Here is a 144,179-nt window from a genome sequence, read left to right on the forward strand (position 1 = left end):
GTGGGCGGAGGGAGGAGTGGGTGGGACNATAATTTGCAATGTAAAGTATAAGTAATTTAATATGATTCAGAAAGCGCTTTGGAATCAAGCTGTGCTTCAGGGTCATCATGGAGATGAGTAAAAATTTTGGTTGCTTTTATTTTATTATTTACTTCTTTGTTTGTTTATTGTCAAGTTGGTTTCCATATAACACCCAGTTCTCATCCCCACAAGATTTTGGTTGCTTTTAAAGGGATGCTGAATGACAAGCTTTATCAGAGTTTAAACTCAGGTTCATCGTTTCCTAATTCGGTTATGACCCCTCATAGTTTTCATTTACATATAATCAAATGCAGGATTGAAAAGGACCACAAGGTGTTCTGGTCTTCTGATCTGATCCTTGAATTACTTTTTTTTTAAATAAAATTTTTTTACTGCTTATTTATTTTTGAGAGACAGAGAGAGAGACAGCATGCGAGCAGGGGAGGAGCAGAGAAAGAGGGAGACACAGAAACAGAAGCAGGCTTCAGACTCCGAGCTGTCAGCACAGAGCCCGACGCGGGGCTCGAACCCACGAACCCCGAGATCATGACCTGAACTGAAGTCAGATGCTTAACTGACTGAGCCACCCAGGAGCCCCGTGAATTACTTCTGACTTAGTCAACAAATAGATATTGCGCATGACCATGTAGCAGTACTTGGCAACCATGTGCCAAAGACTTTTCCATATACTGGATCATACTAGCGAAAACATTTTCTTCCCATGAGGAGTTCACATTCTTGTAGCCTGTGTGTTTAAATGTTTCTCTTAAAAGGGAACACGTTCTGGGAGACAGCCTGGTGCATCTTTAGACACTGCAGTTTTTCTTGCCAATTTCACTTGCTTCTCTCATTTAGAATGAATGCAAAACCAATCCTCTTCGATGGTCCTTCAAAGATTTGAAGACAGTCTTCCATCCAACCTCATATCCTCTTGTATCTACACCCAGTCTCCAACCCTGAAACCTCCTCTACACATTCTCTTCCTCTGTGCTCCCCCCATACTTGGTGGTGTATTTTTTTTTTCATTGCAGGTCACTCTATTGCAATAAACTTTGTTCATCACTTGACAGTAATTTCAAAGGATTACTCATAGATCATTACCACTGGAGACAACGCCTGGCATGCATTTAGTTAACAAGTGCTTACTGGTGAACTTCAAGGACTCATTGCTTTAAGGATAAACCAAACTATATGTTATCATTAAGAATTCACCCACCTGTGGTGCCCGGGTGGCTCAGTTGATTTAAGTGTCCGACTTCCACTCAGGTCATGATCTCATGGGTTGTGGGTTCAAGCCCTGTGTCGATCTCTGTGCTGACAGCTCAGAGCCTGGAGCCTGCTTGAGATTCTGTGTGTTCTTCTCTCCCTCTCTCTCTGCCCCTCCCCCACTTCTGCTCTTCTGTCTCAAAAATAAACATAAAAAAAAAAAAGAATTCCCCCACCAGATAGATCTTACTAAAAAAATAAAAGAACTGAACTATTGTTACATGCAACAGTTTGGATGAAATCTCCAGGGAATTAGGCTAAATGGGGGGAAAAGTCATATACTGTATGATTCCATTAATATAAAATGAAATGACAAAATTATAGAAGTGGAGATAGAATGGAGGCAGGAGGGAAGTAGGTGTAGCTATAAAGGGCAGCTTGGGAGATCCTTGTATGGCCTTTGGGTGAGAAAACTCTCCAGCATCTGGACTCTGTCAGTGTCAACAACCTGCTTGTGATATTGTACCCGAGGTGTGCCGGATGTTATCACAGGGAGGAAATGGGTGAAAGGTACACATGATCTCCCTCTGTATCGTTTTGTACAACTGTATGTGAATCTACAATGATCTCCAAATAAAAAGTTTAATTAAAAAAATAAGATTCCCCCCCAGAAAGAAAGTAGGCTTCACACATTCTTCAAATGCATTCTTTTTATTTTGAGAAGGACGATCTCAAGGCAGTGCCCTTTGGGAAAGGCATCTCTCATCATCATATACATCGAGATCAACCATTACTCTCAGCAAAGTACAAAAATACACACATCAGTGACTTCCGTACAATAAATACATAATCATGCATCCCACAATAAAAGGCACGGAAAACTGGTCACTTAGTAGTCATAAAAATTACTAGCTACATTAACAAAGCCACCCAAATTATCTGTATAAGTAACTGTAACAATATATTCCAAAGGTGAAAACACATAAAACATCTTTAAAATAGTATGCAATAAATATCTCAATTGTATATATTTAAAAAATTATGCCATTGTAAACAGCATGTAAACAAACAAAACACATTTTCTTACCATTATTAAAAGTAATTAGAGCCAAAGTTACAACCTCTGCTCTGTCAGGTATACTTCACTGGCAAGTGTGCTAAGCAGTTAAAGTTTCACTCTTTTCTGCAGCAAACAGAGCCCATTGTGTAATAAATAGACATGATCTGCATCTTTCAGATACAAGTAAAAGTTTCAAAACAGACTACCAAAATGTAGTAAATTCTTAAAACTATAAATAATATGGCAAAGGCTAGATTGAAACTATCTTTTGCAGCGTAAGGGACAGAAGGAGCTACACTGTTAGGTTTTCAACATGATGATAAACAGGAGGCAAAAGATTATGATTACCTTTATTGGAAGGTAAAATAAGTGTCCAGCTGAGCCTTGGCCTTTTGTGGACCTTTTACGATATCGAACAAAGAGGGAAGTTGTATCAAACTAAGAAGTTTCTTTTGCTAGAGAACAAAGAAATGGTTGATACTTTATACTGATGGGAAAGAATGACTTCAAACTATGCCTATCAAAATGTAAATATACATACAATTAAGGTTTTTTCCATACTTACTGACAATAAAGGTTTTTTTTTTCCTTCTCATAAAGGAAACTCTTGCTTGACCATCAATAAATATTCAGAGAAGTTAATTTTTTACAACTCAACTATTTCTGCTTTTTTCATCAATGTCAGTGCATTGTGGCATACAAATACTTGTAGTATATTTCCTATATGCTCAGATAAGTATGCAACCTGTTAAATATTATTACTTCCTACTCCCTATTAAAAATAACTGAGGTGGAAATATCAATCCATTAATTTCAAATGGAATCTTTGAAGTATACCAGAAAGCATTACTTTATAATTTTTCCTTCTGTTGTGGGTTTATAGCCATATATTTTGGCGTACGGCATTAATAAGGATATATGCCTTCCTAAAATGGACTCAAAATTGAATTCATGTTCTACAAATCTATTAGCCACGTGGACTACACCTAGCGCCTATGGTTGTGGAAATGGGGTTTCTCAGGATTGAGGAAAGATATACTTGACGGGTGATGGTGAAAAATTATTTGTGGCTGACCTGAAATTACAAAAACTGGACATAAAAATGGTATTAATTCTTTACAACACAGAGTTTTTTTTTGTTGTTTGTTTTGGTTTTTTTTTGGTGGAATGAGATTATTATAAAATAACCTCGGAAACATTTGGTTTAAAAATTGTCCCCCCAAACTGTAGAAAATAATTCTGAAGACAGCCTATTTCACTGTATTACCAGCATCGAATCAAGTGCCCCGAACAGAGCAGGTAGAAAAATGTCCCTCACGTGAGCAAAGGAAGAGGGCATTTAATTACATGCATTTTTGATTACTATTTAATGTTAGAAATTATTAACGATAAAGAACTTTTTGTGTCGATCTTTATCATGATTTGGGGACGTGGTTGAAGGGTTTTATGGAATCAGAAAAGAACAAAACAAACCCTTAGGTAATAGATTTTAGTCTTTATGTTCTAAAGGGGTGAGGGGCGACAGGCAAACAAGCCATCCTACATTTGCATCATGAAAAGTGAAATAATCCTTAGCTACAAGTGACCTGACATCACACCAATTCAGTCTGGATCTCTGGCTGGCTATTACTTTTGAGAAAATTTCACCTTCATTATTGGTTTTCATTCATTCTTTCTCAAATCTCATTATTTTGTCTAGGTGATCAACGCATGTGTTTATATAGATTGTATATATACAATCTGAATGTGTCCACAAAAGTGCAAGGTGGTCTTTGGGGCATATTCATGAACTACAAACAAGAATTTGACAGCGATTTGAAAATTTTGTAAGCCTCGTTTTTAGAAACAAGAATTCAGATTTGGTAAATATTTCTGAGGAAAAACTAACAAATGATTATCCTTTTCAAAACAATCTCTCTTCCTTGAGGTTTATCTCCTGTTGGCACTCATGCCCAGTGCATACATGCTCACCTGCTCGTGAACACCCCGCCCCCCCCATGTGGCTCAGGGAACTCTAAGCTCATATTTGTGAAAGGATAAAATTAAAGAGAAGTCTGGGTTCCATAGGACCTTCATTCTTTCAAAAACATTTATTGAAGTCTTATTATATGGTAGCTCCACATTGAGACTACAAAGATAGAGAAATTTGGTAGGGTGGGGAAGACAAGCACACACACACGCACACACGCACGCACACACGTGTAAAATTATTGAAATGTGATGTTATTTTTACAGAGAAGGTTTCAAGATGCTACGGAACATGAATGAAATACTTAACCTTGGCTGGGGAAGTTGCGTAGAGCTTCACGGAAAGTTAAATCTGAACTGAGTTTTGAATGAGTTGATCTATGGCCAAGTGATTATGCTAAGACAATGAATTACAAAAAAGGAATCGGTGGCTGAGGATGCTAAAACAGGTGGGAAGAGGCAAAGCCATAGAGACCCTTATCTATCACAACCTAATGTTGCTAAGCTCTAAAAAATGGAGAACCTATGTAAGAAATTTACCAAAGGAATGACAGAGCAAATGTGTATTTCAGAAAGACCACTCCATCAACCATGTGGAAGACGAACTAGAGGTAAGAAAGAAGGTATGTAGGAAAATCGGTTGCTCAAAACCTATGGCAAAGCACAGGAGAGAAAAATCCTGAAGGTCTGTATTGGTAGAGGGCTGAACCACGGCGATGGAATTATGGCTTTACCGCATGTAATTAGAAATAGAACAGAAAATACCAATTCAACTTTTAGATGGACAAAAAGTGAAATACGCAACTGCATAAATACTGAGAAAACTTTGATATATGTAACGCTTTTGCTCACACATTCCAAAACCGGGATTGGGGTTAAGCACTTATTTTGTTCCATGTTTCAGTTCAGGGGTTTCTTGGCAGAAGCAGGCAGTCATATCATGTTGCTGTGAAAACTATGTCATCTCTCAAAAGCTTTTTGAAAGCTTTTCAAGTAAAAAAAAAAAAAAGGAGAGGAAACAAAAGAACTGTCCAAGTTTGCAATTCATTTATCATTATGTATATTAAAAAAATTGCTGCACAACAGACTTGTAAACAGGGTAGGTTCTAACGAAATTTTATAATTAATGTTAATTATACTAGGGTCATCTGTATATCAGTCATTGTGAGATGCAAATACCCAGAACAATACTTTCTTCCTGTCCCTCTACCAAATCATTATGAAATCCTTGTTCAGAGACACGTCGTCATGAAAACTAGGCTGTGTCATTAAGACCGATCAAAATCCTCTGCAAACGAGTTCTGCTTTGGTCTTTTCTCTGTATCGTGCAGCTCACAACCTCTTATAATTTCAACATCTTTAGGGGAAGGGGATGCCAGGAGTTCCAAGTTATCCCATTATGCTGTAATAAATATCAGATTTGAGGACAAGATTTTTAAGTTATCAGTTAGTGGCTGGGTTCAAATGTTAGGTAAAATAGAAGTCAATATTCATTAACCCTCATCTGTATTTAAGGATTTTAATGAGGTTATTCTAATTCTTTCCCCTTAATTGTACTCAGATTTCCAGTATGGTAATAATTAAAGCATTCTCTAGCTTAGTTTCTTTACAGGAAGTTTTGCAGGTATTTTCATGAGGGGTTATCATTCCGCAGCCAGGAAATGTAGCTAATGCTTCAGATCAAACAGCAAGGAAACCAATCAGAATTCAGTTAATACAGAGAGTAAGTGCTGTCACAGTTCATTTTTGTAACCACCGATTTAAAGTGACATTTTCCTCTTTGGGGTGTTAATCTAAGAAATGACATGAAAGTCTTAATTTAAAAAAATCTATCAAACTGGGGCGAGTGTAGAAATAACAAAATTAATCTGAATTTCTGAACATCTTGGAAAAGAGAGTTTAGCCTGCCTTAAAGTGAATACTATGAATCTGTAGTAAACAGATGAAAATACCCATCCTCTACTCTGCTATAGAGAGTATTAATGTAATTTCACTCTCATTTCAAACTCAACATCAAGGATACTAATTTGGATCTTTAATCTTCATGCTATAGTTTTAGAAGTCTTTCTTTGTATATAAAATGACAGGGGGAAAGAATTGGTAAATTTAAGGGGCGAGGGGTTCAGTCAGTTGACATGTCTGACTTCAGCTCAGGACATGATCTTGTTTGCAGCTTGAGAGTTTGAGCCCTGCATGGGGCTCTCTGCTGTCAGAGTGGAGCCTGTTTCGGATCTCTGCCCCTCCCCTACCCACTCTTTCTGTCCTCTCAAAATAAATAGACTTAAAAAAAAAGGGTTGGTAAATTTAAGTATGATTCACACTTACATAACTTCTTCTGTAAGAGAAGAATTGCCAAGTATTTAGAACATAATTTTGAGTGCCATTTCTAATTGGGAAAACTGAAACACTAAAACATACATAGGTTGTAGAAAAGACACAGCCAGTGCCAGTATCAGTTACAGAACCAAATAAATCTAAGCCACATATCCAACTCCAGAATCATATAATTCAGCTGTCTATACTATTGTAAGTTTTAACAATCTTTTGTTGTTTCAAATAAAAGGAAAATCTATCACTGCTAACAAATCTCAAGGCTTAGCAAGTTCATGAAAATCTCCTCACCCTGTGTGGTACGGTCTGATCCACATTTACAAATATTCTATAGGAACTAGCTAAGTCCTTCTGATTCATTCTCCCTCGATCAATCACAAAGTTGACAAAGTACAGACATTTGCTTTGTAATAAACAAATGAGGAGGTTATCCAAACTACCTGCTTAGGTGACTTCTAAATTGCAACAGTAGAATGAGCTCCCTGAATTCATTGGCTACTTTGGTGACACACAGACACTGTCTCAGACATCATCAGTGTAACTTCTTTGTTTTTTGTAGTACTGTTCCTACTAGACATGAAACACGTGTTCTGTGCTTCTACCATGTAAGGTGAAAGATATCTACGTTCAAACTATTCATTTCCAAATCTTTGCCAAATTACCAGCTCAAGCTCCATTTTCTTTATAATGTTTCCATATTTCCATATAATGTTTCTCATATATTTTTCCTGCCTTTAATTATTGCTTATACAACAGTAAAATTAATATGAAATTATGTATCTTTACAATTATAATAACTTCATAATCTCCTACTATCGTTCTTAAATAGTTCATAATTCACCTATTGCTCACACTGTAAAACAAAAAAATGGTTGAACTTAGCGCTTGTTAAATTGGTTTCTTTGGTATACAACATTGCCTCACCTTAAGTCAGAACATGTGATTTTATTCTGGTTGGTAGGCTATGCCCTTATGTTTTAAGTTTTTAGTTTTTTAAAGGGTTGAACAAAGAATACTTTTTTTAAACAAAAATAACTCAAAACTCAATTCAAGCCCCACTGGATTAATTGACAGAAACAAAGCATTAACCATCACGGTTACTATGTGTACAGTAGACAAGAGTCAAATGCAAACATGCATTTAAAAATATTCACCCTGGAGGGGCGCCTGGGTGGCTTAGTCGGTTAGGCGTCCGACTTTCGCTTAGGTCATGATCTCGCGGTTCGTCGGTTCGAGCCCCGCATCAGGCTCTGTGCTGACTGCCAGCTCAGAGCCTGGAGCCTGCTTCAGATTCTGTATCCCCCTCTCTCTCTGACCCTCCCCTGCTCACGCTGTCTCTCTCTCTCTCTCCTAGAAATAAATAAAAAAATATTAAAAAAAAAAATTCACCCTGGAATGTGAAGCTGGCCCCTTGAAGTATGTGATACTTTTGGGGTTCAAGAAGCTCAGTGTTCAGTCGAGTGTTATAGTGGCATACAATCATGGAGATCTCTTTTAAAAGAAAAATGGAAAGTTTATCACAGGAAAGAAGTTCTCACTTGAAGATAAAATACATATTGGCAAAATATAGCACAGTGAATCCCTTGGTTACATTAAATTCTTAATATTGGTGATTTTATTTTGGCTTTATGCCTTTTTCCATATTTATTTTAAATATGCAAATTAGTTTTTTAACAAAGTCCCTGTTACTATTCAGTTACCTATGACGGTAAAAAAAAATCATTTTTTTAAGAAGAAAAAAAATTGGGCATCTGTTTGACAGAAATGAGTACTTCAAGTACGTAAGTATCATTAACAGAGCTACTATACCCTAAGCAACAGCAGTAACAAAGAAAAGAGCTAGAGTATGCATTTTGTATAAAGATTAAATTTCACAACATAATAAATAAATGCACTGATTTATACAACTTGAGAAAACCTTCTACTGATGATCACAAGTAATACTGTCTTATTACTGTCTTTGTTGATAGGAGCACTGCCTCACACAGAGATTCAAAGGTAAAATTCTCACCTCCAAAGCCACAAAATATACAAAGCTGGTTTGTTATTAAATATTTTGTCTGCCAAAACTCCTGCAAACTAAAATACATCTTGGCAGTTTGAATAACCAGCATGATAATTATTTTGGTATCAAAAGATAAGAAAAATTTTAATATGAAAATTAACAAAACCAGTAAAAGGAGAAACCTGTTGTATAAATAGACATTTTAACATAAAAGTGAGACTTTTATCTCACTTAAGAGGAAGAAACAAATTCAATACAACTTACGTAAAGATCTGAAATTAATTATCATATCTTCCCAGCTCTAGATAAATATATTACTCCAATTTATTAATCATCTTCAATATACAATATATAACTCACAAAACTGGGAATGTTACAATACCAAAACCTTTCACAGCACTAATTACCAGTTACCAGAACTGTAAGAAATCTTTAGCTACATATCAGCTTAATACTTAGAATATACAACTAGATATGGTTAACCTGTGGTAAACAATAGTGCAAACAGTAAGGACCACAAAATATATTTTTTTCTTTTTAGCTTGTTTATCTAACTGCATTATCCTACTTCAACAGCATCATCAATGGAATATGAAACTTATCTTAATGCATTTTAAAAGTATCCCTATATTCTTTTAGGTACGGTTAATTTACTCTTGAAATGCAGTTCCTATGAAATACCCAGGCTATTTATAAATTCGCATACAATGAATAACTTGTAGCTAAAATGAAATATTTTAGGTGGAGTTTTTAATAGCTTTTAAGTAGTGGCTTGCTTTCTATTTTTCCAACTTAAACTTGGATGTGCATAAAAAAATTGAGAGAAGATATAAATATATGTAAATAGAATATCTTAGTTACATAAGGTGAATCAATCTGTCCATCTACAGTAGTAATATGGGTTTTTATCTTAAACATTGTCACTGGGTTTAATGAAGTCTCAGTTACTGTTAAACTTATTTTACTGAAAGTAACAGAAAGTATACAAATAGGTACAGTCCAGCTGTCTTTTATCTCTCTGTTCTTTGTAATGATAAACATTTATAGTTTTTTTTCTTCTAACAGAAATGTCTCTAAACAAAATTTGGAGACAATAATAAAGAGGAACAATGATAAAGGTAAAGCACGCTTTGGGTAATATAAAAACCAATAATCTCTGCCATTTTAAAGTTTTGGGTGTTTCTTAAGGAAGGCATCCTATTGCAAAGGCATCATGTTACCCATTTGACACAGAGATTGCTATACAAAGGTCACCTGGGAGATGCCATAGCAGGAGACAAGTCCCAGGCCCCATGGCCCTCAGGGAGGGGAAGCCAGAGGGGGGAGGTGTGGCTACCTAGTGCCACGGGAACTGCCCAAGGAGGTGATTCCACTGACCAATAGTTAGTATTCGAGGAATCTTCACTCTTCATTTTTCACTCTTTTCAACTGATTTTTAAAAACGTGGCTGTTTTAAAACTGCCACTTGTATTCTTATCAAACTCTGAACCCACGGATTTACCCAGCTTGCATCTGAAAAACGCAGGCTGAGTGGGGAAAGGGCAGGAGAGATCCTAAATGTCAAGGTTGAGAGACATAACATTTATGGGCCCTTAGTGAAAAACCATATCCTTGCAGGATTCGCATCTGTAGAAAATGAGAGTCCGTTGTGTTGGCAGCCCAGTCAGAGGTAATAGATAATGTGCTTTAGAAATGATGCATCTAGAAGTTTGCACTGTAATTTTCTAAGTCATAGCTTTGCATGAATATTTTCTTTCTTGATTCCTGTTAAAAATAACTTCTATCAAGACTCAAGTGGTGCCCTCGTTATTCATTAAAAGTAGCTAAAGAATCTATAGCCAGTAATGTTTTGGTAAATGATATCGATATGTACCAATTATTAAGTGAAGCATTATTGATAATAAATCATTGGGAAAGATCTTATTACAGAATTAATTAGTTTGTATTTTGAAGATCAAAAGTATGAAATACCTCAGGTACTATTTTAAGGAATTATTAACTATCTGAAAATCAAGATAAATTAGCATTAATAAAAAAAATAGTCCAACAAAATGCGCCTTCTCTGAGGGTTTTAATGCCACATTCAGTTTACTTGGAATCATTTTGGTTCTTTTCTTTTTTCCCTCCACGCCTAGTGGTTCATTTAATGTGCCTGTGCTGTTTGTATCCTCAAGCATGAAGTATGTCAACAGGATAATCTGCTGATAAGAGAAAGTGAAATGTACAAGCTGTAGGAGACTGACCCGGTCTTTACTTATCTCAGTGCATATTCTTCTGAAATGTTCCCTGTGACTTAAATTGTGAACAAATGAGAATGCGATATTAGCAAGAAACTGAGCAAATGCAGACTGTTGGTGACGTTAGCGTGAGGTGGGGAGCTGGAGAGAGGCCAGCTGCATGGGTCCGCCCATCCCCTGTTCTACCTTAGCTACCAAAATATAACCCTTAGGGAGGCAGGGTTTACCTAGAACCAGAATTAGGAATAAGCATTGAGAAGCAAACTTAGTGAAGGTGATGAATGAGTTAAAGCTCATTTCTGAGATTTCTAGAAAGTATCGGGTTGGGAAGTGAGCTATTTGAGGGCTTTTTGAAGAATTCAGATCTGTAACACCTGGGAGGGATAAAAGGTGGCTAGGCCAGTGCTAACCACCACCAAATCTTGTTTACAAGGAAGACTGGAATTTAGTAGGCCTGGAGTGGACCTCAAATTCTGCATTTCTATAAGCTCCTAGGTGGTATGGATGCTGCTGGCCCAAGGACCACATTTAAGTAGCAATGATCTAGACCAGTGCTGCCCAGTAGAATTTTTGCAATGATGGAAACGTTCAACACCTGTACTGTCTATTACAGTTACTGTGCACTTGAAATGTGGCTGGTGCAAGGGTGAAATTAACTTTCTCATTAAATTAACATAAATTTAAATAGCCACATGTGGCTAGTGCCTACAGTAGTGGACAGCAAGGGCCTCGACATTCACAGGTCATCTCTTCTCAGCCAGAGCAATCTATATCACGGTCCCCAAATTATCTAACCCATCAATTCATTTAGATTAGCAAGTTTGCTTTTATAAAATGTAAACTATAAAATTAGTTTTCTTCCTAGCACTTTGTTCAGAGGATCCACAACAGTCACTCAAGTGGGGAGCGGTAAAAGCAGTCATTCTGTAGTGGGAGAGTTGATGAAGAAAGGGTAAACACACAGCTTGTGTGAACTTGAGCAGCTGTCACTGCCTGAGGCATGTGGGGAATGGGAGGCCAGGAGCTGGGAAGAAAACTCAGAAAGGGAGATGGAATAACACTGAGTGGAAGAACTGAGTCCTTTGAGATTTTACTTAGGCCTGACCCTGTCCCTTTCCTCCTTGAAAAGCAAGTTTTGGAACGCCTGGCTGGCTCAGTCACTACAGCATGTGACTCTTGGTCTCGGGGTTGTGAGTCAAGCCCCACGTTGCGTAGAGAGATTACTTAAAAATAAAATCTTAAAAAAAAAAAGCAATTTCTTCCTCAGGGAAATAAGACTGGAAGGAAATGGATGTTGGCTGTGATTCCCCTTCACCTCTCCCAAATTACCCAGGTGTGGGAGAGCGTAGCCGGGAGGAACAGTGCAGTCACAGCTGGCATTCAAGGGCGGGCTTAAGCTTCTCACCTCTGCTTCTGAATGGATCAGGGTACAGAGGCCACACCTGCCCTCCCCTGAACTGTGATCGCCTCCCAGAGAGAAGCTCTTTCTACTTTCTACTTGCAGCTCCATCTACTATAAGAAGCTGGCTCCTCTTTGACGCTGACAGGGGCCTACGAAGGCTCTGAGGACACCTTCTTGGCAAACAGGTGTGGGTAAAGTCATATGGCTCCTACACCGCCATGCAGGTGTAGGACAAAACATACAGGAAAGTCTGCTCTTATTTAATGACAAAAAAAAAAAGACACAGAAATAATCATTTTAAAGGGTTTCCCTCATCCAAAAGCCATCTGCAGGACAACTCTAGTTAAGAGTCTATTAACTGAGATTTTACAGCATAGATAAAGAGTTATATTACCTAAGAGTAAAAAGAGCAGCATCAGCCAAAACAATGTAACCATTTACATCTTACTGAACATGTAATAGCTTAAATCTTTTCTATCAGCAAAAGGGTATTTTGGGTGAGTGGAAATCAATAAAGATTTTTATATTAATTCATTCTTAAGTTCCATGCTTCCTTGCGCCTACATTTCCTTTTTTGGTAGAGCTGGGCAGGCATCTGTGACCTTGGCAGAGTTCTGAGACTCTGGCATCTCTATTTTAATTTCACAGGGAAATGCCTGGAAGGGCAGGACAACTTGCAGGGGAGGGGGATGGGGGTTATAAAGGGACTGGAAAAGAAGCCCTTTGATTTCACAGGTGAGGGAAATATTACACTTACTAAGTGAGTGGCTTTTTACTCTTTCATGCTATCTGATATAACTTCCTTTGAAAATTTTCTACCTATTCACAACTTAGACAGGTAAAATATATAGCCACATGTATTTGGACAGGAACCCATCAGGCTCATTTATTTTTAAGATGTCTTAATTTTGTGATTTTAGCAGTAGTTAAATATGCAATTTATAAATAAGAATAAAGAGTCAAATATTTAAACTTCTTTGTTATAATTAAATTATGTCTGACAATAGTTCATTTTAAACACTTTCCTGCTAACATTTCTTGTTAAGTATTTGGCAAATAATTATCTAGAAAATATCAATGAGAGTATATTTCAAGGTTATGTGTAAGTATGAATATACATATAAATGTATATATGTGTATAGACACATATACGTGTATATGTATATGTGTGTGTTTGTATCCGCTGAGGGCCTGCTTAGAAGGCTACTTCATGAAAATTGTCATCACTGGGTCAATATCCTATTTACTTCTCTTATACAGGAGATTTTTAAATATTACAATTAATTTTTGGTACATAATGTCTAAAGAAAGATGGTTTGAGGATATTTTTGTGGCTTTTAACACATATGCCTTTGGCTTTCAAACATTTGATAATTGTATGTTGACTCCGAATGAGCTACACTGAAGTATAGTGGTTGAGAAAAAGGAAAATAATATCTACCTCATATAAGAATTAAGTGAGATAACAGTAATAATGGTATAAGAATGAAGTGAGATAAAAGCCCTTAAGAAGAAATGTAAATCTCTTGTTGGGAAGTTGTGTTGGTAGTCACTCTAGCTAGTGGGTGAGTCTGGGTGACCAATCAGTATACAAATCCCAGCTGGGACCTTTGGAAAACTCCTGGATGTCCACAGCCCACTATAGTATAAATGCAAACAGAGTATTAAGTAAATACTAAATTAAAACCAAAAATAAGAACAAAATGTGGGGATTTTGGTTTGGGAAGCTATAAGAAGTTTTGTTCGGCAACAGAACATGTACTTTTATGAAAATTTCCAGAAAATGTTCCTAATGTGCATACCTAGTGTTGATAGTAGAGTGACATAAAACTGGCTTGCATAAAATGTGTATCATTTGTCGATTACGGCACAGACACATGTTCACAAAGTCTCAGATACAGAATATTTATCCAAAGTCCCACATCAAAGAAAAGTGCCATTAACCAACAAAAAGGTACTTAGATAGTAATAAATTAAATTACATTCAAACTGACACTGAAGCCAAGTTTTACGATATTACATGTGACATGCAAGAAAAAGAAAGACGATTCAGGCAGAAATGTCGTGCATTAAGGTTTGCATTCATTCATAGTATTTGAGGGGTTTTAACCACATTCTATGGCCACCGAATGCTAGGAATCTGAGGTGACACCCATCTAACATTCAAAACACAGCTTAATTTGTATCTTCATCTCCTAACCAACGATTTTAAGGAAGAAGCTGATGCTTCTAATAGTGAAACCCAAGAAGTTTTAGCCACATATTGTTATGCAGTCACATAGTAAGAACATTCTACCCGACCAGGTTTAAGGAAAGTAAACATTTCTACCTTTTAGACAATGCAATTGTCTCAGATTCCTCCCACCTTCTTACTTATATGAGCATATGTGAACATGTCAAGTTTGCACAATAAGAAAATGGCTTTGTGGAATGTATTTTTTGGCACAAAAATATTTTCTAAAACCTCAAACCAAAATTTTCACCCACAGCAAAATATGAAGCCATAGAGGTGCCCCGTGGTGCTTACTTTTCTAGGCAGAAAACTACAGAAACAGACAATTGCTTCCAAGAGTTTTGTATTAAGTAGCAGTTACTTCCCTTCCAAGGAATAGCACCAATGTGATTACACCTCAGACTGAGGAGTGCTCCTTCCAAGCTCTTTAATTCCCTGGAGAATTCGCTTCATATGACCCACTTTCGTTATCCCCAGGTCCTAAAAAAAAAGAAAGAAAAAGAAAAAAGGGAGAAAGAGAAAAAGAAAAAAGACAGAGGAGGAAAAGAGAGAAGTTTATTGACCACAGAAGACAGAGGTTTAAATACTGCATCAGCAAATAGTAGAATTAGCATCCAGTTCATTTATTTTAGTTTATATTCAATGGTTTAGGAAGCAAAAACTCTAAAAATCAATTAATAAAGCAAAAATTGCCAACCAGTAAAAGAAAAAAAATCACATCCTACACAAACTCTTAAATACAACACTATCATAAATTATATTCAATACGGTTCTTCAAGAGTTAACATTAGTTTCCCCTTCTCCTTTTCTTTTTAAAACACAGGTCCTTTGGGGAACTCAGAGAAAAGTGGCGTGTGACATCAGGGCACCCACAATCAGTCTTACGGAAACCATACATGTCCTTCCTAAAGTAGTAGGCTTAAACGTAAAGCCTTAATCCTAAAGAAAGATATCAGTGGCCACCACCTAAATTTGGAATTTAAGTGCATTTATAATTACACTTAGAGTCTTTGATTTGAGTGGACAATTTAAATATTCTTTCTACTTTGTAATGCAGACGTATAAAAAATTACATCAACGTAGCTATCTGTGGGTTGATGCTTTTCCTCAAAACACTTGTGGGTTCTTTTCCTCAGAACTCTCCTTGTTTCTTACAGAACTGTCTTCCTATAAAGAGTCAAGAATTCAATATTTAGCTTTCAGAAGTGGAGGATGGTTCCAGGGTGTGCAGCACACAGCAGGCACCTGGCAAAGAAATACTTGTTGCGAGAATGAAGGAGGTGTACACAGACAGCCATGATGTTCACTGCCTGAAAAACTAAAAGAAAGGGTGAAAGCCTCCAAACCCTGTACTTTCTTTTTTGCTTAATCAGCTTTTATTTTTTTTTTTTATTAAAAAATGTTTATTTATTTTGAGATAGAGAGAGAGAGAGCAGGGGAGGGGCAGAGAGAGAGAGGGAGAGAGAAAGAATCTCAAGCAGGTTCCACACGGTCAGCATAGAGCCTGGTGTGGGGCTCGAACTCATGAAACTTGAGATCATGACCTGAGCCGAAATCAAGAGTCGGAGGCTTAACCGACTGAGCCACCCAGCACCCACCCCTGTAATTAATTTAAATGTAATGGACATGATCAATTTGCTAATGGGTGAAGTCAAACAAATTCTGTATAAAACAGAGGGTCTGGTATATTCGAAAATTAGCAAAAAGATGGCTTCCAAAGTAGTCTAGAAAACAGGATTATAATGTACCACAAAATCATGTGTCTGAGAAGATAAAGATTCCAAATACCCTTTCTATTTTATAGGCTAAGAGCATTATTTATTTTTAAGCTTTAATTGAAATACATCAGAGCATTTTAAGTGTGTGCACACATGTGCTCTCTCTTCCAGATACTTTATGGGCTCTTTGAGTTTTATAGCAGCAATGCTATTGACACTTTGTTTTTAACTGACAATTTTGAATCTTTCTAGAAAATATTTTTTCTACAGTGAGCATTCTTTTCAAGCTTGAGATAATTTCTGGGTCATACTTCTACTATATGTTACTGAACCTGAAAAATATTTTCTCATGACACCAGGTCATTCATTTTTTTTTTAATGTTTATTTTTGAGAGACAGAGAAAGACAGAGTACGAGCAGGGGAAGGGAGGGGCGGAGACAGAGACACAGAATCTGAAGCAGGCTCCAGGCTCTGCACTGTTAGCACAGAGCCTGATGTGGGGCTTGAACTCACAAACTGTGAGATCATGACCTGAGCTGAATTCTGATCAGCTAACCGACCGAGCCACCCAGGTGCCCCAACACCAGGTCATTCATAACCAATCTTAAGGCAACTACATGTTTCCTTTTCTTTCTTTGGATGAATAGGCCTGATTTGGCAAAAACATACTTTGTAGATATTCAGTTACCTTCGTAGCCACACATATACATCTTTCCAAATTGAAAAAAAAAAAAATTAGAAACCAACCACACAAACAAAACCACTGCATCTTTACCATTTTCTTTGGTGTCTCTCACTTTTGCCTACTGTCTTCCTGGAGGGAAAATAATGCAATCAGTTTGTCTGCTGAAGCACCTTAGAAATATTCTTCCTTTCTCATCTTTACTAGGTCACAATGCTATCTCTAGTTGTCTTGCTAATAAGAAGGTAACTCTTGAGCCAAGATCTGAGCAGGAGTTAGGCAGGGTAGGGGTAGTGGGAGAAGCAGGTGTTTGGGAGTAGCAGGTATACCCCTAAAGGTGTGGAAGAGTTTAGTATTTTTAAGCAAATGGAATATGGCCAGGGAGGATGGAGTATAGTCCAGCAAGGGACCAGTGATTCCACAGCAGGTTAAATAAATAGGCAGAATCTTGCAGGTCTCACAATGATATGAATGTTTATTCTAATAGAAATGGGAAGCCCCCGGGCGCCTGGGTGGCTTAGTCGGTTAAGCGTCCGACTTTTGCCCAGGTCATGATCTCGCGGTTCGTGGGTTCGAGCCCTGCGTCAGGCTCTGTGCTGACTGCCAGCTCAGAGCCTGGAGCCTGTTTCGGAGTCTGTGATTCCCTCTCTCTCTGACCCTCCCCTGCTCACGCTGTCTCTCTCTCTCTCTCTCTCCTAGAAATAAATAAAACATTAAAAAAAATTAAAAAAAAAAAAAAAGAAATGGGAAGTCCCTGAAAGGTGATACATCTGATGTTAAGATATCACTCTGGTTGCAGTGTGGATAACGGACCAGCGAGAGCAAGGGTAGCAGCGGAAAGGCCAGTTAGAAACTACGGACCTTACACAGGTGAGCACGGCGGTACCATGAAGCGAGACTGAGGAAAGCAGAAAGAGAAATGGATAGAGACTGGAAACTTGACTTGGTGACGGCCTTAATGAGTTAGGGGAAAAGGAGAATGAGGAGGAAGGTGTTGAGTAGGACTGTGGGTTTCTCTGGCTTAAACACCTGGAGAGAGAGAGGGATGGTTAACTAAGCTGTAGAACATTGGAGAAGGGGCAGGGATGGGGCGGGACAGAGGAACCAGGTTTGGTTTTTGTCCTGTGAAGACTGACATCCCTGTGTGATAGGCAAGTTTCAAGTAGAGTGGGTGATATAATCCTAGAGGTCTCAAATGAGGTCAGGGCTGTAAATCCAAACCTGTGAGCCACTACCATATTCATGAACCGTATCTGAAGCAAGGGGAATGGTTAAGATTACCCAGGGAGTGGGTGATCCTTTACTAACATCTGTAGACTTTATTCTAAGGAGTCTGCTCCCTCTTATAGCTACACCCAGAGAGCAAAGGGACCTCATTTTCTACCTTCACGGCTTTGTCCTACAGCGGGCTCTTTCTGTAACATTATTCTCCTTTCCTTATTCCCTCATACCCTGTTTTAGAACCAAAAGATTTAAAAAGGACTGTGTCAATACAGATTTCCAAAAGACAAGTTTTAAGGGAAAGAATATAGTTTGTATTAAAAATAAAAACAAAGTAGGGCCTCCTGGGTGGCCTAGTTGGTTAAGCGTCTGACTTCAGCTCAGGTCATGATCTCATGGTTTGTGAGTTCAAGCCCTGCAACAGGTTCTGTGCTGACAGCTCAGAGCCTGGAGCCTGCTTCAGATTCTGTGTCTCTCTCTCTCTCCCTGCCCATGCCCCACTCATGCTCTGTCTCTGTCTCTCAAAAATGAATAAACATTTAAAAAAATACAATTAAGACATAAATAATAAAAACAAAGTAGAACAAAAAGTCCCCTGAAAAGCTAAAGAGAAAGTTTACTAAAAGGATTCTTAACCATTTGCTTTTTACTCATACTCTTTTTTCCGTCCAAGGCCTATCACTCTAACTTTGACTTTGCAGGTCTATGAGTTTGTTTTTTCATTTTGCAAATATTTGCTTTACTCATTGTGTATGTGTGTGTCTATTTGTATGTTTATAGGTGCATATACATACATATAACATATACAGATATATTTATATATACATACACATACACTCTTTTCCTTGAATATATGCTTATTCATTGCAAATGAAATGCAAAGAGAGACTAGCATAATATATCAATCAGTAGCTAGTCAACAAATATTGCTGCCTGCCAAGGATATAAGAAACTATCCTTGGATACAATGATGCCTTAAACTTAATTTTGTGTGCGCTCATTCCAAATTTTGAAGCCAACCTTTACTCTATGAACTTTAGCAGCATTTGCTATTTTCCAGATTTGGGACTCTCAACTGCAGTAATTAATTAATCTATTTCTTTACTATTATTCTGGTTAAAAACATTTACATATAAATGGTGTCTGCTTTTAATGTGCTGAAACTGTATGACTCTGTTTTATAAAATCCTATAGATTACCCATACATTGTTCAAAGATCTCTGCTAACATATTTATAAAGGTACAATAGTTTACAGATTTGTTAGAAATTTACTGTACCATAATTCCATGTGAATCAGAACCTGGCCTACAAGAAAAGGATCACTCCATAATATATCAAAGGCTCTGTCACTTTCTTATTACTCAATCTTGGAATTTTAAAATGGCAGCATTTGGTAAGAAAATAGAACGTGACAAAATTCTACTCGTAACCTTGAGAGAGAATACTCTGCTTTGGCCATTGGCAGTCTCCACCCCCAAAATACAGGAAAATTGCTGCATACCACTAATTAATGATTTTCCTTCTCTGTCATAAATAGCAAAGAGGCTCTAAGCTGCATTCCACCAAGAGCGAAGCACAGTTTTTACTTGATTTACTAAAGAAAATAATATATTTATTTTTGAGAATAATACAATTTTAACAGTGAGTCATGGAAAGGGTATTTGAATTTATTGGTCTAGTTGTTCACTAACTTCTGAAAGGGCAGTCAGAAACACAACGAAATCACAGGACTCTAGGTCGCCACTGCTGTTAAGGCTCTTATTTAGCTGCAAATATTAGGAAGACTTTGTTACTGGTACTTTGAATTAAGTGGTAGTTGTTAATCTTTGATTAGATTTTAAGTGGTCTTCAGCAACAATTACCACCTTTCACGCTAACGCAATAAAATGAGCCGATGGAAACATGAACCGTTTGGAAATATTAGCACAGGAACAGCCATATGGATGGATGCAGAGAAAAATTACTAGCTTCATGCTAAGCTTTAGCTACAATAATCAGGGAATGATTCTTGATAGGAACATATTGCTGACATTCTTGATTAAAAAGCATACAAGGAACTCCAACCACAGGACAATGCATATTAGATTACTGCACGTTTGCATAACAGAAGCCAAGCTGGAAGCACATAACAAAAGAGATGCAGGATAAAGGGTTCTGTTTTGCCAGGAAATTTTCAAAAGCAGAAGAGAAGCACAAAGGAAATACCTTAAGATCTCGCCTTTCCAGATGCAAAAGTTCAGCCCCTCTGATGTCATGACGGATGAAGATTTCTTTGTACTCTCCCAAACTGAGCAGATCCAGCCAAGCAGCAACTTCCTCTGTGCCCCATTTTTGAACTACCAAAGTTAAGAGCAAAACCCCCTTAATTTCTACATGCTCAATGCAGTACAAAGCAAAGGTTGGCCAAAGAAGATGCAAAACAGAAGACAGCGGGCAGTGCTAGCAAAGGGAAAGGTTAAAGGTGTTGTTTCAACAAAACTCCAATTTTGTTTTTCCCCATGCAGGTTACAGACCATCAATCAACACAAAGGTCTGACTAGGCAAAGACATCACTGCTGGGCACCCAAACTACACAATAGGAATAAAAAATGTATTTCTCATGATTAGGTTCAACAGTACAAGATCAAAATAAGCTCTGATGATGTCCTAAAGACGATAGATGATATTAGTTATCATTTAATGAGCTACAAATGCTAATTAAAATATAAAATCTGACACGGTGTACTGAGTTTTACACAGACATCTGTTTTGGGTCTTGCTGTCTTCAAGTATCGTCTTTATTGATTCTATTACTATTTGGAATTGTAATTATTGATAATTATAGCACCAAATGCGTTAGATCATTTTAATGTCCTCTAAAAGCTGTCAATACTGCTAAGATCAGTCGGATTGTTATTTTTCAATATAGATAATTGTGGTTTTATATTTCTTATTCAACATTGCTTAGCTGAATTAAAATTTATTTATTTGCCCGATGTGGTTTTAAAATGCCCTTCAATAGCTGCTCTACGGCTGTCAAAAGTAAGGTCATGTGTCACTTCTTAAAAGGTGTTAGCTAAACTCAAAAGGATTGTAAAATGACTTGATTATGAAAGGCACCTACTGTCACATATGCAGAATGTGAAAGGGTTTTAGCACTAGCACAGCATTAACAGTAATTTCTAGGGGAAGGTGTAAAGGGAACAAGACAAACATCAAAGACAGAGTTTAATCTTGAGAATGCAAGTGTCACGGTAGATTGTCTTTACTGAGGGGATGAAGTGGTGGAGTAAGTCTTTGAAACAGGAGAAAGAGAACACATAACTTTGGGTGGAAGATATATTTAGCAAGTTAAAGGAGTAAATGAAGGTTTCTGTATTTCATTTATCAAAATCTCGTTTTGAACTTTGAAGAAGAAAAACAAGCTATCCACTGATGCCTTGAACTGTTAAGCAGGACAAAGGACCATCTAAACAGATGCACTGATGTCCGCTGAACAGAGCGACCACCCCGTTTTCTTGTGTGCATCATAACTACAGCCTCTTACTGGTTTTTGGACTTCTCGTGGGTATGATATGACTTACTTTATTATGGTAAAATGAGCATAAAATAAAACTCTCCATTTTAGCCAGTTTATGGTATACAGTTCAGTGGCATTTAGCACATTTGTAATGTGCAATGGTCACCACTGATAGTTCTAGAACATTTTCTTTTTTTTTAAATTTATTTTTAATGTTTATTTTATTTTTGAGAGAGAGAGAGACAGCGTGTGAGCAGGGGAGGGCAGAGGGAGAGGGAAACACAGAATCTGAAGCAGCTCCAGGCTCTGAGCTGTCAGTACAGAGCCCAACATGGGGCTTAAGCTCACAAACTGTGAGATCATGACCTGATCCGAAGTTGGATGCTTAACCGACTGAGCCACCCAGGCGCCCCAGTAGCTCCAGAACATTTTCCTCACCTTGGTGACACTGCTTTAATAAGTTATTTTTTTCCATAATGTTATACTTTCCCTTCGAGTGCAGATCACCTACCAGGCTGTGGACTTGTCTTCTGTTTCTGAACCTTTTCCTTTTTAAATTTCGGAACTATACGAAATACTGTGCTTCTGCTGTTTCTCTTGGTGCAATCCATGGGGGGCTCCTGTCCGGGTCGAGCAAGAAGAGAATGTTCTCAGGACACGAAATGAAGAAAAACTCATTCTGATATTGCAGACAATGCAGGAATAAATGCAAAACACTGCTGAACTGATGACTTCTTAAAATAAAAGTGCACGATGTTACGTGTACTGAAGATGTACTGATTCCCAGAAGATAAAAGCCTTTTTCTCGCTTGCTCAGGAGCAGCACATTGAAAGTAGCATTCAAAATTCATTTTCCCTGGAATATCTCTTTTTCAAAAGATGGTTTCAAATTCTATTGTCAGAAAGCTTACACTTATAAACAAACCAAATTTTACATACCTCATCTTCGTTTGGGTGTAAGATATAATAAAGCCAAGGAATCTCTGTTAATTTCTGCAACTCCACCTCCACAGAATGTAAGGCATTAGATACTCGCTCTTCATGTGGGGATTCTAAGTGCTATTTACCAGCAGGTTAAAAAAACAAAAAAATTGATCAGTGATCAATCTCAAATGGAATAAACTCATTTTATTTTTACAGCAAACATCCTCAACACTTACTAGGCTAGGCTGGGTTATTGTTGTTGGTAATATAAAGGGAGTATAGGAAAAAAGAACACATTATTTTATATTGAGCTCATTTAAAAAAATCTGAATTGATTCATCCGTACTTCCCAAAGATAACATAAGTAGTTAGTGTGACTTTAATAATGTCACAGAAAAAAAAGTATCGCTTTTGGTGGGGGTTTTTTTTCTATGTAAATTCCTACCTCTCCCTCCCTTCCAAACCATGCATCCATCCACCCACTCTGCCTGCTTGCTGGTAAGTAATCACACTACTCTACTTATTTGTGGCAGAAATCCTTCAAATTTCCATAGGTCACTACATAACCAAATAACGCTATTTTAAAATTTGGTCAAAAACATGTCACATCATAAGAACAGGCTGGTACAGAAATCTCCTGGAGAAATAGAAGAATAAGTTTAAGGGGGGAAAACATGAATCTCAGAAAGATTTCTGGCAAAAAGCTGTTGTAAAATTAAGGGCAAAAGTTAAATGGTTTGAAATTTGGAAGGGGTTTAGGAAACTTTATAGAGAATTTAACTGGTCACCTATTATCCATTTATTTGAAGCAATTATTAAAAAGCATGTAGAAATTCAACAGTAAAGGTGAAATAAACACTGGTATGTGTGGATCAGGAAGGGAGGTGACTATGTTCTAGTCCTGGTCTTGTTACTACTATGCAACCACAGGAAGGTTGACTGATTTTAAGAGTCTTAGTTTCTTCCTTAACAAATAGTATAAAGAGTATTTCTAAAGTCCATTCCAGCTAATCAATACTTCTGTAAATTACTTCAGAATTGTAGAGTACCTACATATAGCCTTGCAGAATCTTACATAAAAGTTCAGAGAAAATGTTACTGTTATTTATTGTGGTCATTCTTTTATCCCCCCCTGTTATTCAACCTACCTACCATTTCTAGTAGTTAATAAACATTTGGAGATTCTCCAGCTTGTCATGTAAAATTTACCACTTTCCTCTGAGTCTAAGAATATATACCTTACAAAATTGATAAAGTGGTATTGCACATTTATTCTAGAGGCAAAATAAAGTGTAAACCTTAGTTGATCTTGAATATGAATGACTGTATTTTCACATCAGTATTCTCAAAGGTTATGGAAAAACTCACTGGGACACACTTTAACCCAAAGACCCACATTTGACAATGACAGAAGCAGACTGAAAGGATTTAAAAGTCTGTGTGGGTGGTCTTTCTATATTAACATCATATAATGGATAAATATTAATCAACTAACACTCACTGGGTCCTTTCAGACTAGAGAGCTAAAATACAGAATAAGTTATACTTCTAGTTCTTGTCAATCATAAGTTATCTTAAATATATTTCAAGTATGGCAAAAAATATATGTCCTTTACCTAAAAATTGGGACCAAAGTCACAGTTCATTGGATATCACTGGACAAATTTTTAAAAAGCAGTAAGATGACTCTGGTTAACAACAGAAGTGTTAAGAATTGGCAAAATGTTCCATTGATTTTAACATAAAAGAACCAATGTTTCTTCCTAAAAGTTTTTCTTCATGGCCAAAGAATGGGCAGCTACCTCTGACCCAAGGAACTTGCATTTCAGCTTCCTCTGGAGGGGAGTAAGAGCAATGGACGCCATTCAACCTTGACATTTCTCGGAGTAAAAGGTGGTCCAAGGAGGGTACTCTTCTAGACCCCAATCAAGCAGAAATTCCAACCATGGTCACTTAGCTAGCTAGCCTGTGATACACCTTCCATTTTCCCACTAGGCCAGACACTATGACTTTTGCTACCACTTTTATTTAGGTGTATATTTTCCAAAGAAGAGATAAAATTACAGTCAAGAGAAATGTTTTAAGACCATCACTGATCAGTTAATCAGAATTGTTACAAGGAAGTTAAAAATAGCTAACGCATTTAGGCTTTCTACATAGTTGGGACAGCACGTGTCAATAACCCACAAGTGAACACTAGGTGGCGAGAAGACCCAATATTCTAGAACATTTGAAAATGGTGAGAGAAGAAAGGCTGACAAGCCAGACTCTGGCAAACCAAACAGGACATCTGTGGAGCTGTAGCCCTTATGCTTGAGGTCCGTGGACTGTGGTTAGATTCAGACCTGCCCTAAACTTGATTTCCAGGACCACTCTAGGAGTAGGGAGAGTGCTTGAATTTAGTTCTTGGAGCATCCAGTCTAGAAAGTGTTGCCCTTTAAGCAAATCTAAAATCCATACCAATCATATTTCAAATGTTAATTCTGGGAACAAAACCTACCATTTCCTTACTTTTCTGCAAGAATGAGTTAATGAGTACCTGAGGCAGGCCTGCTATACTTCCTGAGGCTCAGATCTATCAAAGCTGACTGGGGAAGGTAGAACTGCATAAAAACATGATGGCATGTGTGAGGGGAAGAAACTTCTTCTGTTAGCCTGAATCTCAACTGCCCAGTTTAGCCATGTCCTTTCCTGAAGGCAAAAGCCAGGTAAAGAGAAAGCTGTAAGGATGAAGGCCAGAAGGCTGCTTCTGCCTTGGAATCTGATGAATGTGTGCTCATCACTGAAAGGGAGGCCCATACACTGATCATCATTCCTGTGCTATCAGTCGTTTCCTCCTTACCAAAGGAACCCTGCCGACTAGTAAAGATTCTGTCTCATTATACAGTGCCTTCACATTGACGGCGATTTCAGTGGCAGTGTCCCTCGTAAGACTCTAGAAAAAAACACAACACATCAAAGACAAGTAGTTCTGTATTAAATTGGGATTCAGTCATCAACAAATACTTCCAATTTTATTCTTCCAATAAATTCACATCACAGGTATTTTTAAAACCCTACCGAATTCAAATGTATTATCATTGAATAACTTCACACTCATGTTTGTTCAGATGATTACTTCTTCTGATCTTTCTAGCACTGAACCAGGCAAATGCTCTGACTGTACTGATACACTCAGGACCACATCCCCTACATACAAACATGTGCCTGCTCACAACCACATATACATACTCCCACAAAAAAGTTAAGTCAAAGAAGGCAATGACTTAAAGGGGTATTATCAGATCATAATCAGTTCAATCCACTGACTTTCACTCTCAGAAGTTCCAACCAGATTGTTTTTTAGACTTTCACCTTGAGGACTAGCACTTATCTGTGTATTGGTTTAGGTGACTTCCATCAAATAATTTAAAAGAATAAAATGATGCTATCAGTTTTCTCTACACTACAGTCTTGTACTGTGTATCACATTTCAATAGGGTTATATTCTATCCCTTCTATTATTAACGTCTAGATTAAAAAGTTAACAGAAGTTACAAAATTGTAGTCTCTACACTAAAAGATTTACCAACGTACCGGTTTAGTAGAACAAAATGAAGTGAGACTAGCTTCTGTACACGATTTCAACAATGAGTGAACATCTCTAATAAAAAGCACAGTATCTAGGTATGCCCTACATCGAGGTGTAGGGGAGAAGGTGAAAGAGAGGATAAGGAGGAATGGTAGTAGCTTGAAGGAGAATTAAGTGGAAGGAAGATGGAAAGGTAACAAATGATTGAAAATGAAATGGGGGTTAAAATAGAAGAGAATTTAAGAGTAAGAATGGAAAAATGGTAGGAAAAGAAAAATCAGGGAAAATGTGACCACAAATTTACCACAAGCTTCTGGCAGACACTCCTACAGACTGTAGAATGCTTTTCATAGGGCGTGGCACATCTTATAGCATTGAAATATATAAGTAGTACCAAACAATCTGTAGCATGAGATTTACCATTAGCTCCTCACCTCTGGGAACCGTGGGTTGGCTTTATTCAGTGCGTGGGAGCATGCGTTCACAGCGTGAGCCAGTTCTTGCTCCAAAAGACAATGGATCGTGGCTGCATCACAGATCCTGAAAGCAAAAATAAAGCAGATGAACAAAAAAAAAGCCCTTGAGCATTGCTGATTGTTCTGAAGTATAGGAGTGGTAGTCTAAGACAAGTAAAAAAAAAAAACAAAAGAAAAACAAAAACAACAAACCAAGGTCATTATGGGAATTTTTTTTAATGAGTGCTCAATTATGAATAACAAAGGATAGATTTAAAAAATCCAAACCCCATTGCAACGAAGAATACTAAACTGAAAATCTTTTTTTTTTTTTTAATATTTTTTAATTTATTTCTAGGAGAGAGAGAGACAGCGTGAGCAGGGGAGGGTCAGAGAGAGAGGGAGATACAGACTCTGAAACAGGCTCCAGGCTCTGAGCTGGCAGTTAGCACAGAGCCCGACGCGGGGCTCGAACCCATGAACCGCGAGATCATGACCTAAGCGAAAGTCGGACGCTTAACCGAGATCGTGACCTAAGCGAAAGTCGGACGCTTAACCGACTAAGCCACCGAGGCGCCCCTAAACTGAAAATCTTAATGGGAAAAGTTAGGCTTAGAATCACAGATAAGCCTGTAGAGGTGCTTTTTGGAAGAACAAAATATAGGAACACTTCATTTTGAAGTATCATTGTAAAGTGAGACAGGTCCCAATTACAGGGAGCAGAAACTCAAGTTTTAAATCACTGAAGCTTCAACCAGAAACAAATATAACAGATTAAGGGAGGAAGGTTACCATATTTATCATCTATTTCTTAAGTTCTTTACATACATTATCTAATTTAACATTCGTAATTTAAAAGGTAGCTGTGATGAATTTCCTCTACTTTATAGATGAAGAACTTGAGGCTTGGAGATTCAGAACGCATACAAAGCTAATTAAGTAACAGAGCCAGGATCTGAATCTATGTTCATTAGCTCCAAAGCCTGTTGTGCCACAGTCCTCGAGAATCTAAACCTTCAAGATTGTCCTAAACAGACAGGATCCTGGAGGGCAGTACCGCCGAAGAAGAGAAAGGAAGAAAAGTTCCACCAATTGCTAAAAAATGACATAAAGTTTGCAGATAAGCAAGAAAGCAAAACTATTCAAATCCTTTCTGTTTCTGACATCTTCAAGGAGAAGATGATCTTCCCACAAGAAAAGAGACTAGTCCTGGATAGCTGAATCAGAAGTAAAGGTAAAGATCATATAACTGATCTCCAAGCCACAAAAGAATTTGCGAATGTCATCTCAGTATTGCTACCAATAATCTTGAGAAATCGTGAAGAAGGGGTTATTCATCAGAAGAATAGAGGTGGGTAAAAATTATTCTAATTTTCAAAACAAGGAAAAGAGACAAATCAATTTCAGATGAATACTTCGACTACTAAATCTCCTCCTAGACATTTCTAATGTAGTTTAAAGTCTGTTAAGTGGAACATGGACCCTGTCATTCTCCCTCTCAAATCTACGTTTCCTCCTGAATCCTACAGTTCCTTGAAAGGCTCCGTAATCCATCCAGCCATTCAGTAGAAACCTTAGGGTTGCTGTGTCTCATAATTCAGGCCATTTGGCAATTTTAGATCTTAATCTACCTGCAGTTTGTCTTCAGTCCATCTTTATTACCTTAATCCACTGTTTCCTATCGGGACCATCTCAAGACTATTGTCCCTGCCCCTGCTTTGCTGTCTTGCAGACAATATTTCACATTGCTTCCAGAAACATTCTGATAAACACTTGGCTCCTCTTCACCCTTCCATCTCACATTTTCCACTCTCTCTGCCACCCCAGTTCCCTGAGATTGCCTAAAGACACTATGCACTTACACCCCTCTGGGCCTCTGCCCAGACCTGTTCCCATGTTTAGAATGCTCCTTCTCTTACTCTCCCCCAAGACTTCACTGAGAGATCTCTTCTTCCAGGCAGCCCTCCCTTACTTTGTGGCCTCCTCTGTTTATCCACAGCATTCCCCTCTGAGTCTTGTGAGTCCTTTGGCTGCACTTTTCCCTACTACCCTGCCAGCAAATTAAGAAGAGGGACCACCACACAGCCATTTTGTCATCCCCAGGGCTTAATATAGAGGTTTGCATGCAGCAGAGACTCAACATTATTTGCTGAATATTAAACGAGTAAGTTTTGAAAATAGATGCGTGAGCCTGATTTTCATCTTTTGCAAAATTAAACAAAAAGGCAAATAAATATATGGGGAACCAAACTAGGTTGGCCAAAAGCAAGTCTGGCCAACCTTCACTTCCCTTTTTTTGATAAGGTTATTTGGTTAGTTGACAGGAAGTTAATACAGGAAGTATATTTGGTTTCAAGGGAAATAGTATAGGAAGTATATTTTGGTTTCAAGAAAATGCTGTAGTTCTATTTTTAATTTTTTAAAAAACCACCATATTGTTTTCCATCATTTGTTAATTAGCTTGATTATGGTTAATTATTTGACAATGTATACACATATCAAATTATCACATGTATACCTTGTGTATATCAGTGATTTGTTACTTATCCCTCACCAGGCCTGGAAAAGAAGGAAAAACAACCCAACGGTAAAGTGGGGTCCATGTAAGTTGTCTGTAGCACCCTGAAACTAATCTCTGTGGGTAAGAAGCTGGGAGGTACAATAACGCAGTTCTGTACATACATCTGACTATTCATTTTCTTTTACCTTGCTTCTAAGCAACTTAGTGTCTTGCACTTGTACTTTATTCTGTTTCTGAATGTTGGTCTCCAGCTGTAGGGAGGAGACCCTTTTCTCTTACATCTCCAACCTCTAGTACATTCTAGGTTTCTAACAAATATTTAAATATTTGTTCTCCTTCTTTTCGTTTTCAACATTTTTATCAGTGACCAGATGAAGTGTGGGAAGAATAGACTAGCTAAACTACCAGAACACTAACTAGGCCAGACATGATGTGCTAAGATATGGTAGGTCTCACTGAACCTTCACAATGACCTGCAAAGTTAGCTCTCATTAGCCCCATTTGGTAGAGAAGATTTAGGTGAAGAGGTGATAAGTAACTTGTCCATGGATGCCTACCCCGCTTCTCCCACTGAAGTTTACTCCTGCTTATAGGGATTTAGATCTGTTTCTCTGTTTTACATTCATGGAACTTGTGTGGGTTGTTTTGTTTTCATTTCTTCCCTTTCTGTCTACTAAAAGTAGCTTCTGTGTTGTCTCCCAATCTCTGGGTATGTCTTTTGGAAACTGATTCTCTTACTCTTCCCACCCACACATCCCCAGATGTCCTTGCAAGCAGGGTGCATGTTTATATTTCCGTCTACATTCCATAACCATTTTAATTAATAATTATAAGATAACATATCAGTAAGTAGTACAGTGTAAAGACTGTGTAAAACTGGGGAAATAAACAATAACAGAAAGCGCACTGTGTGGTAGGGTACATTAGGCAAGCTCCCCACTGGGGTTCAGCAAGTCCAAGGTCTGTTCGACAGAGAACACAGGTGTGCACCTGTATGTGCAGGGAGAAGGTCCAATGAAGGAGGGCAGTCCTTGCTGAGGCATGAATGAGGCAGCAAATGAGGAAGGAGAGTAAATGCATCTCTTTGGGATACCCCTGAACGACTGAAATTATGTATCTAAACTAGAAAACAACACTTGCCAAGGCTAGAGTTCTCCCCACCCACAGCCGGCAGGCCCGCCATACCTGGTGATGAGCTCCTCCGCCGCCTGGGAGCACAGCTGCATCTGGGACACCTCCTCCGTGGCCAAGTCAACGGCATGCTGGATGTACAAATGGGTTCGGAGAACTGGTTTACCGGAATCGCCCTTCTGTTTATCTTCCCAAGATTTTAGAGTGCTTTCAAAAGCCTATTTAAAAATCAGTATTGCAAGGAACCGTCAGTTTGAAGCTCTGAGACCAAATAAGTGTATATTGAGATGTTACACAAATGACTTTAAAACCGTTGCCTTTTCCTAATCTAAAGCCTCGTTAAAGAAATCATAAGATACAAAAAAGATTGCCTAACGCTTTCCAGTGTTATCATACAAAGTAAGTAATGTGATCAATGACAGTGAATGCATCACTGAAAAGTTTTAAAAAGACGGCTTCAGTGTCTGCCTCAATCTTTATATGCACAACGGACAAGATGGGTTTTGGCAGTCTCCTCCGTTATGGGTATGGCCTTAATTGAAACATGTATTCTGGAAAAGGCAAAACTGGAGAAAGTAAAGCGGTAGATGGTTGCCAAGGGTTGAGGTAAGGGAGGGAGTGACGGATGATAGGTGGAGCACGGGGAATTTTGAGGATAGTGAAACTATCCTGTATGCTACTATAACAGTGGATACAAGTAATTACAGATTCATCAAAAACTATAAAACGTACATGAAGAGTAAACTATGAATTTTAATTAATAATTATCAATATTGGCTCATCAGCTGTAATAAATGTACCACACTAATACACAAGATGTCAATGATAAGGGACTATATGTCAGTGAGGTAAGGAGGTAGATGGGAATAGAATTAGAATTCTTGGTATTTTCTGATCAATTTCTCTGTAAAACTAAAAGAAACAATAAAAATATAGTCTATTAACTTTTAAAAAAAAAAACCCCTAAATGTTCACATTTAAAATTACAATGACCTGTCAGATTTAAGAGACCATTTAAATATTTTTCCATGGTTTCTATTTTTCGTAACAATTGAATATTTTTTAAAAGTCTCGATAAAAACCTAGAGGAATGTTTTTTTTTACATACCCTGTCCCTTGTTAGCATCTGAGCTCTGTTTTTGTGCACAATTTTGATGATCCCTGGCGGCTGCACCCAAGCTTCGCCATCTACCTGCACGGGGACTCCCTCATCACCAAATATAGTGATCTTTACTGTGCGGCACTGAAATAAAACAAGTTGTTTTAGAGAACAAATCATCCCGAGAAACTGACAATCTGCATCCAAGCTTGACTTTGAGTCCATTCCGTGGGACGGAATGTCTATTTTTCCACTTACCACGGCACAGTAACGACCAACATGACAAAAAGTTCGTATTTTATAGATGGACAGGCAGCATAGGGGTTATTCAGAATAGCTTCCCATGGCCCAAGGAGGGAGGTCAGGTTAGAACAGAGAAAACAAACCTGGGCTATTCGGTGATGCTGCAGTTTAATGACCCTTGAAACTGCCATTTGCATGCTATCAAATATTGCAACGACTTCCAGGATCTTGTCATCAAATGATGGTGCAGCAAATATCTGAAAGGAAAAACTGTATTACATTTCCTCGGATGAGGTTAATGTTTCGATGAAGGGGCACATCAGCAGTGTAAATTCTGCAACATATACAGTAAAAAAAAAAAACCCTATGAAAATAGGAAGCAGAAGTAAATTTTATTAGGAAATGATAGGCCAAGGAACATCACCACCCAAAAAAACCCCACTGAAGATGATTTAATGTAAGAAAACTTAATAAAAAAGATTTAAAACACACATGGATAAAATGTTCATGCCCTTCATAAAGCACTCTTTGAACCAGTGAACTATTCTATTCTAAATAATCCATCTTGGGGATGCCTGGGTGGCTTAGTCAGTTGAGCGTCTGCTTTTGGCTCAGGTCATGATCTCTCAGTTGGTGGGTTCAAGCCCCGCGTTCGGGCTCTGTGCTGACAGCTCTGAGACTGGAGACTGCTTCAGATTCTGTGTCTCCCTCTTGCTCAGCCCCTACCCTGCTCTGTTTCTCTTCTCTCAAAAATAAAATAAACATTAAAAAACATTTAAATAATCCATCTGGGCATAAAATGCATCAAATATCTGTTCACATGTAACTCAGATGTCCTGATAAAATGATGCATGTAATTTCAGGAAACCTAAAATACCCAGTTCACTTGGTATGTTCTTTTTTTTTTTTTTTAACTTTTAAAGGTTTTTATTTATTTCTGAGAGAGAGAGAGTAAGACAGAGTGGGCAGGGGAGGGTCAGAGAGGGAGACACAGAATCCAAAACAGGCTCCAGGCTCTGAGCTGGCAGTCAGCACAGAGCCCAATGTGGGGCTCGAACCCACGAACCATGAGATCATGACCTGAGCTGAAGTCAGAGGCCTAACTGACTGAACCACCCAGGCACCCCAATTTCTTATTTTTGTGAGCACACTGTGTGGTTTTAAATCCTGTCTCTGCTACTTCCTGTGTGAACTTTGTGTCAGTTTCTTCATTGGTAAAATTTANACCCCAATTTCTTATTTTTGTGAGCACACCGTGTGGTTTTAAATCCTGTCTCTGCTACTTCCTGTGTGAACTTTGTGTCAGTTTCTTCATTGGTAAAATTTAGATAAAAATTGTGTTTGTCTGAAATGAATGTGGAGCTCTCAGAACACTTATTACCTAGGAGGTGTCATTAGCTTTATTTATCTTTATCTTGTTGATTTCTTCCCATCAAGATATTGAAGAATGGAAGAGTAGTTACAGGCTGACAAAAAATTCACAGCTAATGTAAATTTTATAGTTGTCACAGTGTTTTCATTATTATATGTTACATTGTTAAGCTGCATTTTTTTCTTTTTTGACCGAAAGTCTAAAAACAGGACAAACATAGACCTAAATGTTAATGGACAAATGAGCTCTCTTAGCATTTCTAAAAATAAAGTAATGGACACATAAATGTTGAAAGTTAAAAAGACAGAAAGGTATTTTGGTAGGCAGAATAACATCTCCCTTTCTACCCTAAAAATGTCCACGTTCTAATCTGCGGAAGTAGTGAATGTTACTTTATGTGGTCAAACAGGCTTTGCAGGTGTGATTACCAGGGGGGACGTTGAGAAGGAGAGATCACTCTGGATGATGTAGTGGGCTTGGTGTAATCCCAAAAGTCATTAAAAGGGGAAGACAAGGGCAGTACAGGAGATCAGAATGATGCAATGTGAGACTCAACGTGCCTTTGTTGGCTTTGGAGATGCACGAATGGGCCATGACCCACGGAATGTGGGCAGCCTCTAGAATTTAGAAGGTGCAAGGAGATACTTACATCATCTTCTTTAGTTCCACCCCAAAAGTTAGTGCCTCCGGCATAGCTGGGAATGTTCAATACTGCTATTCCTTGCAGACTGGGGAGAGGAATATACTGCCCATCACACTGTAAGGTAAAAAGCTTACAAGTTAGATAAAAAGAGCAAAATCACTAGTTGGGAAGCCACTAGAAGGCCAAAGGCAAAGGATGATGGAGGGAAGGGTGTTGGTAATGTTTGCTCTCCTGTAAATATATTCCTACGCATTACCTTTATCTTATTTTTTTTTTAACTAAAAAAAAATTTAAGGTGTAAATTACCTTTCTATAAGGTTACAGAAAAACAAACTTAAAAATGTAAACCTCTTTCTGCCCAAATCAGGCAGTACTTTTCTTGAGTTTTCTTTTTTAAGTCACTTGTATTTTTCCTCGTATTATGGTCATCTTTGTGCTTATTATAAGCATCCTTTTGGAAGCAAGTTGAGTGAGGGCTTCTGGGTCCTAGCCACCTCATCTCGCCCGTCTCGGAACTCCTCATACTGGGCTGGTCCTCTGTCACTAACTGGTGGCTGGCCAAAACTCAAGCTGATTTCTCAAGTAGTCAGAACCAAAACCAAGGAGAGAAAAACCATGCATGTCAGGAAGTATCCCATACTCACTCTGTCTTCTAATTAATCACAAAAATGAAAACTAAATTACTACTTAAATAGGGAACAAGTATCATATGGCTGGTGAATTATTATACATGACATGTAAGTAAATTCTCAATCTTTCATCTTAAAAGAGAAGAGCTTGCAGATGTCATACTTAAAATAGGTGCTATATTTTCATTAAATAATTCTTTCAATAAAAAATAATTAAAATAACTTTATAAAACTTGCATTCTAATACCAAATCAAAATCGTCCCCAGTCCTTAGAACAAATGAAAATCCAATTCCAATCCATTTTCAACCATTTTAAATAACTGAGAATATTTTGATTATACTCCTATACATATTTTTTACACTTTCTTTTCTTTTTTTATAAAAACAAATTCAAAGTTCTATACTCTATCCCAGTACCTAGGGCCAATCATGTACACAGCTATTGCCCAACTGTGTATTTCTTAAAATGAACAGACATTAAGTATTTAGTAGAATAATGAACTTTTTCTGAATCCAACAAATTGAACAGGTATCTCTGTGTGCTTTAGAAGAAGCCGTTTAAATCATATCACCAGCCTAAAGGAGATGGAAAAAATGTCAGTGATATCCATCTTAATTTCACAAGTGGTGATAAATCAAACGAGCTGATCATGTGATTGTGTTCTAGAGTGGAAGGTATAACAGATTTATCTTTATGAAAGCATTTAGTTGATAATGAATGAGCCAGTGCTCATTCCAGTATTAAGATAACACCTAAAATAAAAAATGTGCTCTTTAATCCAATAAGCTGTAGACTTAAGATCTGCAGACTTTTTTGTATGTAGGCTATAACTTAATTTAAAATATCTGCTTATAAAAAGACACAAGATAGGAAAGACATGCATACCGGTATAAACTATGAGCCCTGGATCAAGGGTGAAAGAAAAAAATTTCACAGAAGTTAGTAGGCTTTTCAGAGCCATGTCTCCAACCTTCTTTTTCCTCTTCTTGGAGAAGACTAAATAACTTTTGCTGTCCTTAATTTCCTATTTAAATCAAAAACTACTGAAAAATTTAAATGCTCAAAATCTCTTTTTAGTTTACTATTGTTAGAAATAATTGGAACAAATATACATTTGAATTAAAAGAGTCTATTTACTATAAATGTTTTTTCCAGGGATTTGTTACACTTCAGGCCATTATAGAATTGGGTCAACATTTGTAAACTTAAATGAGAAAATCTGTGAGAATCTGTTACAAATGCTCTCCTATAAATGCACTCTCATAGCTGCACCTTCTCACAGGCTAACGTGACTCCACATAGCATCTAAATTTCAGGAGTGAATGAGAATGATAATTAAGTGTGTCGTTCATATCCAGTGTCTATTCCTCCCTTAGTATAAAGTTGGTAATCACTTCCATTGAGTGTTTAAACACTCGAAGAGGAATTGAGGCCAAATGAGCTCCCCAAATGAAATTATTTTTCTAAGTAAAATAACCTGAAATATCTTTACTTCAAGATGAACTTACCTCAAGTTGAACCCTCTGTTCTAAATTCTTGTACGACCTCTGTAATAACTCCCGGGTTCCAAGGACTCCATACCACATCAAATTTTTAGTTCGGCTCCTGAAAATAAACATTGGTAGACAATTCAATAGCTATTATTTGTTCGCTCTTTAAAGGCAGAGCGAGCAAAAGTGGTAATAAATGAAATTAAAGTGAAATTGCCTTCCTGTAATAACATTATTACTATTACCCAAAATTACCTGCATTTTTCAGGGTGCTCCTCTCTCTTATTATTAAATTCTAATGAAATTTTTGCATCTAATCCAATCCCAAAGTAATTGTTCATGACACATTTTTCTGAATATCCATCTCTGTGATAATATGGAAAAGTACATAAAAGTCAATTTCAGATTCATCACAATTACAATTGGCACACAAAACAGCGCGTAACACCATTTAAGCTTCCATTCCTTACAGAAGAGAGTAAATTAGCAGGAATTATTTCCTGTTTATATGCCATGTGTACAACCCCAGTACATATGTGTAATTTTTGGTACATGTGATAAAAGGGATAGTGGGCAAAGCACTATCTATTATTTGTAATAAAACCTTGGTTCTTTTACTTCCCACTTGAACCCTTCACTACATATACAAGTGGGAGGGGCTGGCAGTCAGGTGCCAATGTTCCTTTCTTGATCATTATTAAGTCTTCTCCACTGTACTCTTATTGATGGACAAACTACATGTCAAATAACATGACTTTAAATTAAAACAATATGGTGAAGTCTTTGAGAGATGTCATTAGAGAAATGAGATATAAGTACAAAATTAAATATGGAAGTAAAAGTTCATACTGAACTGCCAAAAACAAAAACAAAAACAAAAGAACCCTGTACTTTTAAGAAGGGAAGAGATCAGTGTGGGCCAGATGCTTCCTGAAATAAATAATACAATATTGCAGGGAAAAGTGACTACAGGTGTGCCTCATTTTGCCATAGGGAAATGGGCTGGACAGAATCTACCTCCAGAACAAATCCTGAAAACCACTGTGTTTCAAATGCATCAATGTACTCATCATTATCATCTCTTGAAACTTTCTCATGACCCTTTTTGTGTGGCGAACAATGTTTCTTGTAATGCATTGACAGTGTTACCATTTGTATAAAGTAAAAACAAGAAAAGCCAAAATGAGATATTTACAAAAGTATTTTTCTTACACGGAATCTGGATCTGGGTCAATAAAAGGCGTTGCACCAAAAGGATCAATATTTGCTAGTAACATTTTGTTGATAATAGAACTCCCAGCAATTGAGGCAGCTAATCCTGCTCTTAAACCTGGCCAGAAAAATAAATACACACAGGATCGCGTTAAGAAAAAAGACAGAGAAAGAGCCAGTGCATTGTTTTCAGGCTTAATCTCAGATATCTTGCTCCCAAACGTGATTTTAAATGTCTGCTCTTCTCATTATTCAAAACTAACAACATTGATAATTACACTTAGAATAAAAAATGTCATAAAAATGCAGCTGATGAAGACTCAAATAATTGAGTCTCTCTGTGACAGTTTCTCATTTACCATTCTAGTGATTCTATAACACCAACAAGTAAATATTACCTCCTATGTTAAGCAAATAAGGTGGTAAGTCTGTAACAAATTTGCAATTAAGGCTAAATTACCAAGAATGTCAAGGTATTACCATTTCCATGCTTTGAAAGCATAGATAATAATATTCACTTAAAAATATTAACAGATAGGGGCGCCTGGGTGGCTCAGTCAGTTAAGCGCCCGACTTTGGCTCAGGTCATGATCTTGTGGTTCATGAGTTCCAGCCCCATGCTGGGCTCTGTGCTGACAGCTCAAGAGCCTGGAGCCTGCTCTAGATTCTGTGTCTCCCTCTCTCTCTGCTTGTTCCCTGCTTGCACTCTGTTTCTCTCTCTCTCTCTCTCTCAAAAATAAACATTAAAAAAATTTTTTTTTAATATTAACATCTACTAGTTGAAAACTCAGTGTTGGTAACAACAGTTAAGTATAAAAATATGGAACACAGGTATTTATGAACTTCAGAAGAATACAGTATTCAGTGTAAAAAAAAGCAGCATTTATCTTAACTTCTAAATATGTAAAACTTCAAATTTATTTCAACAAGTAGTTAGCATTCTACTAAGTAGTTATGATATTCAAAGCTAATCAATTTTATGATCTACCCAACCCAATATTGAGGCTAGAAGCATTAAACTCTGCAAAGAAGACAAAATAATAAGGGCCTACGGGAACAAACAAACAAAAAGGAAAGAATAGTGAAGAAAAATATGTCAGGGAAATGAGAAACACCAGGAAATTAGTCCTTTCTTTAGTAAACATTTCTTTCCCTAGCAGTATGTTCTTCTCAGAAGATAAGAATTCATTATTTCAGTTACAAAGTGTAGCTGGTTATCAAATAATCAAGATGAATTTTATTCGGTCATTTAATTTCATAGTTTTTAATATGCTATGACATAGTTATTATCGTTTCTTTTATATGTAAATAAGTAAATAAAATGAACAAAGTCACCATTCTGGTGAGGAATAAAACTCATTTTGAGAGGCGAAGAATCAGACTCCAGCTGCCCCACAGAAAAGGATGATATTTTATAAAATGTTTTAAGGTCAGCCATGTTTGTAGCTTCAGCCAGAAACGTCATCTCATGATTTCAGGTTTGAACAGAGATATAACCTCCAGACATGAAGGTCTTTCCAGAATCAAACATGGCTTCTGGATTTATCTACTTTAATATTTCACTGAGATATAATTCACGTACCATAAAATTCACCTTTTAAGTAAGTGCATAATTACACAAAGTTGAGCAATGATCAATACCATCTAATTTAGAACACTTTTTATTACTCTACAAAAACACCCCATGCCTGTTAGTAGTCATTTTCCTTGCTCTCCATTCCTCACATCCTCAGACTCTGGAAATCACTAACCTCCGTTCTCTCTAGACTTGACTACTCTGGACATTTTATATAAATGTAATTGTATAATATGTGGCTTTTTGTGTCAAGCTTCTTTCACTGGGCATAACGTTTTCAGAGGTATTCATATTGCACCATGTATCAGGGCTTTGTTCTTTATTTTTCAAGAATTTTATTTTTAAGTAATCTCTACACCCGGTGTGGGGCTCAAGCTCACAACCCTGAGATGAAGAGTCGCACGCTCCACTGACTGAGCCAGCCAAGCACTCCAGTGTTTTTTCTTTTTAATGGCTGGATAATAGTCCGCTGCATTTTAGTCCAACCTGTTTTTCAAAATGGTTGCACCATTTCCTATGCTCACCAGCAAAGTATAAAAGTTCCAACTTTTCCATGTCCTTGCCAGTTATCTGTCTTCTTGGATCACAGCCATCCAAGTGAAGTGAAGTGGTGTCTCGTAGTGGTTTGGGTTTGCATTACCCGGATGATTAATGATGATGAGCATCTTTTCATGTGCTTATTGGCCACTTGTAGATCTTTTTGCAAAAGTGTCAACTCAGATCCTTTGCCCATTTTTAAACTGAAGTACTTGTCTTTTTATTGTTGAATTTTAAGAGCTCTTTCTAAATTTTGCATACTAGTCCCTTACCACATACACTGTTTACAAATATTTTCTTTTATTCTATGGATTGTCTTTTCTTTTTTCCTTTTCATTCATCCTTTTTGATTTAGGAGAGGAGAAAGTTTCATGGAATGCCACAACAACCCAGAATTTGCAAAAACTAAAAATCAATGTACCATTTTGATGATGGCAGATTATTAGTTCATCAGACCAATTACCCCTCCTCACTTTGAGGGCAAGTTGAAAAGCTGAGCAAAATGTAAAATTAATTTATTTGAAGATCATTAAAGACCAAAGATGAGGCCTTACCAGTGAACCATCAGAAAAGGAGAATGTCTCAGTCAGGTGAGCCCAGGACTTAGGAACAGTTTTTTTTGTTTTGTTTAACTTTTTTTCTAATTTTTTTTGTTTTTGAGAGAGAGCGAGAGAGCGAGCGCACATGTGTAAATGGGGGAGGGGCAGAGGGAAAGTGAATCGCAAACTCAGCATGGAGCCCGATGCAGGGCTTGATTCTACAGCTGTGAGATCATGACCTGAGTTGAAATCAATAGTTGGACGCTTAACAGACTGAGCCACCCAGGTGTTCTTAACTTTTTACTTTATATTATTGTGGTAAGAATACTTACTACGAGACCTACCCTCTTAACAAAGTTTTAAGTGTATGAGGCAGTATTGTTAACTCCAGGTACAATGTTGGAAGCAGATTTCTAGAATTTACCTTGCTTAACTGAAACTTTATGCATGTTGACTGGCAGCTCCCCATTCCTCCTACGTCTAGCTTTTGGCAACCACCGTTCCACTCTTGGATTTTATGATTTTGACTATTTTAGATACTTCATAGACGTGAAATCAGGTAGTACTTGTTATATTGTGACCGATTTATTTCACTTAGCATAATTTCTTCCAGGTTCATTCACATTATGACAGATTGCGCATTTTTTTTTTTTAAAGCTGAACAATACTCCATTGTATGTATATACCATGTTTTCTTTATCCATTCATCACTCAATGGACATTTAGGTTGCTTTCATGTCTTGTGAATAGCGCTGCAATAAACATGGGAGTGCTAATATCTCTTTAAAATTCAGATTTCAATTCTTTTGATAAATTCCAAGAGTGGGATTGCTGGATCGTATGGTAGTCTTATTTTAGTTTTTTTGAGTAACCTCCATACTATTTGCCACAGCAGACAGACCATTTTGCATTCTGACCAGAAGTAGACTAGGGTTCCAATTTCTGAACATTTAAAAAAAAATTTTTTTTAAATTTATTTTGAGAGAGAGAGGGGCAGGCAGAGAGAGCAAGGGAAAGAATCCCAGGCACCCTCCACGCTATCACTGCAGAGCCCAATACAGGGCTCGATCCCACAAACTGTGAGATCATGACCTGAGCTGAGATCAAGAGCTGGACATTTAACCTAATGAGCCACCAGGCACCCCACATCCTCCCCAACACTTGTCTTTTAATTATTTTTTTTAACAATAGCCATCCTGAGTGGTGTGAGATGACAGCTCATTATGGTTTTTAATTTGCATTTCCCTGATGATCAGTGACTTGAACATCTTTGGTTTGGTACCAGTGTAACACTGGCCTCAAAGAATGAGGTGGAAAGTGTTCCTTCCTCTTTTAGTTTTTGGAAGAGTTTGTGAACTGTTGATATTAATTCTTTAAATGCTTGGCAGAATTCCAAATTGAAGTAATTTGGACCTGGCCTTTTCTTTGTAGGAAGTTTTGTTATAGGTATAGTTGGATTTTCTATTCTTGAATCAGTTTTAGTAGCTTGCATGTTTCTAGGAGTTTGTCCGTTTCATTGAAGTTATCTAATTTGTTGGCATGTAATATTGATAGCTTCCCCTTATAACCCAATCAATTTTGTAAGCTTGTTAGTGATGTGTTTCCTCTTTTATTCCTGATTTCAGTAATTCAAATCTTATTTCCTTGGTCACTCTAGCTAAAGATCTGTCAATTTTGTTAAACTGTTCACAGAACCAACTTTTGGTATCATTAATTTTCTGTATTGTTTTCTATTCTCTTTGTCATTTATTTCCATTCCAATATTTATTATTTCCTTCCTACTGATGGCTTTTGGTATGTCTGCTCTTCTTCAGTTTATTAAGGTGAAGAGTTATGTTTACCTCTTTAGTAGAGGCAGTTATAGCTATAAATTTCCCTCTAAACACTTCTTTAGCTGCATCAAGTAAGTTTTGGTATGGCATATTTTTGTTTTCATTCATATCAAAGGATTTTAAAATTTCTCTTATGATTTTTTTTCTTTAACCCACATATTTCTACATATTTGTACCTTCCCAAAATTTCCTTCTGTTATGGATGTCTAATTTCATTCCATCGTGGTCAAAGATCATCCTTTGTATAACATTTCAATCTCTCTAAATTTATTGAAAATTGTTTTAGGGCCTAATATATGGGTCTATTCTGGAGAATGTTCCATATGCACTAGACAAGGATGTGTATTCTGTGGCTGTTATGTGGAGTGTACTGAAGACATCTGTTAGGTCTATTTGTTTGTTTTTCAATTCTTCTATTTCCTTGTTGACCTCTGTCTACTTGTTCTATCCACTACTGAGAGTGGGATAATAAAGTCTTCAACTATTATTATTTTTGAATTGCAATTTACCTTTTAAACGAGCATGTAGGAGACACTGATTTTAAGGGTGTAACTGGGGATCCAACCTACTCTGGAATTAATCTTGAGAGTTCTCACTAAGTCACACAACTGGAATGGGAGGAAACACCTGAGACATCTATATTTTCCTCTTTCCCTGCTGTACAAGTTCTTCGGTTTTCACCAGCACTAACTGAATTCCGAGGTAAATTCACCTCATCAGAGCTGGTATAGACGCCTCAGATGTTCCAAAGTGAAGCAATATTACTAGTCTAAAAATGACTACAGAGACATCTGTGGCTTATAACTAAGAGGAAAACTGTGGAGATACTTAAGAGGTAGTAGAATATAGATCCGATTTATGCAAGTTGCTTAATAAATGCAGATTCCTGGGCTCTATTCTAGAAGTACTCAATTAAAATTTCTCAGGGCAGGGCCTTAAAACATGTATTTTAATACTTCCAAGGCAATTCTTACACACACACACACGTCTAAGGATCCGGAGTCTGGTTGATAACAGTGTTAAGAACATTCTCTCAAAGGGGTATTTATCTTTAAGAACACATTTCTACAGTTCATGGAAATGAATACTTAATACATTTTCACAGAAATACTTAAAAATACGTCGTGTTTTGGAATCTATACTACCTGGGCAGATTATTCTGGTGTTGAGCACAGGGAGGTTTTCTTTGCTGGTTGCCACAGCTGGACCAGGGCCAGAGTCAGTTTGGGAACGACTTGCCCGGCCATCTGGAGACCGAGGTGCAGGTGCGGTTTTAACTGTTGGCAAAAAGTCCCAATTGTAAAAAAGATAACGGTAAAGTGATAAAGGTAAGCAAGTCCTGATAAATTCAGGACATAAAATAGTTTAATGCATGTTTAAATCAATGAGCAGAGCTGAAAATATTACACTGTGTTTACCTATTCTTTTCCCATTGTTTTCACTTTCTTGAGATTTACTGAATGGAGGGATTCTGCCACAAGTCTTGATGTCTCATTTCAAACAGATGGAGATCAGTAGAAAATAGATGCCTACCATAATTAAAGCTCAGTAATACTCATAATTTGAATGTGACCAATGCATAGTGTTTTATGTAAATAATGAATCATGGGAATCTACCCCCAAAACCAAGAGCACACTGTGTATACACTGTATGTTAGCTAACTTGACAATAAATTATATATATATATAAAAATTTTTTATATATATATAAAAAGCAATTTTGAAGCCTGATGATTTTTGAAAATGGAACATATGTGTTATAATGTATACTACCAATGCAATGTTTTTGTCATAAATGTTGAGCAAATGATCAAAATTAATGAATGTAGTTACTAGAGCCAATATACGAAACATGAGTTAACATTGTCTTCTATACATGAAAGGAAAATGATATGTTTTTTCAAATGAAACCAACTTATGTTTCCTGCACTTCTCAATTAGTTATATATTCACAACAATGATTTGCCCAGAACAGTTCTATCATATTCTTGTAAATGCTCAATACATTTAAAAAGTTATAACCACAATTATTCTCACAGTAAGCAACAAAAAAAGAGATTTAATTCTGTGTAAACTGGGGCAATTTTTAATGGAGAGTAAATAGTATCTAACTCAATTAGGAGCTATTGGCAGGTGTTTAAAAAAAAAAACCCAGCAATCCTCAAATTCAATTTAAAAATACTTGAAAATTTAATTATCTTTACTCTCCCTAAGACTAATTACAAAATAAACATATCAATCTTACACTCTCTTCTGTCTCTTCAAAAACAGTCCAGCTGTACTACAGAAAAGTAGCAAAACAGCTCACTTTTTTTTGTACAGATGTGAGACCTGGGGCTAATCTTTTGATATCCATCTCTGATAAAAAGCAGACAGCATCCTAGTAACTGAGATTGATGTCACATTGCAGATAACTAAATTACTGTTTCATGTTTTTTCTTAAACATAACATCTCATTGATCATATTAACATATCATACTGTACACATCAGGCATATGAATTCTTGCATAATTTAATAATATAATGAATGCTTTTCAAAAAATAATGATTATTTAATACAGAAATATTTCTATTGCTACTGACTCCCACTTAATTGGATTACTAGCTAGAAAATAAAATCAAATATTGCAACATTAAAGACTTGTATAAACGGATGTCTATTTCAATATCAATCTCTAGAGCTGCATACCCGTATGTTTCAGTTTTCTTCTTTGCAGGCTACAGAGGAAGTGTTCAGTCCATGAGAATATAGTAAGGTGGGATGGTAGCTGGTTGGAAAATCAGTTACCATTTTAAAACCAGCTACCATTTTAACAGTGAGTGCTGAAAAATCAATCATCCAAAGAAAGCCATACCTTATCTTAGGGAAAATTATCAAGCAACATACTGTAAGGATGCCATTTTCAGACCTGCTTAAATCAACTTTGTTAAAGGATGAAAACATACAAGTCAGCTCATTAAATTCTAGATGAAGTAAATCTGAGATGATACAATCAAGCTTCCAAAGATTTTGACAGGATCCAAATTGAAAAGATAAAAAGTTCATAGGGATGAGCATAAACTATTATAATTAGTTTTAAAAAATCACTTGCACAAAATAGGAGGAGAACAGGTTTATATAGCATTGCTATATAATACTTCATGCCAAGAAGAACTCTTGGGTAATCCTTATCAAATTAAAATTGTACAGAATTGTAGTATAAGGCAATCAGTGTGCTATTATCTGGAGGATTGTGTTCAAAACGAGGCATCATACTGACCAATTGAGTGCAACCAGAAAAACAAAAACATTTGAATCAAGTTAAAAATTGGTAAAAGAATTAGGAGATAATATAGAAAAGAAGGTATAAGGTGTGGGAAGAGGATATGATGCCATGAAAGCTGTTTTCAAGGTCTGCCACGTGGCAGAGTTATCTTCAATACTGTGAGCTAATACATATGAAATTGCATTTAAACTATCCATAAAGCACCACAAAAAACCAGCAGTTGTTACTATTAACATTATCACACATAAAACTTCATTAATTAGTGTGATCATGGGTAGAAATTTAAGAAGAAAATCTAAAGCTGAATATAGAGAAAAACTTTCTCACAACTGAGAGCTGATGTTAAGAATGGGATGTATTGAAAACGAGTGGTGGGGCGTCTGGCTGGCTCAGTTGGTAGAGCTTGGGACTCTTGATCTTGAGGTCAAGCCCCATGTTGGGTGTGGAGATTACTTAAAAAAAATACAATATTAAAAAAAAAAAAGAAAGTGAGTGGCCATCTGTCAAGAGGGTTATAAAGTATGCCTGTATTGGATTATATGCTGCGACAGGGACCTTTAAGGTCCGTATAGTCTAGTTACAGAGTTGGTTGTACACTGGAATAGGTACATACAAAGCCTAAAAGGGCTAAGGTTGTAGAATATGTATGCATTGGTTGTATGCCATACATGTGAGGTCTGATTTCAAAGTTTCTAAGAGTTTTACATATAATTAAGGAGAATTTTTTGGAAGTTAATGTAATTAGTAGCAGCAGCAGTGGTGGGAATAGCACTAATAATAGTGATAATGACCGCAAATGCTCCTTCACAGCACTATGTACCAGACGCTATTCTGGGCACTCCACATATATTAACTTCTTTAACTTTCACCACAGGTAGACATGTCATTATCTGCACTTGACAAATGAGGAAACCATGGAGAAATGAAGCAACCTGCCCAAGTGTGTATGTAATGAAAGTAAAGCAAAAGCTTAATGATCGCAAACAGCTCCGATTTAATAATGTTGACTTTTCATTAGTGTTATGCAATTACATTCATATTATCGTCTCAGCTTCATTAGTACTTTAATTTCTGCTTTGTTTTATTCTAGGAAATTAATAGTTATTGCTTTATACAGTCTGAAATATTAAAAATATAAATTCATCTTTGAACTGAAAAAGGCAACTACCTATCAATTTCCTGGAAAAAATAATTTTAGATGTCCAGTGCTTTTAAAGATCAATTTAGCAACAGGAATTAGCAAACCATTCAAGCTGATCAGTGGAGTTCAACAGGAATCAGCAAACCATCCAAGCTGATCAGTGGAGTTCAAGGGACTGCTAAACTACTGAAACGCCAAATTCCGTGCCTCTGGGACGTATAGGTTTCACATGATTTTCAAATGCATCTGTGGGCTAAAAACAGCTTAAAATCTGTTGATTTAGGTGTTTCTTCCCTTTTTCTTCAAGCCAATGAAGATTTTTAGCTATGGTTGGTCCAATAATCCTTAGTTTATTATGATGATCTCCAGATTATATGATTAAAAAAGGGATGTGAGAGTACTTGACAAGGGTCCAAATGTTACCTTTATTATTTTACTATTCACAAATATCTAAGCTTTAACTTTTGAAAAGCCTTGTTAAAATTACAATACAAAGTTTATTACAAACTGATAAGCCTTTTGAAAAGTAAAAGCAGAATTATATTTTATTTAATTCCAAAATAATTATAATTTTCTTACCACTTGATGGGTCTTTTGCACTGTCATCTTTAGATTCTTCTTTAGATTCATCTGTTTCTGTACTATCATTATCAAATGATTGGTTAACTGGTTCACAAGGGTGAACACTCTGGTCATCCAGAACTTTAAGAAGTAAGGAGAGAAATATGTTTGGACGAGTAAAAACAAAATCCATAAATATTAATATAAGCTCAAAAAGGAAAAGGAAACAAACCAAAAGAAGTTCCATATCCACAAATTAACACTACTTGATAATAAGTTTGGGGGTGATGTGTCTAAGTATTAGAGATTATACAGCTAAATATTTAAAATTATAAAAATTATATTTTATCAGAAGAAAAAATTTAAAAAATTGAGAATAAAATATAAGTCCAACTACAAGTTATAACCTATAAAAGGGTTTTTGAATATTCATTTTTATATTACAGTTAACTTTAGTCAACTACTAAAATTCTAAGAGAAGTACATACCTTATATTAAAACAAAAATTTAGTTACAGCTGGGACTTTTACAAAGTCTTTAAAAAACAAAATAAATGTTCAGGAAATAAACTTAAGAAAGTATTTTCAAAGTAGCTTACAGGTTTGATTTTCTTTAAGAACTCAACAGATTCTAATGAAGTAAAAGATACTTAAAATTTTAGAATTATTACTTAATTTTCAATATTTCCAGCATACTTTATCTCTGAAATGTTACTTTATGTAACATGAATATGTGGATCCTTACTACTAAAACCATACAGGGGATAAATTTCATTCTAATGGCCCTATGTTCCGTCTTGCCTGAAAATTCTGTGTGTGTGTATAGTCTGACCGGTGTGAAAATTTCACTGTGCTTGCAATATAAGAATGTTGCTAACTTCTTCAAAAGCTACTTTTGTTCATGTGTACCTTTGCCGGCTTCTTCAATGACTTGCCTCACTGCTTTCTTTAAACTGTTTGCCCGCAACATTATTTCATTTGGTTTGACAGCTCTCTGGGAGGAAGGTTTCACAGGGTCATCGGTGAGTTGTTCTTTGTTTTCACACAAAGATTCTTCGCTGGAAGATTCCACAGTATCTTCTTCTACAATGAGAGAGCTGATGCCGGGGAGAACAGGGGCAGCCTGGGAATCTGTGTGCAAAGCTTGAAGCAGTTGTTCGAGCTTTTCATTTAGGACTGAACACTAAGAAAACAAAAATACCGTAATGAATCTCCACTTGGTGGGAATGGAAAATGATAATTTAAGTGAATGGCTTCTGATTTTAGAGGAAAGATGCCTATATTAATATTTACCATTAACTGGCCATCTGTTATAAATTATATTTTAGAGTTTATGGACTAAGCAATTTATCATTTTAAAAAAGAGCACAATTATGTACATTTTTACATATACTTCCAGAATATTCCAACTCTACCATCTTTATGTAACTATTTTCCCTTAAAAGAAAATCTCTATCATCTTTATATAGTTGTTTTTCCTTAAAAGAAAAGAACAAACACTTTAAAGCGACACATTACACAGAAAATTTACACATTACACAGAACATTTATGCATTATACAAAATACTGTGTAAACTTTTTACGGTAATCAATGTATGGTACCATTTTTGAGCATCATAAACTACAGGTCTGGCTGAGCCTTGGTAAGCTCTCCTTCAAAGCTTTGGCTTTAAAAGGGGTGAAGGGTGCCTAAGGAATTAATGGCTCAAAAAAAAAAAGAGCAAACAAGGAAAATGCACAATGATAAAGAAGTAAAAGAAGATAGAGAAAGAAAACCTAGTTCTCAGTCCTTATTTCTGTCTGCTTCTCTTGAATGTCTATGGGTAAAGAAATATTTAAAACTGAAGCTGTTGATGTGACAGCCTAATTTACCTTTTATTGCCATACCAATTCCAGTTCCTTCCGCCTCCTTTTACTGGTCTTAGATGTCCTGCTAACACAAGGCTAAGGGGGAAATAGTTAAGAGAAAAAAGTGTGGCTACAGAGACCTTTCTGAAGCTCTCCACGGAGTAGAAAAATGAGAAGAAGCTGAAAATGTCTAATGTATGTTTATTTCTATTTTCTTTTCCTTTCACTCAATTAAACCACCATCTACAGCATGAATAAGGAGGAGACCATTCCTTTTCAAGCCCAAGAACCTTTTGTAAGAATGCCCTGTCATGTACATATGAGAGCAAAGAGAGTAGCTTTTAAGTTTCTTATTTTAGCCTCAGATCTGCTTATAAAGGGTTGAAAAATCTATTAAGAAAAAGGTAAAGCAAGAAACAGAACCCTGAAAGGGGCCAAGGGCCATACTGTCTGGAGAACCCAAGGAACGGCGCTAGGATGGATGGAGCCTGATGACCAGTTTGCCTGGAAACGGAAAGCCATTCCTCTCTGCACTGGAATCCCAGCGGAACCCCCATCTGTCCCCATGTGACCCGACTACTGTGCATTTCTCCCTCGAGATGTCAATCAGTGGGAAAAGGGAGTTGAGTTATAAAATTTGTGTTGTTGGATGGTCTTCAGTAATGCAGCTTTCCTACTGGATAACCATAAAATAGAAAATGTTTTAATCCCTCACATCTGATTCAAAAGGAATTTTTCTCTTGATTTCAGATGTTTTGGTAAGAAAGCCACTTTATCCGTCTAGCTGTAAAACACCGTTCAATGCCAGCATTGTCAGTCAAAACTTTCATGCTCTGAAGGTGACCTGCTTACTTTATTGGCCACAGCATCGGCTGCAACAGCATTTTCCAACGTTTTTTCATATGCCTTCTCCACTTTGGCAACAAAGTCCTTTACAGTTTCACATAGTATCCTTCGAGGAAAAGAAATGGCGAGATTCAGTAAACCCAGTAGGCTGATTTGGTCTGATTTACAAACATATTTTAAAAACGAGCACGATTAGGTAAACTGTCAAAATATAAGGACCATCTGTATAAAGAAAACCCATACTTCTATCTGAAGTGTAACACGTACTAGATTAAGTTCAAGAAATTCTAAGTGATAAATGAGAATGTACACGAATACACTTTGCTCTACATAACTTAACAAACAGTCCTTTTAGGGTTATAAGTCTTTCTCAAGTATTTACATTAAAATCTTGAGAAGAACATTTGTAGATCCCATTAAAACATTTAAAGCATTATCTCTGGCACCTTCTATATTTTCATAACAGAACTTGCAGTGTTTAAAAAAACAAAGATAAATTTGTCACTTAAATTTGTCACCGTCACTCTAATATTCATTACCTGGGTATCTTGAAAGTATATTGTTCCTAAAGGGGAAAGGGATTGTGTAACCAACCTGCCACTTGAATTGAATTCTATTCTCTGTAAATCTGTTTTTTCCTTAAGGTGACCAGTAGTGTCATATGCAAGACTAATTTAATTGAGATTTTGTTAGTGTCAACAATATATGCTTTACTTGTTTCTTTTGAATAAATTTGGTTTCTTTGCAATAAAAATAGATTAAAAGAAAAAATAATCCAAAACCCCAACACTAACTAAAATCTATCTTTCAAAAGTCTTTGGGACTGGTTTTGGAAAAATCCAACAGAATGGTATGTGATTAGCTTTTTGTATCCCGGTCTTATAGTGATTCTGAAAACAAAATCAGAACTATTTAAAACAATAACAGTTCTCTTTATCATGGATATAGTTTAGGAATTTGAAGGAAAAGACAAGCAGATTCCACCAATTATTCTTTTGATTATACTCACAATTTTCTCTGGTGAGTGATATAACAATTAAGTTTCTGGATATTTAAGTATTATGAAATCAAGCCATTTTCAATAGATAGAGTGTCTACACACACACACGCACACACTCCAAACCTTCACATTTATTATCTAAGAAATAAATGAATTATTCCTAACATTTTAACAATTTTTGTTTTCTTTGTGTTTTTTGGCAACCATTCTTACATTTCACTTGGACAAAGGGTTGTATTTCCTAACCTTCAAGCCTTTCTGTTGGCTTTTTAAATTCACAATCCATCAGGGACTCTAGCTAACTATTTAGTAGAGATGCATTCATATGCTCCACCTCCAGTTTTGTCCTCTTTGTTCATGCACAGTACTTTTACTGAACTTGTTGAAATATTAAAGTGAGGCTGTCGTGAAATTTCTTCAGTGAAGTTTACCGGAAGTTTCTCTACGATGTTCCACCTCTAAGAGGAGACACTGATCCTTTCTCTTCCTCACGTTTTCCAAAACAGAACTTTCCTTTGCTATTATTACAACACTGTCCTGAGAGCATTTTCTCTTGTAGAATCTGTGAAATTGCACATGCCATAACATTACCGTAGCTACTTTTGTTGGCATTTTACTAATTCTTAGGGACAGAGCCTGTTGGCCCATCAGCCTAGGAATGCAAGGGGCAACAGAGGCGCCATGTGGCTGGGACAGATGGAGGCTGAAGGGGGAGAGTACGATTCTATGTTAGAGAATACTTGCCACGGAAGTTGTGGGGAAAATTAGAAGAAATGGTCTATCTTAAGATCCAGTAAGTTTCATATTCCAGAAGATACAAACTATGTACGTTCTGGAGAAATGAACTAATTTTTTGTTATACCTGAATACTGAATGTAGAATTCTTAAAATTGAAACAAAATGTACACTACTATGATTTCAAAGCCAGACTACCTGGGAACTTGCAAATTGGAGGAAAAACAACTTAACAATGTATTTTCTATAGGGGCATCTGGGTGGCTCAGTCGGTTAAGTAACCAACTCTTGATTTTGGCTCAGGTCATGATCTCACTGTTCATGTGTCCAAGCTCTGCATTGGGCTCCATACTGATGGTACACAGCCTGCTTGGGATCCTCTCTTTCTCTCTCTCCTTCTCTCAATGCCCCTCCTCCACTTCCTCATGCACACTCTCTCTCTCAAAATGAATAAAAAAATAAATGTATTTATGTAATAACATAAAAGACATTCTCCAACTGATACAGTTTTCTACTTTAATGCATAGACTTCCATAAAACAGTTTCAAAAATCAAATAAATGAAAGTGGAACATGCATTTTCCCATAGAATTATAGTATTTTTAATCCCTAATTACATCTTAAATTAATGTTAGTCATAACTTTGATAAGCTATTTCCAAGCATTTTATTTCTTTAGTTTTATTCTCTTCCTTCCAAGTTGAACACAAATAATGTAGTTGCTATTGCACCAAATACTCAGTTGGTGCTCACAACAGTCCACATTTAGCACGCTTGATGATTTCCACTATGATCACAATCAGATTGTATTCATGGCATCTATACTTTTTATCAAGTAGTATCTTCATTTATCAGTTTTTCATTTATTTTTTTAATAGGGGTGAATGACAATAAAACATGCAAACACTACACAAAGAAAAATATGACAATGGTGCCCAAACAGCTGTGCATATTTGGCAGGAAGGGATCATCTGAAAAATTCACTTTCCATCTGATATAAAAAAGTTCCAATCAAGAATTAAAGATGATTTTCAAATATCAAAGCAAAATATATAAAAAACCATTACCTACTCTGTGCTCTGAGGAAAGATTCTAACAACTACATATCTTATCTCATCTATTCAGTGGGTGGGGATCAAAAATTTTATGGTTCTGTGGCAATAGTTCCAATCTTGCTATTTTTTTTCTGGCCAATGACCCCATATTCTAAGAAGTTTTGTTCTCAGAACAACTATATTTACTTAATAACTTTGCTTTGTATGTTTATTAATAAATGACATCTATAGTTGCTAGCTAATGCTTCCGATTCTCAGAAGGTAACTCATGTTGCCATACCAAGTGACATTTCAAAATCAAAGAAATGTTGACATGTTGGTTAACTCCTAGTAACTACATTAGTTAACCTACATATTGGCTATGCTAATGGAATATAGCTTTTCCATCAGTATTTTTAGCATGTAAAAAGTAGTCAAAACAGCTTAGGCTACTGAGATTTACTATTTTATAAAACAAGTATAAAAATGCCCAAGAAGGTTAAAACATTTTGCTTTAATATTATATCATGTAACAAGTAACTAGCATTATCAAAGGAAGGGAATTATTTCTGTTATCTAGGTAGTGGTTATAAGAATGTGTATGTGAATGTGTGTGTGTGTATTCTTTTCTCTCATCTCTAAGTTATACCATTATGATTTGGGCACTTTACCATGTATATGCCATGCCTCGATAACAATTTATTTTACATTGATTTAATTTAACTTTAATTTGACTTTATTTTAGAGAGAGAAAGTGAGAGTCAGTGGACATGACTGGGGGAGAGGGCCAGAGAAAGAGAGAATCTTACATAGGCTCCTTGCTCAGCATGGAGGCTGACACGGGGCTCAGTTCCATGACCATGAGATCGTGATCTAAGCCAAAATCAAGAGCTGGAAGCTTAACTGACTGAGCCACCCAAGTGCCCCGTAAAATTTTTTTGTTTAAGCAGGGAGAACTATTTTAGACTTTACAAATCTTAAAGGTACGCATAGCCCAAATGCAATACTTGAACCTTGTTTGGATTTTGATTTGAATGAATCAACTGTTTAAAAAAAAAAAAACGTTGAGATAATTTGGGCAAATGGAATATGGATTGCGATGGTCTTAGAGAATCCCTTAGAGGGACTCTGTGTTTCCCTCTCTCTGCCCCTTCCCGGCTTATGCTCTGTCTCTCTTTCTCTCTCTCTCAAAACTAATAAACATTAAGAAGAAAATGCCTGACTAAGCAGCAGCAGCAAAAACCCAGCAGCACACTATGCCTCAGAGAGCCTGCTGCCCACCTCTCTGGGCAACCCATCTGCTCCCCTGCTTTAAGCTGTTCAACTCCCTTCCCATTGCTCAGCCCTATTTCCTATTCCTGAGGGTTATGGCATTGAAAGCAGTCGTTACCACATTTGTACTCTGTCATAAGCAAATTCGTTTGTAATGATTTATCTTGTCTTCCCTTGATTTTTTTGCAAATTAAATTCATAATATGCTAAAGTTTGTGTATTTTTCCCCCACCACTTCCCCAGTCCCTCACTCCCTTTCTTTACTTCTTCTTTGTCTCCTCTTTCTGTACAATAGTAATGTTTCCTTGCTAAGACAGAATCCTAAAGCATGCTTTTACCTTTGCTTATCAGTTGAAAATTTCAGTGTGTTTCACCCCTTAGTCTAGCTGACTTTCCAGCTCTCAGGACATCAGTATAGGATATTTCAAAACTAAATGCTAAATTCCAGGCAGGCAACATTTAAGATAATAAAATCAAGTAGCTTTGGCTCCATGTACAGAATCAACTTAACTAAAATCTGATAACTTTGAATTGAAATATAATTATGGAATTTTAACATGCTGATAAATGTCATTTTGAAAAATCTCTTCAGTATTTTCCCTTTCCTTATGTAAACAGTTCCTAAAGAGTAGTGTTTATGGAAATAATAAATTATGGTGAAATGTGTTTTCCATATTATAATCATAAATGCTTCTTTAAATAGGAACTTAGATTAATTAAACTCGACACACGTATCACACCATTCTGATAAAAATATTTCTAATTAAGCATAAAAAAAGCCTCTAAATATAAACTTCACTGCAAATAAGACGCTAAAGTGATTCTTAGGAAACCAATGCAAGTTTAGCATATCTAACTCTATAAGCTACTTCACCAATATTTTGGGAGGAAAGTCACAAAAAAAGTGACATAAATGGTAGGAACAAGCTGTCCTTTCATCTTCACCATATAACTGTTTTACGACTTCAACTCCATCACTCACTTCGCAGACGATATGACCACGGCATGTTCATCAGAATTGAGGATTTTTGTAAGATGAGCTGCAACTGAGTCCTCATAAATTGTCATCTGAAAAAGTAAAAAAACCTACCCTGTATTATTGTTGCTGGCATTTATACAACTCAGTTATTACCTCTTCCAAAATGGGATAATTTAAGGCACGTGACACAGGGCAGTGACTATAATGAGATATATAAAGTCATCATACAAAATAGGTGAATACTTCCCTTCTGTAAAAGGCTTTTAATTTCTGAAATTCCTAAATCTATAGTCTTAGAAAAATCCCTAAAATCCATTAAAATAGAAATAAAATGTCGAATGGCTGAACACATAAAGAACAGTGCAAAAAAGCCAGACAACCCAATGAAAAATGGGCAAAAGACTAGAAATTTAAAGAGGAAGATTTAAAAAAAAAAAAAAGGGGGGGTCCACAAACAGATCGGTCTCATCAGCCATCAGGCAAACACAAACTCAAACCACAATGAGGTTCCACTATATCTGCAAGAAGAGCTAAAATGAAACAATGGCAGCAACAATGCCTGGAAAATGCCAAATATTGGCAAGGTTGTGGAGCCACAGAAGTCTCATTCGCTGCTGGTGGGGGAGCAGGAGTTGATACGAACACTCTAGAAAACTGCTGGGTGCTATCAAAGCCGAACATATGCATATACCATAGGATCCAGCAATTCAATTTCTACATACATATATGCCCCCAAAGATATGTGGCGTACTATCACCAAAAGACATGTGACAGAAAACATTCATAGCAGCATCCACTCAAGGGTAGAATGGATAACATACAGTAGTATATTTGTGCAGTGGAATATTGTGGGGCAACAAGAGTGCGGGATTTACACCTGTGCTCTAACACAGATGAATCTCTCAGACACAATGCTGAATAAAAGGATTCAGAAAAGGACTGCTTACAAAATGATTCATTTTATAAAGTGTAGAATGGACAAAAATAACCTTTGCTGTTAGAAGCCACGAGAGTGGTGCCTGGGGTGGGAGGGGAGGGTGGTGAATGGAAAAGGGCTCCTGGCAGGGCCCACCGGGTGCTGGTAATGCTGCCTTGTGATCCGCATGCTGATTACATGGATCTCTTTAGCTTGTGGAAACTTACCAACTCGTACATTTATGATCAGTGCACTTTTCTGTATGCACAAGTCACTAAAAAGTTTTTTAGAATGCTGAGTGCTCTGTCTACAACCATGTAAATAAATCTATCTCTCAAATAAGAAGTAATCAAAATGCTCAGGGAGTCCTATAATCCTTTCCCGTTTGACTCAAAATGTAACGTTCTATTGAAAGAACACATCTTCCTCATAGGCAAACATGTGCACAATATTTAAACAGCCTCTATTCAAAGCCTTCCATTAAATGTTTGCCTCAAATACGTGCAACATCCTACAGCTCAAAAATTTCCGGTGAAAACCACCTGCTCTGCTCCAGCTGGCCTCCTGTGCTCTTCTGTCCTACTCAGATATCCTTTTATTACTTCCTACCCATTGGCACCAGTTCATTCAGACTTCAAAGCAGATTCAGTTACCAACCCCCCTCCTTAAAGCCTTCTTGACTAGCGTCTTTCCAAAGAGATCTCATTCCCGATTTCCGTCCAGTTCCACGAGTGGCTAATCAGTGTGTCACTCTTTTCAGTTTCTGTCTTCAGAGGCAGACCACGTATAGAAAAGAATCCTTACATTAAAGAAAGGATGGGAGGGGAGGAATCTCAAAGCCTCACACAATGTTGTGTTTACTTGCAAATCCACTTTATTCATCTTCTAGTCTAAACACTAGAAGTTGCATCTTTAGAGTCAAGATCAGAAAAATGAAAACACATCTTTTAAAAAAGCAAAGAAAGGAAATACTTTTCAAAATGATTGGTTTTATTTCTTTTCCTTGCAGGATAGGTTGTCATACAGCCTAAGAAAGTAGGAGAAAATCTTTTAAATTCTCATTAGTTCCATTTGAATTTACATGTACAAATCCAAGTTTTTGTCTGTTAAAAATAAGCAAAGGCAAAGAATACAACCTCTTCCAGAGGAAAATGAAATAACTTCTCTGTCCAGAGATAAAATTATTGATGCCACTTATTAAGCTATTATGTAGCCAGTTAGAGTCAGGAAGGTAAGGTAAGAATAATAGTTAACATTTTTATTGTGCATCAGGCACTGTCATTAAGTATTCTATATGTATTTATCCCGTGAACTGCTTGTTTTACAGGCTCAGTGAAGTTGTGTGATTTGCCCAAGATCCTAGGCTAATGAAGAAAACACAAACTAGGGAGCCAAGTCTTCAGCTTATCTCACTATTATTGTGCCCTCCCCCCCCACTCCAAGCAACTGGTTAACTGTATTTGTCAAATATAAATTTTGTCAATTCTCAAGTGCATCATTATAACTGCCTTGTAGCTGGGATCCCTATATCTCTCTAACCCCTTTCAAATCATTCTCCACTTCATGATGCAATGATATTTTTCTAAAACACAAATCTGATTATGACACATCTCTGCTTGACATGTTTGAGGGGATCTTCCTACTTTCCAGATAGAGTCAAAATTCTTCAGCTAACATGCAAGACCTTCTCCATAATTCCCAGGATTCTCCATGATCTGAACCCTCATTCTCTCCACTGCCACGTCTTTTGATGCTCTTCCCTTGTGCCATGAGCTCGAACTCAACAGAATTACTTATAGTGTCCCAAAGGTACCAAAGTCCTTACTATCAAGTTCTACATGATGCTCTTTTTCAACTGGCTAATTCCTACTTCTCTTTGTGCTGAAAACCCAGTTTAGGTACAATCTCGCCTGTAAAGACTTCACTGAACTTGCCAGACTTAAGAGCCCTCTCTTCTGTGAAAATAACCTAAACATAGCTGATCATTTATTGTCTGTCCCTCCAAAGATATTCTCCCACTTTCTGGCCTGGTAGCATCCTTAATGTCTGAATGATTTTGTCACAGTACCCCTAGGCCTGAAGGAATAGCTAACAGTAGTTAAGTGCAAACAAATTAGTATTTATGCCCTAACAATTTAATAGCCACTTGAAAAATAATACACACAAATTAAAAGAAAAAAATAGTATCTTATTTAACTCTCAAATGACTAGCTGTGAGCCAGCAGGCACTGTGTACCTCAACTGTCCTGTACTCAAGCTAGTAGTCTACGTGCTGTCCAATAGATGTTGAGTATTACAATTAAATTCTCTTTGAAATTTGAACAGATCTCATGGTAGCCCTCTGAACTCACTGTGGTACCCAGAGGCCCCCTGCACACAGCTTGGGCACCATTACTCTAAGTGGACTGGATCTGGAGGGCACACCTTTTATGTCCACTCCCAGGTGTCAACAGACATTTAGTATTGTTAAGTCAATGAAAAAATAAAGTTATAACAGCTTAGCATGCTGTTACCAAGCATCTAGGACACAAAGAATTGAGGGGAGAGGAGCTTTCTATGAGTAAATTTAAAAAATAAACTAATAGGCAGAATTTCATTATTGGAGATTTGAGGCCATTTTTTCCTGTTGTCAAGATGGAGGTACAGCAGCTCACATCCTCTTTTTGATGACCTTAGCATTAATAAATGAGCATCTATGGACTCACTAGATTGGTGTGATTGGGGTATGATACAAAAGAGACTAAAAAATGACTGTTACATCAAAAAGCTTTGAATCCAATTGGAAAGCAATAGGAATCTGGCTTCTGAGAAATAGACGTCAGAGGGCTTCGATGCCAAGATGCCCCTAGTTCCAAAAGTGTGTGGTATTTAGACAAAAAATTAAAAATAAGAATTTTTTATTAACTGTCTGCTTTGTGTCAGTCATGACACCAGATGACAATATAATGGTGAATGAATAACACACTGCCTCACCGTGACAGTATAATAGTACCAAGATAATGGCAGGTGATAACGAAGGGGTCTATGGAACTCCCAAGGAGGAGACAGTACTGGAACTTGGGGGATAAGGGGTGCCTGCTTGGAGCAAGTGATAACCCGAGGTGAGGGCAGGAAGGAACTAAGCATGATGTCACTGGAGGGATACATATTCATTCGCAAAGGGGTACGGGAGAAAAGGACATGACGGCATGGGGATTTCACACTAAATATAAACAGTGTGTTTTCTAACAGTGAGTATTAATAGAATCATTGTTACTGGAGGAAATAGTGGAATCACTACTTTTGCAATGTTTAAAAATTACAACAGCAAAGAGAATTACTTAATAATAGCCATAAGGAATTCATCAACAAAACTGTCACAATTCTTTAAACTCTGCAATGCTACAGTGCCAGTGGAATGCTAAGTTAATAAGATAATTAGGAAGTTCAACCACATTTGTGTCCTTTTAAGGAAAACTGAAAAAAATAGTAATTTCACAACCACGCATAAAGGAGTTTAAAATGAATAAAAAAAAAAGCTGGTAAATTAGGCTGAGCCTAAGAAGGAAGATTCAGCTTGCTGTTATTACAGTTTTAAAGGCAAAAAAGTCACACGGTGACGAGTCAGTGTGATGCAGAGAACACTCACTTAACTTGTAGACTGAAGGCATGCTATTCCTTTGTTATGAAATATCTTAATAGCAAACCAAAATAAATGGTTTCATTCAAAACTTTTTTATACTAAAAAAGAGATTTCCTTCACGTAGTTACAACCATATCTTGTATTTAACGATTATCTATATTCAATAAAAGTAAACTGTTTACCTTTAGTTTATATGCTAGGAAGTAGACATCTGTTAAGTAAGTAGAGCAAAAGAATTCCCTCTTTCATCTCTTTGGGGAGAAAATTAAAAGCATTTACAAAAATACTATTAAGAAAAAAGACCGGTTCCTATAAAACATGTATTATATTTGTAGTTGGATAAAATAATACTATAAATAAAAATGCTTCTGGAAATAAAATAGTAAATATATTCATCTTTAATAGTAATTATATTTGGATGTTAGGACTATAAGTAAGATTATTTTTTCAAATATTTTTGTATTTTCCAAGTTTTAGAGGCAGTTTTTGCTACTTTTATATCAGAAAAAGGAGTTATATAATTAGCTTGTTTAAGGCAGAGCGCCATCTGTCTAGTTATCATTCCTTTCCTTAGTTGTGACAAGACCATGATTTTCTTAATGACAAAATAAAGATTTCAACTGTAAAATAAACAGATGAATTTTCCGAGAGGGGAAAATAAATTATTATAGACCAAATGGTCTTGTCAGTCACTGAGTAATCCTTTGAAAAGTAGGATCTGTTTTAATTCTCCAGTGCTTTGAGGTTTAATCAAAATGCTGAATCTTTAAGAACATCTAAAAACTGCAGTTAATGGTCTGTAGCAGGGATGGAAAAAAAGTGCGCTGTCATTCTTCCTTTGTTTTATCTTTACCAACAGGCTTAAACTGGAAACCTATAATGATGAACACTCAAAAGGGCAGGCAAAGTAGGAAGGGAGAAATTATATAACACCCTGGCCACAAGTATTGGTGTGCTTGACACCAGACAGGTGATCATGGCCAAAGCAGAAGTTGAGTAAAAGCTGACAGGAAGCTGTCACGAGCTGGCCCGCCCTGGAGCCCTGTGGGTAAAAGGATGCAAGCAGGTGGAATGCTCAGGGGGAAATATCAGGGGTGAGGAAGGGGAACTTGCATGCCTGGTGCTTTGCACACATTTGTTACTGCATTTACTCTTACCAGCATCGCAAACTTGTTCCACAGATAATGTAACAGAGGCCCATGATGGTGAGTGATGTGGCTAAGTTCACACTTCCTGTATGGGCGGTCATAGAAGGACTCTAATCTAGATCATAAGAATTCTTTCTTCTGAGAGAGAAGGCTAGAAGTAGTAAATGAACCCACACCCAAAGTCATAAAAAAAGAAAACTATGCAAACATGCTACCATATCTTATAAAGTTTTCTTCCTTGTTCAAGATATTCACTCCTATTTCCAAATGGTAAATAGGCAAAGGGTTAAAGTCTTACATAAAATTCTTCAGATGCTTCTGGAGGTTCTGGGAGTAGAGAAGCCTTTGGTGGCAATTTGAGTTCATAGGTCATTATACTCCACCTGAAGGGAGAAAAATCTTTGGTCTAAAATTCCTTTAAAATTAATAGACTGTTCTCACCTCATATGTATACATATGCACACGTATGCATGAATTATGGTTTACTGAATCTAAAACAACCAAATACTGGGAAAGAGATGGAATTTTTGATAATCTCATAAAATGCTGAATTCATACTTTATGATTTCCGTAACTCGCTAATTCTCTGACTAGTGACTTCCAAACATGAATGCACATATATAGTAAAACTTCCCTTTCTTCACTATTGCAATGAATTCTGACTTTTCTATTCTTTGGGTACAGTGAGAATGGTGTTTAAATTTGCAGCAAAAAGCCATTTAAAATACTCTCTATAGTTTGGTAAGCACAGAACTAGGAAATCACCTCCAAGGTCTTTTAAAGACTGGAGACGGAAGCCACTTTAGGCGCCTGAACAACCGGGGTGCCCCTCTGCTGAATAGTTTGGGATAACCATAACTGCGGACAAATGCTCTACCGCCCAGCTCTCTTTTGAAATATTCTGTCAGCAAAAGGATCACCATTACAACATTACCTTCGGACAGGCAAGGTTACAATTAATTAGGTTACGGTTCATTTTAGAGTAATTACATTTTAGATTGGTGGCTCCCTGATGAGATTTTGTTATTTTTGGGAACAGTTCCACAGATGGCTAATCCTATCAAAGTTGTTTTGATTCAAGCTTAAGTTCATAATGATATTTGGACATTTGTCTTCTACTTATGCTGGGGGGGTGGGTTACTGCTTACGGAGTCCTGTTGCTTCCAGTCCCTGACCCTAAACACCTCCTCTAGAATGCTCAGGGTACACACACTGTGATTTCTTTTTTATACGTGGGGCATTGAGAGAAAAGTGGTTGAGATGTGGTCAAGGATACCATCAACACAGTGATAGCTCCTTGATATGAAGAGGTCTTCCTAATACTTCTCGGTCCCTGGGAAAGGATTATCTTTTTTAGTATTTAGCTCTTGGTTGGTTCAATTCACTCTTAACATGCATAATTAAGAAGAGATATTCTAACAAATCTAAACTTTCTATGTCTTCCTTAGCTTTAACGAAGCCACAAACGATGGAGCCTATTATATGACCTATTACAGTCACCAAACGCCCCCAAACAAAATGAACTATCTAAGCTCCCTGACCTGAAGAACAATGAAAAGTAATTGTTGTATCAGCATAACCTTCTGTTTTTAAAATAGTGGGTTCATTAGACTAGTTTTCTCAGGTTTTGTTACAATTCATTCATTCACTCAAAAAACACATTTATTGTCTAGTCTGTGCTGAGCTCTGTTCTAGACCTCAGGCATGAAAAGACTGGGTAGAACCAAGAAGTCTCTGTCCTCATGAGGCTCACAGTTTGTAAAATTTGAACTGTCAAAAGTGACTTAGTGGGCCATATTCAGTCTAGTTTTAGAAGAAAATCCTCTTTTACCTGTCTAGCATTTTGGTACTGGCTCGCTCCAGCTTCTCTAGTATCTGAGGAAGTTGGGTGTCGTCATCGTATGAACCTCCCCAGCCTAGAACCCGGGCAAGGTCATTTCCTGTACCCAAAGGCAGTACTCCCAGCTGACACTGAAAGAGAGGACAACACGGAGACCTCATACAAGCGGAGAAGAGGAGCTCGGGCACTTCTGCACGTCTCTGGTCAGCAGGGGAGCAGACGTGCATGCTAACGAGTACGTGTTAATGTAGTTAACGAGTCAGGAAAGATTTAGTACTTGCCTGTTTATTCAAGTTGAGCTTATCAATTTCTGACAAAACCCAACCTACACTTCCATCTCCTCCACAAACAAGAATTCGGAAGTTGTCAAACTTCTGGAATAATCTTAAACTGAAAGCACAAAGGGTTTTATTTTAATATATATAAATAAAAATCACTTCCCCCAATCCTTTGTCATTCTGTATTTATTGGTATTCATGTTCATCAAATATAAGAACTCTAACTTACATATTAATTACACTATAAAAATTCAAGTACGATTCTTAACTCGAGAAAACTTAACCGTAAAGAGGAAAGGGGATTATAAGCAGAAATGGAGATAAAAGTAGGTGAAAAAGGGAGTTGGAAATGAGAAAACAGAGAAGCAGAACCCAGGAAAGAAAACGAAAGGTAAGGGACACAACATGGTAAAAGTAGTGACTTTTTTTTCTTCCCGTTATAAGGATATGTTATTTCCTTAAGAATAGCATACTACAAACCAGGGGTGGTGAATCTGGGGCACTGACAGTATTTATGCTCAGGACAGTTTCTAAAGAGACCCACCAAACCTTGTCAATGTATCACTTTTCAGACACCCACTCGCTTTTCCTCGGCCTCATCCCCTAGACTTGGATCAGTCCTTTTACTTTTAAATTCCTTTTCCTTCATCTCAACTTCTGACACATCCCACCTCCTGAATGTACCTCTGTATACCTCAAGTGTTGTGAAAAATCTAAAAAAATATAGAGATAATCGCAAGAAGTTTCACAAAGGGCCTTCCTTGGAATTATAAAGGTTAGCAGAGAAAAGTAAATGTGAAGAATATAAGAGATTGGAACTGTGAAGGATTATTAAACAGATGTTCTAGAAAGGAAGACATAGCTAACCAGCAACAGAAAAGACACAAGTGAGGGGAGAAGCCAGATAAGGAAATGCCAGGACCCAGGGAAGGGGTTGGGGACAGATGAAAAACACGAGCATCCATGGGCTCAGAAGGGACTGAGACTTGGCAAGAAGGCAATGGAAACAAGGAGAAAGATTCTGAAGAGCAAAAGTGAAAAGAGGCACAAAGACTGAGGCAAGAGACAGAGAAGACAGGAAAGGGTAAGGGCCTTTTCGGGGTACCTAAAATCCCATTCCTACTTTGGTGTTCATGCTTTAAGAGAAAAGTTGAGTTGGCAGAAGTAAATCACGAAGAGGTTGCAGGTCTTTGGTTCAGATGACACAATATCACCTCTCCAACAAAACCATATACACACACTAAAAAATGTATTCAAGGTACCTGAAGGCATATTTTCCCTCACTGAAAATACATTTAATTTTGTTTTCAGATTGTAAGTTATAGGACATTCAACAACAACAGTATTTTTTGTCATTTATATGAATTGAGTCTCAAATGTTTGAGGCCTGCAATGTATCTGTGCTTTGGTTAAATAATTGATTGTTTGTATTACACAAAAATCAATGCTAGCCTTCCATGCACATCATTTTCTAAAATTATTGCATATTTTTATAGTTTCACAAGTTCTTTCTCAAAGCTAAACTGTTAGTATCATTTGATGCATATAGTCCAAAACATTTTCTAAACAAATTTTTGGATTTTTAGCACATTAGGAAGTTATATACATATCAAAAAGGTGAAGTTGAAACTTATAATTAGAGCTTTAAAAAGGGAGGAGTGGGAAGATCAACAGAGATGTCTGGATAAATCGACAATCTTCGTGAACTGAAAAATCAAACATTTCATGCTTGGTGCTACATTTCATTCTAATGAGATTTATCAATAATCAATTACCCTAAATGAGGACCTCCGTTCATTAAATCAAACACCTGAGCCGGATTTAGCAACTGTTTAAATCGACGAAGAAACTTTACTCCCTGATTATCTCCACTCTTAGAATTGACAAAAACCAACAGAGGACTAACACAGAATGAAAATGTCGCTCTACAGAAACCTGTAGAAAAAAAAAAACACAGTACAGGATCAATATGTACAGCTGTCTCTATTAAACCATTGATGAAACTTCAGAGAAAAGAACATAAATTCATAAAGAACCTTGTTTATTACTTGAACAATAAATTATAATTTAGTCCCCAAAATGGAGACAGGTTTAATATTTACACAGTAAGACTACAGAGCTTCTCTTTTATAATATGCTCTATAATGAAAAATCCTAGCACAGATGGTAAAAGTATTAATCATAGATATTTGAGATACACCACCTACCTTAACAACACTCAATTATAAAAACCTGATCATAGGCTATAAACTTACATTTGTCAAAGAATTCATGTTCATATTCAGCATTATAAGATATTTTAACTTCTTCATGAGGTTTTAGAAAATATTTTGAAATTTATCATAAATAATAGAACCTTAATATATCAGGGCTTGGGGGAAGGCTGTTAACAGCACAGATTAAAAAAAAAATCACATCTTCTGCAGCCAATATTCTTGTACTTATAGTATCTATTGGCATAATTTATAGAAAAAGTTTGAAAGCCACAGGCACTTTATCAATGCAAAACATTAATAACAGTATATGGTAAGAGCCTCTTGTAATATGGTTTGCTTAGAAGGAAGACAAGGCTCTTCAGCACTTAAAACCAAGATGTAAGATTCTGGAAAAAGTGATGGAATTTACAGGAATATAAATTCCTCCAAGGAAATTATAGGAAAACAGATTTCAAGAAGGGCTATGCTGATAGGTAATTTCAAAATTATGGAGGGGAAAAAAACACATAAAAAATTGACCTTTTTGAGTTGCATTTTGCTCCAGAATAATGATCTTATTTTATTTGCTGAAATGTAGAATGTGAAATGTAAAAAGTCTTATATATAGTAGTTTTACCAGTGTATCAATAACTATGTTACATTTTAATTTTAAAATGTTCTTATGAAAGTTAAATGTACTGGGGCACCTGGGTGGTTCAGTTGATTGGGCGTCCGACTCTTGATTTCAGCTCAGGTCATGATCTTATAGTTCAAGCCCTGCGACGGGCTCCATGCTGACAGTGTGTAACCTGCTTGGGATTCTCTCTTTCCCTCTGCCCCTCCTCCAATTACATAAGCTCGCTCTCTTTCTCTCACTCTCTCTTTCTCAAAATACATAAATAAACTTTAAAAAAGTTAAAGGTACTATTCAGCAATTTGAATGAATTATTATGTAAAAACTGACCAAAATAACCAATTACAGATCAGTTTATTCTAAGAAAGCAAATGTACATATCAACATTTAATACCAAGAATATACGTGTTTATACAACGATACCTACCATCAGAATCAGTGCTGTTCAGTGCAATTGGAGGTATGACAGACACTTTACATTGGCCAAGGGGACACACAGGATGGTATAAATCTTTACAGGCGGTGTGTACCTAATAACAAACAAATAAACCTTTAAGAATCATAAAAACACATCAATGTTTTCTTACGGTACAAATTACATCTATGGAACTGATAACTGAAGATCAACTATACCACAAAATGTTCAGTAACTTATAAATTACTTTTATGGTACAATATTTATAATTCTAAGGAATGGGCTAATTGTTTTAGAGATGGAAATTCGATTTGGTCTGTGCAGCCTACTTTTATGATGGCTTCAGGCAAGTAGTGTTTATCAAGAATTGCCGGGGAGGGACACATGGCTGGCTCAGTCAGTAGAGCATGTGCCTCATGATCTTGGGGTTGTAAGTTCGAGCCCCACACTAGGTGTAGATGTTACTTAAATACTAAAAATAAATAAAAATTTATAAAAGGAACTGCCTGGTGAAGGCAAGGAGAGAGGAAGAGAAGGGAACAGAGTGCAGAGGATGGGAAAGAGGAAGGAGGCAAGCTAACTAGTACTTGCCAAAATCATCGTCCATAAAAAATATTGATGGGCTCTACCTTGTAACATTCTTACAGAATTTCATGAAAATACATAAAATTTGTAATGTGTCTGCTCTTTCTGCAGTGGTCCTATAACTTTCCATTCACACCTTTTTTTTAAAATAACATTTTTATGTTATTATAGGAATAAGTATATCTGTGCCTATTTTCTCAGGCAGACTTCGGGCTCTATAAAGAAAAGGAAAAGGTCCTATCAATATACACTTATCTTGGAAAGTGGTAAATATCATAGATACTTAGGAAACGTGTGAACTCTGTAAAAACAAAAAGTTTCAAGGTCAGTCAAGATACTATTGTGAACAAGAGCAGGGCTAACATATTAAGTAGAACCCAGGGAATTTACAATACTTTAGGTACTTACCCAGAGAGCCTTGAAATGTTTTAAGTAAAAGCAGACACTTCATAAAGCAGTTACTTAAATCAGCTTTATTTCATTAGTCCTTTTAGAAAACTGGCATATTAATTAAACACATATTTATCAAAACTTTTGAGAAAATAACTGAAATTAATAGTGATTCTTATTATGCTGATGACCTAATTTTGGATCCTGGATCATTGAAAAAGAGTGCTAGGTGGGGAAAAGGGGCAGAGGGAGAGAAAGAGAGTCCCAAGCAGGATCCATGCTCAATGTGGAGCCCTATGCAGGGCTTGATACCACAACCCTGGGGTCATGACCTGAGTTGAAACCAAGAATCAGTCGCTCAACCACCTGAGCCACTCAGGCACCCCTCTTCATTCTTTTTACAGAAATGGTAAAACTGTGTCCAAAGACTGAACGATAACTGAAAAAATTAGCAGTTGACTCAGTAGAGTTGTGTATGACTGTGTGTGTTTTGTTTTAAACTAGGTGACTGTTTTACAAATTAGATATTCTGTGGGAACCATTATTTTAAAGGCAAAATAATATACAAAGAGGGATATAGGAAGATTGTGTATAGGAAGCACAAGACTAAGAAGGATGTAACAAAGTGATGGTCCAGAAACCTGTGTGTCTTCTGGACATAGTGCAGAGCAGGAATGACTTCAAGGTAAGGTGATATCTAAGTTGCCAGAAAAAAAAAATGGAGAAGACATTCTAGAATACCTCCATCTATATCCTGAAATAATCCTTCTATCCTGTTTGTGAAAAATTTTAAAGGTAGGGGTGAGTAGGGTGAGCAATATCTAATTTGCTCAAAATTTCTAATTTGATCAAAATATCTAATCACCTCCTACTGTTAAAAATTAGCGAAGTTTAAAAATAACTGAACAAATACAGTTAGAGACCTAAATATTATAGGTAAAGACAACTTCCATAAAACCTTTCTAAAATAATTTATCACACACATAATCTGCTTTCTTTCCAAAAAGTTAGAAACAGCTGAAGTTCTAGAAGTAGACAAACAGATGTACAGACTAATGAAAATAGCATTAGAAGCACACATCAGCGGTTGCACCCTGAAAAAGAAATCCTAGGTGGGATGAAGTTTTAAAATCTTATTTATGAGAGTGCTTCATTTATTTATTTATTTATTTATTTATTTATTTCTAACATTATCTTACAGACCTTTGGAAAGCACTCTTTTACATTATTTTTTAAAAAATTTCTTTAACATTTATTCATTTTTGAGAGACAGAGTGAGCAGAGGAAGGAGATGCAGAATCCAAAGCAGGCTCCAGATTCTGAGCTATCAGCACAGAACCTAATGCGGGGCTTGAGCCCACAAACCACAAGATCATGACCTGAGCTGAAGTTGGATGCTTAACTGAGGGAGCCACCCAGGGGTTGGGAACACTCTTTAAAAAAGGGAATATGCCTGGCTGGCTCAGTTAGGAAAGCATGTAAGTAATGATCTCAGGGTTATGAGTTTGAGCCTCATGCTGGGTATAGAGATTGCTTAAAAATAATTTTTAAAAAATAAATAAATAAAATAAGGAATGCCACAGAGGGCTTTTGGGGTTACGGTTGCACCAAAACTGCAAAGAAACATGTCTAATATAGTTTATATATTACATGGGATAAGAGAAATTAGAAGTAACACCTGTGGCTAATAAAAGGGGCAACCGGTGAAGAATAACAAAAGCATGAGGATAGAGAGAATCACATTTGATTTAAAAATAAAGAGGAAACAGGGGAGCCTGGGTGTCTCAGTCAGTTAAGCACTGGACTTCGGTTCAGGTCTTGCTCTTGGGGTCTGTGGGAGCCTGCTTCGGATTCTGTGTCTCCCTCTCTCACTGCCCCTTCCCTGCTCACACTCTCTCTCTCTCAAAAATAAATAATTACTAAAAATTTTTAAAAAAAATGAAATGAAAAGGAAATTCATTTTATCTTTAAAATCGTTAAAAGGAAAGATTAACTACCAGGTTTGATGAAAAAGCTACAGGACTTATTTTCTTTAGTGGCCTATGGAATGAATCTCACTCATTATGAAATCAATACATCATGCTCATTATCTTTTTCATTTGGTGATCTACAGCATATTTATTAAAAGAAATGAGTTTTCCATATTTTGGGGGTGGGGTGGGGAGTGACTTCCAAGACTCCAAACAAGACCGAAAAAATCAGCCCAAGGCAAGGCAATCACTGTCATAGTTGGACAGCATCGCCGAGTGCTAAGATGAGCATCCACAGTGGTTGTTCTCACCCTCCACTCCACCCTCTGAGTGGCCTGGCTGCACCCTGAGAATTCCTGCTCTGACTGCCCTCATGAAGTCCAGTGCTCACACAGTATGGCATGGACAGGACCATTCCTTGCTGTTGGCTCCATGTTATGCTGTGTGTACTTCTCACTGCTTCCTTACACATGCAAGAAAACTTTATAACATATAAATATATATCTATCTATATATAATAATTTTTATAATATATAAATAAATATTTATTCAACACAACTGCGGGAAAGAGGTCTTGACAAGGGAAATATCTAGCAACAGTACTGCAAAAAGGATATTTAAAAAGTAACCAGACTGAAAGGAATATACTTTGAAGAAGATGAATGTAACAATGGGTATGTATGCTGCTGGGCTCTGTTATACCATACATTCTTTGCCCCTAAATCACATAGATTAAAGAAATTATGAAAAGAACTAACTAAGAAGGACTCTCACCATTGTCTTACACCAAAGGCATTTCCAATCTTGTAGACGCAGAACACTCCCGCATGTTTTGTCACAGACAGCACATTTGGCACTCACGGGCAAGTTACCCTCGAGCCACTGGTGAGGCATAGCTACCTGTGCAGCAGGAATAAAGAGCAGTCAAATTAAAGACGGGAGGACATCATTCTTACCCCAGGGAAGATTTACAATTATTTCTTACTCTGTGGAATCAATCTATGTATCACTCATGGCATCCATTCATTTAGTCCACACTTACTGACATCTATTATGCCCAGAGCACTGTAGGGATACAAAAGTAATTAAGACTAAAGCCCTGTCCTTCTGGATTTGTAGTCTAGCTGAAGAGCATTGAATGTAAAGGTATTATCATAAAGTGATTACAAAGTGCTATCAGAGATTCGAATGCACGGTGCAATGGAGACAAGGTTTGAAGGTGGGAGGTCACTGTTGAAAGGAGGCCCCAACATCTGAGGAATGAACATCTGAATGAACACCTGAGCTAAGCCTTAAAGAATATCTTACTTGTTAGGTCAGGGTCTACAACATCAGCCCAGCCCAGCAACTGCTTCTAAGCCCTATTCACATTTCCCTCAAAATTTAAGAGCTGAAGGAAACTACGAAAAATCTAACTGGAAATAGAAACTCATAATTAACCAAACCTTCCATCTCGTCCTGCTAGTAAATACTCCCAGTTAACTCTGTCATTTTTCACAGGGCAGAGAATAAAAAGGGGAGGCACTCAGAGGAGACCAGAGACAGAATTGAGCTTACTCCATCTTCGTCCTCTATGATGTCCTTCCCAATGGAGGCCAGAGTCGTCCATTTGCAATTATTTGTTGCCCTCACTGCACATCTTTTGTGAGCCTTGAATTTACACACTAAAAAAAAAAGTCAACCATTTCTAAATGAATATATACTTCTGGAATGATTAAGGGAAATCACAGCATGAAATTAAAGAAGAGAGGGTAGAAGAAAAACAGTAATTTATAGTTTAAATTACTCTTCAACAATAGTAAAGGTATTCTGAAAATACCTCTTCAGAACGTACTCATAAATGTATGACACATGTGGCTATGTATTTATAAAGATTTTATCAATCTACAGATTGCTACTTAGAGAGATTCCACTTGCTCATAAATAAAACACAAAGGAAATGAATACAAAAGAATTAGTGCTTTAGGAGAAAGGAGACAACAATCACACACGCATACAAGCACAGAACTAAACAAAATTTAGTGATACAAAGGTGCTGGTAACATCCTATTTTTTAATCTGGATGTTGATTACATAAATGTGTTTCATTTGTGAAAAATCCTACGTGCTCTACTCCTCTGATATTTGTATTTTTCTGTACATATATTTAAAATGAAAGATTTCAAAATATCAGTAAGATAAAGAACAGGATAATTCAGAGGAGTTTTAAATTGCAAGTATGTCAAGAAAATATCCAGTCATCATGGGAAATAGGTTGATAAGGGTCACAAAGATGGCACTGCCTTTTAAAAGTGTTATTGTTGGGATTACTACATCATAATGTAGAAGAAAGTAATCATGAAGAAATACACTACACGCATCACTAATTCTGCTCAGCAATAACATCAAAAAGGAGCCTATAAAAGAGACCTAAGAGACACTGAAACCTACAAGACAGTGATGAAAGAAATTGAAGACACAAATAAAATGGGAAAAATATTCCATGCTCATGGATGGGAGAATTAATAATGTAAAAATGCCCAAAGTGCCCAAAGCAACATACAGATTCAATGCAATCCCTGTCAAAATTCCAATGGCATTTTTCAAAGAGCTAAAACAAATAATTCTAAAATTTTTATGGAACCACAAAAGACTCCAAATAGCCAAAGCAATCTTGAGAAAGAACAAAGTGGAAGGCATCATAATCCCTGGTTTGAAAGTATATTACAAAGCTATATTAATCAAAGTAGTATGGTATGGGCATAAAAACAGGTACATAGATCAATGGAACAGAATAGAGAGCCCAGAAATAAATCCACGCGAATATGCCCAATTAATGGGTCTCTTTTATGACAAAGAGACCAAGAACATACAATGAAGAAAGAATGGTGTCTTTAATAAATGTTGCTGGAAAACTGGACAGCCATATGCAAAAGAATGAAACTGGACCACTTTCATGAAAACAGGACTGGACCGTACATAAAAGTTGGATTAAAGACTTGAATGTAAGACTCGAAACCATAAAACTCTTAGAGATGACTCCTGGATGTTAGCTCCTTGACAGCAGTCTTGGCAATGATTTTTTGGGTCCAACACTAAAAGCAGAGGCAACAAAGCAAAAATAAACAAGCAGGACTACATCAAACTAAAAAGTTTCTACGTAGCAAAGGAAGCCATCCACAATATGAAAAGGCAACATACTGAATGGGACAAAAATATCTAAAAATCATATATCTACTAAGGGGTTAACATTAATATACATTAATATACAAAGAACTCATACATGTCAATAGCAAAAACCAGGCAATCCACTTAAAAAATGGGAAGTGGATCTGAATAGACATTTTTGTAAATAAGACCTGCGAATAGCCAGCAGAGAAATGAAAAGATGATACTCAATATCACTAGTCATCAGGGAAATGCAAATGCAAAACCACAATGAGAGAGCACCTCACACCTGTTAGGATGGCTATTACCAAAAAGACAAGAAATGACAAGTGTTGGCAAAGAATCTGAACAAAAGGGAACCCTTGTGGACTGTTGGTGGGGATGTAAATTGGTATAACCACTATGGAAAACAGTATGGAGGTTCCTCAAGAAATTAAAAATAGAACTATCATATGATCCAGCAATCCCACTGCTGGGTATTTATTTGAAGAAAATGAAATCAATAACTTGAAAAGACCTCCGCACCCTCATGTTCATTACAGCATTATTCATAACAGGCAAGATACAGAAACAACCTAAGGGTCCATCAATAGATAAATGGATACAGAAAATGTGACGTCTATATCTGTACTTACACAATGGATTATTATTCAACCATATAAAAAATAAAATCTTGCCTTTTGAGACAACATGGATGGACCTAGAGGATATTATGCTAAGTTGAAAGAAGTCAAGAGAGAAAGAAACTTATGATCTGACTTTTATGTGGACTGTAAAAACAACAACAACAAACCCACAAAAAAACCAAACTCATAGAAACAGAGAACACATCGGTGGTTACCAGAGGTGGCGGCATGGAATTGGGCCAGATGGGTGAAGGGAGTCAAGAGTACAAACTAAAATAACTAAGTCATGGGGTGTAGTGTACAGTATAGTTAATATAAGATATTGAATATTTGAAAGCTGCTATGAGAGTAAATCTTAAAAGTTCTCATCATAAGGAAAAAATTCTGTAACTACAGATGGTGACGGATGTTCCATTTCAACAGTCATTTTACAATATATACAAATATCCAATTAAAGAAAACACACAAGAGGGAGAGAAATAAGAAGAAACATCCAGGAAAGAAGCAGCTCATATATGAAAAACCTGTAAGCCACAGATTATTTGAGAAATTAACCCTTACTTGTGAAAATCTCTACTTGAGTACTACTAAACTTATTTTATCCTTTTAAGGATACAAATTATCCAAGCATTAGTGGATACTGATGTTATACCTGTTTCTGACCTTTCTGATACACATTTTTTTATTGTACTAAGTTTTATTCTAAAGAACATAATTAAAAGTTCAAGATCACTTTAGTGGAAATACTAAGGTAACTGCTGCTATATGCTACATGCAAGGTGGCTCCTTTTCACGTGGTTTTTGAATTTCTAACTGTAAACTGTTAACAAATTTGAAATGATGGGTTGTATGTCACTGGTTTGAGACAGTCCTAATTTTATGTAGCATGCAAATGAGAGGGCCAGGCCAAATAACTGAGGTGTCTATAGCCAAATGTTCAAAATGCTTCCGATGTCATGGATAGTCAATATGTAAAAGGCACCTAGGCTGAATTGGTTATTCCTTGAGAAATATTAGTCTACGTTGGTTTCATTTATCTGCTCTTTTGTGCACACTGACAAACGCTTTCCTGGAAATCGTACAGTTTTTGCTCTAAATGACTCTGATTTGAGAGCAGACTTACAAATAATAAATTAATTTTTTAATGGAATCTCACTGCTGATAAATAGTAGTGTAAAGAAACAGCACCATATGAAGTATAAGCTTAGTTTCAAAAACAGTTTTAGTATGACCTGCTCCCTTTTACTCTCATGTCCTATTTAAAAAAATCTTTTTTAACATTTTATTTATTTCTGAGAAAGACAGACAGGGTGAATAGGGGAGGGTCAGAGAGAGAGGGAGACACAGAACCTGAAACAGGCTCCAGGCTCTGAGCTAGCTGTCAGCACAGAGCCAGACGCAGGGCTTGAACCCACGACCTTGAGATCATGACCTGAGCCAAAGTCAGACACTTAACCAACTGAGCCACCCAGGTGCCCCTCCTGTCCTATTTTGAAATTGAGGTTAATTAGCATCTCTAGGTCTTTTAATCTGTTATGGTATTTCTTAAAAATGTGGTCCTAATTTAGTTTTATTTGCAACATAACCCCCAGGCTTGCTTTTTAAGTACAAATAAATATTTGATATTAATAGTCAATAATTATTTTTTATAAAGAAGGAAGTAAAAGAGAGCAACAGGGAATAATTTCATGGCTTTTTGAAAATTTTGCCACTAAAAATCAAACAGCTCATTAAAAATAAAAATCACACTTGTAATAATAAAGTGCTTCATGCAAAGAGTCTTGAAAATTGTAAAGTTGCTTAATATAGCATATGATAATAAAAAATAAGCCAGACTGTGATTATGGTCACTGAGGAATGGAAATGATTAATAAGCACCTTAATTTTGTTAGGCAACAATTAGATTTCTCCAAATAAGTTATTGTGAAATAAACCACTTTTCCCTGACCTATAAAGCCATTATCTCAAAGCCACAGAACTTAAAAATATATACTGACATGTAACAAAATTATGATTTTTTATTGCAATTTTCAGCCTACCACACTGAATCTTCCTAAGTGTTCAACAATGGCTAAGATAAAAATTCACAGGGACCCATGTTAACATATTTGATGCTATTGATTAAAAAAGAAAAAAATCACCATTTAACTTTTTTTTGTTCAATTACTGTCTAACTGTGAAGAACAATTATGCTCTGAAACTATAATTAACATTCTCAATTGACTTAGGGAATTATTTATGAAAAGCCTTCTATTTTTCATTCATATATTTTATGTATGCAAGGCTTTAATGTAACAATTTTAGTAGTTATTCAACACCAACCCAGAAGAGAAATCAGTACAGCTTGTTTTACTGTGAAAAAACAAAGACATAAAGATTAAGTAAATTAGTGATGATTTCACACACTGGAAACTGATTTCCATTCCAATACAAAGTTATTCACTGTCACAGTTGAATGAATTTTTTTCTTTTTTGTATTTGCCTCTCTGTTATATCTTTTAAAGCCTCTTATGTCCTGTGCCTTCTGTTTTATCCAGCTAGCTGTTTATTCAGATTTGGAGGTAGTTTCTAAAGTTTAAGTATAACTTGGATTACATGAAAATTATGCTAAATAATCACACTCTCATAAAATAAAAATGTAACTTCTTTACACATTCATAAAACCCTCAAGATTTTTAAAACCTTCTGGTACAATTCTAACAATACTAATGGCCAATTTTAAAACCTTCTGGTACAATTCTAACAATACTAATGGGCAGGAAGTCACAGATTTAAAAGTTTTATCAACAGAGGCGTGCCTGGGTAGCTCAGTTGTCCGACTTCAGCTGAGATCATGGTCTCACAGTTCTTAGGTTTAAACTCCGCGTCCGGCTTTGTGCTGACAGCTCAGAGCCTGGAGCCTACTTCGGATTTTGTGTCTCCCTCTCTCCTTGCCCCTCCCCTGCTCATGCTCTCTCTCTCTCTTTCTCTCTCCCTTGCTCTGTCGCTCTTTCAAAAGTAAATAAACATTAAAAATAAATGAAATAAAATTTTTATCAACAGAGAAAATGAGTACTAACATACATTCTTCTAAAAATATTTAAAAATTCAATAATTGAACCATAAAGAAATCAGGAAGACTTCATTATTAACAAAATAGCATAACAAATATATTTAAAAAGTTTTAAAGTTTCTTATTCTCATCAGCCCATGTAATGTTCATTTTTCTTTTAAAATGTTTAGAAAATGAGTTAGTCATCCCAGCTTACATTCGAATCACAATTAAATATATTTAATAATGCATAACTCTCAAATCAGAAGGGTACCACGGAGTATCTCAGATCTGATATCTTTTTTTTTTTTTTTTTTAGCATTTTTTTGGAATAAGAGGTTAGGCAGCAACAGTAAAGGGACCTTTGAATGAACACCTTGGTGTATTACAGGCCTGGAAAGAGTAAAGTCAGAGCCACAGGAACCCTTTCAGATTACTAAAGTCACAAGGAGCAGTTACACCTGATTTGCAATCGTTGTTTTTAAATCTAAAAAACAACCAAAAAAAATGTGTGAAAGCTCTTCCAGGTGTTTGTTTTCATGCATTTCAATGCATCAGGTCATGATGCAATCTGCAATCATTTACTGGAAGGATTTCACAGAGCGCAGTCAGAAACTTCCCCAAATTATTTGCCTAGAAAAGTAGTTTTCCTGTTTATATTCTCCCATTTAATTTTCATAGTGTCTATGCATAATATAAATGACTATTATCCCCGTTTCACAGATGAGGAAACGAAAGTCAAAAACAGTGGAACTATATCTCCCGGTCACTGTTTGTAATGCTGGGGAGCGGAAGTAGAACCCGGAGCGTAAAACTGAGGAACTCTATTCTTAACCCCTGTGCTGTAGCATATTAAATAGCTGAAACTATGATGTAGCTCAGATTTTATGCCTTAAAATGAACTAAAACTGTGACCCTATTACTGTTTTATTATTTAAGAATAAAAAGTTATATTCAAAATTAAGAAATTAAAAAAATTTTTTAATGTTTTATTTATTTCTGAGAGAGAGAGAGAAAGAGAGAGAGAGAGACAGTGTGAGCAGGTGAGGGTCAGAGAGAGAGGGAGACACAGAATCTGAAACAGACGCCCCAAGAATTTTTTGTATTAGAGAAAAAAGCAAGTATTAATATTAGATACAGTTCAGAAAGTATAGTATGCTTACTGAGGTATGGAATTAAATAAATCTAAAGAAGTTATGAGTTTTCTCTCGGTAATTGTTAGTATATTTGTTTCTACTGGTCACTGCTTTTTAATTAAAAAAACCCCACAAATCCTATAATGAAAACTACACATTGGCCTTATTTTTAGAAAAGGATGGCATCCATGTAAATGAAACACAAAATGAAGTAAAAAAAATATTAAAATAATGAAATAGAGGGGCGCCTGGGTGGCTCAGTTGGTTGAGCGTCGGACTTCTGCTCAGGCCATGATGTCACGTTTCCTGGGTTTGAGCCCAGCGTCAGGCTTTGTGCTCACAGCTCAGAGCCTGGAACCTGCTTTGGATTCGGTGTCTTCCTCTCTCTCTGCCCTCCCCTGTTTACATTCTGTCTCTCTCTCAAAAGTAATAAAAAACATGAAAAAAAGATAATGAAATAGAAATAACAATCAGGAATTCTGTCAAAGTATATACCGTCCTCATTGAAAGTTTTGTTCTCTGCAATCAAGCAGAACAGAAAAAGAATTCTAGAAAACCAGCATGATATACAAAGTTTAGAGATGTTTTGTGAAGAGTAGGTGCTAGTTCCTCAAGAATGAAATGCTACATTTCGATTTCTACTTCCTTCCCAATGATTTGTATCATCTTTCCCTCAGCAAAAATATTTCCCGAGTCAGTCCTATGGGTGCTGAGCTCCACCTGAAGCTACAGTAAAACTTAAACACTATGCTCCCACTGAGATGCTCCCGGCTACTGCTTCTACCCAAGGGAAACCTTCTCCTGTGGTGATGTTTCTCTGTTGGCTACACAGAAGTACCCATGGCAGCGTGTTTCCACAGCGGTCAGTGCTGAGGGAGAACGCAGGTGCTACAGTACCTTCGCAGGACAGGCCATGGGAGGTGACTCCAGAAAGACTCTCTCTGCACACGTTACAGAAAGTGGGTCGGGCATGGGAGCAAGCGTACCAGTTATGCATCCCTGAGAAATGTTCCACGTTAAACTGGGCCACCTAGAAACGAGATGTTAGCACAGATTTGCCAAACAAGAGAACGAGACGACAGAGAGTTAACATTTGGAATGCATGGAGTTATGATTAAAATTTCAAATCCGTAATTTTTAAAACAAGAACACTTTCCTTTAAGTAAAAAAAAAAAAGTCAATATCAGATTTAAGCAAGTTACTTAATGAATCTACACACATGTGTCTTTGCAGAACATAGCTTTAGTTCTTCAGGTAACATTAATTCTCTGAGAACATGAGGTGCCGGAAGAGATGCTACTTTACCTCGTAAGGTTCTCTGGTCTGTACAGACTTCAGTGAGCTCATCCAATCCTCCATCTCCTTCCTGTTCTCAGCGCACAGCATTAGTCTTCTGAATGGAGTGATTATCTGAAAGGGGTAATTCAGTCTGATGATTGTTAATAACCAAAAAGGCAGATTACTGTAAAACTCAGCATTTGCACAAGGAAATTATATTTCTAATCTCAGAGTCTTTATTTCCCTGATGAAGAAAGTAAGAGTCTGTAACATAGATAAGTTTATTTCTCTGAGTATGATACAGTGGGGTCTAGGAAAGAAAACTTATTTCTAAGGAGGAATTTCTTGTCTTTAGTCTCATTGCCACTTACTTAGACTTTTTTAGTCCATTACCAACGGCTATGAACCCAAAGAAACAATGTATTCTTATTTCATGGAATGTATCTTGAAAAGTGATTTTAAATATACTTCAAAATAATTCATAGTAAGCTTAAAATTTGTACATAGTTTTTGGTATGAAAATTAAAAAAATTGAAAACCAAAGGAATGTGATATTGAATGATTCATAATTGGTTTTTGATAATATCAAGAAGATTCTGTCATTAAATAATGTTGGATTTACATATCATTTCCACTGTCTATCTTAATATGATTTAAAAGAAGGATTTTTCTTCGTTGTATAGAACTTCCCTATACTACTTTTTAGAGACAGCCAGGGAGGGAAGAATTAACATAAGAACCCTTTGGTTGTCTTTTAGAGAAGAAAATAATTGTGACTCTTATCTTTCTTCATGTCACTAAATAACACAAATTAATTATATTAAGAGTCTTCCGGCAAAATGAAATGAAGACTTGGTGCTGTTATAGCATCAAAATGCTCCAAAGTGAGATTCTGGAATGACTTGAGGTGAGCCCCTATATCTATGGGAATACAATATTCTGTTTGTAGTCTTGAAGTTGCTAAGTCCTAAGCATTCACTGCAAAGAAGGGACCACTTATTTACTTGTGGAAGAAGAGCAAAATTTACACACACGCCTAGAAACTATTTCCAAATAGCGAGTTATATATTTATATAGCAAATAAGAAATTGTCTTAAGTGAGAAGCCATTTGATAAAGTGATAATCTACATACTTCATTCTAGCACAGATTTCTGAAGTCACAAAAAAGCAATAATCATCTAAAAATAATAGAAACAATTCCCAAAAGGAGTAAACCAGCAAGCCTCAAATCGCTGTTCATCATAGGAAATAAGTCCATTATTCAAAACTATAGAAACCAGTCCAATCTTAGCTACTCACCGCTCACTGCTTCCTTTCTCTGGTCTTTAGTTTAGACTGCACAGTCCTTCCTTAAACCAAGGGGCCCTTTCATACATCTGACAAGCACTCACACTTAAATACAGTCAGCCAGAAGTCACATGGAGGAGAAGCATCAACCGGTCAGCTTTGGGTATTTGTTAATTGCATATGAAACTGAACAGAACCTCACTTCTGCATTTTCTTCTATTTTCCACTACTCTCTTTGGATAAAGCTTTTTAGCAGTTGGTCACTTCTCTTCCTGAATAAATAGTTAATGAAAGAGCACTGCCTCCCTCATTACTTAGGAGCTAAATGGATGCTTTATTGCTTCAAAATATTTTTCTCAGACAGCTCATCCAGTGCAGAAGAGATGCCATTATATTATAATACTCTCCTGGCTCTGATGGCTGGCACAGCACTCCTGAAATCTCCCATTTACACTGGACTGACTGAATAAATCTGATATTTACCTATTTACCACTAGTATTTATTTCTATTTATTTATATATTTATTTACTACACTATACGATGAACTCTAATGATTCCCTCTTTCATTATGATCTTGTAGTTAGACAAATTATTCAGATAAATAAACTAGGCTTGTTATTTTATTCTTTGATTTTGTTTTTTGGGGAGTTTTCTGTTTTATTGTTGTTGTTGCTGCTGAATTCGAAGGAAAGCAGGATATTTGGTGGTTCTAACTATATTTAATGCCTTTATATTCATCATAAGTCATCGTGAATTCAACAAAAAGGGGAGAAAAAGAATAGGGAAACAGCATCTAATTTTTCTTATAGCTTTGGAACTCCATAAATGGCTCAATTTTAAAAATTTCAGCACACTTCTATGTAAATCACATTTATATGTCAATGAGTAAAATGCAGACTTTTGCAATTTCCCCCTTTTAAGAAAACTTTGTTTAAAAGTGGTCAATAATAAGCAAGTAAAGACCATAACACATTCTTGGGGCACCTGAGTGGCACAGGCAGTTAAGCATCTGACTTGGGCTCAGGAGATGATCTCGCACTCTGTGAGTTGGAGCCCTATATCAGGCTGTCTGCTGTCCGCACAGAGCCCGCTTTGGATCCTCTGTCTCTCTCTTTCTCTGCCCCTTCCCTGCTCAGGTGTGCATGTTCGCTCTCTCTCAAAAATAGAGAAACATTAAAAAAAATCACAACACATTCTTAAAATAAAAGTTAAGTTTTTAGGAGCCAGAAAGAACCTATAAGCAATTTTGATTTATAGGTCTTGTGACCAAGGGTGATTAAGAAATCCACTGATTATAGTTACATTATAAGAGGTATGTATGAAAAGAAAATCCTTTGTAAATCACGATGTAGAGATGTCTGGTTTTGCAGCTGCAGTATAAAAAATGCTTCCTCCAGCAGCCTGAAGTAGTCTGGGCCTAACTGAAGACAAGGCTGGCTTACCAAGCAAACCTGTAGTCTCTGAGATCAACCCTTTCTCCTCTGGGGTAATCCCTCACCAGCCCGCTAAAGCTCTGAGTTCCCTCCCCACCTATTCTCTGAATTCTTCCTCCTCCTTCACCTTTGTAGGAAAGAATGGGACAGTCGCAATGGTTAGCTGACAGGCTTTGGTTGTATCCTAACTGAGCACCATTACACCACGGTGCTTTCTCATCCAAATCTTTACTAGGAAAATATGTGGGAAGCAGCAAACTCTGAAAATTATTTGGTTCTCACTCTGAAAGTATATTGAACTCAGCGTTTTTATTATCACGGGTGAATAGTGTGGGGACATGGGTATGGGGAGGAGGCTACTCCCAGGGAGGGCTCTCTGAGCCTGATGGGGGGACATAGGCCAGGAAGTCTAGAGGACTAGAGCCCAGAGTCCAGAACCCAGGGGCATAAACCATATGGGCTTGGCCTTAACAATCCAGAAAAGAGACAAGGGGGTGAACCAGAACCAAGGTTTGCTTGTCTAAAAACGTGCTGTATGAAATGAATACAAAGGAGAGCCATCTAAGTCCGTTAGTTTCCTAAATGCTACCTCAAATAATATACACACTCTCCATTAATAGAGATACTGCTCCATTCGGAGAGTTATTGGCCTACAAGTATTAATCCATCAACACTATTATGTGTATATAAGAATCAAAAGGTTCTTAGTCTGGTAAAGCTATAAATACATAAAAGAGGAGACAAGTTGACATTAAATATATAAAATTCTATAGAAGAGTAACATTATAGTTAAGACTTTAAACACATAAACATGCACAGGGGAAAAAACCCACACATAACTGTATTGGTCATCTTTCAGTGAGGGGATTACAGATAATCATAAATCATAAAATCTTTTTTTGTCTATGATTTCTAAAGTAAATATTTTGTATTTTTTAACAAAAATGCTATTTAATTTTTTTACTAACAGAAGGATGGGAATTCAGAATTTAAAACTCTGCATTGCTCCAAAGCACTTCTTTTTTTTAATATTTTTTAATTTTCTAATGTTTATTTTTTCTAATATTTATTTTTGTGCAAGAGAGAGAGACAGAGACAGAGAATGAGTGGAGGAGGGACTGAGAAGGAGACACAGTCTGAAGCAGGATCCAGGCTCTGAGCTGTCAGCCCACGAACTGAGATCACAACCTGAGCTGAAGTTGGACTGAGCCACCAGGCACCCCCTAAAGCAGGAGTTCTTAAAGTTGGCTGCACATTAGAACCACTTGGGAGATTTTTAAAAATCTCAACGTCTAGGCCACACTCCATATCATTTAACTCAATATCTGACACTGGGACCCACCTTATTTTTTTTTAACTTCCAGATAATTGCAAAGTGCAAGTATGTTTGAGAACCACTGTTCCCCACGACATTGTTAGAATGTAAAAGATGATAGAAGTTTCTGTAGCCAAGTGATTTACAGGGAATTGCTAATCTGCAAATTCCCTATTGGAACCTATTAACATAACAGCAGTGATTCAGCGCCCAAACTCTGGAGTCACGCCCATTTAGAATGAACACCAACAGCATCCTTTCTTACTTCTGTGGCTAGTGAACAATGTTTCCTCCACTCTGTGAGCCACAGTCCTGCACCTGCTAAGTGAGGATAAAGCATTAACTCCCAGCTCTACCGAGTGTGGTGTGGGATTAGCGAGGCCAGCCAAGTAAAGCACTTAGCACAGTGTCTGTTAGGAAACCAAAGCTCAGTAAATACTAGCATCATAGTTCTTGGTGCTGACAGAAATTATGTACACATATACTGACTTCTTCTATAATGTATATATTTCTTTTATAAGTGTGGTCCCCAGTCCAAGACAACATGAACTGGAGGTGTTTTGCTAACAAAATGGTCACTGACCAGCAAACCACCAAAATGGGAATCATGATAACCTGCTGTTCCTTAGAAGACATTAGGAAAATATCAGCAGATTAGCAAAAAAATGTCCCCCCCCCCCTTAACTGCACTGGGTTTCAGCTTACCCACAGCAGGAATCTAAGACGGCGGAAGGCCTGGCAAAGTGGAGGGCATCAGATCCCAGTGCAATACTGAGAGAGGTCAGCGTGCCCGCTCTACCAGGTGTCAGGCTCAGGCCATGGAAATAGTCTTCTTCTAACTTAGATTTTGATTCTGCAGTGAAAAGTACTTTAGAAACTTCTGTGGTAATCTTTTTAAAGCTTACTTGTCCAGCTTTTAAAAAGATTTTTATGTTTATTTATTTTTGAGAGAAAGAGAGACAGAGCATTAGCAGGGGAAAGACAGAGAGAGAGGGAGACACAGAATCTGAAGCAGGCTCCAGGCTCCGAGCTGTCAGCACAGAGCCCGAACTCACGAACCTGGAGTTCATGACCTGAGCCACAGTTGGATGCTTAACCGACTGAGCCCCCCTGGCGCCCCAAACTTCTGTGGTAATGTTAAATGTCCAATAAAGTTTTTCCACTAGGAAATTCTTATTTCTAATCTAAAGTTCTTTACAACTGATCACATCTGCCCTATCAAAATACCTTTAAAAAACTATGTATATTTCATTTTACTTTTTATTTTTTAATACCAGCTTTATTGAGATATAATTCACAATGCCATTCAATTTATCTGCTTAAATGGCACAGTTCAATGGTTTTCATTGTATTTACAGCATTGTACAACCATCATCATAATCTATTTTAGAATGTTTTCACAACCCCATAAAGGAACCTTATTTACAGGAACTCCCCATTTTCCTCCGAATCTGGCCCCACCCCCAGTCCTAGGCAACAACGACTCTACTTTGTCTCTAGTTATGGAATGAATAAATCATGGGAATATAAGGCACAGCATAAGAAATATCATCAATGACACTGTAACAGCATTGTATGGTGACAGATGGTAGCTACACTTGCCAAATCACTCTGTTGTGCACCTAAAACTAATGTAACATTGTGTGTCAACTACACCCAGATAAAAAAAAATTAAAACATTTTTCAAATTAAAAAAATAAAACTAGGTCTGACAAAATTGATGCCATGTTTGATACATAATTAATCTGTTTAGATCAAATCAGTTTCTTAACCCAAATTCATCTGTAAAGTTAACCTGCTATCTCAACTTGAAATTCAAACTCAGTATTGCTTTCTAGAAATGTAACTGCTAAAATAAAAAAGGGAAACTTGAAATAAAAACATGGAATAAGAAAATAGATTGAAAGCATCGCAACAGGGATGAACCTTGAGAACATGATGCCAAATGAAAGGAATCAGTGAAAAAGACCACATATCGTGTGATTCCATTTATATGAAATGCAGCACTTATGTTTTTATCCTTAGTGATTAATCTGGAACTGCCTGATTGAAATAAAAATTCATATGCAAGGAGAAGTCTTTCTTGGAGAGCAGAACTAACAGAAAGTCTAATTGTACTCATAACAATTTTTTATTGCCTGAATCTTTATAACTTAAGGGATAGAATTTGACTTTTGTTAAAGCCAAATCAGATAGAATGAAGTCTTTTTAAAACTAGATTTGCTATACCTGAATTTGGCAACTGCTGGGTCCTAACATACAGGATTCCTCTTCCATCCTCCCTCAAGTATATATATCCAACTCTTAAATGATACACTTTGCTTTTTTCATTCTTCTTACATGAAATAATTCACTTGAACAATTTAAATGCACCAGAACGCAAGGTAGTCTTTCATGCTAAGTGACAGTCATGAGGGGAGAGATACTCACTCCCCTATTTCAAACAGTGACCTGGGGAGCTCTACATCCAAGAGCACAGGTCCTCAACCACATGTGTGCACCTGAATCGAGCTAAGAGTTTTTTCAAAATGTACAAAATTTATCTAGTCATGCTCCACACCAGAGTTGGTAAATCAAAATCTCATTTTGGAGGGAGGCATTTTTAATAATTTCAGATGTAATCAGTAGTTTGGCAAAGCCATACAGGTGATTCTGATGTGCACCTTTGTTTATCATGAAGGGCAGTAGAAGCATCCAGCCTGTCCATTCGTCGTCAAGTCAGGATCTGGTCTAAGTAATGCAAAGAAAGTGCTCTTAATCTTTATCGCTGCTTATCTCCCTTTTCAGCACCTTTCGGCTCCCAAATTTCCAATGTTCTCATCTGTACCTAACAGCATTCCTTTGTATGGGATCAATCTGAAATACAGCACCCCATGTGATATAACAGAGGTCACCAAATATTGACCTCTGATGTTTTTATTTGGTCAATCTTTTTGAACCCTGAAGTGCTGAGTTATAAAACAACAAGTTACAATCCATCACTTTAGATGGGTACTTTGCTCATCACAGTACAAGCAGCTAAGACCTATTTTCTACAGCTGGCCACTTCATACACTTAAATTCCAAGTGGCCCCTGGAGGCATTTGAGTTTGCAAGTCCTGCATAGATAGACTGACTCCTGTTTCTTCTGGGGCCAATACTTCCCTGTTTCATCATCCAGTTGCCTCAATTCCCTATTTTAGGTCAGACAACCGCTGACCTAAAAGTAAATTTTTCTGAGGCGCTAATAGATGGTAAAGGTTCAAAGAGTATTTTCTCCCAATGGCACTTGAATTTTAATGGGAGACTAAGAAACGTACAGTCACAACAAATGCACATCTGGCAAAGAAAGAACCGTGGGCATTTTCAACAGACAGTATAACTCAAGTCTGTAAAATAACAGAATTTTATATTAGGAAGAGACATTATTATACTGCTGCAATACTGTAAACATTCATTGTATAGCTGTAAACACTGTGAAATCTGCATTATGCGCTCAGGAAGAGAGTAGTTCCATAAAATCTTGGAGCACAAATTTAATGATATGTCAAATGATGTAAAGTAACATAAAAAGATATAATGGGCTAATGATAAGACTGAGGTTGACAGGTAATTCACATATACTAAAGAACTAATTATTAACTTATTGCTGGAATTTATAAGGAGATCCTGCTATGCAAGTAGTGCACTATGTCAACAGAATCCTAAACCATATGGCTTGGAAGCTGAACTAAGGTCTTCCTATTCCCTTTCAGAATGTTCTACACATTTTTTTTCGGATGTCTATTTAGAATTATGTTTAGATTTATACACGAAAGTTACAGTTACTGAAAGTTAAAGAGGATCTTTGAAAGTCATTCTACCCTTCTGGTTTTGGCTGACTGATTATCCTTCCAATGGATGAGTCATTCTAGCTGAATAACAACTTACTGATCTTTGTGGACATTCTTGTAATGTAGACTAGGAAGTATCAAACATCTGCATGGGCTCTCAAAATAAAGAGGGAGGCATTAGTCATGGACACAGGAAAGTCTGCCCCCAATGCTGCTTATTTTTCTAAGAATAAGTTATATATCATCCGTAGGACATTCAACTGACTGAATCATCCGGGAGCCCCATCGACTTCCACAATTCTTGAGCTTTGATGACTCTCTTAAGATTGAGGACATCCAGATGGCCAACAGACACATGAAGTGATGCTCAGCGTCCCTCATCGTCAGGGAAATACAAATCAAAACCACACTGAGATACCACCTTACGCCAGTCAGAGTGGCTAAAAGGAACAAACCAGAAGACTCTAGATACTGGTGAGGATGTGGAGAAATGGGCACCCTCCTACATTGTTGGTGGGGATGTAAACTGGTGTAGCCCCTCTGGAGAACAGTATGGAGGTTCCTCAAAAAATTAACAATAGAACTCCCCTATGACCCAGGCAATAGCATTGCTAGGAATTTACCAAAGGGATGCAGGAGTGCTGATGCATAGGAACACATGTACCCCAATGTTCATAGCAGCACTCTCAACAATAGCCAAAACATGGAAAGAGCCTAAGTGTCCGCCAACTGATGAATGGATCAAGAAGATGTGGTATATTTATACAATGGAATACTACATGACAATGAGAAAGAATGAAATCTGGCCATGTGTAGCAACATGGATGGAACTTGAGGGTGTTATGTTGAGTGAAATAAGTCAGGCAGAGAAGGACAGATACCATATGTTTCCACATATAGGTGGATTAGGAGGAACTTAATGGAGGACCATGAGGGAGAAGAAGGGGAAAAATAGTTGGCGAGAGGGAGGGAGGCAAACCATGAGAGACTCTTGAATGCTGAGAACAAACCAAGGGCTGATGGGGGTGGGGGATAGGGGAAGGGGGATGATGGGGAGGGTGCAGGCACTTGTGGGGATGAGCACTGGGTGTTATATGGAAACCAACTTGACAATAAACTATTTAAGAAAAAAAAAGATTAGGTCAGCAGGTCACAAAACCTACTTCTTGACCAAGAATAATGGCTTCATAATAAAGTCATTGTCCATGTTAATCTGATTTTCCTCTATAACCTAATATATTTTTTTACTGCCTGGGAGTATTAAATATAATAAAACATAAATTCTGATATGTTTCCATGAAAAAGAGAACCACAGGTTTCAATGCTATCAATTAACAATCTTCTCATTAGATACCCAGGGTTTCCACTGGATCTCATATTCTAAAAAGTAAATGCTTCCTTTATTTCAATGTAAACATCCAAAATACTCGAAAATCAAAATTTCATTGAAAGCACTTAATAAAATATTAACACAATAAAATAGAGGCATGTAAGGTAGCAGAATCTAGGTTTCAAATAAGGAAATGAATTCAACATTGTCTAATTCATATTGTGTTAGAAGCTATACAGAAAGTGTTAAAGAAAGCCATCTATTTAACATCTTTTGGGGACTATCTAGTCTTTAAGGTTTTGTTTCAGAGTAAAGGAGCTACTTTTGGCTCCCCAGAAGCCTCTGGTTCACCAGAGAACTGAAGGTAGAAGGACATAGTGAAACTGCGGAAGATGGTCCCTAGGCAGGCTGTGCTTCCCTGCCTTGCTCTCACTGGAGAAAGGCCATGGCAAAGGCCTCAGGGGATCTATCAAGAAAGACTTTCCGTGATGCTTACTGGGGTATCCTATGATATCATTTACATAGGTAAATTACATGTATAATAATAAACCACTGTTTCTTTGAAGACTTTGATAAAGAAAGTTTGGATTAAAAAAAATATTGTTAAGTCAGTATTAACAGTTTCTTAGAATTCAAACAAACTGTAGTTATTAATGTTTGATCAATCCCTATTGCATTAGTTTTCTGTTGCTGCTGAACAAATTATTCTCTTACAGTTGTGGTGGTCAGAAGTTTGAAATCAAGGTGTCCAAAGGGCTACATCCCTCCTGGAGGCCGTAGAGAAAAACCCTGCTTTCTCCTCTTCTAGAGGCTACCTGCATTCATTGGCTCATGGCCCCTTCCTTGCACCAAGCCAACCTCACATATTCCCTAACTAATTCCTCCTGCCTCCCTTTTACAAGGGCTTCTGTGATTACACTGGGCCCACTGACAATCCAGGATAATCTCATCTCAAGATCCTTAACATGATCAAAACTACAAGGTCCTCTGTGCCATGTAAAGTGACATTCATAGGTTATAGACATTAGGATATAAATATCTTTGTGGTCCATTCTTCAGCCTACCACACCCATAAAAATAACTATAATATGTAAGTATAGCTTTTGATATTCTAATAGTGAACTGGTAGCTCAATGAGACTATAATGTATTTTCCTAATATATTCATAATTTCAATTACTATCCATGGATGCAAACAACCTTTCTTCAAAAGATTAATAGTTAAGTTCTTGAAAAATAGGAAGCTTAGGGGGCTCTTATCTTGATAAGTAAGCAGAATGATTACTTTTGCAGCATCTTACAGTTGCAGAGTGCTTTGCTATCAATATGATCATATATATTATCTCATTTCATCTTTCATATGAAAGGTCCATGTAGGATTTAAAAATGAATTCTGTCTGCCTCCCTGGCCACCTACTAACAAGGAAGGATTAACAGAGTTTACTGACATTACTCTAAATGAGTAGGCAGAAAAGGCTTCACATGCTGCTCACTTTTTCTTAAAAATAATCAGAGCAACTGTACAGTTATATCTCAATCTTATACCTACTTGTACATTCTTTAAAGATGAGCAAGAAAAGGTGCTGGTAAATTAAGAAAAAGAGGAAGGAGGAGGAGAAGAAGAAAAGGGAGGGGGAAGAAGAAGAAGAAGAAGAAGAAGAAGAAGAAGAAGAAGAAGAAGAAGAAGAAGAAGAAGAAGAAGAAAAAGAAGAAGGATTGCTAACATAGGTCTCTGCAAACCAGGCACCTTTAAAAAAAATATTGACAAGATATATAATCATACAAAGTATCGTATTTAAAGTATTACCTTGTACATTGGAAACTGAGAGAGTTTTTTCTTAATATTCATTATAATAACAAGGAACACAGTGATTTTAGAAATTATTTATGTAGGCTATCACATACACTTCTGCTGTAAATTAGCCGTGGGCGCTGGTTAATGGACACATTAAAAGTTTTACCATGCATTTAATATTTTCAGAATGTACCAGAGATTGGAACAAAGCATTAGCCTCATTCCCTTGGCACAAGCTCTATTGGTTTGTAACCATAAATTGCTTTGTACAGAACACATATGTAATGGGAAAGTTCAAAACAAAATAATTACCTTGTTTGTACCAGTCACCACAAAACTAAAACATTTCCAAAACCTAAATTTTCCATTACACCATAATCACACTTAAGGAATAGAGAAGACATTGGATATGCTAGAAACTTGCAAAGAGCCATGAAAATGATACCAAAGGAGTACATTAAGCCATTTTAATAGTTTTTAAAGCATCTTTCAATTGCGTACTGGGCATTACCAAGATACCTTACCATCATTTCAAATTATCAGTATCCAATTCACAGTGCCTTCTTTTCACTCCCCACAAGCCTACTTGTATTCTTTTCTACACTTAATTAAAGGCATCATTTATATAGCAATACTCCCAAATTCAACAACTCTACGTTAGTTTCATCCTCTCCTTCTTCCTTTCCTGCTGGCCACAGCTCCCCAGTCTTTCCCACAAGCTGTTTTATGGATCTCTTCCTTCCCTCCCATTACAGATGGCCCTTATGATGGTTCGCTTGGATAGTATAGCAGTGTCCGACTTGGGCTTCCTGCTAAATCCATCACTCTTGTTAAATGCATCCCATAGGAAGTTGCCAGAAAGGAATCCCATGTAGCATTTGGAACCCATTTTGAATAAGTATTAAGCATTCGTGACACAAACAAAAAGTATTCAAAATGTATTTAGGATGAAAAGCACATCTCCTTCCTAAGCCTGCCCCCAGCTACCAAGTCTCCTTCCTGAAGGTGAATATCTGTCAGCTTCTCACCAGAGATATTCTCTGCATGTACAACAAATATATGACCTTTCAAGGTTCAAATGCATGGCTGCCTGCACATACACACAAACACAGAGTAACAACCACAGAGTAACATTTTATACATGCCCATTGTTCTACATCTGGCTTTTCACATTCATTATGACTTGGAGTTCGGTGTGCGTTATTATATACAGAACAGATTCCTTCTTCTTCGTGGTTGCGTAACATTGTACTATGTGAAATATTTCATAATTCATTCCAACCCAGTCTCTAACTTTCACATTTGGGGTATTTCCAATCTTGTGCTATTGCAGTGGGTTAGTAGCCTAGTCCATGTGCGTGGGCACACATCAACAGTACCTTTCATGATTTCTGCTAACTCTGGATCACGTGGGCAGGGAAGGCATTTAAGAACTCAAGGACTTTAAACAATTTTCTTTACAGTCTATCCTGTTAAGTGTGTATCTTGGTCATATTGCATTAAACCTCAGGTTAAAATCTTTTGGACGTTTTTCAGTAGCACTTTTGAGTATGGTCCTGTGAGTCTTTGCTGGTGGACATGCTTTTACCCATCTGGAAAAGGCATGTGCAACCTGAAACATACTCACATGAACAATAATTTACTTGAACAAAACAGCAATTCTAAATTCCTGCAGAGGTCCCCAAAGAGAGAAGGATTAGCAGATTTGTCCTGATAGCTGTCCTAACACATAAAGCACTCCAAGTTTTTAGTTTAGCTACAAGAGGACCAATGGTTCCTTGCTTCCTAGAACTTTGGTCTGAGGAAGCCCATAATGACTTTAAAGAAATATTTCTCCGGGCTATACTCCTGGAAAAGATGCTCTATCATACGTGAAAAGATAAACCTGATGCACTTACAGAAACAATAATAAGGTATTTCATTTCTAAAAGCCTGATATCCAAGTTAGAGGAAAAAGAAAGCAGATTTCAAACTCCACCTATAAATAATCAGCTTTCATAGTATAAAGCCATCTACACTGCAAATAGGTCACTTTTAAGAGGCCAAACAGCCACTCAGATTGCACTAATGTGGTATCATTTTAGAGTGCTATAAAACAGGTTAGCCAAAGAGACATAAAAAACATGTCGTTTGCCACTATCAGGCATCAAATAATTATGAGACCACTGCGATCATTAGTCACTGGCAAGAATCGTGTTTGTAAGACTCATTGTTGGCATAAACATCATCTGAGTCATGATGTAAAGAGTTCAATGGGGATACAAATATTTATGGGTATATTATAATCCAACATCATCGGGGGAAAATTAGGAAACTGTGTGCTCTAAGCTAAAACTTGAAATGACACATTTCTCCGAAAGGAAAATTAGGGTTTACAAATATCATTCATTCATTCAACAGCACATTCCTTCCTTCCTTCAACAAATATTTATTGTCTCTCCCCTCTATGCGAGGTCTTTGTCAACCCTGGGGATCCCGTGGTAACAAAGATATTCTTTGTGTATTTAAGGAAATCTCAGTGTCCGCCATCTCTCCTCACTCCTTCCCATATACACACACCATGCAAAGATCTCTCCAGTAGCATTCTTGAAGGATGGTCACTTAGCTCTTGCTGTGTGGTAGAATGAGACAGTGTGTGGAAAGTGCCTTGTCATCTCTAAATCCACCCTTCCTTGCCTACTCCCAAGAAACCCCAAGAGCCGGGATCCCCAAATTCTACATTAGCTGTGCATAGCTATCAGCCATCTGACCTTGGGAAATTCATTTCAGCACTCTGAACCTGAGTCTGCTCTGAGAACTCTGTTCTTCAAGGCCCCTTCTGGTTTGTAGGGAATGGAGGGCTACAGATTTCTAATAATGGACAGAGCCATTACCTCACAAGAGGCCTGTTCTATCAGATGACTCAAGTTAGAAAGTTCTCTTTTAAGTAGAGCTAAAAGTATTCCTCTGTGAATTCAGCTGTGAATCTTCCTCCTGCACGCAGCAGTAACATAAAACCTGTTGACTGCCACTTAGACATGATAATCCCTCAAATATTAAAAAGATGTTGTTTCTCCAAACCTTTAAGATAGAAAGTGGCCTCTAATGTCAATCAACCCCATGATTCCCAGACTTTTGTATAATATGGGTTACCTTCCTCCATGAGCTCGTGATCAACATTTCTATTTAAAATATAGTGCCCCAAATAAAATATAGTATTGTGAGTTGGTAGTATGACCAGCAAGTGCTTGGCAGTATACCTGGCATTCCACAGAAGATTCTGTGACTGACATGGAGGAGAAAAAGCAACTGAAAACATAAAAAAACAGTTAGAGGAATACTGTCTGAACCATACTAATTTAAAACTCCACAGTAAATGGGGCACCTGGGTGGCTCAGTCAGTTAAAGGTCCAACTCTTGATTTTGGGTCAGGTGATGACCTCACGATTCGTGAGATCTGCCATCTGCGCTGGTGATGCAGAACCTGCTTGGAATCCTCTCCCTCTCTGTCTCTATCTCTCTCTCAAAAATAATAAACATTTAAGTTAAAAAAAGGGGGGGGCACTGGGTGGCTCAGTCAGTTAAGCATCTCACTTTGGCTCAGGTCATGATCTCATGGTTTGTGGGTTCAAGCCCCACATTGGGTTCTGCGCTAAAAGCTCAGAACCTGTAGCTGGCTTCACATTCTGTCTCCTCCTCTGTCTGCCTTTCCCCTGCTTGCACTCGGTCTCTCTCAAAAATAAATAAACATTAAAAAAAATTAAACAGAAACACAAAAAACAAACTCCACAATAAAGAGTCACAATGGCAGACTGGTCAGAGCACAGATTGAGACCAGATGACCTGGACGGGTTCAGTTTGTCACTACTTACATGTATTAGGTGCTGCTTCTCCATTTCAGATTTCTCATCTATAAAATAGGGAGCATAATACTACCTACCATGCAGGGCTGATATAAAGAACTGAATGAATTATCAGCATTTCCAGGAGGCACATCTTAGTCACAATAAATATTATAAGCGTAGGCAACTTATTTATCTAAGTGATTATTTAGATGATCACCTAAACACCTGCTTTATGAGGTGCATTCCTAGATGACATGAAAACAATGTTTCATTCCTTCCTTCGTAACTGAAGATTGTGGATAAAAGTAAAGTGACACTTCCTTAGGTTCAAAGGATAGGATATCTCTCTTAAGAGAGAAGATGAACTGAATTATAATAGAGAGGAAGCTAAGGGGGAAACAGAATCAACAGAAAGTATACATTAAAGAAACAAGTTCTTAAGAACATTTCCCCCTCCCATTAAACACAGCCTGCTGATTTCAGTTATACTATGAATGTATAACTTTTGGCATTTTGTGTGCCATAAGTGTTATGTACTCTGTATTGGTTCTTATGCATACTTTTTGAAACTTCATTGGCAGAATCAAATCTAATGCCAATCAACTTTCAGTCATGTCTTCAGTGGCCAGTGACCCCTGAACTATAATGACTGTTCCAGTGCTCATTTGGTTCTAAAAATAAGTGCTACCACATGGTTTCTGTGTGTCACACAACCAAGAAACGCCAGCATGGGCGTGCAATAACCGTGAGATTCCAAACACGCCCGCAGATCGCTCACTGAAAATGACCAGGGTACTTAGATAAACCAAATAAATTACCTCTGCATTTCTTTCTAGTTAAAAGAAAAAGTTTCCTTTACACACTTCCATAAAAAGAGTTAACAATGTCAATACAATTTCTTTGAAAATGATGACTCATTTAAGATGTAGCCTAAATGTCATTAAAATGTAAAGAAATAGTCATTTGAACAGCACATTTTGAAAAGTCTAATATATACGTGTGATTGTGATGACTAACAAATCATTAAAATGCTCTTCTTTATCCTATACATTAAGGTAACAAGGTACAACGGAAATTTCATTCATTATAGCACAGCTGCTTTCCCCAATAACATCTATGAATATGAGATCACAGTGGACATACATCTTAACCGAACCTCTGAAAGACAGGCAGGGGGGGCTGTTTTCTCAAGATAAAGTTCATCCACGTTCTCCTTCAAAATTCCCAAACTTGTTGGGAACTGGCAACATACTTCCACTTGTAAAGCTAACAGGGGGGATAACGGCCTTGGGATTATGAGAGCTACTAGCGCTTAGAATTGTATGTGCTCCTCACTGGGCTGGGGATCACAACACATTGTCACATTTCACCTAATCCTCATAACCCCATGAGGCAGGCTCCATTGCTGTCCTCAGTTACAGGTGAGGACACAGACTCACAGAGGTCAACTCACTTGTCCAGTCACATAAGTAGACAGGGCCAAGACAGGACACAAACCCACGCTGTTTGACTTCATGGTCTAAGGTCGGCAGCTGAATAAGTCACAAAAAGCTGGGATATACGCATCATGATTAGTGAGAAAGAGACAAACAAAGCAGTGCATGTGAGAAGAGAGAGAGAACAGGGGCGGGCTAACCAGATGGAAAGAACACTGTGTGAGAAGGAAGAGCCATAGCTTACACGTCAGGAGGGCTGGGACCCTTCCCCAGGAGGCACCGGTGCGACCAAGGGGAAGTCAATTCCTTCAAGTCTAAGTGCCTACAGTGGTGTGTTAAGATAAAAATGTGAAAGTGAAAATAAAACATCAGAATACCATGCAGAAATCAATAAAATAAAAAAAGGAAATGAGACAGTTAGAAAATGAATGACAAAATTAAGAACGTCTTATTGATGACAGTCGTAGACATGCTATGGTAGAACTTAAACTACACATAAATTAATGATGAACGTTAATGAATCCTGAAGGATTATAAATTGCCAGTAAGGCTGTCAGGGTTGTCCTTTTCCATTCCCTGATCACATCATTGGCACCTAATGTCACAGAAAATGCTTTTAGTCTTTTGTTGTTGCTGTCACTGCCACCTACTGCAGAAGACACTTGTAAAACCCGAAATTCCACCTTGGTTAAAATTAGCCTAATTTAAGGTAATTAAGTACACATGTATGGATGTGAATATACACATAATCCATATATATTTAAAAATCTGTTTATTTCAACATTGTGAGATCTGGAGGAAAGGAATCCAGCTCTGCTGTGTGACCAACAGAAATAGGAAACGAACGGGCATTGTTTTAAGCCACAAAGTTTGTGGTAATTTGTTACAAAGCAATAGAAAACTAATATGTACCTGAGGTGATTTGGACAACCAAAAAAAAAAAAAAAACCTCACAGAAAACCAAGACAGTGATTCATTCCAGGGATGGCAGCACAGGACTGTGCAAGGAAAGAAAAGTAACCATCAAGTAGGCAGATCTGAACCATGTCAACAAATCCTTTGACACAATGCTCATGTGTCTGTGTTCCCTCCCTTGAAGTTCAGTCAGCCATAGTGACTCATAACCCACAGAATACGGCAGAAATGATGCTGAGTAACTTCCCATGTTAACTCAGTTTCTGCAGTGCTCTCTGAAACAGTGCTCTGGAACCCATTCTATTAGAGAGCTTGGCATTGGATTTTTCAGGCAAAGCGCTGCGTTTCCCTTTTCTGTTTGCTAATCATAGATTTTCCATTTATTATTGTCCCTTGTCAATATATCATCCTTAGGGACTACAGTGAGTGAAGCTGAATTTGTCCATTCCTGTATTCTCTAGGCATAATACCACCAAACTACACCATTAACCTTTGACATGAACTAGCCAAAATAACAGCATCAATAGCAGTCAATGCAATCAAGAAAGGTAGGATATTTAAATATTTAAAGATAGAGATGATTGTCCATCACTGGTTGAAAACCTATCTTTTACTCGATTTTATGCCCTAGAAAGTTCTACCAAACTGATTTGCTCTAAAACTCTAAGCAATCTGCCTAACATTTTAGTCTCCCCATTTCTAGTCCAACAAACTTCAGGAATAACGTTTGGTTGAGTGGATAAATCTCTTGAAAATATTTCAACCAAGAGTCTTCTCATGTGTAAAATAAACTTTCATCTTATTAATTAAATCAACAAATACTTATGGGTCAGGTTCTATGAGGTAAAATGACATGACAGAGTCTCTGTCCTCAGGGAGATTATAATAAACATAAGTACCTAATTAAATAAAAAGGCAGAATATAGTGAGTTCTAGAATAAAAAAGGCACGACAGGAGAGACTGAATGTCCTTGGAGCCCAAGAAATAGCTACACAAAGGATTTGAATAACCTTTCTTAAATCCAGGCTTTTCACTTCCTTTTACCTTTATCTATACCAATATCCTATACCTTGCCTCTCTCTGAAACTGTTCCGTCCTTCAAATCTTAAATTTTGGAACCCTCTTTCAAACTAAATTCTAGATCCCTTTTGGGGGAAAACTCTTATTGTCCACTCCCCCATGAGTCTCCGTAAAGGAGACTGTTCACTCACTAGGGAAGGCAAGTGGTTCATCACCCCACCCCACCTTCACTTGGGAGGAAGGAAAAAGAAGCAACAATTTATCAGAAGCTCTGTACTTAATGGCTGTTGGGTCTTGTTCAGCCCAAGGATAAAGCTATTCCTCACTCCGTATGTTTTATTCTCAAGAACTGAGAATGCAGAGGGGAAGATGGATGAGTTATTGATCCCTCAAACATCCAATAATCCCTTTACCTTTCTGTCCAATACAGCCTATAAACCATTAACCCTGGATCAATTTAGTTGCTCTCGCTCCCCATCCTAAAGAAAATGCGACAGGCACAGGAATTAGGTACATTACTAAACTTGACTTTGATCTTTGCTAGACATTATTTACTACCTCATAATCTACTACAGGTCCCTGTTCAGTCTCAACTCTAATTTTCTGCAGAAGAGACTCCAAGCCCACCTAAACTCTTACTCAGGGCAGATGACCTTGTCTTCAATTTCATCAGAAAACAATAGTATTTGGTTTGAGATAAATGAACTTCCTATGGGGGCACCTGGGTGGCTCTGTTGGTTAAGCATCCAACTTCAGCTCAGGTCATGATCTCACGGTTCGTGGGTTCGAGCCCTGCATCAGGCTCTGTGCTGACAGCTAGCTCAGAGCCTGGAGCCTATCTTCGGATTCTGTCTCCCTCTCTCTCTGACCCTTCCCTGCTCATATTCTCTCTGTATCTCTCTCAGAAATAAATAAAACATTTTTAAAAAATGAACTTCCTGCATACATCTACCTCCATTAACTTTCTGTCTCCTGATCAATGCTCATCTTTAAATGGGCTCTGGCTCTCTCCCCCTCAGCTTATTCAGGAGTCATGCTCCTTCTACTCCCCCCCCCGGCTGCTGGACCTTCAACTTTGGGTCTAACACCTCTTTCCTCTCTTCATACACATTCAAAACCTATTGTAAAGACAAAACAAAACAACAACAACAAAACCAAAATTCTCTTCAAGCCTGAACATTCTTCTAGTTATACTTCTTCTCCTCCTAACAGCCAAGCTTTTCAAAAAAGCAACCCATCCCAGCTTCTCTGCCTTCCTGCCTTGTTCTGGAGTGCAGCCGAATGCATTCCACCCGGTCCTTGAGAAATCATTCCCATCAGTGTGACCCCGTCACCTCCAAGGTAACAAATTCCACAAACGCTTTCATTTCTTCGACTTGACCTCTCTACAGTATTTGATGTTTGACAACTTCCGTCCTAAAACTATCTTCCACAGGCTTTTCCTAACATCATCACCTCCTAAAGCTCCTTCTATACTTCCGAGTGCTCTGTCTTTAATGGTCCAACTTTAAATTTTAACATTTTCCCAGGATTCTATTCTTGGCTTTCCTCTCCTCAAACTCTCCCTGGGGAGGGGGGAGGGGAAGGAATATTACTCCATGAATTATCCCACATGCCCATAAATCAATATGGCTAAATCTGAACGCATCTGCTTCCTCCCCGCCCCCTACCCCCGCCAGTGCTTACCTCTACCATGGCACTGCTCTGTATTTGTTCATCTGTCTGCCTTCCCTGCCCTGGTGTGCCTGGGAGACGGACACAGCGCACCACTGTCAGTAGTGGTAGTTTCTTGAACAGGGGCTGGGAGTGTGGAGGGGGCAAAACATAGCAAGGGCAGTGACTCTTAGAGGGCCTAGGAGTATGTAGTTATACAAAATCCCCCAGATGGACTTCACTGAACTATATTGTGACTATAGCGAGGGACGTGGCAATATATTTGTCCTTCTCTGAATCTCTTGTGCCCAGCACACAGCGGGTATTCAAATCACATTTCCTGAATGAAAGAAGTACAAGAAGAATGAGAGACGTGGGATACGCTTTGCAGAAGTGTTAGGATTTCAACAGCTACGGCAGGAGGAGAAATCGTTCAAGCCAGAGGGAACGGGAAAAGCCCGGGCACAGACAGACAAACTGGACCAGGGGGCTGCACACGGACGGAGTCTCGGCAACACGAGGATGCTGAGGCGTGATTTTACAGGACGGAGCTGCAGGTGTCGCTTGGCAGGCAACAGCGAGCCAGTGAGCGCTTTCAACCAACGCGGCTTGTAGTTGGAAAGGAATTCACTGGAACAGAGGCTACCTCTTAAGTCGTTATCAAATGAATTACTTAAGTGAGAACAGATGAAGGCCTGAACTATAGCAACTACCTGAACTGCAGCAAGAGTAAAAGTAGAAGAGAAGGAAACATTATTTTTAAGACTGAAGGTAAGAAACAAACTTTTTGAACAAATAACAGAATTAAAGTATTAAATTTAAAAGAAGCGAGGGGCACCTGGGTGGCTCAGTTGGTTGAGTGTCTGACTTTTGATCTCAAATCAGGTCATGATCCCAGGTTTGTGGGATTGAGCCCCACATCAGGCTTTGTGCTAAGCATCGAGCCTGCTTAAGATTCATTCTCTCTCCTCTCTCTCTCTCTCTCCCTTTGCCCCTCTCCCCAACTCATGCCCTCTCTCTCTAAACTAAAATTAAAAAATTAAAATAAATAAACGTAAAAGAGGTGAAAATTTTAAAGCACAAGAATTAAAAGGTCTAAAATGGAAAACACTGTAAAAACTTAAAAAAAATACATTTAATACATTGGTTTATTGACTGAAACAATCACGAATGGTATTGGGTATACAATGTACTCAACAAGTTTATTGTGTTGGCAGGAATTCCAACACACATCAGTTGACACACAGTTGGTAATGAGGACATTCGGTACATGTTTAGGAAAGGTCATTCTATGACTTTTGAGAAGGGAGTCAGCAGAATAGAACCATACCGTGAAACTGTTGTTAGCATTCTTCGTGCTTGCTTCAGCTACACTGGCATCTGAGAGGTCGACTTCATCAAATATCAGAGACTGTTAATGAAAAAGGACAGAAACACATTACAGGAGAACCTAACTGAATGCTTGTCAATAATTTTTTTTTTTTTTTTTTTGCGCTAACAGGTTATGACTACAAAGCTATTTCAGGAATTCGGAATAGAAAAGGAAGAAAAAATTGTTAGTGATACTTTGCAATTTCTTAAGAAGAGTGAGTAAAACCATGAAGTATAACTAACTCTTACATCGCAAACTGAAAAGGTCTTCAAAGAACCCTGGCACACTGTTTCGATGCAAAATGCTCTGTGCTCTCTAGAAGCATAATTTATGGGGAACCTCCTAAGTGTGTTGTGCACACGCACACACACACACACACACACACACACACACACACACACACACACAGCAACACCTCCTGACAGGCAATAGCCTGTAACAATTTTGCCAGCAGGGCAACATCGTCCTTCCCACATTTGCTGAGTGAGAAACGAGAGCTAGTCCTGGTTCAGATCATGGTGAGTTCCTGAACTTTCTGAGCCTTATCTTCCTCATCCACACATGGGTTCAGATGAGAAGGTGAATGTGTTCTGCAAATCTAAAATGAAAGTTTCTTTTGTACCCTTAGAAGTGGTTTCAATTAAAAAAAAGTTTCCATGATAAAAACTCCAGAGAAATGGAATCTTTAAGAGTGTTCAATTTGGAGATTAGGAAATTCTAGTAAATGAATGTAGTCTGCCCACTTTCAGTCATTTGGCCATTGTTCGCAGTCATTCTGTGCCCCTACAGCAAGGCAGGGATGACAGCGCACCTCTGGGAGTGCACACAAGGGACTGTCCTCTCATAGCTCCCACCCTCCCCCCCTCCCCCCCAAGATCTCTAGGGGGCACACAAGTCCACTTCACTCCAACCGATCTGTTAGACTCGTTCCCTGACCAGAAAGAACGTATAATCTAGCACAGGAGAAGAAACAGACACAACCCATTTTAATGTAAGAGAGACTATTAAAAGTGGAACAGAAGAAATACTACAGAATACTATGGAAGGTCACGGGTAATTTCTCCAGCAGGAAACACTTGAACTCTTGCTCTCCTGAATGACGGGATAAAGACTCTTTGAGGGGATCTTAAAGAAAGCAGGGAATTTCATCAAGTGAAGACAGAGGGAAGGTCATATGCCGATGGTAAACATGGCGCGACGCCGAAGGCTGGCAGGCGGTCAATGCTGCCTAGAGATGAATGTGAAAAGTCAGCATGGAGCCAGATCGGGGACAACCTTGAACATAACGACTGTTAAAATAGGATTACTTGATTTGGTTATTATTTCTACAGCTGCACAAACTAAGAATTAGGTTTGTTTGCATATTTGATTTTACCTCCTGGTGTATAACTCTCTACTAATTATATCAGGAACATACATTTTTTAAATATGGAAATTATCAATTATTCAACTGAGACAGTAGCAAGAAATCTTAATGTTTACTTCTGAAGGAATACTAAAATGTCAGTTTTAAATGGAAGCTCATCATTACTCATTTTTTTCTTACCCAACCATATCACTCTTATTTTATTCAACTGCTATGTAAAAATTATTTAAAGCCTTGATTTTATTTCACTATGGTTTTTATGCTTAACTGCTAGCACAATGGAATGACTGCTTTGTGTCAGGCACCATGTGTATTATCTCATTTAAGCCTCCTCGGAACAACGCATGCTGCCCACAGCCACTCCACTGGAATGTGCCAGAACTAGGATCTGAATCTTGTCTGAAAGCAGAGTATAGATTCTTAGCAACTATAGCAATTCTCTCTCTCATGGTCAGGGAAAGATTTCTAAAGTAAAAAAGGTAGCAAGAAAGGAGGGAAACCCAAAATTTGTGAGTTTATTACATTTAATAAAGTTACATTTAATGTTTTACTTTAATTATAAGAGAAGAGGAAAGGAAGAAAGAAAACTACTTTTGAACCTTCCCATAAGATCGTCCTTAGTGGACAAGCCATGACACTGACTTAAATAGACTCCTTGGGATTTGGTCCAAGATGACCACACTCATACTAAATGCACAGAAGAGTTAAGGTTATAGTGAGCACTAAGACAAAAAGTTTATAGAACCAAAATTTTTAGTCCATCTACAACCTCAAGTGCTTGCAAGTAATATTCTCCCCAATTACCTTTGAGTCCTTTGCATAATAAAGTGTACGGCCTCGAAGTTTGAAGTAACGCTTTTTCCACCTCTGGAAAGAACTGGTTTGCTTCAATAGTTGTCCCTCCTTAATACTGGTCTGGGGAGAAACAGAGGCATAACAACATGATTAATATCAGATTCAAAACCAAGTAAAATTCAGGGGTGCCTGGGTGACTGAATAAGTTGAGCATCCAACTTCGGTTCAGGTCATGGTCTTACGGCTCGTGGGTTTGAGCCCCACACCGGGCTCTGTGCGGACAGCTCAGAGCCTGGAGCCTGCTTTGGATTCTGTGTCTCCCTCTCTCTCTGCCCCTCCCCCACTTGTGTTCCCTCTCTCTCTCTCTCTCTCAAAAATAAACATTAAAAAAAAAACAAGTAAAATTCAGAGTTAATGACATGTTAAATATTTCCCAGGTCCTACGAATTACATGAGAGAATATTTTCTTCTTTCTATTCAACCAAGGCAGGACATGTGCAAAGCCCCAAAGAGCTAAGGCAAATGTGACACGGTTCCCTGACCTCCAAATAGTCACAGATAATATGGGAGACACATACACCAAACTAGTACTTACAATCAATTGTGATGTGTACATTGCCTTATATATTTTAAGTATTTAATATTGGTGGAAAATGTAGAGGGGCAATATAATGCAATGATTAAAAGCACGGAGTCTAGATCCATAAACCTTACATTTACCTCCTAATGCCACCCACCACTTAGTGGCTGAATGGTCTTAGGCAAGTTACTGAACTTCTTCGTGCCTTTATTATTAATCTATAAAATGGGGATGACACCTCTAAGGGCATACCTTATAGGGTTGTTGTGAGGAATGGGCTAAAAACATGTAGAGGACTAATTGCACGGCATATAGTAAGCGCTCACTACATGTTATCATTAGCTGGGTGTTACTGTAACAAACACAGAGCACTACACACGGTGGTCCAGAGAAGGAAGCACGCTTCAGAGGGAGTCAAAGAAGTCCAGAGAGCTCAGGGTGGGTCTTAAAGGAGTTTATCAGAATAACAAGGGATGGAAAAGTGTATCTTAGGTGTGTGCAAAAGTAGAAGCGTTCAAAACAGCATACATATTTCAGAAATCTTCAAAGGACTTTCAGTTAAAAATGCAGGGTAGGGTTTGCAGTGACGGAGAAGCAGGAGATGTGGCTGGAGAAGGTGGGCTGGGGCTCTGTCACTCTGGGCCAGCCCTGTGCTACGTGCTTCATGTATGAAGTTCATTTCATTCTCACCAACAAGACACTGAGAACCCTCCGGCCTCATCTAGTATCTCTGTTCCTTTGTCCCCTCTGTCCAGAGTGGTGCTTTGTTTTTAAGTCACCATGAATGCTCCTCCTGGGTCTGGACACCACCTACTCTCTCCTTCTGGACCCTTCTTCCCTCAGATATCCATCTGACAAACTCCTTCACCTCCTTCAAGTATTTGACCTTCGCAGTGAGACCCCCTCACTGACCTCTTATTTAATACCATAAGCTCTCCTGACTTTCTTATTTCCTCCCTCACACAAAGGACTTTCCTCTTCTAAGATATAATGTAATTTTCACATGTACTATGTTTATTGTGCTACCTCTATTAGACTAGAAGTTACCTGAGTCTATTATACCTAATAAAGTTAAATTTAATATTTCATTTTAATCAAAGGAAAGAAAGAAGGAAGGAAGGAAGGAAGAAGGAAATTACACTCATAGCAAACTGAACTTATAGTCTCGCTCTGAGACTCTTCTTAGGAGACATGTCACAGGACTGACTCTAAGAGTTTCTATTGGGGTGGGGTCCAAGAGGGGTCATATTTAAACTGAATTCATGAAAGAGAAGTAATGCTATAGCAAGTCTCCAAGACAAAAACAGCTTATAGAACCAAAATTTTAAACCCACCTCACTGGATTGCCCACTGAAATATCTCAAGTACCAAAAATATTATCCAGCACACACGGTCTTAAGATCTGTATGAATGAATAGCAGGTACTGAGGTTAAACACATGTCTGTCTGACTCCAGAGTTTACTCCCAATTTCTACGCTATACTATCTTTTATTATTGACAAGACAGAAAATGTTGAGAAAAATCTGTTGCCACCAATAAGGTAGTTAAGTTATATTAATGTTTACTTTCAATTTTAATATGAGAGTTTTTTTTCTGTAGCTTGCCCTGAAAGACTGTCTGAGATTGTCTTCCAGGAATTGTAAATTTTAATGATAACAAAATATTTTTGAAACTTTGTACCAAAGAGCTCAATTTGGAGTCAGACAGACAGACTGCAAGCCAGGCTCCATCACACACCAAAAATAGGAACCTGGGCAAGTTGCTTCAGCTCTCTGTGCCCTACTTTCCTCTCTCGAAATACAGGAATAATAACACCAACTTCACAAGCTTGTTGCATCTAATTTAATTATACAGTAATGGCTGAAGAGCACTTAGCACACTGTCTGGGTTACAGAAAACATTCAATAAATGGCAGAAAGTGTTATTATTATGATATCATTATGCTATTAAGTTCAGGGAGTATTTGCCAGCCACCAAATTCTAAGAGCTTCTTGGAAGAAGAGAAGAAGTGTTTACAGGCCACCGGGAGGGCAATGAGCAGCTAGAGCAGAAGGCGAATGTCAAGAGATGAGGTTCAAGGAGATAAGAGCCAGGAAATGCGGCCACAACAGGGAATTCACTTTTAATTTTAAGTGCAAAAAGCTAGTGAAATAGTTGAAGCGGGGGAGCGAAAATGGGGAAACGTCCCAGGGAGAGGGGCTAAGAGCTAGGTTGTAGCATCATTGTGATGGAGGTAAGTAGAGCCACTTTATTTTGGAGGCAGAATCCACTGCACTTACTGATTGGCCTGAAAGACAAGAGGGAGGTGGGAAGCCAACGAAAAGTCCAAGCGTTTGGCTTGGGCAACTACATGGGAAAGCCCAAGAGAGAAAGGGGCAGAAAGAGTGAGGTGATGAGCTGCGCTGCTGTACTGCTGTAGCATCTGGTATTGTCCAGGGGAGAGGGTCGTAATTCTTAAATCTGAACACAAGGCACTGAAAGGCTGTAAAAATATAACTTACCCAAAGAACAAGTCATTTGTTCTAGAAGTGAATGTGTTGGACTTTTTTGTAAAGCTTCGTTTAAAGCAACGAGGAAGAAAGCTCCATGTTTGCTCTATTTATATTCTAGAAGCATTGTCTAAGGAAAGCATAAATAACCTACTCCACTCTCTACCTGGTTATCTGAGTGATTTTCTAAAATGAAAACCTGATAACATTATACCAAAGCTTAACTCTCTTTTGCCTGCAACATAAAGCCCAAACTTGTGTATGTATCAAAAGAGACCCTGCATGAGCTCTCCAACCTCATCACCGGCCCTGTGCATGCTCCTCCCTCTGCCCTAAATGTCCTGTCCTCAATTTGCCTGTCTTGAAAGCTCCTCTTCGTGGAAAACTCTGATCCATGCCAGTGCCCCTGTGAAGGCTTCTCTGACCCTTACGAAGAAATAACTACCCCCACTTTTGCCCCTTTAAGGTGCTCTTACCCTATTTGTATAGCAGCATCTATGCACAGAATGGCATTGATTTACATGGTTATGGTCAACCATGGTGTGAACTTCACGAGAGCAAAGACCGCATCCTACACCATCTAACACATTAGCCAATACCTTAGGGCCTCCGTAAATGTTGCACTGGACAACTTTTACCTAAATGTAACATAGTATGTAAAGAACTTTGTATTTTAAAAGATCAAAAGAATTGGAAAACCGGGATAGTGCCTGGAAATGACTTTACGTTTTCCAGCATTTGGCAGGTCTCAGCCTGATTCTTTTCACGTATATAAAAACAGCAGATACAATGCACAAAGGTGTATGTGCCCCCAGATGCACTCCCGGGGTGGGGAGAGATGGAAAAGGGATAGGAAAATGTCTATCTACCCTGATTTTAAGGATATTGCTAAATTCAGAGATGATCCTTACAGCGTCACTTTTAAAGCAAAGAGTTTATCTGGCTTTTTCTGTATCACTTTGTGTTCTTTAAATCTTGCATAAGCATGGGTTAATCCGCAGTGTGTGAGGCTAAGGGGGGATAAAAGAGGCATAAGACATACTCCTTACCTTCATGCATTTACAAACCTCTTTATGTTACACAGTTCGTCTTAAAGTCTTAAAAAAGAAAAAAGAAAAAAACATTCTGAGGCTCGCTTACTTTCCTCTAAGAGATGGGATTTAAAATATTTAACTAGAAGGCAGTTATTCACATGAAAGTCAATCCTCAAAATAAACTTCTGTTTATATGTGGCTAGTTAAACAAACACTTTTGATAAAAGAAGAAATATAACCAAAAAATGATTAATTTGCAACAGGCCTGGAAAATATAATCATATTATCAAAGTGTGGTTCAGAGAAAAACATGTGTGGCTCCAAAAATCTCAAAATACTGTGTACATTAAGAGAATAAACAGGGAATCTTTCTTTAAAATCATAGTATTTATTGTTATGTTCAATGTTAATGCTCAAGTAGAGTAACTATTTGAAGTTAGTAACAGATACAAGAAAGTTATGACCTGAAAGTTATAATTAAGAGCCTGTTAAAATTAAGTATGACATCTTAATTTTACTTCGTTCACAATCTCCCCAGGATAAGGGATAAACTCTCTCCTCCCTCGAAAAAGAGCTTAGAAATGTTTATATTTAACTGATATTTAGTCATATACTCTGGTAGATATTAGCTCAGTAATATCTAACACTTATGAAAAATCAGTAAAGCCTTGTAGACTTAACCATGTATCAATAACTCAATTTGCAGATGTTAAAAACAAAAAGTTAGAGGTGCCTGGGTGGCTCTGCTGGTTATGTGACTGACTCTTGATTTTGACTCAGGTTATGATCTCATGGTTCATGGGATTAAGCCCCAGTCGGGCTCTGCGCTAATAGTGTTGAACCTGCTTGGAATTCTCTCTCTCCCCCTCTCTCTCTCCATCTCAAAATAAATAAATAAAACTTTTAAAGAGGTTAAACAAATTTGGCTTTGAAAAAATTATTTGAATAAGATAAACTTTGGGTTGAAAAACCACTTGTCTAGCTGGCTTTCTAAAATGGTCTGTAGCCCAATGTCTCAAAGCTGTGGAATTGCTCATATCATGCTCCCTGTTTCTATCAAACATAAGTAATTTCTCTTTTAAATCATACATAGACACAGGTGCTCTACGATTTCCCCCCAAAATTTCAGAAACATTTGTGTGTGACAAGTTGAAGCTGCTTGGATGGAATACCACTTTAACGTCCTGAGGAGAACGCAACTTAGTCACTCAATGAACCTTTTCGTAAAGCTAAAAATTCTTGAAAAATCAGTTACTGCCTGATTTATCTGATAAGTGCACATTTTCGTATGCTGGCTTTTTTGGCCATCAAATAGGTGTGGTGAAAAGCTTGATATAGTGAAATGGAAATGTCAGCGATGACTCATCACTTATAGATGTCTTCAAAATTTCCAGAAGAATTTCTAGCTTCTCCTCATGTTGTCCCCACATGACCCTTTAACTTCTCTTCTAAGGACTGGTAATAATACATTTTTTTATTATGGACTAAAAGTCTGTATATACACCCCAAATTGAAATCCTGACCCTCAATTTGAATGGTATTAGGAGGTAGGGCCTTTGGGATTTGTGCTCCTATAAACTAGACCCTAGAGAGTTCCTTCTGCCCCTGTGAGTGTGCAGCGAGCCGATGGTCATCTATGAGCCAGGAAGCAAGCCCTCACCAGACTCTAAATCTGCCGGTACCCTGGTCATGAATGTCCCAGCCTGCGGAACTGTGAGAAATGAATTTGTTGGGTAAGCCCCCCAGTGTATGGTATTTTTGTTATGGTAGCCTGAATAGACTAAGACGTGGGTTGAGAGAGTTTTCACACCACTTCTTTCCTATCTTTTTTTCTAAAGATTTTATTTATAAGTAGTCTCTACACCCAAGGTGGGACTTGAACTTAGAGCCCAGAGATCAAGAGTTGCATGCTCTATTGACTGAGCCAGCCAGGCTCCTCCCCCATCTCTTTGGACTTCTGTCAAATCCATCCCCCTGAGAGAATTTTGCTTTGGCACCTACATTTCCTTATCCATTTTGCTATGTAAGCCCCAGGAAAGCTGTCTGTGCCTTCCTGGGTAGACACTGGTAAGTGTTACGGGTAGGTGTTATAGGCAGACAGACCCTATAACATCATGAGTCTATGTGACTTTCTTTAATGGTAAGTGTCTTTGGTTTTATAGGCTATAATTCCTAAGTTGGAAATAATACCTGTTCATCACTATGTGATATGATGCCACACAAGAGAACAGATATGAAAGAATACAAAATTCTTTAAAAAAGTGGTATGACGGGGCACTGGGGTGGCTCAGCCGGTTAAGTGTCTGACTCTTGGTTTTAGCTCAGGTCCTGATCTCATGGTTGGTGAGACTGAACCCCGTGCCGGGCTCTGTGCTGACAGTGAGGAACCTGCCTGGGATTCTCTCTCTTTCTGCCCCTCCGCTGCACACTGTCTCTCAAAAAACTAAAAAAGCTAAAAATGTTTTAAAAATAAAAAAAAAAAAACTGGTATGACGAGATATTATCTTGGCTAACATTAGTCCTCATGATAAGCATTACTTATTATCCAAAGGTTTCATTTTTTCAGCCCACCTCTTTCCACCCCTCCTGCCCTTGACTTATTTCAAGCTCCTCTATGTCTCTACAACTCAACAGTCCCCTAAATGCCCTTCATGCGATTGATTTTTCCCACCACTAGTCCATTCTTCCCACTGTGGACAGAATTATCCCTGAAAAACAGATTTGATCCCAGCAAACTTGGACTAATATGTCCAGTGGTTTCCTATTGCCCACAGTATAATCACAGCCCTGTGAGCTCGGCACACAGACTCTTCCTTCCACCAAGCGATGCACCTCCTTTGAGAGCCTCCTCTTCGGGAGTCCTCTTAAACTCACCTGATGGCAGAGTAAAAGAGAAGCACGTGCTAATTCCCAAATCCTCCATGCTTCCCTATGTCCAGCCTCTTTCACAAGTTCTTCCTCTCGCTCATAATATTGCCCTCTGCTGCTTCTTGCGCTCCCACTGCATACCATCATCTTTTGAGGCTCAGGCCACCACCATATCCCTAGGTGCACTGACAGCCCTATGATCACACATCATTCTATGGCATTAATCATCTTCAGGAATTTTTAAAAATTTGTGTCTCTCTCCTGTATCTTATTTGTTTTTCCATCCTCCATAGAGCCATGTCCTTGATATTAAGAAAATAACTAATACATGTGAATAAATGTATTGAGTAATCAGGAAACAGAGAGAAATTAAAAGGATTAAAACATCTTTTCCTGGGGCTCCTGGGTGGCTCAGTTGGTTAAGCATCCGACTTCGGCTCAGGTCATGATCTCACAGTACGTGGGTTCGAGCCTCGCGTCGGGCTCTGTGCTGACTGTCAGCTCAGAGCCTGGAGCCTGTTTCAGATTCTGCGTCCCCCTTTCTCTCTGACCCTCCCCTGCTCACACTGTCTCTCTCTCTCTTAGAAATAAATAAAACATTAAAAAAAATATTTTCCTTGGGAAATCCAATGGAGAAATATAGTTCAATTTTTCTGTCCAGCAAGTCAATATGCTGGCAGCAAGTACAAAAAAGATAGACTTGACTTCCTAAGAGAGTCCCAAATTGGGTTCCATTTCTGGCTCCATTTACTAGTTTTGTGACCACAAATAAGTAACAACACCTATGAACTGAAGTTCCCCATCTGTAAAGTGAGGGTACAGACTACCTGCCCTGTACAGGGAAATATCTTTCATAAACTCCCAATTGTTATAGAAATGTAAATATAAAGTATTGACAGTTAGGTAATATTTCAGTAGGTCTCACTTGGGGGAAAAGGGGTTTTAAGTGGGACTGACATAAGTTAAACAAAAAGATAACACTCCTGAACAAGGGTCTGACGCTTACGTAGAGAAAAATTATCACACAAAGAACGTGTGTGTGCATGCACATGTCTTCACATGGGTGCACTGACCACTTATTTTATTCTAGTTTGTGGTGGACGTAGACAATTACGTTTGAGCTTTGTATTTTGTGAAAACCTTAATGAAATTAAGAATTCCAAAGAGAGTAAAAAAAATTAATATAGCATCCTAAGGGATAAATGAGACATTTTAAAAGAGTAACATAAAGTAATGTGTACATCCATATGCAAAAGACTAACCAGGCAGACATAACAAAGAAGAGAGGTTTATACATAAATTCTCTATTAATGCACCAACTGCAAATGCCAGCTGATAGGGGTGAATAGTATGGTGACCAGGGACATAGTTTTCTGAAGTTGTAATTAGCTCCTGGTAAAGTTCTGATCAAAAACTGAACTATAAGCTTCCTTTTTTACACACAGTACTTATATACCTAGAAAATTAACACCTTGTAGCAATACTTTAAGATTTTGTGTTACATGACATTAAAATTTAAGCTTAGGTGATTATAAACAGTGTCTGCCCATAATAATACTCTGTAGGACATTTGAAGACAATTCTTTGAAGTTTTAACCTGGCTACTGTGCTGTAGCACTGCTGGCCAGTAATGCTTATTATGCCAAAAGCACTAGGATGAAGAAAAAAGAAATACATCCACAGATTTCTCAAACACCTCTACCAAGAATCACTGAAGGGTTCCAAGGTCTATCCGTACTCCTATCTTTATCTGAGCCATTTTTCAGGAGCAACTACAGTATCATTTTGGTGACCTATCTGGCAAGTTGTGGACGTGAACCACTTCCACAAAGACCATGTTTAATCACATAAATTATCCAGTCCCAAAATGTGCAAAGTTTTCTAAACATTAAACATAAGAACATAATGCAATCATGACCTGGTATGTAATAATGGAGCAACGTTTACAACTACTATGTAACGTCACTATTTACTTCTTGGAATGTTGGTTTAAGAATAGTCCAGGAAGAAGAGGGGGAAAAAAATGGTAACTGTTCCTGGATACTGCCACCTGAATGCTGCCACTGGCACTTCAAAATTCCATTAGCTGAGTTAATCAAACTGCTGTATTGTATCTTCCCAACTAGCCTGTGAGCAGAATGAGAACAGGGCCAGCCCCACTGCGTTCATCACTGTGGCCTCAGCACTTATCACACTTCCTTGCACAGAGAACAGCTCCGAATAATTATTTGTGGCACACATGAATGAATGAAGAAAACTTGAATTGTATGTTTTCTTAAGGGCTCTTAAGGGACAGTCTGGGCAGGAACCTTGCCAGCATTCTGAGAGCTGGAGTCAGAGAAGCTGATTTTGTGGCCACCTCTATCTCCTTTGCAAATGTCCCTGCAGCAAATACAAGCATTTAGTTGTTGACTATTCTACCTTTTCTTTTCTTTTTCTTTTTCCAAATTGAAAGGCATTCTGGTTTTATCCACTACCATTTCATCATGCTTAAGGGAGGCCATCTACCTTGTCAGCATTAACCTTGTGTTTGGGTGGCGTACAAGGCAAATATACCTAGGAAATGTATAAATCAACTAGTACTTAGAATAGATTTTCTGACCTCCCACATTTTACCCAAGAGTTGAACTTACATCGTTTGGCTTGAAAGGTAGTCAAACACACATCACTCATTTGACCCAACGTCTCTGAAACTACAAGCCTATCTTCATCACAGGGCTCAACTTAATGTATTGTTCCCTATCACAACATTGCCTTTTTCTTTTATTAGCCCTTCTAAATAGTCTCTGTGTGATTATAAAACAGGAACCATTATTCTCCACAAACATTCCAGATGCTGTACTGAAGGATTACTTCCGTTCTTCTCATGGTTTTGGAAGGTAGGCCACTGGTTCTCATTCTGATTCGTCTGTCTACCTCTTTCATCAGCCATTGGTTAAACTGCTTCAAGGCTGGCTCTTCTATCAGTCTCCAAAATTTCCCTCAGTACCTCTTGATTCTGGATCCTTTTGGGTTTTGTGCCTTGTATCCTTCTTTCCCCTTTGGAATTTTATTCTACCATAAATCTCCTACTTCCTCAAAAACAAATTGAGGGGCACCTGGGAGGCTCAGGCAGTTGAGCGTCTGACTTTGGCTTGGGTCATGATCTCACGGGCTCAAGCCCCACTTCAGGCTCTGCGCTGATAGTGTGGAGCCTGCTTGGGACTCTCTCTTTCCTTCTCTCTCTACTCCTCCCCCACCTGGACATACGTGCTCTCTCTCACTCTGTCTCAAAATACATAAACTTCAAAAAAATGTAAGCCTTTTATTAAAAGGAATATACATATAATACATGAAACTCTATTAAATACACTGGTTGTTCTAAAATCCGGCTGGTCGTCTGAATCACATGGAGGACATTATGGACAGTAAGAACCTCTGTTCATCTGGGAGGTTTTGATTTAATCGATCTGGGACAGGGCATAGAAACTCACACATATTAAATGCTCTCTCGGTGACTGTAATCATCAGTCAGCATTCATAAGCACTCGCACATACAATATTTAAGTAATAATTCATAGAAACTCTACACTTCAAATGTGTCCTTCTCTGTGTGTGGAGCCCCACTGATATGCCACTCCTGCCCTCTCTGCACTCCCACGGACTCTGCTCCAGCGGAGGTGGGGGAAGTAATTCGGGTTTAATTATGGAACATGCCCACTCCAACTCTTCCCTTCCTCCTCTTGAGAGGCAGCTGCCCACAGGAGATCAGGTTCTCCTCAACCCTCATTCAGAGAAAAAACAGATTTGACTTGCAGAAGATAAGGAGTGACAGGCTGGGGTCTGCACCGGACACTACCAGGTGCTGGGGAACCGGGAGTAGGGGGGCCCCAAGAGTTGCTCACCTGCTTAACCTCCCTTGTCCCCTAACGTGCCTCCAGCCTGCACATGGCCCAAAGAGCATGCCAGCATTGGCCTGACCCGGCCCAGGAAGAGAAGGCTCGCAGGGGGCCGCAGTGCTCACAAAGAGAGTATTTCGGCAAGGAGCCAGAGGATGATGCAGTAGGAGAGGGGTATCCCCCCTCACAGCACAGGGTGCGGGTCTAGAACTAGTGTTTAATGATAATGGAATAGGGTCCGCCACAACACAGTCCCCTTTTTAGGAGCTGCCATTGGGAGCAGCTGTCCTCAAGCAGTTTTGCATGTCCGAATAATCTGAGGATACGTGACGGGGCACTTTGGGGAAGTAACCTAGAACGTGACCAGCTCAGCCTCCTCATTCTGGGGTACCTCACAGGAGTTCAACAGCTCCATGAATCCGGTCCATAAGCTGTGAGGCAAGATGATTACATGCATGTAAATATAATGATATTTAACATTCATATAACAAATCCTTGACATTTAATGTTCTAGAAGTTTGTGAAATAGTTTTATTTATTTGTATTCTCAGAAAAATATATACCCTCTATCGGTTTCTTTTAATTTTACCAGAATTAATTACACATGTGACTTAGACATGTAACACACACGCGCGCGCACACACACACACACACACACACATTCTGACTCAGGTTGTCCGGGTGAATGTGGTGTGGCTGTCCATCACACACCAGGAGCATAACTCTCTAGCATTGTCAAGTCAAGTGAGGCATAAAACTCTAAAATGGGTCTCTGGCTCTGCTGGTTTTCATCCTGCTACGCTTAAGCCAATGATGGAAAAGGCATTCCACCACCACTCCAGTCTACAGAGGAGACAACCCAATGTGGCAAACAAAAGCCAGGCATGCTGCAGCAGGCCCAAACCCTGAGAAGTGATCGGGTCTGCTCCTCAGGAAATCCAGAGAAAACATGCACAGGAAAACGTAATGACGAACCTTCCTCGCCCTACTGAGGTATTCTGAGAATTCTCAATACATTCAAACTATCTTCATTACTTTATTTGAAATACTATTAACTCTAATATTTGGGATATTTATACTTAAATGTAAATTAATGCATTCTAAAGCAAAATCATGGAGATTACCCAACATATTCTAATTACCCTCTTTACCAACAAACCACCTAGTTTTTTTTTTTTTTAAGTTTGTTTTTGAGAGAGGGAGAGAAAAAGAGTGGGGGTGGGCAGAGACAGAGGGAGACAGAGGATCTGAAGTGGGCTCCATGCTGACAGCAGAGAGCTGGATATGGGGCTTGAATTCACAAACCTGGGAGATCATGACCTGAGCTGAAGTCAGATGCTTCACCGATTGAGCCACCTAAGCACCCCTAAACCATCTAGTTCTAACTATTTTGTCCCTTATAGTGGTTTGTAATTTTCTTAAGAAGAGCTATAAATATAAATTATCTTCTCGTTTATTTTGTTAAGTTTTATTGTTAACTGCTAAAATTAAGTTCTATCTCTACTTTCAATGCGTTCCTTCTTAAGGAGTTTCTAAATTTTCTAAATCACATTAAACAAATAAAAATATATGATCTTATAAAGTGCTACTACACTTTTATTTAAAGGAGAATGTACAAAATGCGCAAGCCAATATCAGACATATTTTTTTCATAAAATACAATGAACTACAGCAGATTACCACTGGGTGGCAGTGGTGTTACGCCTAATGCTTAGGTTTCTTTTGGAGACTGGAACATGGCTAGGCTTTTTGTGAGAGTTACATGAATCCTTGCCTACACCTGTGAGTGGCACATAATAACTGCATTGTAATGGGGCAGAAAACAAATCTATTTTTCCAATTCTGAATTTACTTCTTCTTATCAAATGCCCCTACTCACTTCCAAGAATAATCCCTTTGCCCACACATGACATTCTGATGTAACCACTTTCCTACAAGGCCACAATGACACAACTATTTTCATGTACAGACATTTTGATGTGGCCTAAAATAAACCACTAAACTCTATGATAATTTTTTTTTAACTAGTAACTAATGTACAAAACAGACAACCCCCTGCCATGCCTGAGTCTCCCAAGACTGCTCTTCTCGGTGTTCCCAACCTTAGACTGAGGTTCAGCTGAGGCAGAAACTGGGGGTTCAGGGGTAAGGCCAACCATGGGATGGGAAATGGGTGAAGCTCAGGGTCTTGTAGACAACTGCATATAACCAGGAGTCATATGTTGACCATATATACTTATCCCTGAATGGGCTACTAACCATTCTATGCAAAATATCTGCTTAACTTTCTGGAGTTTTGATTTTATTTCCCATAATCTGCCTCCCCAATTCTCTGGTTCTTCTCCAGAGATAATAGATGGGTCCCCAATGCACAGGAAATTTTCAGATTTCTACCAGTTCCCTGAACTCATAGATAAATAGGTTCACAGACAGACAATATACTTGTATTCCGATCATAAACTGTTTTCATGATGGTTTCGACGAGCAGGACCGATACACCGGAAAGGACAACCTAGTTCTACCAGATTTTTTAAAAACATCTTAATTGTTCACAGAAATGAATAAAATGAAATGTGAGTGTCCTGTGTGATTGGGACAAGGCAAAGAAAAGGTCAGAGATGAAGTCCGTGTAAAATACTAGGTGAAACAGCACCACATACACACATCCCTCATATCAACATGGGTTCTAGACTTTGGATCCTGATGAAGGAACCCACTGCCATGACCAAAGTGGGTTCCTTCATCGGGATCCATCCCCCTCTGAGATCTTCCCTGCCCTACTCCATCCCTTACCAGAAAAATTTAATCCCTACCTCCTCTGTGCTACTTCAGTAATTGTCCTTCTGTCTCTCTCTACATTTTAGCATAATAATCTGTTCACACGACGCGTAGAGGTGCAGCGTGACGGCCTGGGTGTAAATCACAGCTCTACGGCTGACTAGCTGTTACATGTGTTGGGCAAATTACTTAACTTTTCTGCACCCAAGTTTCCTCTCCTTCACAGTGCAGATAATGATACTGGTGACTAACCGACAGGGGTGTCATCTGCACTACAAGATTCAATGCAGGTAAAATACGTTTCCTGATATGTAGTGCTCAGTAGACAGTAGTTGTCCTTGCCTTATTCTTGCCCCTGTCCTCTAATAGCTGTCGACTTCCCAAAGCCAGGACCAAATTGACTTCATCTTTGTATGGCTAGTAGCCAGCACCTTGTCCAGCATCTCAGTGATACTCATTCATAATCAGTTTCTTGATCTAACCTCAACTATGCTTTGTTTATATATCTAATTGTTCCCTCTCCACCCACTGCTCCCTAGGCCTGTCTGACCTTAAAAAGTAAAAACTTTTTTCATCCTGTTCTTTACATCCTAGGTCACAATCTATGCCTTCCTCTCCATTACTACATAATTTCTTTTTAGAAAACTGAGGGGTGCTTGGGTGGCTCAACAGATTAAGTGTCTGACTTTTGATCTTGGCTCAGGTCATGATCTCACAGTTGTGAGATTGAGCCCCAGGTTGGGTTCTGCACTGAGCCTGAAGCCTGCTTAAGATCTTCTCTTTCTCTCTTCCTCTGTCCCTGCCGCATGCGTGCACGCTCTCTCTTCAAAAAAAAAAAAAAATTTTTTTTTTAATACACTTGCTGCATATTCAGCCTTACTGGATAGCTTTCACTTCCTCAAAAAAACAGCCCTATGGCCATTTCCAATAATACCCTACATGCCAAATACCTCTGGGTGAACTTACCCTTCGCATAGCTCCAATGATGTCCTATAAATATATACATAACTCCCAAAACAAATGTCTACATTTATTCTTCATTTTTCACTCCAGCTCCATTTACAACCGCCTGCTGACATCCCCGTGTGGAGACACTCTCACCACCTGAAACTCGAGTACACTTTATTTCATGTAATGTATGTTCTTCGTATGATGGAAAAACCATTGCTCTGGTTCAAAAAACCTAGATTCTAATTTTGAAACGTCTAGGTAACGACTATACAACATTGGGTAAAAGTCACCCATCCGGAATTCAAACAGAACGCAGCGCCCCTCCCCACGGCACCTCTGCTCCTCCTCCAGTGGCCCTGTCTGTTAGCAGCTGCATTGTTTCCCAGGCCAACGATCTCCCAACTTCCAAACTACCATCTACTCTTCCTTGCTCCTAAATCCTTTAGTCTGCCATCGAAATGGTTTTGAAATCTGGCCTTCCTTTCTGCTCTTATCACTCAATTCCAGTAACGTTGTTAGTTCTTACCTCAACGTTAACAATTACCTCCCGTGACACAACTAGGACTGACACTGGAGAAGGAACTGCTAGAGACACGTACTAGATCAGCCACCTGCCACCAGAGCTAACCCTTCATTTGGAAGTTACTGCTGTTCCACTTTGACTCAGGCCCCAGTGGAAGAGAACCCTACTCTTAATAACTCATAATAGAGGCAAGACAGGGGGCGCCTGGGTGGCTTAGTTGGTTAAGCGTCCGACTTTCGCTTAGGTCATGATCTCGCGGTTCGTGGGTTCGAGCCCCGCGTCGGGCTCTGTGCTGACTGCCAGCTCAGAGCCTGGAGCCTGTTTCAGTCTGTGACTCCCTCTCTCTCTGACCCTCCCCTGCTCACGCTGTCTCTCTCTCTCTCTCCTAGAAATAAATAAAAAACATTTAAAAAAAAAAATAGAGGCAAGACAGATCACTCGGACAAGTCTCTGGCAAAGGTTGGCAGTAACAAAAGGGACAAAACACCATATAAACGAAATGCCTCCTGTCCTCCAGGTCTGTGAGCCCAAACAGGGTCCCTAGGACCTTTCTGTCTGGGTTCTGCCGGCAGGTGCACACCAGGTATTTACTTATCATCAAGAAGCACAAACACCACACTCAAGGTCTCCAAACCAAAACCAAGAAGCCTGCTGGCCTGTCTGAGGCCCTATTTTCACAGCTCTTGCTCTTCTGAATAGAGCAACAGAGGATGCTGGCTAACTGGGGTGGGCCTCACCTGAACACTGCAACCCAAGCGAAGTTTCCCATTGTTCGTAAAAGAAAATCATATGGACATAAACTACTCCCTCTTTCTAACTAATTATCCACACCTCCCTCCCCCAGGAATTGGTTCCTTAAGATACAGCCCTCATCCTAACACTTCCTGGCCCCAGATCTTGTTGGCCAATCATAAACCACAAAATAAAACAAAAACTCTGTACATAAGGCCCTTGGCTGTCTACATCTTTACTGCTTTTATAGCCTCCTGTCTAGGTGGTTTCCCTCCTCACTGCCCTGGAGCTTATGCTCCCAGCCTACTGGTCTACCTGCCACTGCCTGAACAGAACACACAGCCTCCTATCTTGGGCTTTTACTTAAGTGTCTTTCCACAGGCCCAGAATGCTTTGCCCCAGGATCTTTCCTCTCATTCCTTCATCCTTAAATGCCGGGCTTAAACACTCTTCTTCCCAAATGTGTCACCCATGTAGAGCTCACTCATTTGCAATACCATGTGCTCAGTCCTCACAGAGCCCTATTTGTAAAAGGCAATGGATTCACAGAGGAGAGCAATGTGCTAAGATTATGTTTACTCTAAGAAGCTTATCTCTCTCATTTTCAATATTGTCAGTGGGACATGAATTCTGAAAAATATATTACAGTATGAGAAGAAAATAAATCAGAAAATAGGTCAAGTTACCCATTTGGTCTTTAAAAGATGGTTTAATCCTATCTCCCTAACCCTCAAAAGTCCTTCTGGGATCCAAATTATTTCTTCTTCATCCTCCTCAAACTCCAATCTACTTGAGAAAACCGCATTGAAAAAAGTGAATGTTTTGTTGTTGTTGGGGTGGAGTGAAACATTTCCGTTCCCTCTCTCCAGTTCCCATACTCCAACATCTTGGGTGCTTGTGTTAGGCCATATTACAAATGTGTTACTTTTATTATATATGATTCTTTGACTACACATAGAATTCATCTGCTGAGGTTATATACAGCAGGGAAACTCTATTGCTTCTGCACTTTCCCCTTGGAAGGTGAGGCAAATAAAGACTACTTCACTCAGATGCCTAAGAAATATGAATTCCTTAAGTATAGACCTAAAAATCAGATTCAATTGAATATTGTATTTTATATCCCTTTCATTCATTAATGCACATGTATTGTCTACTACATGCCAGGAACTAGTCTAGGCACTAGAGACAGAACGGTTAAAAAAAAAAAAAGCTAAAAATGCCTGCCTTCATGGAGTTGATAATATATTGAAGATTATACTTAACGATTTTAGAAAAAAATCGAACTCATAATTCATGAACCTAATTTCATTTTAATCTATCTACAGATAAAAGCTGTGAATAATCTATTCATCGACGTATTAAGTCTTACTAAACTAGTTCATGAGGGGCGCCTGGGTGGCTCAGTCAGTTCAGCATCCGACTTCACCTCAGGTCATGATCTCACAGTTCGTGGGTTCGAGCCCCATGTCAGGCTCTGTGCTGACTGCCAGCTCAGAGCCTGGAGCCTGTTTCAGATTCTGTGTCTCCCTCTCTCTCTGACCCTCCTCTGCTCATGCTGTCTCTCTGTCTCTCTCTCTCAGAAATAAATAAAACATTAAAAAATTAAAAAAAAATAAACTAGTTCATGAGTATGACCAAAAATAAAATCTGAAAATAGCATACAAAAGGATAAATCTAAAAGTTTAAGATAACATCCTGCGAATACTCAAAGAATAGTTTTCTACATGAAAAATTGAGCAGCCACCTGAGGGTAACAGAATCGAAGTACAAACCGGCTTTGAGAAGAAAATTTACCGCTCACTTCCAAAGAAATGCCCGTTGTTTTCCTTTTCATTTTATACATCAAACATACAACGTTAGGTTATTGAGTTTAAAACTACACACAGATGCACACATTCACACACAGCTATACAAATTGTTTTAGAAGGCCAAGATCATGCATAACTTTTTAAAAAGCACTTCTGGAAAATTTCCTATTCATAATGACTCCACTAATACTGTTTTACTACGAACATTGGTTTTTCCTATAGTGGAAGAATGGAAAGTAACCAAATTCCAAAATGTTATGAAGGGTGACTTTTGGCCTGAAGCATTAAAGAGAACTTTGTTTAGTAAATAAACAGTCTCCAGATGGAAAGATCCTATGCAGAACCTAGAGAAACCTTTGTGCAAGAGAAACCGCTAATAGCCTACCAGGATCCATTCTTCCCTTATCCTGATCCCTGGCCTTCCGGCATCCCTCCATCTCCTGGCCTCCATTGCACGTGGCCATGCGATTAAGTTTAGGGTAATGGGTTGTGAGTAGAAATGATGGGTGCACCAAGGGATACAGAAATGCTGATGCAAAGGAGCACATGTACCCCAANCGATGGGTGCATCTTGTCAGCCCCTTATGTACGCTTCACCTGGGTTTGAACTCACTTTCTGCTGGCTGGTAATGGTGATGCCATGAGCAGCTCTGGAAACTGCCTGGTACCACTACATTTCCCAGGTGTGGTAGAATAAATATTTGTGTCCCTCACCCCAAATCCCTATGTTGAAGCCTAGTCCCCAGTATAATGGTATTTGAAGGTGGAGACTTTGGGAGGCAGATAGGTCATGAAGGTGGAACCCTCATTAATGGGATTAATGTCCTCATAAAAGAGAATCCAGAAAACTTGTTCACCCCTTCTGCCATGTGAGGACACAGGGAGAAGATGGCCATCTGTGAACTAGGAGGCCGGCTCTCAACAGACGGTGAATCTGCCAGTGCCCTGATCCTGGATTTCCCAGACTCCAGAACTGTGAGAAATAAATGTGTTTGTAAGCTATCCAGTCTACTGTAATTTATTATAGCAGCCCAAATGGGCTAAGATACGAGGCTTTTTGCAAACTGCATGTCCTCTGTGGTTAAGATCTTACCAGTGGAATGTGAGTGGAAGTAACAGGTGTCACTTTGGTCTAGGCCTTTATACAGGGGCCCACCTCCTATATGCTCTCTTTTGCCTTTTTCTGGCCAGAATCTAAAAATGGTGACATAGTTTTGTCCACATAGGAAAGGACAATCCTCTGGGGAGACAGCAAAGAAACAACATGGACAGAAGCAGCATCCCCGAATGGCCCAGTGCAGCAGACATATCGCCTCACCTCAGAAGCTTTTCATGGACTGTGATGTCAGAGTGAAACTTCTTTGTTTTCCACATCTCTCATTTGAGGAGGTTTCTTTGCTACCACCACTTAGCAACTCTAATATTCAAACTATGTTAGAGCCACCCCACCGGCTCTGGACCACAGGCCTTTGCACTATTAACGGTGAGAGAACATTTTGGGGTTTTGTCACCGCAAACTAGTTAGACTACATATCTATGTTCTTCCCACCTAATACGTAATTAGTCATTATATATAATTCTGGGAATAGGTACAAGACCCTACCCAACATCCATTTCCATTTCTCTCCTTCCTAACAGAACCCTGATTTGGTTTAGACATCCACTCTTTCTCGGCAAGTCATATGCTTAGGCGATACTAACCCTGTTTCTAGTGTTAGCAACCACCTAAATTAGTTTAATAAGTTGAGAGGAGGAATCCTTTTCCCTTACCGTCAGTAATTAGTTCAGAGGTAGGATGTGACCCATTTGTGGCCAATGAGATGTGAGTGGGGGTCTCCTGGGAGGGGCTGGGGGAGCTGCTTTTGGTATATCTGAGGCAAAATTCCATTGAGACCTGGAATTGATTCAGGCATATATTAAGGATACAGCTAACATGGAGAGGAGGGCAAAACGTGGACTATCATGAAGAGAAGGGAGTCAAAGCCTGCCCTCCTCCAGGTGAGTAAACCAATATGGTTTAGGGTTTTGTGTTACCTGCGGCTGGTGGCATCCTGACTGGTAAAGCATAACAAGAGTCCCCAATAAACATATATAATAAATGAACCAATCCTAAAAATAAAGTAGAGATAATATACTACCCCAGCCTAATCATGAACCGAAAGAAACATATTTAATTACCATAACCCTAAAAGCATCAAAGGGCACTTGAAGAGCATGCGAGAGCAGAAAGGATCAGGGCAGGATGGGGCCTAGGGGGGTAAGCTAGAGAAGGGTCATAAAGACCACTGAGAGCCAGGAGGTAATGTTGAGAGCAGAGAATATACTTACAGATGAGAAGACAAAGATTTGCTTAAGGTCACAGGGCATTTTGTGGCAGAGCTACAGCTAATATCTGGGTTTACTTTCCCCCACAGTAGGGTTTAGTTCCAAGCATTTAATGAAAAACCAGTGTTTTAAGAAAACGAATTTTGGCAATGGTATGCAAGAGAAATCAGAAAGACAAAGTCTGAAGGTGCTGAAGGTGATCACAGTAATCCAAGAATAAGGCAAACTGAATTCCTACAAGGTGGTTTTCAAATAATATCAGCAATGGATTTTCAATATATGAGCTATGTAGTTGAGATGTTTTTATTAAATTCATCTTTAGGTTTAATTGGATAAAAAATATTATGAACATAATTAATATGAACAGAACTCTTTGAAATCCAAGTCTTTTCCCAAACATGAGCTAAAGCGGTGGCACGAATTTATGTGTCGGTATCTTGCACGTAAAATTTTGTATTTATGTGTTATTTTGTGTCCATATGGTTTCTCATTGCTGTTTTTGAAATGTTTCAAAACATTTTAAAAAGTAAAATTCAGAACTTTTAAGTAAGTGCTCCCTGAAGCACTTCCGGAAACCCTCAGGGCTCTATGGAGTATGTCGTGAAAAGTATTCAACTGCAGGTTAAGGTTCAAGATCCCCATTTCCATCATCCTGCTTTGCTGTTTTCCATCACAGTTATCACCTTCCAACAGACTACACAATCTACTTATTTATCATTCCTTCACTATTTTATATGACTATATAATTTATATTTATATGTTTTTGTATGTTTTATTCAGTGTTGCACCCACTTGCAAAACAAATGCCTGGCACACAGTTGATGCTCAATAAATATTTGTTGAACAAACGAGTAGAATTCCTTTTGAGCCTTCACCTTTATTTACAGTGCTGCTCCACCTGCAGTGAAAATGGCCTCAGCCCTACCACCTTCTACTCCAGCTACACTAACCCACGTCCAAACACCCTGTGCGGTGTGGGGCCTTTCCCCCCCGGGGGATTCAGCATCAACTCCCATGCTGCCAGTAGGATCCTATGCAAAACACTTTCCAAACACCACTGCTTTTCTCCTGAAATTTTCAAGGCCGTGTCTACTGTGCCCATAATGGGGTACAAGCCCCTTGTGAGTCTTTATTCAGCCGCAGCTCTTTGCACACTCCCTGGCACATATCAGGAGCTTAGGTAAACACACTGAGATGCTAGAACTGAATAGATGAACTGGAGACATATTGCAAAAGGAGGCATCAACAAGACCTGGTAATATGAAATAGAGAGGAGAGACAGAGAGAGGAGAATGGAAACATCGGTACTGCCATTACCATAAGGAGAGACCTTAGTGGGATCCCCACGCTCTGTGATCTTCACGCAGAGGCAGGACAAGCACTTAATGGGGAAGCTGTGGGTTGGACTCAGCCAGGAAAGAGCTGGTGAACTGGGCACCTTTGTGGTTACCCACAAATCTGTGGCTATATGGCAGTGTGGCTGAGGAGTTTTAAACAAGCATTTGCTACAAAAGGATATCCAAACAGAGATGAAGCATCCCTTTGTTGGGTTTTGGCCCAGGTGGATTTCTCTCTACTGTGACCTTCCATAGCACTCAAGTCTAATATAAAATTTGCCATTTAATTATTTGTATATGTGTCTGTCTATCTATCTATCTATCTATCTATCTATCTATCTATCTATCTATCTATCTATCTACCATCTATCTAAAGAAATAGAAAATACAAAAGAAGAGTTGGAAACTTGAGTTGAGAAAATCTCCCAGAAAGCAGAGCAAAAAGATGAAAAGACAGGAAACCAGGAGGTAGAGGGAAGAGGAAAATGAGATGATCAGATGATGGGTGGAGAAGGTCCAACATCCACATGATAATAATTCCAATAAAATAAAATAAGAAGAACAGAGAAAACAAAAGAGAAAATTTAAGCCAATTTCTCAGAACTGAAAGGGCATACAAAAAGCCCTTTCAATGGGTGAAAATAAACTGTGAATATTGCTGTAAAGTTTCAGATTCCTGAGGAAAAGTGAACTTTCCAGAAGCTTCCAACAATAAGGGGGATAATAGGCATACAAAGCATCTGAGATCCAAGTTTTACAAGATTTCTCATTTCTGGAAACTAGAAAATAGGGAAACAATGTCTTCAATGTTCTGAAGGAAAAAATGGCCTTCAAGCTAGAATTCAAAACCCACCAACATATGTGATAGAAAAACAGAATCATCTTGACATGGCAACCCACCTGCCCAGGACTCTCTATTCCTACGTGCTCAGACTCATCATGAGTCCCTGAATAATCTTTTCACATTGTCCTTTCTCATGTGGTTCCCCCTACCCCATCTGAGATGACACATTCCCTCTCAACCAGTTCTCAGTCAGGTAATAGGACCATTCTCTCCCAGAAGGGTGGCGATTTTATTCATCCTGCAAATCTCACCAAGCACAGCAGAAGGCTTAATGTATTACTTATTGAATAAAAACCTTTGAAATTCATTGATGGAATAGACTAGGGCATTCTGAAATGATTATAAAAAGTTTACCACGTAAATAAGATCTAAGCTGAATCTGATGTCTCTCAAGAATTACTTTATGACCTAAAACTATTGGATTTACACAAGTCAAAACAAAATTATTCATAAAATAAAACGTTTTACACTCAGGGCATCTGGGTGGCTCAGTTGGTTGAGTGTCAGATTCTTGGTTTCAGCTCAGGTCATGATCCCATGGTCATGAGATCAAGCCTTGGCATCAGGCTCTGTGCTGGGTGTGGAGCCTGCTTGTGATTCTGTCTCTCTCTCTCTGTCTCTCTCTGTATCTCTCTCCCTCCCCCCCCCGCTTCTGCCCCTCTCTCTGCTCATGTGCACATGTGTAGTTTCCCTCTCAAAAAAATTTACTCTATTAAGAAAATAACAACAGGTAAATGACATAATTTCTAAATATACGGACATTTGCAAGTACACTGCTCTCCAAATTTAGACAGAAATTTGGGGAAATTAAACATAATGTTTTTAAACCAGAACATAGTCATTTGTCAATTAGTTAAACAAGTCAGGTTATAACCTTAACTAAACTGTGTTAATTATGACAATATTAGGTCGATGGTTATTCACATGTATCAAATCAAATACTGTTTTATAGAAGTGCTATGTATAAATAGCAAATATATATACATTCATATGTAGACAGAGATACAATAACATTTTAAATTCACTCTAAGAAAAATCGAATAAGCACTTTAGCTCTTTCTCTGAAGTGAGAGAACATAGAAGAAAATTGGAAGTAATAAAAAATTACTAATCATCAGTGTTCTAATAATGCAAGTTAAAAGAGTGCTTAACATTGCTGAAAACACAATTCCTAACTCCAACGGTGAATCTGTTCTTCCTACAGATATTACACACGAAGTAAAAGTAGTCAGTCAGCATTGATTGAACAGCTACCGTATGTAAGAAAGTACTGATAATATTTTCCACAGTCAAAATAGAGAAACACTGTGGAACAGGTGAAATATTCCAGGAGAGCAGCGTGTCCTTCCACGTGCCCCCCTCCTATCTTCCAGTGACATTTTACACCCCAGCCTTCCCTTCCTCTCCCAACTCTACCGTCTTTTCTACCTATATTTCAAGGGCTTGTGTTAAGTCAGGGAACCAACTGGCACACTTCACACTATTTGTTTTCTGCTACCTCTCTAAGGTTTTCTTTTAAAACACAATGACTACGGGGGCCTGTGTGGCTCAGTCGGTTAAGTGTCTGACTTTGGCTCATTTCACCATCTCGGCAGTTCGAGCCCCGCCTCAGGCTCTGTGCTGACGGCATAGAGCCTGGAGTCTGCTTTGGATTCTGTGTCTCCCCACTCTCTTTACCCCTCCTTCCCTCTCTCTCTCTCAAAAAGAATAATAAACATTTTAAAAAATCAAAAAATAAATAAAACACAATGACTAAAAACCTATAAGGAAACAAATGAGGGAAAGCTGTGACGCATGCGATACAGATGTAGGAATCTGTCCATCAGAATGTCTTGCTGACACTGTGTAACACAACATATGGGCTTCGCATAAACAAAAATGAATTCTGGACTTGAAATCTGGCAGCAATTTGTATGAAAATTTAAATCTCACTTTTCAACAAAATTCTGACACAGTACATTGTTGTACATGGATCTCTTAACTCTATCCAACTGAGAGCGCTCAGTTTGTGACACAGATTCAGGCCCATGAGAAATAGGAAGGAAAAATATAAGCCCTTTACAAAGCATGAAAGTCGAAATAAACAATTACTAGGGAGATACAAGGACAAATAGCTGTGACCTTTGAGGTGCTCTGCACAGACTCACACTAAATTCTACATCCCCAAACTCAACTGTAATCTATGATTGGAATAATGTATAATTAAGGATCAATATGGCATTCATCTTTTGAGTATTCTTGAGTCAAAGTTTGATTTTTAAAGCTGCTTAAAATCTACAAGTATAACCAAATCAGAACAATTGTTTCTGAGCATTGTTTTAACAATCACCTTTATGTAATTTCTGTGATTTTTTTCTAAAACATTGCGGTAAGGAACACAAACCACAACATTTACCATCTTAACCACTTCTAAGCCTATAGTGTGGTAATGTTATACTCACACTGTTGTGTGGCCAATCTCCAGAACCTTTTTCAAGCTTGCAAAATGGAAACTCTATATCCTTTAAGCAACTCCCCATTCTCCTCTATCCCCAGTCCCTGGCAACTACTTTACTCTCTGTCCCTAGGAATTTAACTACTCTAGGTAGCTCATGTAAGTGAAATCATAAAGTATTTGTCTTTCTGTGACTGGCTTATTTCACTTAACATACTGCCCTCAAGTTTTATCTGTATTGTTAACGTGGGCAGAATTTCCTTCTTTATTATGGTTGAATAATATTCTATTGTGTATACATACACCACAATTTGTCCATTCATCTGTTGACTGACATTTGGAATGTTTATATCTTTTGACCGTTGCTATGAATATTTTTGAGACCCTGCCTTCAATTCTTTTGGATATATATCCAGAAGTGAAATAATTTTTTTAATTCAAATTTTATTAGCTAACATTATTTAGTTAGCTAACGTGAGCTAACATCATTGGTTTCAGGAGTAGAATCAGTGATTCGTCACTTATATACAACACCCAGTGCTCAGCACAAGTGCCCTTCTTAATGCCTCTCACCCATCTAGCCCATCTCTTACCCACCTCCCTCCATCAACCCTCAGTTTGTTCTCTATCATTATGAGTCTCTTGTAGTTTGTTTCTCTCTCTTCTCTTCCTCCCTTCCCATTCATCTGTTCTGTGTCATAAATTCCACATAGAAGTAAAATCATATGGTATTTGTCTTTCTCTGATTGACTTATTTCACTTAGAATAATATATTCTAGCTCCATCCCCATCATTGCAAATGGCAAGACTTCATTCTTTTTGATGGCTGAGTAATTTTCCATTGTGTGTATCACACACAATGTGCCCATTCATCAGTTGATGGACATTCGGGCTCTTTCTGTAATTTGGCAATTGTTGACAATGATGCTATAATGTCCATTGAGATGCATGTCCTTCCTCAAATGTGTATTTTTGATCCTTCAGGTAGATACCTAATAATGCAATTGCTGGCCATAGGGTAGTTCTACTTTTAGTTTTTTGAGGAATGTTCATACTCTTCTCCAGAGTGGTGGCACCCGTTTCCATTCCCAACAACAGAACAAGAGGGTTCCCCTTTTTCCGCATCCTCACCAACACCTGTTGTTTCTTGTGTTGTTAATTTTAGCCATTCTGACAGGTGTGAGGTGGTATCTCATTGTGGGTTTGATTTGTATTTCCCTGCTGATGTGTGATGTTGAGCATACTTTTCATGTGTCTGTTAGCCATCTGGATGTCTTTTTTGGAAAAGTATTCATGTCTTCTGCCCATTTCTTAACTGGGTTATTTGGTTTTTAGGTGGTGAATTTAATAAGTTCTTTATAAATTTTGGATAATAACCCTTTAACAGACATGTTATTTATAAGTATCTTCTCTTATTCAGTAGGCTACCTTTTAGTTTTGTTGATTGTTTCCTTCACTGTGCAAAAACTTTTTACCTTGATGAGGTCCCAACACTTCATGTTTGCTTTTATTTCCCTTGCCTTCAGCAACATGTCTAGTAAGAAGATGCTATGGCCAAGGTCAAAGAGGTTGCTGCTTGTGTTCTCCTGTAGTATTTTGATGGTTTCCTGTCTCACACCTAGGTCTTTCATCTATTTGAATTTATTTTTATGTCTGGTGTAAGAAAGTGGTCCAATTTCATTACCCAAAAGTGAAATCACGGGATCACATGGTAATTCTATTTTTAATTTTTTTAGGAACTACTATACTGTTTTCCATTATGGCCACACCATGTTACATTCTCACCATCAGTTCAAGGATTCCTATTTCTCCACATCCTCATCAACACTTGCTATCTCTTGTCTTTTTTATAATGGCCACCCTAACAGGTATGAGGTGATATCTCATTATGGTTTTCATTTGCATTTCCCTGATGGTGAGTGATACTAAGCGCTGAGCACTTATTTATGCACTTATTGGCCATATGTATGTATTCTTTGGGGAGATGTCCATTCAATTCCTCTGCCCATTTTTAAATCAGATTGTTTGGGCTTTTTTTCTATTGAGTTTATGAGTTCTATATGTTTTAGATATTAACCCCTTCTCAGATACATGATTTGCAAATATTTTTTCTCATTTGGTAGATTGGCTATTCATTGTACTGATGGCTTCCTTTGCTATTACAGAAGCTTTTAAGTTGGATGCAGCCCCACTTACTTATTTTTGCTTTTGTTGCCTTTGCTTTCAGTGTCAAATAAAAAAAAATTACAGCCAAGACTGACGTCAAGGAGCTTACCACCTACACTTTCTTCCAGGAGTTTTATGGTTTCACATCTTACATTCAAGTCTTTGTTCCATTTTAAGTGGACTTCGTGTATATAACTGCCTTCAAAATCATTTTATAATTGAAGTTTACGGAATGCTTTCTACATGTCACCTTGAATTCTTAAAACGTATGAGGTAGTTCTAATTCTTTATGAGGCAGGTATTATTTATTCAGCTCAGGGGAGTGAAGTCACCTGCTCAAGATCAAACAATTGATAGCTGGAGGAGGTAACAGTTCAACTCCAACGCTTTTTCATCATAAAACATTAATTTGTAATTATGACTGAAGAAATATACTGATGTCTGACTATTTCCTTTAGGTGCTTTCCTGTACCTTACCTTATAGGCTGCACTTTGAACTAGGCATCGTTGGCCCATTTTACAAAGCAAAACAAAGCTCCGAAAGTTTAAGGGAGTGTGCAAATAATAAGTGACAGAATTTAAACCACGCCCACTGTCTTCCCACTACACCTCACTGTCTAGTGAAAGAGGCAGAGAAAGCTGACTAGTCAGAAACAGGAAGAACTGCAGCTTACAGCATTTTGTAACATGATTAACAACATGTGGAAATGTGGGAAGACAAAGAAAATTATACAAGAATATAACAATCTTGCAGGGTTTTTTCTAAGTGTAAAAGAAACAGTTGAGTTGGATGGCCTCAATTTATTAAATCTATGCTGCTCATATTTTTCCTATGTAATGCTATTAAATTGATATTAAGGACTTAACTCTAGGCATTTTGCTTAATGGCATATGTGCTAAAGTTCAGCAATGTACATGGAACTTCTTTGTGAACATGCTCATTTTTTTCCATACCATGCTTGCAAATTAAGTGTATTTGTCTATAAAATCTTTAAGGATTGCTCTGAATTGTTTTTATTACTTAAAAAAATTTAATGTTGATTTATTTTTGAGAGAGACAGAGTGCAAGTGGAGGAGGGGCAGAGAGCGAGGGAGACACAGAATATGAAGCAGGATCCAGACTCTGAGCTGTCAGCAGTGCTCAATGGGGGGCTCGAACCCATGAACTGTGAGAATGTGACTTGATCCACAGTCAGATGCTCAACCGACTGAGCCACCCTTGTGCCCCTGAATTGCTTCTTAAAAAAATACTTCTTTTATATTTACAGAGATAACTTTTTTTTCATTTACTTTAATTTAGTCATATGGGTTTAAAACAGATTTTTTTTCTGAAGTATACAAAGATACCTGTTCCATGTAGGGAGTTCAGGAAAAGTTGGTTATCTTACTAAATACTTAATATTGATTTAACAAAGACACATTGAGCTCCAGCTATGTGCCAGAAATGCCCTTAGCTGCCAGGATACAGTATGGACCTTTGAATGTGACTTTTTCATGAAAAAGAAAAGAAATTGTAAAAGAAACTCCTGTGGCAGTTAATCAAGTATAAAGTATTCTCAGTTATTTTAAATGGTTGAAAATGGAATCAAATTGTATTCTCATTTGATCTAAAAGTTGAAGATAATTTTAACCAGGCAATGAAACAACTTTTAATCTAAGAATTATCTAATGTAGGGTTGCCTGGGTGGCTTAGTTGGTTGTGTATCTGACTCTTGGTTTTAGGTCAGGTTATGTTCTCATGGTTTGTGCAGTCGAGCCCCACATCAGGCTCTGCACTGACAACATGGAGCCTGCTTGGGAGTCTCTCTCCCACTCTCTCTCTCTGTTCCTCCCTTGTGCACACACATGTGAGCTCTCTCTGAAAATATACAGACTTTAAGAAAAAGAATTATTTAGTATAAATATAGCATGTATCTTAAGTATGATATCTGCAATTTCTTCTCTTTTAAAATGAAGGCTTAAACCTTCTAGTTAATAAGAAATTATTCACATAGCATATATAATTATTCACTAGCTATATGATTCTGTTTTCATTTTTCAAATGTTTATTTATTTTGAGAGAAAGAGTGTGCATGAGAAGGGGAGGGGCAGAAAGAGAGGGAGAGTAGAAAAGAATCCCAAGCAGGCTCTGTGCTGCCAGTGCAGAGGCCCATGCGGGGCTCAAATTCACCAACCATGAGAACATGACCTAAGCCAAAATCAAGAGGTTGACACCTAACAGACTGAGTCACCCAAATGCCCTGATTCTTTTTTCATTTGAGTTTACTCTCATTATTTCTATTCAACATCATACTGGAGGTGCTATCCAGTGTAATGAAGCAAGAAAAAGAAAGAAAAGAAATCCAATTTGGGGGAAAAAATGAAAATCATCTTTATCCATAAATGTAATTATCTATGAATTATGAAGTAAAGAAAATGTGAAGGAATCTATAAAATAGTTACTAGAACTGGCAAATATTTAACAAGATCACTATACAAAAAAATAATTAAATTCTATATGTTAGCAATAACATATAGTCTGTCTGAGGTTTGTTGCTAAACTTGATTTGGATCGCCATTACATCGGTTTGTGTACGCCACGGGCCAGTGTCAGTGGGAAGTTCCAGCCTCAAGGGCCACACAAGGTAAGGCAGGAAACCCAAGGCTCCTGGGCCACCAGAGAAGTAAATGAATTCCTCAGTCAGACTAAGACAAAAAGTCGTGCCAGACCAAGTGTTTGTAAATGTATCAGGAGGTCCAAGTTCTAGAGCTCCCATCGATGGCATCAAGAAGAGCAGGGTAAATCCACACTGTCTGCATCCACATGACCTTTTCTCATTTCACAGGACATAAATGGAGATGACCAACCCACCAGCAGGTCAGATTGCCAGGTGCAGGTATTACTTGATTTAGGTGGGAAAAAAAAAAAGAATTGCCTGTGTCCTTCTCATAACTTCCTGGAGTCCTAAGATTTCCTTCCTGACATGCCAGGGCCGTTGCTCCATAAAACCAGTGTGCCCATGCCAGGACTTCTACCCTTCCCCTTTTCCAATAAACTCCTCCCAGAGTTTTCCTAGCAGTTCCAAATATCTTGCAATTAGGCTTCCAACTCTTTTTTGATTCATGCATTATTTAGATTTGTGTTATTTAGTTTCCCATTACTGGGGGATTTTCCCCAAATATCATTTTGTAAATTTTTTTCTAATTTAATTTCCTTGAGGTCAGAGAATATACTTGACATGATCTCGATCATTTTAAATGTAGTAGGCAAAATAACACTTGAAGGCTGCCCTTCAATAATTTCCACATACAAATCCCCAGAACTTGAGAATATGTTATCTTACGTGGCAAAGGAGAATTACAATTTCAGATGGAATTACATTTGTTTACCAGTTTACCTTAAGATGGAGAGAGTATCCCAGATTATCTAGGTAGGCTTGATAAAATCACAGGAGTCCTTTTAAGTGGAAGAGGGCTGCACAAAACAGAACCAGAGAGATGGCCATATGAGTGAAAACTCAGCCAAACATTGCTGCCATTGTGGGTAGCTTCTAGAAGCTAGAAAAGGCAAAGAAACAGATTCTCCCTTAGAGCCTCCAGAAGGAAACACAGCCTTGCCAACACTTTTTTAACCCAATGAGACCCATTCTGGACTTCAGAGCTCAGAACCATAAGGGAAAGAATTTGTGTTGTCTTAAGCCACCGCACTTTTGGTCATTCATTACAGCAGTCAACAACCAACATATTACATTTATTATGACTTGATTCTTACACAGAATATGGTCTATCTTGGGAAATACAGTTGAAAAGAATGCATATTCTGCTGTTGGACTGAGTGCTCTGCAAGTTTCAGTTAGATCAGGTTGATTAACAGTGGTAGTCAAGTCTTCATATCCTTAATGATTTTTTACTTGTTCTAGCAGTTATTGGGAAAGAGATGTTGAAATTTCTAAGTAGAATTGTAAATTTGGCCATTTCTCCATTAAGATCACTTCTTATTTCATATACTTAAAAGCTTTTATTAGCTGCATACACATTTAGGAATTTTAAGTCCTCTTGATGAACAGACCACTTTATTATATGTAATGTACCTTTTTACCCTTTACAATGGTCCCTGTTCTGAAGTCTATTTTATCTGATATTAATAATAACAACTCTAGCCTTCTTTTAATTAATATTTGCATGGTATATCTTTTCCCATTTTTTACATTTAACACATTTGTATCTTTTTTATTTAGATTTTTAAATTTTTAAAATTTTTTATTTAATTAAAAAATGTTTTAATATAGGTTATTGTCAAGTTCGTTTCCATATAATGCCCAGTGCTCACCCCAATAAGCGCCCTCCTGCATGCCCATCACCCATTTTCCCCTTTCCCCCAACCCCATCAACCCTCAGTGCAGGTTTCTTGGAGACAGTAAATAATTGGGCTGTTTCTATTTATCCAGTCAAAAGAAAGTATTTATAACATTTACATTTAATGTCATTATCAATATAATTAGGTTTAAATCTACCATCTTGCTGTTTGTTTTAATTGTTTTCACCTGTTCTTTGTTATTCTTCCCCTTTTTTCTTGTCTTCTTTGATATTAAATGAATATTGTCAAGGATCCAATTTAATCTCCATTATTGGCTTATTAGTTATCTGTTTTTTAGTGTTTTATATTTTTTAAGGTGGTTTCTCTATTGTTGACCATGTACATATTTAATTTATCACAGTGTACACTTAGATATTACTTTCTTTTCATGTATCACAGTGTACACTTAGATATTACTTTCTTTTCATGTATAGTGTGAGAATCTCACAATGGTGAGCATCCAGTTCCTTCCAACCCCCTCTCCTTTGTGCTACTACTATCTTACATTGTATTTCCACATATGTTATAAGCTCCAGAGCATACTATTAGTTTTGCTTTTAAAGGCCCATTATCCTCTAAGTTTTTAAAAATAAGATGAAAACAAAAGTCTTCTGCATTTACCCATATACTACTTCTGATGCTCTTCATTCCTTTCTGTACTTCTAAATTTTCATCTGGTACTATTTTTCTTTTGCCTGGAGAGTTTCCTTTAACATTCTTTCAGTGTAGGTCTCTTGGTGATCAATTTCCTCAGTGTTTGTTTGTCTGAAAGACTTTATTTCTACCTTCATTTTGGAAAGATTTTTTGCTGGGCAGACAATTCTAGGTTAACATGATTTTCCTTTCAGCAATTTAAAGATCTCACTCTATTGTCTTCTGGCTACCATGGTTTCTGTTGAAGTCTGCTATAATTCTTATCTTTGTTCCACATACAATTTTTCTTTTTTCTCTGGCACTTTTAGGATTTTCTCTATGCCAGTGGTTTTCAGCAAGTTAATTTTGATGTACCTTGGTGTCATCTTCTTCATAATTTTTCTCCTTAGGGTTGATTGAGTATCCTGGATCTGTACATTTAATTTTCATTAAATTTGGAAAAATTGTGGCTCTTGGTTCTTCAAATACATTCTGTTTCTCTTCTTTATTACTCTTCTCCTATTGGGATTCTAATTATACATATGTTCTAAGTGTGATATTGTCCCACAGCTCATTGAAAAAAAATGAGCAAAGCATTAACTTTTTACTCTTGATTTATATTACATATTTAAGTCTATGTCTTCAAATTCATGAATCTTTCCCTCTACAGTATCTAATCTGTTATTAATCCTACTCAGGGTATTTTTTTCATTTTAGATATTATATTACTCATCACTAGAAGTTGTGTTTGAGTCTTTTTTTGTATGTTCCATTCCTCTTCTCATCATGTTCATGTTTTTTTCTGCCTCCTTAAACAAATGCAGTATTTCAAAGACTATTGGTCAACTCTATCATCTCTTCCATTTGTAGTTCAGTTTCTATTACTTTTTCTCCTATTCAAAGATCCAATTTTCATGTTTTTGTACACATGGTAATTTCTTTATTAGCTGTTGGAGATTATGAATTTTGTCACTGGGGTCTGGAATTTGTTGTATTCCTTTAACTATCATTGGGCTTTGTAGTTGAATACAATTAATTTGAGGCTGACTTGTAAGCTTTATAATGGCATGTCCAAGCAGCCTTAAGCCTGGGGCTAATTAGTTCCCATTATTGAGGCAACATCCTTCGGAGGATTCTACCTGATGTCCTGTGTATTTTCCACTCTCTCCAGTGAGAAAATAAACTATCCCCAGCTCTGTATGAGCTCTGAGGATTGTTTTGCCTACTCCTTTCTGGTTTTTCTTTCTCATATACATGAACTGACTAATTCTTGATGAAAGATTCAAGAGGACCCAACAGATCTCTTCAGCTTTCTCTCTGTGCAGCTCCCACCCCCTTCAGGAATTTCCCCCACAAACTCTAACCCCTCCTCAAACTCTGAACTCTGCTTCTTCAACTCAGCAAGAACATAGAACACTCTCTGGGTTTCCCCTCCAACACCATGACCTGGAAACTCTCCTCTAGACAGTAAGTTGAGGCAATCATGGGGCTCACACCTTGGTTTCCACACACACCCTCCCCCTTTCTCTAAGGGATCACTGTCATATGCTGTCTGTAGTCTGAAGATCACTGTTTAGTATGGCTGTTTAAGGAAGGTAGTCTCTTTTACTCCCTCATGGCCAAAGGTAAACTGTTTTCTTGTTATTGATTTAATTTTTCATCTCTTTAAACATCCGTTTGTATCAAATCAATTTTAAGTGAACATACTATAACTAATGTTTGCTTAAGGAAGAAAGTTCCAGTTGGGTGAATATATATTAGAGCAACCTTTTCCTCAGTGGATAAAACCATTGAAAAGTAAAACGACAATCTTCTGGTTCACTGTATAACAACAAAGTTATTGTAGTTTTCAGGCCTATCCTTTTATTTCAATACAGCAGAGGCTGCAAAGTAAGAAAAATGAAAAGAGATTTTCCCATTTATTTATTCATTAATAAACACTTATTGAATATCTGATTATATCTAAGGCAATGCTTTAGGCACTAAGACTGATACAAAGATACATGAAATATCCTTGTTCTTATTGCTCTTATAAGAAACTGAAAGTCTAATAAGTGAGATAAAAATATAGATATCACACATATATACCAGTATATAGTAAATGTCTTTGGAAAGATATTTCTTAAGTGTTATAGAAATTCACAGAGGAAAGGGACAACTTACACTATGGACTTAAGAGATATCTGGATTTTTCAAGAATTGAAATAATTTCTTAAAAGCCATTATTTCATCTGCCTACACTAGCTTCAAAAAAAAAAAAAAGCATAGACTGTGTTTTTTCAGTCTTAAATCCTGGTTTTGTTTTCTTTCAAAATGTTGCTTTTACTTTACATTTTTCCCCCAAACATCCATTCCATCCACATAGAAGACTGCTCTGCTGCAAAACTTCTATCTTTGATGCCTTTTTTTTTTTTTTAACATTTCAAGATGTTTGCTTATCATAGCAGCCTCATTGCTTCTAATGTTTATTTTTGAGAGAGAGATAGAGCATGAGCAGAGGAGGGGCAGAGAGAAAGGGAGACACAGTATCCAAAGCATGCTCCAGGCTGTGAGCTGTCAGCACAGAGCCTGATACAGGGCTCAAACTCACGACTTGTGAGATCATAACCTGAGCTGAAGTCAGACGCTTAACCCACTGAGCCACCCAGGCGTCCCATGCAGCCTCATTGCTTCTATTTTTACAACAGTCAGAACTGTCAAACTACCTACTGCCCCAAACTCCAAATCAAAATCACTGTACTTTTGCTCTATCAATAGGCCTCAAAGTGTAACCCGTGGAGCATGGCCATTTTGGGACGTTGATGGAGGCAGGTGGGGGAGGAGGATGGAAGAAGGGAATACTTGAGACGGTTTTGTTCACATGCATTTTACAAATATGACATGTTATACTGATTTACAAAGAGTTATTATATTCTCAAAGGTTCTGTATGTCCTGTAGGTGAAATGTTGGACAGTATCCCTCAGCATTGACTTGGTTTCTGACACAGTCTGTGTCTGCTAACACTTTTATCATCTCGTCCTATCATTTACATTAATATCACCTAAATTTGCATTTCTTAAATGTTGTATCATATGTGAAATTCATAAAATGGATCACTAGCTCAAAATGGATGACTGCTGGATATTTAAAAGTAGGGATAAAAATAGAAGCATAAAGCACCATGAGCAAAAATAGTAAACAGAAGTCCAGGGTGCATACATGATATCCATTTATGGGATTATAGGTTATTTGATATTAACAAAGGGCAAGCATTATGAGAATTGTCACCGGGTTAACACGGGACAACTTTGACCACTAACATCTGTTTTCCAAAGTGCTATACTTCTGTTATACTCAGAACTTAGACAAATATAAAATCTTTGTCACTTTGTCAGAACATTGCTAACCCAAATTATTATAGGTGTATTATAGGAAACACAAATCTAGCATGTTTAAACTACTAGTCTGAAAAAATAAATCAAATCCTTAGCTATCCTTCCACAGCCTACACAAGATATTTTTAACTGTAAAATTATATTCTAAGAATACATTGGTTGGGTCAAACATAACCATAAGGTTATTTTAATATTTGTTCAGAGTAAAAAGAATATAGGCGATGCCCTATTATGCTAAAGCTTAAATACAGTAACGTACAGTTTTCAAGGTAACTACACCTTATTATGTTTATATAAAGTTAACCTTAGTATCAATTTTTTTAAATAGTAAAACTCTTTAAGATGAATGAGGCTATTGTGAATAACTTCCTGAAAAAATCTTGGTAGCTTTAAATATTTACACCTAAACTAAAAACATACAAGCACTCTTATATACAACACTGAATAGCAGATGGGATCATTTCCTACAATGTGGTAGCAAAGAAAAAAAACAGATTATACTATTTCTGTTTGGATAGCAATAAAATGAACAGCAAAGAACTTCTAAGACATATCTATGAATAAATAATTCAAAAAAATTTTCCTTATATCACTTTATGGTGCAAACATTCATAAAGTACATGTATGTATAAACGTGTTTTTTATATTATCGTAAATATTTAATATGTTTACATAAATATGGGTGACAAGGAGCTCTTTCACTTTGCAGAGATAGTTGTGAAAGGTTGGGTATCACTTTCTATTATGGCTTCACCTTAATCTGCTCTTGTATTTGGTCTTCTGCTGTGACCACTGCCTCTGTCTGGAATGCCAAGGCTGCTCCTCTCTCTGTGTCCTTCACACTCCCTAAAACTGGGTGTAACACTCACTCTGGTTTTATTTCTTACTTTGTATAATTCTTGAGAAAATATGACGGGTTTCTGGTTTGTTTGTTTGATTTTTCTCTCTCTCTCTCGTTTTGTTTTCAGTATTTTTCTTAGCTTTTAAAGACCGAGAAAGCTGTCTGTCCTACCTCGGGCACCTAGAAAACACCGAGACCCAGCAAGAGCAAAGGACTCAGTGACCAAAGGAAATAGGGTCTGCAAAAAGAAGACGGTGGGTTAATGCGCCAGCCTTGGATTCTCAATGTGTTGCTCAGGAAAGCCATAGAGAGCCCAGAGCAGCCTACAGGGGAGAGGGCTGGGCGCTATCCCTACCCCTGGCCACCGCAGGCCAGTGGGTTACCCATCACTCCTAATCTCTCCAGGGAGTCCCTGTGCTGGGCAATGCCCACTCCTAAGCCCCTCCCCCAGGGCGCCTCCTGCCGGGCCGCAGCAACAACACTAGGTGGTACTGGCAATGTGGGGGGTCTATTCGCTAACAAAGTCAGCGATCTGTTAAGCAAATATATTTAGGAAAATGGGAGCCAGGTTTCTCATTCTCACAGAAGGGAGGAAATTTAAACAAAGTGTGGTGTTGGACTGAAATGAAGAATACCAGGGTGAAACTATGGTTTCCACTATGAATAGATACACAAATAAACATGATGAATATGCGTCCATAACTCTGGCCACTGAGGGATGCTGGGAATGGAATCACTGCAACAGCCGTGAACACACTTGATACCCAGATCTTGATTTCTGAATTCTATTCTCCTTTTAAGGAACGAGGGCTTCCTGGAGAAAGGGGTTTATTTCAACGCTAGGGGCAGGAAAGAACAAGATGAACCCAGGAGACCTCGCTATGTCGGAGAGTAGAGAAGTACTTAGGAATGATGGGACATACCAGAAGAACAGAGGAAGTAACCCGAGAGGGCGGCTACTGGAGGATCTAAGAATTCAGGCATCAAAATCAGTAACAATAATGGCATTTAACCCACTGAGTAAAACAGGAAGTCATGAGTCCATACGGACATACACAAAAATAAATTTTAAAATAAATGGAAAGAAGAGAAAGCATTTCCTTAGAAGGCAACTAAAAAATACAGAAAGAGTAATTAAATTAGAAAAGCCATTTGGCAAATACCAGAGTCATTAGTTTAAAAAAAAAAAAGTCTCTAGCATTTAAAGATATTTATATAAACTGACAAATTTTTAAATGTTTTTTATTTTATTTTTGAGAGAGAGTGTGTGTACACACGTGCAGGGGAGGGGCAGAGAGAGACAGAGAGACAGAGAGACAGAGGATCCGAGGCAGGTTCTGCACGGTCAGCACAGAGCCTGATGTGGGGCTCAAACTCATGAACTGTGAGGTTATGACCTGAGCCAAACGAAGTCAGACACTTAACCAACTGAGCCACGCAGGCACCCCTAAAATGACAAATTTTTAAAGAAGAATGATCTGAGCTTGTATTTCCCAGCACAGGGTGGCTTAAGAAGCATAAAAATTAAGAGTAGGGCTCTGGTTCAGAGGCTCTGCCTAATCTTTAGCTACTTCTATGATTCCTAGTTTCCTCATTTTTTAAAGGGATATGAACTAGATTCATGGTTCTAAGCTTGCTAAATTCAAGAAAGTCTTTTTTTTTTTTTTCAAATAAAAGCTTACATGAAAGTATATAACATATAAAATTCAGATAAATATCTTGGGAATAAACTTTTCTGAGGAAAATTTAATTAAAAATGGGTATATTTAATAGAAAGTGCTCAGAAATCAGGAGCTTTCAGACTTCAAAAACCAATGTTGGGTGAGGGAAAAATAGTCATAAAGGATTCTGTTATAACCTAATATTGCAGACCTGACATTAACAATAGTCAAGTTTACTGTGGTTTCAATAGTGTACTGGTTATCATGTTCTCCTAACCTCCGTCAAGTTCAGTAGCTTTCCCCGAATCTAAAACTTTTAAAGAAAATTCTGACAGATTAGTTGACCCAGAAATTTGTTTTTAAAAGATGATTAAGAACTGGAAACAGTTCATTCATTTTTATTACATCAAACATAATTACCAAAGGATTTCACTAGGGTACTGCCTAGTTATGGGCTGATACTGGAAGTCACAAAGTACTAATTAAGGAAAATCCAAGCTAGGAAGGAACTTAAGGGTCACCCATTCCAACCTCCTATTCCAGAGGACAGAAACATCTCATTTAACAAGTGTTCCTCCACCTATATGATGGGAAACTCAGCATCTCATAAGGTACAGAGCAAGTCTGAAACTGAAAACGTATTTGATCTGAGAAACATTAGCTATTATATGGAATGCATTATGTCAAAAAAAAGAGGGCACCAATAGGTGAGGATAAAGAAATCTCAATCACAGGGCTAAATAGAAAATTTTCTATTTGGGTGTAGGGAAAACTAAGCTGTTATTTAACTTCAAGGATAAAGAAAGAACTATTCAGGCACCCAGACAGAAAAGGCAATGTGAGAAAATCAGGCTGCTCTCATATTTCTCCACAATAAAAAAGTCAGAAGACAATGGAACAAAATTTGGAGGGAAGGAAAATGGGACTCAACAATATTATATTCAGCCAAATTATTTATGTATAAAGACAAGAGACATTCTCAAACCTTTTAAAAAAAACTAAACAAACAAAAAACCAAAACAAAAACACCATGAGCCATTCTTGAAAATATTTGTAGGTATGAGACAGCTGTGACAGCAAGAGAATTGTTTCCAGAAACAGCATCAGCTTCCTGACCCCTGGATGGCACTTAAACACTGACAGCCCAGTGGTGGCCTCTGATTTGTATCCCTTCAAACCTCCCAGGGACTTCACAAGGACCCAATTCCCTGAATTAAGTCCCTTTCTACTTAAAATACTTAGAATGTTTTATTTACTGCATTGAAACCTTGCTGACACAGCACTTTACTGCATTCATTTTGATTCTTTACAATTGAATGTTGTATCATACTTATTTTTGCAAAAGAAATACAGTGATTTTAGTTCGAGCAAATAAAAAATATGGAAGCAAATAGGACGAGACATTCACGCTGTTTAATTCTGGATGGTAGCATATGAAAGACTATCACCTTATACTTTTTAAATTCCTTTTTCCAGAAATATGTCTCCTTTAAAGAAATAAATAGCTCGTTTTAGCTGCAGAGTAGAAATAGGATTATAGGGAAGGAAGGCTGGAATCAGGAAAACCATTTAGCATGCTGACGCAATAATCCCAAACTACCCCTGCAGTCCACACAATAGCTAGGAATTTTTATCCTAATTCTATCTGGTGGAAACAGAAGAAAATAACATATAAATCTGGATGGTCAGCAGGCCTTTCTATTTCCTTTAGCCACAACAGCCGATGAGTGCCTTGAACCAAAAGTCAAACTAGACTAAGCTGTTTTATTTATTTATTTGTTTGTTTCTTATTTATTATTTTTTTAGATTTATTTTCTTTTTTTTAATGTTTATTTATTTATTTATTTATTTTTGAGAGAGAGAGGAAGAATGAGCAGGGGAAGGGCAGAGAGAGAGAGGGAGACACAGAATCGGAAGCAGGTTCCAGGCTCTGAGCTGTTAGCACAGAGCCCGATGCAGGGCTCGAACTCATGAACCATGAGATCATGACCTGAGCTGAAGATGGATGCTTAACCGACTGAGCCACTCAGGCGCCCCAGGATTTATTTTCTTAATTTTTTAAATGTTTATTTATCTTTGAGAGGGAGGGGAGGGGCAGTCACAGAATCTGAAGCAGGCTCCAGGCTCTGAGCTATTAGCACACAGCCCAACACGGAGCTCAAACCCATGAACCGTGAGATCATGAACCGAAGTCAGACACTTAACTGACTGAGCCACCCAGGCACCTCTTTATTTAATTATTTTTAAATTTAAATCCAAGTTAAGTAACATATAGTGTAATAGAAATTTCAGGAATAGAATTTAGTGATTCATCACTTACATGTAACACCCAGTGCTCATCCCAACAAGTGTCTTCTGTAATGTCCCATCACCTGTTTAGCCCTTCCCCCCCCACCAACACCCCGCCAGCAACCCTCAGTTTGTTCTCTGTAAATAAGAGTCTCTTACAGTTTGTCTCCCTCTCTGTTTTTATATTATTTTTGCTTCCCTTCTTTTATGTTCATCTGTTTTGTATCTTAAATTCCACATAGGAGTGAAATCATATGATATTTGTCTTTCTCTGACTTATTTCGCTTAGCATAATACATCTAATTCTAGACACATTGTTGCAAATGGCAAGATTTCATTCTTTTTGATCACCAAGTAATATTCTATTGTACATATACACCACATCTTCTTTATCCATTCAGCAGTCGATAGACATTTTTGGCTCTTTCCATACTTTGGCTATTGTCGATAGTACTGCTATAAACATTGGGATACATGTGTCCCTATGAATCAGCACTCCTGTATCCTTTGGATAAATATCTAGTAATGCAATTGCTAGGTTGTAGGGTGGTTCTATTTTTAATTTTTTTGAGGAACCTCCATACTGTTTCCAGAGTGGCTGCACCAGTTTGCATTCCCACCAGCATTTTAGAAGGGTTCCCCTTTCTCTGCATCCTCGCCAACATCTGCTGTTGCCTGAGTTGTTAATTTTAACCATTCTGACAGGTGTGAAGTGGTATCTCATCATGGTTTTGATTTGTATTTCCCTGATGATGAGCGATGTTGAGCATTTTTTTTCATGTGTCTATTAGCCATCTGGATGGCTTCCTTGGAAAAATGTCTATTCATTGCATTGTTTCTAAATAGGAGGACCTAAACCTCCATTAACACTTCCATTAATCAGAAAAAAGTTCAAGGACAGGGCCAGCGACAACAAAAGTTGCTTTCCAATTTGAATCCTATTCCAAATACACAATCTTCAGGAGCTTGTATTTGTCATTCCTTATATGAATATTAAAATACCCTTTTCTTTCTTGAGTAAATGAGTTTTTCTTTTAGTATTGCAACATTAAGCCAAGTGCCACTAATAATAATAGTAAAGTTCCACGCAAGCTTTTAAAGGCCCTAGTCAGACTCTCCCTAATGATATATTTCTACAGTGAAGGCTGTAACATTATAGACGTTTAATAACAATAAATGGAGACATTTTATTAATACTTAAATTACATTGATTTAATAAACTACATTAATTTATTAATACTAAACTACATCAGAAAAAACAGTCTGTTATTTTTAGAAGTGTTAAATTCAGTATATGGGCAGAACAATGAATCATCTAGTCTCTCTATATAGTATCTGGTTTCTTAAGGGCTATATTACAGAATTTATTACACGGTCAAGTGGAAGGATATTACAAATATAAGCAATTTAAAAGCACCAAGATGAATGTCTGAACTAAATTGCCAAAAGAGAGTAAATAAACATTGTGGAGAAAAATAGAGTGGTACATACTTCTATATTGTATAAAAGCTAAGGAAGAAGATTTAGGGACTTTTAACAGAATAGAAGTCTTGGGGCACCTGAGTGGCTCAGTTGGTTAAGCATCAGACTCTTGAATCTGGCTCCAGTCACGATCCCAGGATCGTGCGATTGAGCTCTGCGTCAGGCTCCATACTCAGCGCAGAGGCTGCTTAAGATTCTCTCTCTCCCTCTCTCCTACACCCTCATACATGCACATGCATGCTCTCTTTCTAAAATAAAAAAATAAAAGTTTTAAGTTACACACCACCAAAAGAAAAACCTACACATACAGTTGTTGATACAGAAAACAATCTGATAAGCAATAACTTTTTTCTCAATACTGTAGAAACTGGAGCTATATCAACTTGTTTTAGTTAGCAGCCTTAGCTGTTTTCCTTGGATAATTGTACTGTCACATTCTTTAAACCAATAATCTGTTGCTTACATACTCTTAGAATCATTTACTAAAAAAATAATCAAATTCTCAACATTATATGTTAAAATTTTATGGGCACAGGAGATAGAAATATTGAAAGCATGGTTACACTAAACTTGAATATGAGTAAGGTTTCTAGAAAATGAGCAGTTAAAATGTTACAGTGTTTCCTTACAAAACACTTTACTGATATAAATATTATATATTTCCTCTTCTAGCTTTATGGTGGAGGTTGATTTTTCTCTTCTTTCTCCAGTTGGTCATTTTCCAAAAGGCCAGTGCAGAAAGATTCCATGAGAGGTAACAGAAAATAAACTACTACATTAGCACAGATTGTACACCTAAATATACATATTGAATTCTTTTTTGATATATGGTAATTGTCTTAGTCCCTTCACGCTACTATAAAAAAATAACAATAGAAATGTATTTCTTACACGTCCAGAGGCTGACGTTCACAATGAAAGTGCTGGCAGATTCTGTGTCTGGTGAGGGCCAGCTTTCTGGCTCATAAATGGCTATTTTTTGCTGTGTCCTCACACGGCAGATGGGGCAAGGGAGCTCTCCTGGGTCCCATTTAGAAAGGCACTAATCCCATTCATGAAGGCTCCGCCTTCCTCCCTCAGCACCTCCCAAAGGCCCCACGTCCAAATACCATTACGCTGGGAATCAGGTCTCAACATACGAATTTTGGGAAGACACATTCAGTCTACAGCATAATTCTTTTATTTTACAGACCAATAAAGAACTGAGCTATTTCCTTTCCAGCATAGCAGTGTGTTACCTAGGCTACTCAATGACATGAATAACAATTTTAGTAGCCAAATAATTTGTTTTAAGTTAGTGTCTTGGGGACTAGAGACTTTTTTTTGAGACTTGTTTTTTTAAGACTAAATTTTGAGAAGTTTATTTATAAAAACCATTTGTACAATATTTACAAACACCGCCTGCAATTTCCAGAGAAAGGTTATAAGAGGATTACGTGCAATGATCCAAAATGAGAAGTGGAATCGTATTGAACGTCAGCTCACACTGAAAGGAAAAAGCTATTATCGTATGAGATTCAAAGCTGACTGTATTATACGTTGTTTAAAATTGTTCAAGACATTTAGAGCCTTCAAAAAAGAAATAGGGAGTTTCAATTAGGAGCATGGAAATCAAGGATGGAAATAGCTAACGCTGGTGGATCTGAGGTGACAGTGAATAAAAGGTAGATAGTGGTGTGAAGATAGAAAAGATTAAAAAGAAGCTGCAGAGGCAGGCAGCAGCAAGTGTTCATGTGATAACCACAATAATTAAATGAACAGCCAGCACTGTACGAGACCTAAAGGAGTCCCCACCTTCCCCCTCCCTAAACTTCAGTTCGTGGCTCCAGCAACCCAGAGATGTTAATAAAAGACATTTAAGTAGCATAAACAACAGGCGGAGGCAATGGGGACTACTTGACAAATGTGTTAAGGGCTAAATTTCTTTCCTTTTTTTTTTGACATTTTATTTATTTCTGAGAGAGAGAGCATGAGCAGGGGAGGGTCAGAGAGAGAGGGAGACACAGAATCTGAAACAGGCTCCAGGCTCTGAGCTGGCTGTCAGCACAGAGCCCGACGCGGGGCTCGAACCCACGAACCGTAAGATCATGGCCTGAGCTGCCCAAGGGAACTGAGCCACCCAGGTGGCCCAGGGCTAAATTTCAAAGGGACTTTTGAAAGGTTTGCAAATTAAGGGAAGAGAATGACGGGATTTTATTCATAGAT

The 144,179-nt window shown here is 37.8% G+C and overlaps 1 protein-coding gene across 3 annotated transcripts; it reads right to left on the reverse strand.

The window, feature by feature from the left end:
- Nucleotides 1-1,919: 1,919 nt before the first annotated feature.
- DGKH (diacylglycerol kinase eta) lies at nt 1,920-100,722 on the reverse strand. Of its 3 annotated transcripts, XM_077765666.1 has the most exons (29): nt 100,616-100,722; nt 98,404-98,484; nt 77,279-77,383; nt 76,871-77,003; nt 69,591-69,697; nt 68,808-68,933; nt 65,101-65,203; nt 63,620-63,779; nt 61,848-61,956; nt 61,558-61,697; nt 60,025-60,109; nt 54,044-54,129; nt 49,029-49,128; nt 47,238-47,511; nt 46,348-46,470; nt 42,507-42,638; nt 36,878-36,995; nt 35,921-36,031; nt 35,684-35,780; nt 33,551-33,658; nt 31,673-31,786; nt 31,296-31,430; nt 30,242-30,405; nt 26,515-26,620; nt 25,352-25,444; nt 22,525-22,644; nt 22,097-22,205; nt 20,292-20,422; nt 1,920-14,943 (listed from the first exon to the last, which is right to left on the reverse strand). In XM_077765666.1, the coding sequence occupies exons 3-29, from the start codon at nt 77,357-77,359 to the stop codon at nt 14,854-14,856; spliced, it is 3,255 nt and encodes a 1,084-aa protein (XP_077621792.1). In that variant the 5' UTR covers nt 77,360-77,383; nt 98,404-98,484; nt 100,616-100,722; the 3' UTR covers nt 1,920-14,853. The 3 variants fall into 3 exon arrangements, with proteins under 3 accessions (XP_077621792.1, XP_077621793.1, XP_077621791.1); XM_077765667.1 differs by lacking the exon at nt 20,292-20,422; XM_077765665.1 differs by lacking the exons at nt 20,292-20,422; nt 100,616-100,722 and having other exon boundaries at nt 1,920-5,657; nt 98,404-98,477.
- Between the last annotated feature and the right edge of the window lie 43,457 nt (nt 100,723-144,179).

Source organism: Crocuta crocuta, unplaced genomic scaffold, assembly GCF_008692635.1.
Source record: "Crocuta crocuta isolate KB4526 unplaced genomic scaffold, BGI_CrCroc_1.0 scaffold75, whole genome shotgun sequence".
Classification (NCBI taxonomy): Eukaryota; Metazoa; Chordata; class Mammalia; order Carnivora; family Hyaenidae; genus Crocuta; species Crocuta crocuta.

Excerpts from the sequence above, each read along its gene's own strand:
- DGKH (XM_077765666.1), bottom strand. The coding sequence starts at position 77,359 with ATGCTGTGCGCTGAGAACAGGAAGGAGATGGAGGATTGGATGAGCTCA. Across the intron at positions 68,934-69,590 it reads TCATAGAGGACGAAGATGGA|GTAGCTATGCCTCACCAGTG; the intron begins GTAAGCTCAATT and ends CCTGCTGCACAG. Across the intron at positions 14,944-20,291 it reads TGGAAAGGCGAGATCTTAAG|GACCTGGGGATAACGAAAGT; the intron begins GTATTTCCTTTG and ends CTTTTTTTTTAG.